The sequence below is a fragment of the Panthera onca genome, chromosome E1 (assembly GCF_046562875.1).
Source record: "Panthera onca isolate mPanOnc1 chromosome E1, mPanOnc1 haplotype 2, whole genome shotgun sequence".
Taxonomy (NCBI): domain Eukaryota; kingdom Metazoa; phylum Chordata; class Mammalia; order Carnivora; family Felidae; genus Panthera; species Panthera onca.
In genome coordinates, this window is record NC_138352.1 from 57,721,976 (window position 1) to 57,843,871 (window position 121,896).

Sequence of the window (121,896 nt, forward strand, 5' to 3'; positions counted from 1 at the left end):
ACACTTTGCTTTATGAAACATGAAGAAAGACTAATCTCTGCTATTACTGTCAGTGCAGGTTTATCAGCAAGCCCTGGAGGAGATAAGCCTACAGACATAAAGATTAGGAATCACATTTTCAAAGCTTTAATAACCCCCTAGTGGTATGCAACAAGCTGCTGAATTAAGTTGTCTGGATGCTTATTTTGTATGCATCACCGGCTAGGTCTAGGTACAAAGCAAAAACTAAAAACTCAGGGGAAAGACAAAAAAAAAAAAAAAAAAAGACACAAAGGGACAAATGTTACGTGATTCCACTTGTATGAGGTACCTAGAATAGTCAAACTTCTAAAGAAAGTATGTAGAATGGTGGATACTGGGGACTGCAGGAGAAGGGAATGGGGAGTTACTGTTTAATGGATACAGTTTCAGTTTGGGATGATGAAAAAGTTCTGGAGATAGACAGTGATAGGTGCATGACAATTGTTGCAAGACAATGTAAATGTACTTAATGGAACTGAACTAGTTAAACCGGTAAATGAAATCCAAAGGAAATATAGGGAATTGGTTTTCCCCTCTCTTGTTTTTCTTCCACAGTAAAAGGCATACACTTTCAGCCCTACTGAGGGCTGAAGCGGTCTCTGGATACACACGCTGTCCATTGAGATTAAAGGGGAATAAATGAAATGGAATTAAGGTCTCTTCAACACCAGCCAATGTTTTTGGCTGTCTACTGTATCTGTCTACTGTATCTGTCTACTGTAAACAAAAGTGGATCAAACCCCCTCACAGAAACAGTAAGTATTTATAAAGAGCACCTGTTAGATGCCAGGTTCTGTTCTAGGTACTGAGGATACAGCAGTGAAAAAAACAGACATGACTTTTATTAAACTTAGACTCTAGTATCAGATATTAAACACTTGAAAATTCAAATAAACACACACTATGCTATACTTCCTAATTTTGCCTTTTAATTTTCTTTCCTTTTTTTTTTTTTTTTTTTTTTTTTTTTTTTTTCCCGTTGGGTGTAAAGGATACCACCTGACTATTACAAAATCTTACAAGTAAACACTAAAAGTCTGTGTATTCAAACCAACATTTGGGGAAAAGTTTGAAAAGCACCTCAACAAAATCAGATGGAGGTTGAGGACTGGCTTTTGTGAAAGGCCTGGCAATGTGCAACCAATTTCTGATAAAACCAGGACATCTGTTCATCCCTGTTGAAAGCTGGTCATCTCTACGGAGCTATGTAGTACATGCAAAACAAATCAGGTCTAATAAAGGATTCCACAGTTAAGATCATTTCAGTGTGGTATTAGTCTAGCTTTTTTTCAAGATACTCAGTTTGATATAGAGGATAGCTTTCCTGCTTGATACAATCAAATCAAATCATTTATCTTTCAAAGATAATTTGCAGATTCCATCTCTACAAGGTACTAAAAATATAGGGCAGAGAGTTAAAAACTCAATAGGACTCAAGTTTCTACCTATCAATGCATAGCAGCACAAGATGGTAGGTGACTAGCAAACACTTCGTTTCTTCTTTTTCCCACGGAATAAAATATAGGTCACATTCTACTAAAATAACAAGTACCATTAGGGTGAAAACCTAGGTATAACAAAAATATTTTGAAATACTTGAAAATGCCCCACCTGTTTCTCAATTCAACACAACAATCTTTTGTGCAACATAATGAGTAGAATGAATTTTAAAACAAAAGAATCAGACTCCCTAAAGCATAACAATTTTTTAAAACTTTCATTTTTAAGGAAATATCTTAAATATCCTAAAATAGGCTGTCATACTTGGAAAAAAGGATTTTTTTCTTTATGGAAATAATCCTCAATTTTATTGAGGAATAATTTATATTCAGTAGACTTTATCAGGATGTCTAAAATATATATATTTAATATAACTAACGTATTTAGACACCAAACTAAAATAAAGGGGTTCCTAAGGCCTACCTAGTAGTAAGAGCTAGAATGTTTTATTGAACATTAAGAAGCCAACTAATATGGCTTTGAGGTCAGCCAATATTCAAAGCAACATAGAAGTTCCATCCATTTCTTCAAAGGTTCCTTCTACAATCAGAAATCTAAAAAGATCATTAAGATAAACTAAGTAGAAAAGACTGAAGAATGGAAGGAAGCAGGGCTTAGGCATTACTAGGTTCTAGAATCTCTCTATCAAGTCAGCCTTCTGAAGCTCTGTTTGTTCAGTCTTTCACACACAGTTGGAGTTATCATCTCATCTCCAGAGAACAAAAAATTACTCCCCTCCTTAGGTTATCTCCAAAGATTAAACTAATATTGGAGGAGAACTCTCTTTTGAAAGGAAAAAAATTTCACCTGTAACCAGAAGATCTCAAATTCCAAGCACCAACTTTATGTACACCATAAAAATGAATAGTAGCTAAGATCAAAAAATTTTCTTTTCTAGGAAAATTCAGTTTAAACAACAACAACAACAACAACAACAACACACACACACACACACACAGAAGGAAAACAAAATAACAAAAAACTCTACCTAAAAGTGATTTGATAGCTGAGTTACACCTACAACAGAATGAGCTGTTTTATGTTTTAGTTCCAGGGTTGTAGGGTCATAGAGGTGACGAGACAATTTAGGTCAACGCATCAAAGTTCAATACTCAGGCCCTTACACCTTTCTGTAATAAAAACAACAGGCAACTCCCAACATCTTCCCCATATCCTCTTCCCGATCACCTTACAAATGGACTCATGTTCCAAAACTCATTTGCACATGTGTTGTTTGGAACATGGAACATTTTCCCATAGGAACAAAGTTCTAGAGAGATGAAAAATACCTAGGTAAACCCCAAAACCTCAGTTGATCTACAATCTTAGAAAACTTAGTTACCCTTTATAATTTTGTTTCTGAAGGAAAAGATGTTAAAATTTCTAGTCAGGAATACCATTAAGTAACAAAATAATTCCTCTACCCCTGTCTATTCTCCAGACCAGCTACCACACAGCACAGACAAGTCTCCTGTTCTCAAAAAAAGAGGACTTCCAGGAGGTAGATAATGCTTCAACCATGCCTCAGGGTAGCAGTTTAACAAAAAGGAAGTGCATATGTGTACGTTTCTGTGTACTTTGGAGTGGGGGTCTGGTAGGAAGTTTTAGGAATACCATCTTCTTCAGGTAAGAATAGCTTCTGTTCCCAGAGGGCACGAGATCCTATTTGTTTTTGTTTTTTAGTTTTTTTAATGTTTATTTATTTTTGAGAGAGAGAGAGACAGAGCACGAGCGGGGGAGGGGCAGAGAGAGGGGGAGACACAGAATCCGAAGCAGGCTCCAGGATCCGAGCTGTCAGCGCACAGCCCGACGTGGGGTTTGAATTCACAAACTGTGAGATCATGACCTGAGCTGAAGTCAGATGCTTAACCGACTGTGCCATCCAGGTGCCCCAATTTCTTTTTTTTAACGTTTATTTATTTTTGAGAGAGAGAGAGTGTGCAAGTGGGGGAGGAGCAGAGAAAGAGGGGGACAGAGGATCCGAAGCGGGGTCTGCACTGACAGCAGAGGGCTGGTGTGGGGCTTGAATTCACAAACGGTGAGATCATGACCTGAGCTGAAGTCGTCAGACGCTTAACCATCTGAACCACCCAGGCGCCCCAGCAAACCTAAGCTTTTAAGTTAAATTTAAAAAATAAAGTTTTACTATACTTACTGAGATGTCAGAATCAAATTACACTATTTGAGTTGAGTGGACAAAGTATTGTTTTTAAAAAATTACCTTTCTGTTACCATCTCTGTAGGAAGATAGGTTTAAGACTAAATCTAGTGTTATCTTTAATGGAACTACTGGTGATTATCTACCATCTACTCAAAGAATGTGAAATTCACTTTGAGTCAGATTAAAAATCTGTCCTAATGCATATTTTAAAGGAAGTCCAGGGGCACCTGGGTGGCTCAGCTGGCTAAGCATCCGATTCTTGATTTTAGCTCAGGTCATGATCTCACGGTTCATGGGATAGAACCCCACGTTGGGCCTGCACCGACAGTGTGGAGCCTGCGTGGGAGTCTCTCTCTGCCCCTCCCCCGCATTCTCTCATTCTCTCTCTAAAAATAAATAAACATTAAAAAAAAAAAACCACTTAAAAAAAAAAAAGAACAAAGAAGTCCATGAAAATTCTCACCTGACTTCTCTGAAAAAAAATGTAATGATCCAAATAAAACGTCCAATAATTACAACAATGTGGTATATGCAGAGACAAACTGATCTCTGGAACAGGAGAGAGAAGCAATGGATCTGAACAGATATAAGAACTTAGAATATATGATAAGCATGTGCTTTATCAGTAGAGAAAGAAGGAGCTGATGGGAAATGGTGGATTTTTTTCTTTTGATAATTGGCCAGATATTTGGAACTGATTTAGGTTAAAATTGTTAATACATGTAAAACATTTAGCTCAGTGCTTGGCATATGGTGAGTGACCACTAAATATACTGTTTTCAGGAAAACAAAGCTACAATTCCCACCTCACTTCTTACAGAGAAATAGATTCCAGATGGATGGAGAAACTTTATGCAAAAAAAAACCAAAAACCAAACCCAGAACCACACAACATTCTAAAAGAAAATACAAATGAAAATTTTATAATCTCTCAGTAGAGATGGTTTTTCTAAGCATGTCTTAATAACCAGATCAGAGAAGAAAAAGCTGTTAGACAACATAAAAATTTAACATTTTGTACTGTAAAAAATACTATACAAAGTTGAAAGCCAAGAAGAGAAAAAACTGGGAGGAAATTATTTGTAATATGCAAGACAGAAAGATCTTTGGGAAAACTCAAACAGCTATATAGAAAAACAGGCTAATTGTATACAAGGGCAAATCACAGGGGCTCTTGGGTGGCTCAGTCTGTTAGGCATCTGACTCTTGGTTTTGGCTCAGGTAATGATCTCATGGTTTGTGGGATTGAGACCTATGTTGGGATTTACGCTGACAGCACAGAGCCTGTTTGGGATTCTCTCTCCTCTCTCTGCCCCTCCCCCCCAAATAAATAAATGTTAAAAAAAAAAAAAGGCAAATCACAAAAAAACAAAATGGCCAATAAACATGTGAAGCACTATCTAACCTTGCTGGAAATCAAAGAAATACAAATATGAGAGACTAGCAAAGATATGAAGGTTACCAACGCTCAGTTATGGAAGATGTGGGGAAATGGCCATCCCCTTCATGAACTAGTTCTTGTTAGGCATGTTGACTGGGGTGGTCTTTTGGGAGGGTGGTTTGGCACTATCTATGCAGAGAGCTCAGCAACTCCACTTGTAGAACTTACATTAAAAGGATGGTACAGTAAATGCAAAAAACACACTCAGACTAAGAATCTGCACCACACTGTTGTCTATAAAAGAGAAAAACTGGAAACAACTTAAATATCTTTTTTTTTTTTTTTTGAGAGAGAGAGAGAGAGAGAGAGAGAGAGAGAGAGAGAGAATGAGAATGCACGCAAGCAAGCAGGGGAGAGTCAGAGGGAGAGACAGAGAATCTCCAGCAGGCTTCATGACCAGCACAGAGCCTGACATGGGCTTGATCCCATGACCCTGTGATCATGGCCTGAGCCAAAATCAAGAGTCCAATGCTTAACCAACTCAGCCACCCAGGTGTCCCCAACTTAAATATCCATGAATAGATATTAGTGGATTAACTAAATTATGCTGGGGCTATCCAATGGAATACAGACCTTTAAAATGTTGAAGTAGATCGATATTTATTGAGTTCCTGGGGGAAAATAAGTCCCTCTTGAGTCCCCAGGTAACAAGATCAGACTAGAAGTTTCTAAGTCAGTCCACATTTTATAAATTTAGATCATCTATCTCTTCTCCATATGTGCCCACCTCCACCACCTGTGTTAATGGAGGGCTGGTTGTTTGTTTATACTAGGGGCTTGTAACCTGAGTCCATGGACCTCTTGAAATGTATGCAAAATTTTATGTTTATGTGTATTTTACTGGGAAGAGAGTCAATGGTTGCATTAGAGTCTCAAAAGGTCCCCTAATCCCCAAATGGTTAAGAATCTCTGGCAAATATAGTTTAATGGGGTATCTTGTCTAATTTTGCCTTAAAAGCATATGTGATTATACAGCCCATTCATTTACCAGTCAACAAATATTCACTAAGTTTTATCCTGATTGGTAGCCCAATTACTGGAAAATTTTGGAATAAATTTCTTTACTCACTTTGGAAGTGTATTTATTTTTATTTATTTTATTTTAGAGAGAGAGAGTATGCATGAACAGGGGAGGGGGGAGAGGGGGAGGGAGAGGGGGAGGGAGAGGGGGAGGGAGAGGGGGAGGGAGAGGGGGAGGGAGAGGGGGAGGGAGAGGGGGAGGGAGAGAGACAAATATACAGAGAGAATCCTAAACAGACTCTATGCTCAGCACAGAGCCTGATGCAGGACTCGATCCCAAGACCCTGGGATTATGACCTGAGCCGAAATCAACAGTCAGACACTCAACTGACTGAGCTAGCTACTCCAGTCGCCCCAGAAGTGTTTTTAAATACACAGATGTACACAACCTCAAAAAGCCCTCTGTGGGAATGCAAATTGGTGCAGCCACTCTGGAAAACAGTATGGAGGTTCCTCAAAAAATTAAAAATAGAACTACCCTACAACCCAGCAATTGCACTACTAGGCATTTATCCAAGGGATACAGGTGTGCTGTTTCGAAGGGGCACATGCACCTCAATGTTTACAGCAGCACTATCAACGATAGCCAAAGTGCGGAAAGAGCCCAAATGTCCATCGATGGATGAATGGATAAGAAGACGTGGTATATATACATACAATGGAGTATTACTCAGCAATCAAAAGGAATGAAATCTTGCCATTTGCAACTACACGGATGGAACTGGAGGGTACTATGCTAAGTGAGATTAGTCTGAGAAAGACAAATATCATATGACTTCACTCATGAGGACTTTAAGATACAAAACAGATGAACATAAGAGAAGGGAAGTAAAAATAATATAAAAACAGGGAAGGGGACAAAACATAAGAGACTTAAATATAGAGAACAAACAGAGGGTTGTTAGAGGGGTTGTGGGAGGGGGGGTGGGCTAAATGGGTAAGAAGCATTAAGGAATCTGCTCCTGAAATCATTGTTGCACCATATGCTAACTTGGATGTAAATTAAAAAATAAATTATTGATTAAAAAAAAAGCCCTCTGGCAGCTAAGAGACAAAAAGCAGATTACAGAATTTCAAACAAATTATAATGTTAACTTCTGAAGGAAGTAATTTTTCTACAGACTTTGAATCTTACATATATTTGAACTCCATTAAAGAGGTAACCGTAAGACTTATAGACTTGGAAAAGAAATCTTTGTGAGGATAACCAAGCTCTCAAAATCAGATAAAGACTAGAACACAATCAAGTATCTAGTTCTAAATGAAGAAAGCAATGAATCATTTTGTATATTAATATTCAAATATATTCTACAATTTACTGATGCCATATTATAAAATATATATGCTAAATTTGAGGCTCCAAATTTATAGGATTTTCAAAATATCTCATAATTTGGTAAAAGTGATTCAGGTACATAAAAGAAGAAAGAGAATTATTCTAACTGGTCACAATAATATCATAGTGATAAAACAGATTACAGAGAAAATCAGCAATGATAAATGAACTGAAGCCAAAGGAAAACATAGTTTTGGGTTAAATAAGATTGATCACATTTTCAGGAGGCAGAGGAGGTAAGAATAAGCAAAAAGGAACCATAATATCAACAGGATCTATTTATGAAGGCATTTTGAGCAATATGTTTGTGGTTTTATCTTTAATACACAAAAATATTTATTTGTCTTTATACATTTGAATTAACTACTTATGGATTTAGGTTTAAAACGCACTCAAAAGTACTAAATGATTTCTTTTATGTTTTAGTTTTCTCAAAACTGACTTAAAGTTCTGTCACAGCAAGTTCCATTATGATAAATTACAAGGCACAATCCAGGTGAAGTAAGATTTTTACCAAGTTGTATTATACATAAAGTAAGTAAGTTGGGGGCACCTGGCTGGCTCAGTTGGTAGAGTGTGCAACTCTTGAAATTGAGGTTGTGAGTTCAAGCCCCACGTTGGGTGTAGAGATTACTTTAAAAAATTTTTTTAATTAAAAAAATAAAAAAATAAGTAGGTCATCTTCTAGGCTTATTATATATAAGCCTAGAATATATATATATATATATATATATATATATATATATACACACACACACATATATATGTATACATATATATGTATATATAGTGTACATATACATGTATACTATATATACATATACACATACATACGTATTGTATATACATACATACATATGTACATATATATGTATATATAGTCTTAAAAATCATATATAATCTTTAAAAATCATATATATGTGCATATATATGTACATATACAATCATATGTAACCTTAAAATTATATATATGTAATACATATGTAATACATATATATAATTTTTTAAGATTGTAATATTATTTGCTGCAAAAGTGCTAAGACCTAAATACTTGTGTTCCAGAATTCTCCTAAAACATCAAGTTGTAACTTATTTTCATCTTTCTTCTTTAAACTTCTTAAAATGTTAAAATGCTTTTAAACACTAAATTTAATTACAAAGAAACTACTTAATGTGAATTTAATTAAGGCAGAACACAAGTCTCTTGTATTAGCAATGACATATACCCAAGAGAAAGTATCTTTCACTAGAGATTTCCTTTACCAGATACTCCCAAATGAACACATAATAAACATTTAGAGAAGTCATTAAGCATGACTAATGGAATTACAAGGACAAAAATCCATAAACCTAGCAATCTTTGTAGGTATCATCATGACAGAAAAAGCAACACAAAAGCAAACACAGAAAATATACTGAAATAATACAATGTTTAGGGTCACCAGAACTTAAAATAAACTAGACCTTAAAATAAAATAAACATTTTTTCAAATGTTGAAAAAAAACAAACACGTCTTCAATATGAAATGAGTGGTAACTTAGTAGAGCTCATACACAGGTAAAGCAATATAATCTCTTTATCACATTTATAAAACAATATAATTCACCATCAGCTTATATATAAAAATATGGACCATTCCAAAGTATAGGAAATAACTCAGTCCTCAAGTCAAATTATTTTAACTCTGAAAACATTAAATGTAATTAGAATGATTTTAATACAGTTCTTCAACAAAAGATGTCATAAACCATACCAAATAAGTATACTATGCCAAATATTTAACACAAACATCACAAACTATGTATTTTCTGCTCCTAAAAAGGAAATACTAACTGAAAATAAAACAAGTTTCTCATTCTAAATCAACACACAAAATTCATTTTAAAAATAACTTTTCCCCCTAGCTTTATTGAGATATAACTGACATAAAACATCATGTAAGTTTAAGGTACACAATGTAATAATGTGATACACATATATATTGCAAAATGATTGTCAAACTAAGGTTGCTTAACCGATCCAACACCTCACATAGTTACAACTTGTATATGTGTGCCTGTGTGGTAAGAACTTTTAAAATCTCTCTTAGCAACTTTAAAATACACAATACAGTTAACATAGCCATCATGCTGTACATTACATACTCAGAACTTACTCATCTTATAACTGGAAGTTTGTACCCTTTGGCCACTTTCACATAGTCCTCTGCCCCCTGTCTCTGGCAACCACCCATCTGCTTTTTTTTTTTTTTTTTTTTTTTTTTTTTTTTTTTTTTTTTTTTTTTTTTTTATGAGTTTGATATTTTTAGATTCCACAGATCAGGGAGAACATACAGCATTTGTCTTTGTCTGACTTATTTCACTTAGCGTAATGTTCTCTAGATTCATCCATGTTGTCATGAATGGCAATGAAAGATTTCCTTCTTTTTTTGTGGCCAAATAATATTCCATTATACATATTTCTCTCATATTTTCTTTACCATTCATTAAAACTAACATTTTTTCTTGACTACAAAGTATTCCCTGTTCATTATTGTTTATTACAGAAAAATGGGAAGATACTAGAAACCACACATATACACACTCAGAATCCTAGAACCCAGAATATTTTTTTAACGCCTACACTTTTTTCCAAGTACAACTTGTATGCGATTGTTTTGCAATTTGCCTTTTCATTTAGTAATATATTGTAAACTTTACCTAAGTCATTAAATATTGTTTTATAACATGACTTGAAATGGCTAAATAGTATTTCATTATATAAGATATCCTTCAATTTAGTTAATTAATCCTCTAATGCTGAACACTGAAGTTGTTTCCAATTTGTTGTTATTTTCAATAACACTATGAGGAACATCCTTATATACTAATCTTTGCACATATTTCAGATTATGTTATCTAAATGGAACTGTTAGGTCAAAGGATATGTAAACTTTTAAGGTTTTCAATACATGTATATATATCAAACTGCTCTTCAAAAAAAGCACCAATTTACATCTGACCAACGAATATGAAGGTACCAGTTTCTCCACATTCCCAAGCAACGTGGCTTTTATTTTTTCGATATTTTTAGTTTTGTAAATCTGTTAACTGGAAAAGTCATGTCATTGTTTTTATTTGCATTTCTTGATCTCCAGTGCAGAACATAATTCTATATGAACATTGACCATTTGTATCTCTTCTTTTTTCATTTTCTCTTTGGGAGATCCATCTTTTTTCTTATTTTCTTTATAGTATTTAAAAAAATTTATTTTTGAAAGAGAGACAGACAGACAGAGTGTGAGCTGGGGAGGGGCAGAGTGAGAGGGAGACAAAATTCCAAAGCAGGCTCCAGGCTCTGAGCTGTCAGCACAGAGCTCAATGTGGGGCTCGAACTCACGAACCATGAGATGGGTGACCTGAGCTGAAGTCGGACGCTCAACCGACTGAACCAACCAGGCATCCCAACTTTTTTTCTTACTTTTGGTATATAGTCTTTATATATAATAATATTAACTCATAACCTTTTGTCATATATGTTTACAGTGTTTTTCTCATTTTGTCATTTATCTTTGGCTTCTGGCATTTTTTTTTTCATATAGGAAAGTTTTTAATATTTATGCACTTATGTATTTTTTTCCTCTCATGAGTTATTCCATAAAAGCCACAATTGGTATTTCTTATGTTTGCCTTTTTCAAATTTACCAATAGAACAGGAACATTATGCTAAGTTCTTTTCAAACTAGATCTCTCACATTTGGGTAATAAAAATTCAAAACCATAAATTTTGACAATGTCACATTTCTAGGACAAAATTTAAAATGTGTGCTTAAGGTAATAACTTACTTAAGGACCCATTCCTTTCAAATTATGTGCTCTGCTCTGGTATTGCAAAATCAAGAAATCATGCTTCATCACCAACTCAGCATGTAAGTTTGTAGCCATGTCATTCAGGAAGCCAAATATTTTCTATTTTGTTTTAATACCTTCAACAGTTAAGGCGGAAGGTAAATCTATACACATGACAATGAATTTAGTGTTTTAACTTGGTATTTAAACTCGTTACAAGATAAACTCATCCTTAAAATATTCTTAGGATATATATGTTTCAGGGTTTCCATATATCATTACAAAATGGAAACAGTAACAACAACACGAAAAGAAGGAATATGTGCGTTGCATCTCTAGGTATTAGACCTTCCACACCTTTTGGAATAAGGCTCTATTATGTCCAATTTTCACTATAATTCTCCCTCACTTTCTACCAGAAACAGATCATAAATTGTGAAAACATAAATCCACAAGGTGGATCGTCTCATTTTATAAAGAGCTGTATAATGCTGTAGATCTCTAGTTTGCTATTTTTCTCAAGCCTAAAAGATTACCAAAATATTTTAGATACATGAAGCAAAACAAAAACATAGAATTAACATTATTTCTGAGAGAATGGTTTACCTAGTTCAAACTACAAATGACTGTATTATAGAATGCTATATTACAAACCTGATAAATTCTAATTTTTAGTACTTTAACAGATTAAGGGCTCAACAGTTTCTATTTATAAATGTTACAATGACATTTGTGAATGTAGCTTATTTAAAACATTTTCCCCAGGTTGAATTTTTAAGTCCCATTCTTTATAAAAACATAACGATCTGCACAGGTTACAGGCTCTGAATTTTAGACAACACAAAATAGTTTTTTCACAAACTTTCTAATTTACTCTCACCTAAAGGCTGGAAAACCCCACTGAAGGTTTTTAAAAACTTATCAGACATAGAGAAAAAAAAAACTGCTTTAATTGTAGGATCTCACTGACACAAACATAAGGAAATTCTGAGTTATAGATACTTCACATTAAGCTTTTTCCACTGACATTGTAACTTCTGTCAACATTCAAAGAAAATTCAACCCTGGTCAAAGGTGACAGTTTGACAATCCTGGAAGACAACATCCTCTGTTTATTTGAACAAGTTTATACTCTCTGCTCAGGGAATTGAAGTTTTTCTCCTCCCTGACTTGACCTCTCAAATTCAAATCAGCACACTTTAGGGTAATAAATTTTGGCCCCAAGATTTAACTTTACAATCTACCTCCAAGGAAAAATGCTGAGACCATCACATATAAAATGGAATACATTTCTGAGACTAGTTTCCAATGGCCTTTGCATAGCTCTAAAATACAGAATAATTGCTTTGGTTGCCTTAAAAATTAACTTCCCAAATTAAAACTCTTTAGTCCTTCTATCTCAGAAATCACAATTAGTAACTCTAAAAAGCTTCAATAAAACAAGAAGAGGGCTGCAAACCCCTTCAAAATAAAGTTGTAAATAAAATGAGCTGGATACTTGCATTTTCAGTCAACAAACACATGTTACATGCTAAACTGGCATAAATGATCCTTTTGTTTGTAATGAGAGGCCAAGGAGATAGCTTATAGCTCTTCTCCCATGATGTATATGGTAATGTTAGTGGAAGAACAACAAAGGAAATTTATAGTTAGAATTAAGACCTTCTCTGTTTTTACATAATTTCCACTAGGATTATATACATTAGTTGGAAAAATACTTACAATTACCTTCATAAACTTTAAAAATTTCTAAATACATAAAATTTTTTTTCTATTAAAAACAAACAAGAGTCCATTTGGGAACACAAATAAAGAAACAGAAGTCTCAAAGAAACCAAGTGTCCTTTTGCAGTGCAGTGGTCAGGAACACAGTCTCTGGAATCAGCTTGGTCTGGGTCTGGATCCAGCTCTGCCATTATTACTAGCAATGTGACCTTGGACAAGTTACTCAACTTCTCTGTTGCCACTTCTTCATCTTTCATCTGAAAATAATACCCACCCTCTGAAGATCATGAGTTAAAACATGGTAGGAGCTTATAATAGTCTCTGCTTGGCACACTGTAAGTGGACAATGTTAGGTATCATTTTTATTATCTTTCTACTTTTAAGTTTTAGACCTAATTTGAAGTACTTTTTAACTAATTTTCTGATCACTTTTTGAAAGAGGGCATAATTATTATATAGATAACTAGTACATCTTTCCAGATGAGCCCATGGTAGGTAGAGCTATAGCCCACAGTGGTAAATAGTTGTTTTTAATACAAACCATGGATGTGGCTGTTATTAGTAACTCTGGCTTGATCTCCCATATGCAGAAAAAATCCCCTACAAGGGGAAAACAAGCAGTATTAGAAAATACTTGGGTTTGTCCTACACCATTGCAGGGTAAAGCCAAATTCACTTTACTAGCCTGATGGGCATTGAAAATATTAGTCATCGGAGCGCCTGGGTGGCTCAGTTGGTTAAACCCCGACTTTGGCTCAGGTCATGATCTCACGGTTCATGAGTTCGAGCCCTGTGTGGGGGGCTCTGTGCTGAGAGCTCAGAGCTTAGAGTCTGCTTTGGAATTTGTGTCTCCCTCTCACTCTGCCTCTCTCTCTCTCTCTCTACCTCTCTCTTTCTCTCTCTGCCTCTCTCTCTCTCTCTGCCTCTCTCTCTCTCAAAAATAAATAAAACATAAAAAAAAGAAAATATTAGTCATCAAATTAATCCCAACAAATAACAATAATTGATTGGCTCATTGATGTATTTCCCCTTGTCTTCCCCAACCTTTCTCTAACTAGTCAGAAAGGAAAGTTTTCATATTTTCTGAGAATCTCATTACTGCTCTCAAACCATACTCTATATCTTAGTAGAATTTAAAAAATGAGTCAGCACAAGCACCTCAAAAAACTAGCAGTGCATAGAATGTGGAGATATTTCTCTTCATAACAGAAATCTGTAAAACATTTTTAAAAAAAAAAAGTTAAGAGTGCCAAAAGCAATGGAAGAATAAATGGAGGGTGAGTGTCGGAATAGATCTTGCAAGCTAGCTTCCAAAAGATAAACGTTATGAATCAATACATGTATTTTTCATCTTAAAAGTATTATAATACATGGGAAATAGATGTAATTGTTACAAATAAATCCAGGGAAGAAAATATCCAGTGTGTGACAAATTATTACTCTCCTTTACTGAATATGGGGGGGGGGGGGGGAGTGGGAGGTCAAGACATTCTGTATTAAACTCGACTACAAAGTGCACTATGCATAACTGTGCAACATGCTAATGCAGTATTGCCTTCAGTAATGTGATCCAAAATAAAATTTAGGAGAGATAAACTGTCCCTAAACTGCAAACATGTTTGAATTCCAATTTAATCAGGAGTCTATTTAGTCATTTATACTTCTTAGAACAAAGTTAGTTGAGGGTCAGGAAAAGGCCACTTGCTTTAATCACTGGAACAATACTATATGTACTTCTTTCAAGGATGTACTTCTCAAGGCTCCACATAACTTGTATTCCAACATTTATGTTAAAGGTGACATACTATGTAAAAATTATCTGGGAGGGTCAAGGAAGAGTTTTATGGCTGAGGGTGATTTCTCCTAAGTTCTACTACCATACCCTAAATTTGTCCTAAGTCTTATTTAAATTCTCCATGACATTCTGTACGACTTAAGTTGGTCAGAAAAACTGCTATAGTCACTAGTTAATAGGCGGGTTCTATATTACATAAGCCCAAGGCAAGCCCTCTTTAAAACTCTGACCTTCAAGACTCCACAGAACACATTTCAACTCTTAGTACTATACATTATGTAGGTACCTGGAAGGAAACGGATAGCTACAGCCCCATTTTTCTGTTCCTTGCACCTTTGTTGTTGTAAGAGTCCTTCAGTTGGGAAAAGATTCAGGAATGTCCTGCCTTCCCAACTGGGTATTTAGTCTGAGTTCGGGAAGGGAGTCATAAAGCAGTAAAATGGACAAAGATAAACCACATGGCATCTGATGCTTTATATGTTTAAAATAAAAATGTGACACTACAAGAAAGTTAATATGTGGACCTAATTTTGAAAATACAAACAGGAAGCACCCCCACCCCAATATTACCATTAAAAAAAAAAAAAAAAAAAAAGGAAACCAAACCTCAAAGATACCTTCCAAGGAAGTCATGGGTGTGACCAAAACTAACAAAAGTAATAAACGTCATCTAAAACCCTGAAAACACCAAAAGTGAGGGTATTTAACCAACTAAAAATCTAACTCCTGTAAAGTACTCCTCTCTTTGATCAGTAAAAATAGCATAGATTTACATACATAAAGTCTTCTCCAAACTGGCTTAAGTGTTTCAGTAACAGGATCATCATAAGAAGAAAACATCCGATGTCAATATTCTACTTAAAATAAAGACAAAATTATTAAAAATGAATATAATTTTTTTAAAAAGTTTTTATCACTGTGATACTCATGACTTAAATGCACAGAAAACTGTCTGATCAATGGAAACTAGATTGTTAAATTTGACTTTCTTATTCCCAGAAATAAGCATAAAACTGTTGTGTTTCCAACATTGCAGGGGAAAAAATACTTCTGATTTTAGAACATTTCTATTAACAAAGCCAAGACTTAAAGAATTTTTTTTTTTCCTTTAACCACTACACAAAATTGGGGACAGTGACACTTGAGAGCTAACTTTTCAAGATAATTTTTATTAAGTTCCGGAGTCAAAGTATTCTGCCACTTTATTATGAACTCAGTAACCTGGAACTGTCAAATTAACTTGTTAAAAGAATAAGTTTCAAATACTCAAAACCAGTTAATAAAAACTGGAAGTTTTTTGCTTCCTTTTTTTGTAGGAATAATGCGGTAATCTACTGCACTCTAATAGAAGGGGAAAAAATGTCTCACTTGGCAGGTAGCACATCCAGAGATCTGTGAATACTTTTATGAGATACACACATGTTTACAGGGCAGTAGTAAGATTCCTTTGATTCTACCCTCAACCTGCAATCTAATCTTGCACGTGTTATTTACCTATTTATAACATATTCCTTTTACAAGACTGCTTCTATCACCTACCTACATAAAAACAAGCCAAATGAACCACCACACGCACGTTCATAAATATAAACCTAACACAAATCACAAATAACTTGAAAACCAACACTAATATAACTTGAAAAACTTGACATAAGTACCAAAAGAGCAATAATGACACCCTTTGCTAGTCTTGATGTGGTTTTTGTCTATGTAAAGAACATTTTAAAAAATCAATTGAGAGCAAGCAAATGAAGATGAAATGAGAAGTTGGGACACAATAGGAAGTGCTGACCAAAATATTTATGTTGTAACACTTCAAACAATGATAGCACTTCCCGCCCCCCCCCCCCTTCTATCACATATATCAGGGAGTACCCATTGAAGAAATACATCCACCTTAAATTTCTTAATACAATCCATATTAATATCCTGTTGGCAAAAACATGAATGCTGAAAAGGCCAGGACTAGGGAGAAGGTGGGATAATTTGTTGAGTTGGGTATACAGCAAAGATTTTATGTACTTCAGCTCCAAGTTATGCAATAACCAAACTGCTAGTGATAGAAATCAACTCTTTTTTTTTTTTTTTGCTTCTGAGGTTTTGCTTTTTTGAAAAAAAGATCTCTCCATTCCTTCCCTGTATCTCAACCAGGTGCTTGAAATTTTCATCTTCCAAAGGCTACGGAACACAAGCAATCTACTAGATAACACTTACCTGACCAAAGGTGTGGTGGTGTTTTAATTGAACGGGACAGACATCACAAATTGTCTCATGGTAGGGGCGCCTGGGTGGCGCAGTCGGTTAAGCGTCCGACTTCAGCCAGGTCACGATCTCACGGTCCGTGAGTTCGAGCCCCGCGTCAGGCTCTGAGCCCCGCGTCAGGCGCTGGGCTGATGGCTCGGAGCCTGGAGCCTGTTTCCGATTCTGTGTCTCCCTCTCTCTCTCTGCCCCTCCCCCGTTCATGCTCTGTCTCTCTCTGTCCCAAAAATAAATAAAAAACGTTGGAAAAAAATTAAAAAAAAAAACAAATTGTCTCATGGTAAATTTTTCTTAAAATTGGCAGCCCCTTCTCCCATTTATACTATCAATTCTAACAACTGTAATCTTCCATGAGATGGAAATTGGTACCAAAACAAATAAAAAACCCAAAGCCTTGATATAAGGTCAATCAATAGGATTCCACCATGTGAAATGATCAGAACTGATCCAATGTTCACGGTGTTACGACATAAAATTAGAAAAATGTGAAAGGTACACAAAATAAAACACGTTGTTTTCTAACAGCCATTAAATATAAACAATACAATATAAACAAATGAACCATAACAGAAGAATGTTGAAGAAAGAGGCAAAATTATATTATCTTCATCGAACAATAACAGAATTATTTGAGGTAATATACACAACAGCTGAAAGCTTATTATGGCCCAGGCAGCTATCCAACCACTTTGGAAACCTAAGATATCAGTGGATGATAAACATCATTTGAACACTGAGAAAATGACATAAAGCTCAGTTTAATAATTTGGCGACACACGGCCCTTTCAAGGGGCATTTCCCAAGGACATTCCAGAGACAATTAATGGAACTGTATTTAGGCAAAAATCCACTACTCCATAGGGTTTTGGGCAGAGCACTGATCTAAGAGTCCTCAGACCGACATTTCAGTCCCAGGACGACTGAACAGCTGCGTGAACCGAGCAGATCACCTTCTCCATCTACCTGGGGCCTCAGTTTCCTCATTTGTACAATAAAAGAGAGCGCCATCATTGCCAGGGTCCTTTCCAGCTCTTAACATTCCATGACCCACTTTCAGTACTATTTGTTTGATATAAAGGTCTGACAGGAGCATGGGGGACAAGAAGAAAAAGAACTGGGCATGGTTCTCCGGGAAAGAGAGGATCGCTATCTCTTTCTGCCTTTAACATTCTTGTGGTTTTCACTAATCTCATCTTCCTAAAAGCTGACACTTGTTTTTCTTCCTCGCCTTTTCCATCACTGCTGGCTACAAGTGTTTGCAAACGCCTCTTGCTCCACACAAGTTCTTTCCTCTTTGATCAGCGTGACCATCTTGCCAGATTCCTTCAGCCTCAGACCAGCTTTTGTGACACCACGACTCCCCTTCCGACTCTCCATATCTACCCCGACACCAGGCGCACTTTTTTACTCTTTAGCCCCGGCTAGCAAAAAAAAAAAAAAGGGCACGCCACATCCCACCGCCACACGCACCAGCCCGGGCCTTGGCGGGTCCTGATGTGGGATCCCGCACCCCAGAGCCGTATGGAAACATTCGTATTTGTTGTCTTGACTCCTTATAAGGCACTATTCCTCGAGGCTAGGCGAACACCTCCCACCCCACCGGGCACCCCCCGAGCTCATCCCACCCCCGGGAGTCGCAGATCCTTCTTTCGAAAAAGGAGAAAAAGCAAGGGGACGCCAGCGGCTACTTGGCACTGCAACCCGGAGGTGTGAGGTGGCCCACAGCAGCCCCCTCCGCTGGCGGGGGTCGGCGCCGGGGCCCTTCACACGCCCACCCCGACACACGCGCCCGCACGGTCCCCACACTCCACACCCTCGGCCCGCCACCGCCGCGGCACGACGCCCCTCGCGCACCCCCAGCGCCCTCGCCCCCTGAGCCCCCCGCCCCCGGCGCGCAGTCACCGAGGCCGCCTCCCGGCCCGCGGAGCGATGGCGGCGGCGCGGCCCTGCCGGGCGTCTGGGCGGCCGGGGCGCGGGGCCCCGCCCGGGCGGGCTCCCCGGCCTCGCTCTCCGGCCCCGAGCCCGGGAGTCGCCCCGCAGCTCCTACCTCGCTCGGCCCCTCGGGCGCCAGCCGCCGCCGCCGCCCGCCCGCTCGCTCGCTCCCTCCCTCGGCCGGGCCGCCGCGCGTAGTCGCCTGCGCAGGGTCCCCGCCCGGGGTGACGGCTCCAGCCGCCGAGTCTCCTCACGCCGGGACCCGCGGGGGCGCGCGCGCCGCTCGCGCACCGAGGCCCGAGCGCGCTCCGCGCCGGCGCGCGCCGCTTCCTGGTTCCGCCCGGCGCGCGATCGCGAGCCCCGTGGTCCCTCGCACCGGGTCCGCGGCCGCCCTGGAAGGACCCGGAACCCCTCGGCGCGCCGGGCTGGGAGCGGAGGGGTTGGGGGGGTGGGGAGGCGCTGGCGCCACGCGCAGCCCCTTGTCGCTCAGACGGGTGGCGTCCCCTCTCGGCTCCCGAGCCGGGTCCCCCGGGGCCACGAGCACATGCTGCTTTGTTTGGGTCGACTCGACCACCACGAGCAGGGCTCGGGCCAGACTGTTGTGGTCGCGTTGATTGGCACCCCCCTCCGCGGCCCGCCACCCGCCCTTCCCCCGGGCTGAGGCCCACGTTCCGGGTCCTATCCCTCCCAGGCCCAGGTCAGAAGTCCACCGCTGCCCCATCAATAATTATCCCGGGTTTGCTCCCTGGAGGGCGTTTCAGCCAGAACTGCCGCTTACCATCCGGGCGGAAAGCCTGAATGGACACAGCGGGAGTTTACACTCGCCCAAGTCAACTGGATCGGTCCACTGTTCCAGAGTGAATGGGGGAGGGGGGGCGGCGGGGGGAAGGGGCGTCTGACACCATCTCCTTCCCTGGGGACTTTTGCTCGCTCCCGCCAGTTAGAGCTTCGGGGAGGGACTGGCTGCGTTACCAAGAGAAGGAAGAATAAGCACCATCACCTTTGTAAGATCCAAGGGAAAGGGGTCTCTGAGAGCCTTTTCCATGTAATGGGGAGGGGGTGTGGTATCTGAGAAGGCAGCCTGAGTCACCCACTCTCCTCTGGCTACATCTCTGGAGCTGGCCAACCGTTTCCCTGGCAACCCGCCAAGGGCCAGCACCAAAGCAAGGCATGTCAGATCTCCAGAAACCTAGCTGCAGGGGCAGAAGGAGAAGGACTCCACACATACACCCAGAGCTTCCCTTCCCTACAGTCTGCAAATCTTCATGTCCAGAGATGACCAAGATCTGCAAGGCCCCAAGCTCTCCCATAATCCTCCTTTGGCAGCTCTTCCCAGCAGCCTTCCCTTCCCCTCCAGAATAACACCAGCCACAAAGATCTTTGTGTCTGTAGCTGATCACAAAGTCCTTCTCCCCCACCCAGGCAACTGCTTCTATCCCACACTCTGGGCCAACACCTGGCACAGTGCTTTGCCCAGAGTTGGTGCAGGGCATTTGGAGGCTGGACCAGGAGGACAGGCTGGAGCAGGAAGCTGGATGGAAGCACCAGCACTGAGCATTCTGGCACCTCTCTGGCAGTCACTGTGCAAGATGTTTCAACACTTGAGCACACTGCATTTCTCTCGAAAGTTTTTGCACCTGCACACGTGCTGTTCCTCTGCCTGGAATGTACCCCCTGCCTTCGGTGACAGTTGGTCCAGGCAGTGAGAACCTCTCTCCCCCTGTTTCCCTGATGTTCATGCCCCTATTATGGCACCTCTAGTGTTGAAGGACAATCTCTTGTTTATATGTCTCTCTACCCCTGCCAGCACACGATATCCCATGTACCTTTAAATCCACCCCCTGCCCAGCACAGAGCAGACACCCAATAAACATTTGAGGAACAAACTCTCCACTCTAGGAATAGAAATGGAAACCAGGAGGACTGTGTAGTAATTAAGAGCAAAGAATCTAAAAGCAGTCACCTCCTCGAGCTGTGTGATCTTAAGCAAGTTTTTGGCCTCAATTTCCTCATTGTAATGTGGTAATAGTAATAGGACTTACCTTGTAGCATTGTTGTAGGAATTAAGTGAGGTAATATGTGTATAGGGCTTCAAATGCCTTAAAGCACCATACAGCTGTTAACTACTATTACTGTTTTCAGTAAAGGCTAAGATTTACACCTCTCTTCCTAGGACTGGTCAGGTCTAGGACTGGATCCAGCTGCCTTGACAGATAGCCGCAGGGTGCCCTGGAGGGTGGGGCAGGTACACCTCTTTATTCCTTCGTCTCATAACCCATCTCTGACTGACCACTATGCACAAAGCTAGATCTGGCTGGCTGTGTGCACAGACACGAAGGACAGAATGTTCTGAGTGACTACCTCAGCAAAACAAGAACATTGTCAACCTGAGAGGAAGGAAGGTCTAGCACCCTCCCTACTTGCCAATCCGGGTGAGGTGAGAGCTTCTTCTCTTGGGCCTCAGGGACATAGTCCCCTACGTGGAGGAGACACCAGACTGAGACATAACACAGAAGGAGTCCTAGAAAGAAAGAAACTGAACAGGAAGCTAGGATCCAGAAAGCCCTACAGAGAGCCCATATAGAAAGTTCTCAGAGACATACCCAGAGATGTAGTGACATCCACTGGAGAGAGAGTTGGTCATCTCTTAGCCAACCCTGTCCTGACCCAGGAGAGAACGACGCTTGGGGAGAGCCTGGAAGTCTGGTGGGTAGCCCTTGTCCATATGTCCAGCCTACTCTCAACCGGGGACTGACTTGAGCCTCCTTCCCTTGCTCTGGAGGACAAGCATGTGGCTACCACAGAAAACAGCTCCTACTTCACACCTCCCTCAGCCCAGCCTGCCCCCAGGGAGAACGTAGGCCATTTTCTGGAAACATCATTGAAACCACAGCCACAACCCCCTCTAGTTAGAGACCCATGCTCATGTGGTTTCCTTCTCCAGAATGCTCTGAACCCTGGGAATCAGGCTGTCCCTGGGGAACCACCAGCCACACAGAAGGAAGGACCCTTGTGGGAACTTTTCTTTCATAGGGGCATGACTCCTCCTTATTAAGTCAATACAGGCATTGGACATTCAACGGACAGGAAGGCAGATCTCCAGGGCCTTAGAATGGAGATTTGTCACAGCCAGTGGTTCAGGAGAGGCTTTGTCAATGCCAGGGCTTACCTCTGCCAGAGCGTGGGCGGTGAAAGGAGCTGAGTTTTTCAGTTAGATCTGCTTCCAAATCCCAGCTCTGCCAACTTACCAGCTGTGTGACCTTAGTCAAAGTACTTCACTTCTCTGAGGGCCTCATTTTCCCTCTTGTGTGAGTCATGGGAAGTAAAGTATAATAGACATTTGCAAATGCATAGAATCTTTCTGGGATGCATACAAGACTGGAGTAATTGTGGTTGCTCCTGCAGAGGGGATCTAGGGGACAGGAAAGGAGAAAGACTAATTCTTCACCATTTTGAATCGTCTGAGTTTTATACCATGCGCTATACTACCTATTAAAATATTAGGAAGGGGCCCCTGGCTGGCTCAGTTGGAAAAGCGTGCAACTCTTGATTCAGGGTCATGAGTTCAAGCCCCATACTGGGTGTAGAGATTACCTAAATAAATAAAACTTAAAGAAATAACTAAAACATTAGGAAAATGAACTTTCTTTTAGTGAAGAAAGTGGAGAGACAATGTTTGTGAAAGTAACTAAGCGTCATGGCTGGCTTGCAGAAAAGGCATTTGATAAATGTATGTTTCTCTTTCCTTCCTTCAGCCCAACCCCAGCCAGCTTGCTGGGCCAGGAGGGCCTGGGACGGGGGTGAGGTGAGGGTGGGGAGATGGGATGTGAGCAATGGAGGCGCAGGTCCTTAGACTCGCCTGGGGATTCTCACATACTCTCTGTCTTGCCCTTGTGCACCTCACTTACCTGGGCTCCCTTCCAGCAAGAACTAAAGGGGTGGCTGGCTCTCTGGAAAGCCGAAGGGGCTCCCACCTGGCTTCTGGGACGGGGTCAGCCTTCCCTCTCCACCCAGAGCTCCAGGGCAATGCTGCATTATCCGGAGATGGCAGGGCTGACACAGAGGAGAGAAGAGAGCATCACCCCAGGCAATATCTTGCTGGCTCGCTGGGTAGGACTAAGAACTCAAGGGGCACCTGGGTGGCTCAGTCGGTTAGGCGGCCACCTTCGGCTCAGGTCATAATCTCATGGTTCATGGGTTCGAGCCCCGCATCGGGCTCTGTGCTGACAGCTCGGAGCCCGGGGCTTTCTTCGGATTCTGTGTCTCTCTGCCCCTCCCTGCTCATCTTCTGCCTCTCTCTCTCTCTCAAAAATAAATAAACTTAAAAAAAAAAGAAAAAAGAAAAGAAAAGAACTCAAAAGTCAGCCCAGCACCAGACAAGGATAAGGCGGCGGCTGCTGCTGCCATGGGCAGGAAAGCAGGTCAAGTGGGACTAGAGCTGGCAGAGGCCAGGATGAGAGAGGAGAGAGCCTTCTGGGTGCTGTGGGTCAGGATGTGTGAAAGGGAAACAGGGGTCTGTACTAGTGTAAGGGAACCCCGGAGGTGTCAGAGCTTGGAGAAGCCCTGTCCTGTTTGAGGGAACCTCACTAAGCCAACAAATATCTGTGAAGCCTCTACTAGGAACCAAGCAGTGGAACACAGCCCTTTCAGCAACTAGTTAAGAGCCACAAGAAGCGGCCTGAAGTACAGGATTGAGAGCTGCAGGACAGCAGAGGAGAAAATGCCTACTACCTCCACTGGCCAGGGTCCCTGAACACCTCTTAGGTGCTCATCGCTGTGACTGACAATCCTTCACAGCAATCCTACGAGATGGCTCTTGCTGTTCCTCTTTTACAAAGGAGGTGGCTCGGCCCAGAGAGGCAGACTAACCTGCCCAAAGTCACACAGCAGAGCAGGCTTTGTACCAGGTCCAAAGTCTTTGCATTTTTCTCTACACCACACTGACCCCATGAAAAGGGGGGAGGATGTTACCAGATGGCCAAGGGAGGATGGCATTCCAGGTAGGTGGAATGGCGGGGGGGGGGGGTGCATAGCTTGGAGTGAGAGAGGCCAGTGGACTAGGGGACTGCATGACTGGAGCAGGAGTAAAGGGAAGGCCCATGCGTAGGGTGGATTTCAGCACCAAAAGAAGAGCAGGCCAGTAGCCAGCAAGGCAGGGATGGAGCATTGGCCTGGACATCATTTGGGAGCCAATTTTGGAGGCTGGGAGCAGGGGAGTCGGCAGTGAAGATGTGGGTGGGTTTGTGACATAATACACCAGGGAACAATGAGAACCAGGGACAGGGAGAAAGGAAGCCCCTCTAGTCATAACTAAGGTAAGTGGCCAAGTGGTGGGGGTAGCAGGGAAGGAGTCCTCTCCCGCACGTCCCTCCGAGGGCTTGAGGTTGGCTACTGGGCTGGCTAAGGCACGGGAGATTTCTTGTTGGCCCGGAAGGAGGAGAAATGAGGTGAGTGAGAAGAGAGACCTGGTGGTCTTCGTGGAACGGGATGGGAGCCAGATTCCAGCCAGGGCTCTCCTCAAGACAGCTGGCAGCCCTGCTCGGGGACCCAGCTCTGTGCCCACCTCTCCTCTCTCCACCCCCCAGGCTCCAGGGCTCCAGGACCCTTCTGTGTAGTGAGAAGGAACAGCAAAGGCTGGGCTCCATCCTGTTCTCCCGACTGGGGAGGAAATGTGTGCTAAGCACAGACGTTGCACCCCCTCTTCTCCTTGTTCCACAGGTGGCTCTCCCTGGGCAGGTGGCTCGGGCAGCTGGACAGGCTCTCCCTCCCACCCACCCAGTGTGTCCTGTACCCCTCCCTCCCCTATTCTCAGAAACGGAGCAGTGTCGCTGTGCCTCAGGCAGGATGGCCTTGTGTTCTCTGGTAACTTCACTGTAAACTGACTTCCCTGAAGAGGGGTAGAGGACAAGGGACAGAGGCAGGAAGGGCAGACAGGCTTCACCCAGGACCCAGCAACTCCTTCCTCTCCCCCAGATTCACACAGAATTACTTACCCTCGGTCCTGCTGTGTCTCCAGGGATGAGAATGGGAACAGCTGGGGACAGCATTTCTACAGGGAGGTACCAGGATATGGAGACGGGAGAGGCAGGGACAGTGTGGTCTTAGGGGTGCTGTATATGCTGAGTGTGGGCCTGTGCGCCCCTCCCCCCCCCCCCCCTTTCAGGAGCTTTGGGGACGGGGCTGGAGAGAAAGCAGACAATCCCAGCAGAGGCAAGGTGGGGGTGGGGGTGGGGGCGGTGGGAGAAGCCGGAGGTTTAAGCCCAAGGCTTCATTCTGCCGGCACAGAGATACTTCCTGGAATGCCTCCAGCTTTCTTGGGAAGGCTCTTCACCCCCACCCTGCCTCCCCTCTGGCTCCCACAAGATGGGAACTCTCCTTGAAGAAGGGACTTGGAGCAGAGGAAACAAAGACATCTCTGTACCACCTCCCTCCACCCCCAGGGCCAGTTAGGTCAAGGTGACCTTGATCTGTTCTCCCCAGGGAAGGGGGCATGAGCTCAGCCTTCTGGGCTAACCTTGTTTCCAAGGGCAGGCTAGAAACGGGACTCGGGATGACTCTTCCCTTCCTCCATAAACTTAAACCCATCTTCATATAACGCACAGGTCAACAGAGCAGGGGAACGGACTGGCATGGAGACGGTGTGCCTCACTCCGTGCCACAGAACCGTGATGGGCTAGCCCAGCCAAAGGAGATGTCCTCCCTCTGTGGCATGTGCTGGGGTTGCCGGCAGTTGAGGAAGGCTATCCCGAGACCTCTCCGTGGGGCCGTCCACTTGGGTCCCGGTGTCAGCTGTACACTTTCTGGCCAGACAGCTGTGGACAGGTCTCCTTTCTGGACTAATCCAAGGGGATGAATGTGACTCTGCCTCCCTTTGAGGTTGTTGCAAAGATCAGTACAATGATGTTTGTATGCCAACGTGCCACGATTCAGTTCAGGCTGTATGCGTGGTGTGCAAACTACAAACGAGGCTAGGGATTATCGTTATTCCTAATAATATTTTATGGTCAGTCTTCCTTTAGGGAATGTATTCCGTGTGATTTTTAAAAATCCTTCCTCACTGCCCATGTAATGCTATGTCTTGGAATTGGGAATGAGAGGCAATTAGCAGAGGCCTGGGATCCCAACTCAGTCCAGACCTTAGAAAGTTTCTGATCTTCCTGAACCCCATCCCGGAGGCCTCAGTTTTCTCCTCTATAGTCTGGGCCCCTAAAACCACTAGGGTGCTTTGTGGTGGGAAATAGCAGAGACCAAAGCAGAGGATTGAAAGCAAAAAGAAACCCCAAATTTGACATTTCCGGGTAGTTGTGTTATCCGGAGCCACGACCACAATCACCTCTGCCCCCAACCCAACTTTGACACCCTTCCCTCCTTCACTCCCTTGGGTGGCCTTTGCCCATCCTGGGAAAGCTCCAAAGCTCCTCCTCCTCCCCCACTGCGTTGCAAAGGGAAGACAGAGGCACAAGGAAATGGAGAGAAACCCAGACAGAGTCAAAGAACCAGAGACAGAACAGATACCTAGAGAGAAAGAATCAAAAGGAGGAGAATCAAAAAGCAAGAGGAGGCAACATGCAGTGAAGGACATTGGGATTCAGGGCCTCAAAGGTAGAGGGCAAATGGGGAGAGAGTCAGAGTCAGTGGGGTGGGGGCGGGGGGGGGAGAGGGGGGACAGCTGCAGCCACTGGACACAAGGTGGGGGCACAGCATGTGAGCTCACAGAAGGTGCTAGGGCATCTCCACTTAGGCCAACCCTTCCAGTTTTGCTCACTGGCACCTCAGTCCTGGTTTTTTAGGACCCAGGACCATCCTCCTTCCAGTCCAGCCCAGCCCAATCTAGCCAGATGTTTGGTGGGGGCAGCTGCCAGCTGGAGCAGCAGGCCCCTGCAGGCCCTGGGGAGCTGGTTGGACAGGCAGCTGCCTGGAGGTGGGCAGGCAGAGCTCCCGCTCTGGATTTGGCACCCCAACAGCACCTTCTCCAGATGCCTAGAAGTGGGTACACGGCAAGGGTGGTCCTCTGTCCTCCAGATGTGGCTCAGAGGACTTGGAACCCAAGGAATCTCCTCCCAACAACTGGCTTACCCATCTTCTGGAAGCCAGAGGCTGGAGGGCACAGAGGCCAAGGTGGGCCTACCCTCCGTGTAGCAGTAGGTTTGGATCTGCCGCTAACAGGTTGTGTGACACTGACCAAGTCTCTTCCTCTCTCCAGCCTCTGTTTCCCCATTTGTAAAATCATCTTTACAGGTCTTCCCAGCTCTGACACTTGACTCTCGTTCCAGGTGGTCTCCTAGCTCTGTGTGTCTGGCCCTCCTCTGCCAAATGAATCGGTCCGGAGGGAGGCAAGAAGCAGGCAGAGGCCATGTGCTTCCTCCTCCATGAGACTAAGAGGCTGCAGCCACACATGGAAACGTGTGTGTGAGACCCAGACATCCCAGCTTCTGCAGCTTGAAACTTGGCCTTTTCCCTGAAGTACAAAGAATGAAAGTGGAGGGGGGGAGGTTTACTGAGGGGCAAGAAGGTGGGGTGGGGGGGTGGGGGAAGGGAATGGAGAGAAAAGGGCAGATCCAAGAAGGCATAGGGAGGGAGGGAGATAGATGAGAATGATTCCCTCCAGGACACATGGTCTTGGCCCAGCTGGGCCCTCCCTTGGTGCTGCCAGTGCCGGCTGCCAGGCCGAGGGGAGGCCCAGAGGAGAGGAAAGCTGGGCAAAGGTGATGGAAGGTTTCCAGCCCAGCCTTGCCCAACTCTGCAGGGGCTCTCAGGGAGGGGGCTGTGACCCATGCAAGGCTCAGGGAGGCTGTTCCCTGCTCTGGCAAGGCCTACAGGCAGTTGTGAGGTTGTGAGGATTCAAAACAGCCCTCCCGGACTTCCCAAACCTTTCTGAAGGTAGGACCAACCTCAGATGTGACTGGGTGGGGTGAGCAGAGGGGCAGGATCATTTATGGATCACAGTCTGCCAACTAGGCCATATGCCCACTCTGTGACCCTGGGCAAGCCCCTTCCCCTCTCCCGACTTCCATTTCTTATCTGCCAAATTTGGGGGAGGGGTTCGAAACATATGACTGCCAAGGTTCTTTCCTGTTTCCACTGCAGGGGCGAGTGCAGGGTGGTGGGAGTAATGGAAGGAGGGGAGGGCAGGGCCCTGGTGGTGAGCCGCCTTCTCTGGAATCCCCAGTCTTTCCCCTCCCTACGGCTTTGCCGCTGAGGTCACAAAAAGCTGTGTCCCCAACCCACGTAAACACACATACACACGCACACCCACATTTACATTTACTTTTTTAATCTAGAGTCTCAAAAGATGACAAAGGCAGAGCCAGAAGGCATCTCCAGCTAGTCCACCCCTTCCCTCCTCCCTTTTTACAGGTGAGAAAACTGAGGCCCTGGTTTGGGATTTCCAGAGCCCGGGGTTTCCCGGCACTCCCACCCCCATCCCCGGCCACTCCAGAGCCTGCTGCCCGCCGGTCCGGGGCCGCCGGCTAGGGCTGCCTGGGACTCCCGGGGGACCCCGCCGTCGGGGCAGCCCCCAGGCGCGGCGCCGCCCAGCCTCGCCTCCAGGGGCCCGGCCGCGGCCGCCGCTGCGCACTCGCGGGGGAGCCAGCGACCGAGGGCGGAGGCAGGGAGGGAGCGACAGAGGCTGGGAGGGGTGTTGGCGAGAGCTCGCGCGCTGTGTATGGTCTATCGGAGGCAGCTGACCTTCGAGGAGGAAATCGCTGCTCTCTGCTCCTTCCTGTAGTAACAGCCGCCGCCGCCGCCGCCGCCGCCGCCGGGAGCCCGGGCCGCGAGCGAGAGCCGCGGGGCTGACAGCCGGCCCCGCCGCCGGACGGCTCGGCGCCACCAGGTGGGTGGCCCGGCAGCGCGTCCCGAGCGGCGCACGCGGAGATGGGACGCTCGACTCCCGCCCCGGCCCCCCCGCGACCCCGGAGCCGGAACCCGACGGCCGGCCGGGGCGCGGGAACCGCTGTCCCGGACCGAGAGGGAGCCTGGGCGCGGGCGCCGGCGCGGGCGCGGACGCGGGACGCTGGCCGCGGACCGAGGGAGGGGGCCGAGGGTGGGCGCCGTTCCGGCCCGCAGAGGGCAGGGGGCGCTGTCGCGCTGGACAGTGGGAGACCGTGAGGCACGGCTTGGGGTTGGGGGGGCGGTCAAGGCGGCGTCTGTCACCGCAGCTCTCCCTTCTTAACCACCCCAGCCACGTGCCCGCGGGGACCGAGCCGTTCAGTGGGAGCCGTCGGTGCCGTTGCCCTAACTTTGGTCTGGAATGATACACACCCCTCCCGCCAGAAATGGGGACTCGGGGTTCGAGGCAGGGTGGGGGGTTCTTGCAGCCCTACCTAGAGGGCCCGTGGGCCTCCGCGTCAAGTTTCTCTTTCAGTTTTCTAGCTGTCCCCCTCTGGGGAAGCCCCGGTGGGGCGAGGGGAGAGGAAGAGGGGGAGGGCACCTGACTTTCGAGAGCCCCTCCCCAAGCCTCCGCGGGTTCCTTGTTGGAGGGCAGAGCGGCCTTCCCCTCCTCACCGTCTTTCTTCCCGCACAGGAAAGCTTGTCTGTGGGAGGGGAGGGGCCTGGCCTGACCGCGGTCCAGGGACGGGTGGGCATGGCAGGGCCAGAGACAGGCCCAGCCCTTGCCTCTGTCGTGGAGACGCCTCTGCAGCCCTCCGCTCGCCCTAGGTGAACGGACATGGCGGGCTGGATCCAAGCCCAGCAGCTGCAGGGAGATGCGCTGCGCCAGATGCAGGTGCTGTACGGGCAGCACTTCCCCATCGAGGTTCGGCACTACTTAGCGCATTGGATCGAGAGCCAGCCGTGGTAGGTGCCCCTCCCCTGCGCCATGCTCTGCGGGTCCCTACCACCCACCCAGGCCCCTTGACCTTTAGCTCTCCTCTTTGTGGTTTCGAGTGATTCTAGTCCCGTCTGTCCCTCCGTGCAGAAGGGGTGGTGTCCCTGGGAAAGGGGAACAGGGAAATGGGACCCTGGGAGGGGAGAGGGGGTGATTCTGGACTCTGATGCTTATGGAGTTGCTGGGAACAAGGCTTGTGGGTTCTGGAGTGCCCTTAGCCTGGAGCCTGGGATTTCCCAGTACCTCTTGGTGCCTGACCTCCCTGCCCAAGGAAGCACAACAGTAGGCTTCTCTCCTCTGCCCTGCCCCAAGGGATGCCATCGACCTGGACAATCCCCAGGACCGAGCCCAGGCCACCCAGCTCCTGGAGGGCCTGGTGCAGGAGCTGCAGAAGAAGGCGGAGCACCAAGTGGGGGAAGATGGGTTCTTACTGAAGATCAAACTGGGGCACTATGCCACGCAGCTCCAGGTGGGTGTGAAGGCTGGGTCATCAGCAGGGAAGCAGTGTCTGCCTTCTCTTTCCAGCCTCAGAGCCCCTGGGTTTTTTCCTGGCCTGGTCACTGACTCACCATGTGACCCTGAGCTAATCGGCAACTTTTCTGCTCTTCAATTTCCCCCACCTCCTCTTTCTAAATCAGACCTGTCAAATTCCCTTACCATACGACAAAGCAAGGGGTAGGGTGTGTTTGTCCCCAAGAAGAGGAAGATGGGCATTCTAAACAGATCGAGCAAAAAGGATGGAGGTGGACTGAGTCCAGGTTCCTTTGCTGGAGAAAAGAAGACTGACAGCTCCTAGAAATGAGGGAATGAGTGAGCGGGGGAGGGGCAGAGAGAGAGGGAGACACAGAATCTGAAGCAGGCTCCAGGCTCTGAGCTGTCAGCACAGAGCCCGATGCAGGGCTCGAACCCATGAACTGTGAAATCATGACCTGAGCTGAAGTGGGACGCTTAAGCTGAACCGACTGACCACCCAGGCGCCCCCTCCTAGGACTCTTTTAAAGGTGGGAGGACCGCTGAAGTCTGTAGTTGGGTAGGAGAGGAGCAGAGTTGCCCTGGAGGCAAGAGCTGGATAAAGGAAGCTTTAATGAAGGATTTAGATGCAAGAGGAACCTTCTCCTACACTGGGGGTTTAGGGGAGGAAGGGGGAGGAGTATAGAGGAGAGAGAAAGTTTCTGTGGAAGCAGGAAAAAGGTGTAGGTGATAAAATAATCACAGTCAAGCATTTATTGGAAGTTAACTTGTATTTCTTAGAGAGCTCTTCTTAAATGCAAGCAGCAGGGTGCCAGGGAAATAAAAAGTCCATCCCAGAAGAGGGAGGAAACAGGAGAAAGCTGGAAGAGGAAAGCAAAATAGGAACCCAGGGCCAGGCGTATGGTAGAAAGTACGTTGACCTTGGCATTGGGTGCCGCAAGTCTTGAGTCATCTGCAAACCCGTTTGCCTCTGGGCAAGTACTTAACCTCTCTGAGCATCAGTTTTCTCATCTGCAAAATGCGGATAATAGTTTCTGTGTGTGTCATACTGTCTATATAGTCAAAGGAGATGGCAGATTGGAAGTGCGTTGTAAACTGTGGGTTTCTAAACCAAATGTGAAGATCTGGGAGGGGAAATCGAGTCAAGGAGAGATAAAGATGTCTGTTGACGGCTCCTGAGGTTTCTCAGGGAAAGCCAAGGCAGAGGCTGGAGGAGAGGAAGGTGGTGGGGAGCACGTGGCACTGTGATGGCATAGTGGGAGTGGCGGGTAGCCAGTGGTAACTGCCATTGGGTTCTTTCAGAACACGTATGACCGCTGCCCCATGGAGCTGGTCCGCTGCATCCGGCATATTCTGTACAATGAACAGAGGCTGGTCCGAGAAGCCAACAATGTGAGTGTCCCATGGGTGTGGGGAGAAGAGCTGGGAAGTCCTTCCACACGCCTTTTTCTCTAGACACAACTGTGTGGGTTTTTTTTTTTAATGTTTATTTTTGAGAGAAAGAGAGAGAACAGGGGAGGGGCAGAGATAGAGGGAGACCCAGAATGCAAAGCAGGCTCCAGGCTTTGAGCTGTCAGCACAGAGCCCGACACGGGACCCAAACTCATGGCCAATGAGATCACGACCTGAGCCAAAGTCAGACACTTAACCAACTGAGCCACCCAGGTGCCCCAACACGACTATGTTTTATAAACGCTGGCAAGACAGCACCAGGGAAATAAGGGACATGGACAAGTGTGAGAAGCAGCAGTGCATGAAGGTACAGTCCCTGGCTTCATGCCCCGGGTTGGCCACTTACTAGCAGTGTGACTTGAGCCTCTGTTTTTTCAATTATAAATGGGGATAGTAATAGTATCTACCTTGTAGAGTTAGTGTCAGGATTAAATGAGATACTGTGTGGGCCAGGGATAGACAGACCAGTGAAACAGAAGAGGAAGCTCTACACACACACACACACACACAAACACACACACACACACACACACACACCTGGAAATTCAACCCACGTTATAGATGGCATCACAAACCACAAGGGAAAAGATTTATCATTTTTTTTAATGTTTATTTTTGAGAAAGAGAGAGCATGAGCAGGGAAGGGGCAGAGGGGGGGAGGGCAGAGGATCTGAAGCAGGCTCTGCACTGACAGCAGAGAACCCGATCTTGCTTGAACGCAAGAACCATGAAATCATGACCTGAGCCAAAGTCAGATGTTCAACCGTTGAGCCACCCAGGTGCCCCAAGATTTGTGATTTAATAAATGGTGCTGGGGGTGGTGCTCCTGGGTGGCTCAGTTTGTTAACCGTCCAACTCTTGATTTCAACGCAGGCCATGATCTCACAGGTTTGTGAGATCAAGCCTGGTGTTGGGCTCCGTGCTGACAGTGCAGTGCCTGCTTGGGATTTTCTCTCTCCCTCTTTCTCAGTGCCCCTCCCCTGGTCTCTCTCTCTCTCTCTCAAAAAGCAAATAAACATTAAAAAAAAAAAAAAATGGTGCTGGGGTCAAAATTAGAAATGTTCTCCGGTGGTGCCTGGGAGGAGACATGGGACTTTCTGTGTCAGAAGAGCTAACCCTGGCAAGCTCAGAGGCGAGGCCCAGAGAGGCAGAAAGGGCCTCACCCCCCAAACTCTGCAATCATGAAGGCATTGAACACCTGCTCGGACAACAGGACAAACATTTTATTATCTGCAGTAAAGCCAGATGACTTTCACAAAATGACATCACTCGGTAAAGACCAGAGAATAGTGCCTGGAGCTTATTTATTTGTTGTGGTGGACACCGATTTCAGGAATTTTCCAGTTCATCCAGTAAACATTTATGGAGGTCGTGGCTAGGACTAGAGAAACAGATGAAGGCCCAGTTCCCACCTAAAAGGAATTCAAGAAATGATAGATTCTCTAGGGGTAAGCTGGGTACTAAGGAGGCACATATGGAAAAAGTACCTAACTCTGACTGGGGCAGCCTGGCAGGGGGATGTCCTGGGAGGACAGGGACGTCTAAGCTATGGGGGTGGGGGAGGGAAGGGGAAGAAGAAAGAGACAGGAGCAAAAGTAACAAAGTATATGTGTGGGCAGGAAGGCAGGAACCATCTTAACACATTTGAAGGATTGCAGGAACCCCACCCCCCACCCCGCCCTGTCGTCCTGGGGAGAAGGGGGCCACCTGGGGAACCCCAGTGGGTAAAGCCAGAGAAGAGGCAGAAGGCAGGTCACAGAGTCTTTTGGGAAAACTATTGTGTCCCTATTGACTTATTGCCACCACAGAGCTATCTGTAAACATATGAATGAATTTAGCTCCAATTAAGAACTACCTGTCTATGTACAGGTGTTGTCATGGTCAGGGGGGAAATGATTCCTTCTCCCAACCATCAGGCTGTTCTTGAGAACCTTTGATTTTGGTTCCACCTACCCCTTGGGGATTTTGTGGTACACAAAATAGACAAGGTCCTAGCACCTGGGGAGCTTACATCTTAGTGCATGGGGGCAGACACGAAAGAAAGAAACACATATAAAATCAAGACACTTTCAGATAAGAGTGGTGTTATTTTAAATTGGCCCATCAGGGAAAGTCACTCTGAAAGGGTGCCAGTTGAAATGCCCCCCTTGGGAAGCTTTGGTGCCAACATGTTCCAGAGTAATGGAACAACAAGTGCAAAGGCCCTGAAGCAGGAACGTGTTTGTGTATTTAGGAACAGAAAGTAGCCGGTGTGCTTGGGCAGCAGTGGAACTGGGAGTGGAGTAGGCAGAGGCTATCAGCTAGCGCAGTGGAGGCTGTGGAAGGAGTTTGAATTTTATTCTGCGAATAGTTTACTGGAAAGACCCTGAAAACTTCGTCTCCCCTCAGCCAGATGTTGAAGGAATAGATCAGACTAGGTCACCCACATGGCCAGATCCAAGAAAGTGTTATTGGTACCTTCCCTGTAACTCCCCTCAGTTACAAGAATGTCTTGAGTGAGGACACAGATGATGTGCATTCACACAGCTTTGTTCCCCACTGTGTCCCCAGCATCTCACATGGTCCATGGCATTGGATCGCTGAGTGAATGTGGAATGAGGGGTCATCATCATTAGTAGGAAAACCCCAGGTTTCCTGCTCCTGGGACATACTGAGTTTTAGTCTCTCCAAAGAGAGTTTAGGTGGACCCTGTTTGGGCGAGTCTGGTGGAGGCCAGGACCACACTAGAAATTTCTCTGTGCTTTATGAAGTTGCCGTAATCTGCCAGGTCACCTGCTTCCCTCCTTCTTTCCAACTCCGCACCAATTCAGGCAAATGACTAGCCTTCCGACTCAAATTACCCTTACCTCTTACCCTAGATTTGAACTTTGCAGTCCAAAGTATTAGCGCTCCCCAAGGCCTGAGGTTTTCTGCCATCCTCACCGCCCAGCTCACTGCTGCCCACACTCTCCCCCTGATGTCCCCAGGGTAGTTCTCCAGCTGGGATCCTGGTGGACGCCATGTCCCAGAAACACCTCCAGATCAACCAGACATTTGAGGAGCTGCGACTGGTCACACAGGACACAGAGAATGAGCTGAAGAAGCTGCAGCAGACTCAAGAGTACTTCATCATCCAGTATCAGGAGAGCCTGAGGATCCAGGGTGAGGCCAGGGCCGCCTGGGTGGTGTGTGTCGTGAGGACAAGAGTGACAACTACTTTGTGAGCTCCTGCAGGGTTGGGGCAGTGTCAGCGTCTGTCTTCATAGAAACCTTACCCAAAGCTTTAGAGAAGTAATGGACCCTGTGATTGAACCTGTGCTGTGGGCCAGGCTTCGGGCCAAGCCCTTTGCGTGCATTTTTCAATCCTACCTTTACAACAGCCCCAGGAAGTAGGTAGCTGTATTATCCCTATTTTGCAGATGATAAAACTGAGGTTCCAAGAGAACAAGTAATTTGGCCCAGATTGCTTATAAGTTGCAGAATTGGGGGTGCCTGGCTGGCTTAGTGGGAAGAGCACGCGAGTCTTAATCTCAGGGTTATGAGTTCGAGCCCCATGTTGGCTGTAGACTCTACTTAAATAAATAAACTAAAAAAATAATAATAAGTTGCAGAACTGGATCTCAATTACAGATATGTCATGAAATCCCTGCACTTTACTAAATAATATTCTCTCCCTAATTGTCGGTATTCAGTGACTACCCCAGTGAATGAATGAATATGGACAAAGTGTTTCCCATTCAGGGGAGGACTTAGGTTGGGAGTCTCCTCGTTGAACCAGGCTGGGGACAGGCAGAACTCCAGAAATGCCCTTTCTTGAGCCTCCCTGATAGGAGATGGAGCTGGAGGGAAGAGATTACAGTGGAAAATTCTCCTGTCTCCTAGGGCTGTAGTTTGCCAACGGCTGTCATGATAAGCATGTGGGGAAACAAAATTTAACTCAGAGCCAATTAACTTCAGGTATAATTTGAGAAGACTTGAGACAGGGCCCATCTTCCCCCAATTCCAGACTGACCCCAGAGCTGTTCCATCCCAACCTAGCGAGAATAGGAAAGTATCAAGTGGCCTTTGCTTTTGTTCCTCTTTCTGTACCTTCTTAAGATAAAACCTTAGGTCATTGACTTTACACCTTTCTTCTTTTCTGATAGGTATATTTAGAGCTTTAAATTTCCCTCTAAGCAATGCTTTAGCTACATCTCATGATTTTAGATACGCTGTACCTTCATAGTTACTCAGTTTGAAGTATTTTCTCTCTTTTTCTAAGAGATTTTATTTTTAAGTAATGTCTACACCCGACGTGGGGCTCAGACTCACAATCTCAAGATCAAGAGTCACATGCTCCACTAACTGAGCCAGCCAGATGCCCAGTTTGAAATATTTTCTAATTTCTTTTCTGAATAATTATTTTACCCCACATTATTTAGAAGTGTATTGTCTCTTAGAACTATATATTTGGGGTTCCTTTTCTAGATGTCATATCATTGATTTCATTTGCTTTTTATCATTGAATTCCACGATTGTCAGAGACATACTCTGTATGATCTCAATTCTTTTAAATTTAACGAGACTTGTTTTATGGCACAGCTTATACTCTAGCTTGGTGAACATATCTTTTGGGCTTCAAAAGAATGTATGTCTCACAGGTTGTTTCATTTAAAAGTAGCAATTTTAGGGGCGTCTGGGTGGCTCAATCCTTAAGCATCTGGCTCTTGGTTTCTGCTCAAGGTTCCTGAGTTCAAGCCCCACCAAGCTGATAGTGTGGAACCTGGGATTCTCTCTCTCCTTTTCTTCCTGTCCCTCCCCTGCGCACCTGTGCTCTCTCTCTTTCTCTCTCTCAAAATAAGTAAACTTAAAAAATATATTATATTTAATATTAGTGGACTAAACACCTCATTTAAAAGCAGAGATTGTCAGAAAGCACATGAAAGCAAGACTCAACTATATGCTATCTACATTTTAAATTTTAATTAAAAAATTATTTTAAGATTTTTTTTTTTTTAATTTTTAAGTATTTTCTATACCCAACATGGGGTTCGAACTCACAACCCCAAGATCAAGAGTCACATACTCTACCCACTGAACCATCCAGGTGTTCCTACATTAAAATGTTTTAAATGTTTATTTATTTTTGAGACAGAGACAGAGAGACAGAACACAAGCAGGGCAGGGACAGAGAGAGAGGGAGACAGAATCTGAAGCAGGCTCCAGGCTCTGAGCTGTCAGCACAGAACCTGACATGGGGTTCGAGCTCACAGACTGTGAGATCATGACCTGAGCAGAAGTTGGCCACTTAACTGACTGAGCCACCCAGGTGCCCCTTAAATAAAAAAAAAACATGTATAAAGATATTCTGTGCCAAAATAGAATAAGAAGTCTAGGGTAGTCATATTAATACCTCACAAAGTGTACTTCAAGACAAAAAGTATTATCAGAGATGAAGAAGGACACTTAATAATTATTAAGGTATTAAAAAGATAATAAATTTCTATGCATCTAATAACAAAGCTTCAAAATACACAAAGAAAAACTATTTAAAAACTATTTAAATACTATTTAAGCTCTCCTCCTTTCCCTGCCCTGTTAGTTTTTTCAATACTCTGGGTTCCTCAACAGATTGCCTAAATCAAAGTAGATGTTGAGTAAAAGTTGGTGGGATGATTCTAGCATGTTTTCTTCCATCTGAATCCATCTCAGACTGACGCAAGAGAGAGGGTGGCCCTCCTCCTAGATTAGGGAACGGGAGAATTCAGGCTATTAGTTCTACCCAAAGCCTTTGGTTGATAGTACTTCCAATCCTATTCTTGGGTTTTCTGTTTCCTATTTATGGATATGGGTTTGATTCTGGTTTGGGTTTGTACCCATCACGCATGTCAGTTCAGTCTCATGTATCAAGTTCACCCATCAGAAACACAGGCTATCATCTGTTTGTGCAAGGGGAGGCTCAGCTCCCTCCAGTGGAGCAGAAATTGCCTCATGTCTGCTGGCCTCCCTCCCAGAAGCTTCTGCAAGTGCCAGGAGAGACCTAAGTGAGTCACCTGCATAGGGAGGTTGGGCCCAGGTGTGGGGCTCACCACCACCTCCCTGGGGGTGGGGCCAGGATTTCCGAGGTGGCTCCAGACTGCTCTGCTGTGTTCCAGGCCTGGACAGTATTCTCTCTCAGTCCCCGAGAGTGGACTCCAAACCGTATTTCCAGTTGTCTTGTAGCTCTGGGCTTTTCCTGGCTGTCTAGAGTTGCTTTAGTCTGTGAGTCCCAGCTTGTGTGTCCAAGAGGCAGGACCTAGGTCAGTGTGAGAGGGCCCTCAGCGGCCTGCCAGGAACTTGCCTAAGACGTGGTGATGCTCACCTCCTCTTGACTCAGGCCCAAGTAAGGACACTGGAAAATTCTTTTTTTAAAAAATTAGATAGACCCCACACCCAACATGGAGCTTGAACTCACAACCCTGAGATCAAGAGTTGCATGCTCTATGGACTGAGCCAGCCAGGCACCCCGACACTGGGATATTCAAATAGGTGATCGGCAAGGCGTAATAACCCCAGCATTTAGGATAGTGGTTACCTTTGGAGGCAGGGACGGATGTGCAAGCAGGGAAGGATGTACAGGTAGTTTTCAACGTGGAAATGTTTGATTTCTTTTTTTTTTTTTTTAATGTTTTGTTTATATTTGTGAGAGAGAGAGAGCATGCATGTGCACGCAAGCGGGAATGGGACAGAGAGAGGGGGGCAGAGTTTCCAAAGTGGGCTCTGTGCTGACAGCAGGCAGCCCGATGTGGGGCTAGAACTCACAAACCATGAGATCGTGACCTGAGCCAAAGTCAAACGTTTAAACGACTGAGCCACCCAGGCACCCCGAGAAATGTTTGATTTCTTTAAGCCGGGTTACTGAAAGACAGGTGTTCCTTGCATCATTCTTTCTGCCTTCCTTGGGTCTTGAGAATTTCATAATAGATGTTTTGTAAGAGGGTACTGAGGCCTCACCGATTCCCCTTTCCTGCCATGGATGAGCTTCCCAGCAGCTAGTGTGGAGAGAATCTGCCTCCCTCTCTGGCACCCTTGGGTGCTAGAACCTTCCCTCTCCTGAGAGGATCTTGCTGCTTTCGTGTTGCCAGTGGGCCCTGGACATTCTGTCTCCCCGTCTCCCTCGCCTTTTCCCTTTCGCCCCTTCTCTTTCTGTCCCTCTCCCTCCCTCTCTCCCTTTCTCCCCCTCTACCCCTCTACCCTTCTGTCCTTCTCTCTTCCTTGCCCTCTCTCCTCATCTGTCTCTCCCTCTCCCCCTCTCTCCTCTCTCCCCTTCTCCCCCTCTACCCCTCTCCCCTTCTGTCCCTCTCCCTTCCTTGCCCTTTCTCCTCGTCTCTCTCTCCCTGTCCCTCTCCCTTTCTCTCTCTCTCTCTCTCCCTCTCTCCGTCTCTTCCTCTCTGTCTCCTTCCAGTTGGTCAGCTGAGCTCACGGTGACCCAACCTGGACAAACAAACACGTTAGGCACCTCCCAGCACCTAGAGAAATGCCTTCTTCCCTAGGAGAGACTGCTGTGCTCCCGGGGATGGGACAAAGCTGGAGATGGGACAAAGCCAGCAGGCAGGGGCTGCCCTGAGGGGGCTCTGATGTGTGGGGTGGGGCTGAGCGGCTACTGGTCTCTGTCACCCTTTAAGCCTGCCCTGGGACCCCCTAACCAGTAAGGACACGCTCATCCCTGCAGCGTGTGCGTGCCGGGCAGTTCCTTGAACGTGTTCTGTGTTCCCACATATTTAATCCTCAGCCACCCACCGAGACAGGGGCCAGGATTCTCCCATTTTGCACATGGGCAAACTGAGGCACGGAAGCGTGATGCACGAGTTCACCCAGTTAGTAAACGGTGAGGGCACACATCAAACCAGGCAGTGAGGCTCCAAGCTGGACCCCGTGTGGCGTGAGGAGGTCTGGGCAGCCAGCTGTGTAGACTGAGGTGGGAGGGGAGGCCGTGGGGCAGGATCCTCCTCAGCTATACCCTCAGGTTTCCACCTACACACCCCCAGGAGGGGAGATCAAAGGCGAGAGGCCAGAGACCAGAGCCTGCTCATCTCTGGCACCCTTGGCTGCCAGAAGCCCAGCTTGCCATCGGTCAGATGTGTCCCTTGAGGGTCTGGCCTCCAGAACAGGTGTGTGCGTTCCCCTGGGCTTCCTGCAGGAAGCTGGGAGATGATGGTCATGGGTGTCCTGTCCCCTCCTCTAGCTCAGTTTGCCCAGCTGGCCCAGCTGAATCCGCAGGAGCGCCTGAGCCGGGAGACGGCCCTCCAGCAGAAGCAGGTGTCCCTGGAGGCCTGGCTGCAGCGGGAGGCCCAGACGCTGCAGCAGTACCGTGTGGTGAGTGGGATCCGCGTCCTCTCCTCCCAAGCCTTGAGGTGCACATCCCAAGGGGCGCGGGGAAGCCGAGAGAGGGCGAGAGCCAGGAAGAGAGCAGGCCCCAGCAGAGCTGGAGGCCAGATCGTTCTCGTTCTCTCCCGTGGGGGGCGTGTGAGGCAGAGCAGGTTGGGAAGAGGGGAAGGCCTGGGCCTGGGGCCTGGTCCCTGGCCCCCAGCCCTGCCTCCCGAGGCCTGCAGTTGGGCGTGTTCTCCCCACTTGCCTTCAGGAGCTGGCCGAGAAGCACCAGAAGACCTTGCAGCTGCTGCGGAAGCAGCAGACCATCATTCTGGATGATGAACTGATCCAGTGGAAGCGGCGGCAGCAGCTGGCGGGGAACGGAGGGCCCCCCGAGGGCAGCCTGGATGTGCTGCAGTCCTGGTAATGGTGTGTGGGGGGGTGGCGGGGGGCAGGAGGGGGCGGCAGGGGCTGGGAGTGGTGCAACCAGCTGCTCGTTGTGCCTCCTGCGTTTCCATGAGCAGCCGGCTCCCTCTGTCCTGCGGCAAGACTTAGTTCACTAGGGGTTCTGGTTCCTGATGCGGACTTTGGGGCCCCCGTCTGTGCCCCCTGCCCAGGAAGGGAGTCACCGTGCTGGGGAGTGGGGCAGGGCTGGGTGTGCAGAGTGAGCTCGGGCCGATTGGACCCAGGTCAGGCTTGCTGCCTCTGTATTTCTCTGTGTTTCTGGAAGGCGGGCGCTCTGCTCCGCTCCGCTCCGTGGTCGGGAGTGGCGGCTTAGGCGCAAAGCGTTCCTGGGTGAGGGTGGAGCTGGGTCTTGGGGCGTTCTCCTCAGACCGGAGCCTCCCAGCCTCGAGCCTGGGGGATGGCGTGATGCCATTGTCCTCCCGTTGGCCCGGGGCTCCCGTGCAGGTGCGAGAAGTTGGCCGAGATCATCTGGCAGAACCGGCAGCAGATCCGCAGAGCTGAGCACCTCTGCCAGCAGCTGCCCATCCCTGGCCCAGTGGAGGAGATGCTAGCTGAGGTCAATGCCACCATCACAGACATCATCTCAGCCCTGGTGACCAGGTAATTCCTGCCTCGGGCCACACCCAGCCCCCGTGCGGTTGGCATGGGGGAGGCAGGCGGTGCTTTGCTGATGGTGGGGGTGAGGGTGGGTGGGCTCTTGCTTGAGTCCTTGTCTCTGTTTGCCTCGGGTCCCCGTCCCCGCTCTGTCCTCAGTTGCTTTAGCTGCTTGGTGTTGACCTTGCCCAGTTTCTGTTGTGGACACCATGTGGACTGCCCTTGTCCCCCGCAGCCCATGCCAGCTGCTGAGTCGTTTCACTGCCTCCCCTCCAGCCATCTCCTCTGACTCTCAGTGGCCTCCCTGGGAACAGGGGCGGTGCCATGTGCCTTCATTTGCCTGCTGAGCCCCGGCAGCCTCCCTCCACAGGGGAGCCAGACCCTGTGCCCTGAGCCGGCATCATGTCTGGTGTGGTCACTTGTGTCCCCGCAGCACATTCATCATCGAGAAGCAGCCCCCTCAGGTCCTGAAGACCCAGACCAAGTTTGCAGCGACGGTGCGCCTGCTGGTGGGCGGGAAGCTGAACGTGCACATGAACCCCCCCCAGGTGAAGGCCACCATCATCAGTGAGCAGCAGGCCAAGTCACTGCTCAAGAATGAGAACACCCGCAAGTACGTGTGACCCCTTCCCTGCCTTCCCCTCCCCAGGCTCTGGACTGGGATCTCAGATCTACTCTACAGCTAGGGTCCTGGACATTGGGGACAGCCTCCCTCACTGCAGCCATGGACCAGTGTCTCTCCAGTTCATCCCATCTGTCCTGTTGTATACTTTGTTCTGCTTGACACATAGTAGGTCAACGTGGGTTAAACTGTTGGGGTGTTCAAGTCCTTGGGCTGATCACTGGGACGTAGCTGCAATCCGTGCAGAGTTTGGCTCTGTGGTCACCCAAGCCAGCAGAGCAGGCATCAGTCATGAGAAATGTAGTGCGTTGGACAGGAGAGATGTAGGGCTCTGTGGAAGTGAGATTGGTAGTTGTGGGGCAGAATGATAGTCTCTGGACGCAGGACCAGTGAGGGTGGCTAGTGAGAGCGTGTGGAGAGAGGAGAGGGAATACCTTCAGACACAGAGAACATGGGCCTTGTCTGGAAGGAGAGCATAGAGCAGGTTGGCGCGGCTGGAGAACCTGGGGTCCAGGGATGAGGGCCGGCCCCCCACAAAGGATTCAGGGAATGAATGAACGGACGAATGAATGAATGAGGGAGTGAATGAGTCAAGTGGGAGACCTGGTCCCATGCGTTGAATGTCTATTGTGGGTTCTGGGAATGGGATGATAAAGAAAGCGAAGAGGTTCTCACTCTCTTAGAGCTTACAGTTTGGCTGGGGAGGGAGATAGTTATATGCTTTTCGAAATATGGTGGTGTCAAAACGTGATAGATTCTCGAAAGATAATGAAAACAGAGTGATATCATAGTGTCTGGATAGATGTGCCATCACCACCCGGGTGGTCAAGGAAGGCCTTTCTGAGGAGATGTTTGAGTTGAGACCTAAACCAGAAGGTCAGGAGTTTCTGGGCAACGGGAAGAGCAGGTGCACAAGTCTTGAGGTAGCAGCAAGTGTGCATGTTCAGCAAACAGACAGGCAGCATGGCTCGGTCCTGAGTGAGGGGAGAGGAACCCACTGAGGCCAGGGAGCTGGGCAGGGTTTGACCATGACCATGGGATACTTGTGGGCTATGGTCATGGTTGTTGTTGTTGTTTTTTGTTTTTTTGTTTGTTTTTTAGAGAGAGAGGGCACAAGCGAGCAAGGGGCAGAGAGAGAGAGAGAGAAGCAGGGCTCACCCGAAGCGGGGCTCAAGCTTACCTGATGAGGGGCTTGAACTCACCAACCCTGAGATCGTGACCTGAGCCCATCTGATGCTTAGCCAATTGAGCCACTGAGACGCCTCTGTTTTTTTGTTTTTTAATGTTTATTTTGAAAAAGAGAGAGTGCACGAGTTGGGGAGGGGCAGAGAGAGAGAGAGAGAGAGAGAGAGAGAGAATCCCATGCAGGCTCTGCACTGTCAGCACAGAGCCCGATTCTGGGCCCGATCTCACGAACTGTGAGATCATGACCTGAGCCGAAACCAAGAGTTGGATGCTTACCCGACTGAGTCACCCAGGTGTCCCATGGTTTTTATTTTAAGTGCACTAGAAGCTGCCAGAGGGCCCTGAAGACCCCCACGTCAGTTCCAACGCTGAGGGAATTTTTAACCTAATGACAGAGGCCCAGACTTTGGGTAGACTTTGAAGACTTTGCTGTACCCTCAGGTTAATGAGAAAGTAAGCCCGAGTCACGGCGAGGAACACTCTCAGGGGATGGGGCAGGGGCTGCTGGCAGGGCTTTCTGGCATGAACATCTGGCTGAGGGAGCGCACAGAGCCATGCTCCTGGCCTGGGGCCCATGTGGCGATGGGGCTCCCCTGTCCTTCACAGCGACTACAGTGGAGAGATCCTGAACAACTGCTGTGTGATGGAATACCACCAAGCCACCGGCACCCTGAGCGCGCACTTCAGGAACATGGTGAGGACAGGGCCTGAGCCCTGGAGGGAGGGTCTGCCCAGGGCTGAGTGCTCATAACCAGCCGCTTCCTCCTCGTCCCCCTCTGACCTCCCACTCTGCAGTCACTAAAGAGAATTAAGCGTGCTGACCGGAGGGGCGCAGAGTCTGTGACGGAGGAGAAGTTCACAGTCCTGTTTGAGTCTCAGTTCAGTGTCGGCAGCAATGAGCTTGTGTTCCAAGTAAAGGTGAGGCCCCGCTTCTGCCAACCCCCGAGGGTCACCCAGAAAGATGAAGACCCACCTGAGGCCACCTGGCGGGTTTGGGGAAAGCCAGAGAGCTCTGAATCCTCACACGGTCACGGACCATTTAGCCGTGAGGCTGTCAGAAAGCCTGCTCGCTAGGTTATATAAGCTGGCACCAGCCACAGAACTTAGGCCATGGACCAAGAAGAAATGTGTTCTGGTTTTTTTTGTTTGTTTGTTTTTGCTTTGGTTTTGTTGGGAGGGCCTGTGGGTGGGATTGTGGGTGAGGAGCGAGGGCTGGGAGTCTTGCCTACGTGAGGGCAAGGTGGTGGTCGTGTGCCTTCTACGTTCACTCCTTTGCCATAGACTCTGTCCCTTCCCGTGGTTGTCATCGTTCATGGCAGCCAGGACCACAACGCTACCGCCACTGTGCTGTGGGACAACGCCTTCGCTGAGCCGGTGAGTACTCGTGGGACCGCCACTTCTGCCCCCTCCAGGCCCTAGGAGTCTCCCTGCGTCAGCCCCAACCACTTGGGGCCCTGCTGGGTGGTCCCCTGCCAACCCCAGGGCCACACCAGAGCTGAGTGAGTTGAGGTGACGGGCAGCTGGTGTGAGTGCGCTGCCCGTGGCATGTCCTCGGCTCCATCTGGGCTCCCGGGACTCGGGACTGGGATCTCCTGGGTCTGTGAGCTTACTCAGCCTTTGGGCTCTGGTCTCTGATCTTCCTTTGGCTTGTGTTTTGGGTCCCTGATCTCTGTCCCGGACGCCTGGTCTGGGTCTCTATCACTGCGTGTCTAGCCCCTCTGCCTTTCTTTTGCTTGTGTTTGTGTCGCCTTTGCTGAGTCTGTCTCAGTCCCTTCTTGCATCTCGTGGTATCTGTGTATCTGAGTGTGTGTGTAAGTATTTCCTACGCCTTCAGTCTGCCTTTTCTTCTCTCCCTCGCAGGGCAGGGTGCCATTTGCCGTGCCCGACAAAGTGCTGTGGCCGCAGCTGTGTGAGGCGCTCAACATGAAATTCAAGGCCGAAGTGCAGAGCAACCGGGGCCTGACCAAGGAGAACCTCGTGTTCCTGGCACAGAAACTGTTCAACAGCAGCAGCAGCCACCTTGAAGACTATAATGGCATGTCCGTGTCCTGGTCCCAGTTCAACAGGGTGAGGGACGCGCCGCCAGACTGGGACCAGTCTTTCCCCACCTCACAGACAGGTTACTGGCTTTGGCCAGCACCCCATCCTTCACCCCCAACTGCCCTCTCCTACAACCGGGAGAGACGAGGGCTAGTACCCCAAGGAATGGAGGCAGGGGGCAGCAAGAAAAACGCACTCAGCTCTGAGAGCCAAAGCAGAATAATGGAAGGAGCTGGGGGGCTGGGAGTCAGGATCCTTGAGTCCCTGTCCTAGATATGTTAACTAAGTGGCCAGGCCCTTCCCTTCTCTGTGCCTCAGTTTCCCCATCTAAACCTTTGGGCAGAAATGACTTCGGAGGTCTTGCCCAGCTTGGACAATTCTAGGCAACTCCTACCCGCACCCCTGTGTCTGAAAGGCAAGAGGCAGTTTCCCCTCTCGTCCCTAAGCTACAGGTTGGGGGCCATGTCCATTTATGGACCGCTGGAGTGCTGGGCAGGTAGGATGAGGAACTGGGAGAGGGTATTTGTGAGGACAAGAGGGCACTGTTTCCTGGGCCACCTGTGACAGCGGGGCCACATACCCTGACTTGGGGTATCCTGGGGGCTCTCAGGAGAACTTGCCGGGCTGGAACTACACCTTCTGGCAGTGGTTCGATGGGGTCATGGAGGTGCTGAAGAAGCATCACAAGCCTCATTGGAATGACGGGTGAGAAGCGGAGGGGCCTGGGGGTTGGGAGGGCATGGGCTCAGGGGACACGGGCTGCTGGCCCGGGAGTGACACTGTATGCTCCGTATTTCTAGGGCCATCCTAGGTTTTGTGAATAAGCAACAGGCCCATGACCTGCTCATCAACAAACCCGATGGAACCTTTTTATTGCGCTTTAGCGACTCTGAAATCGGGGGCATCACCATTGCCTGGAAGTTTGACTCTCGTGAGTGCCCTACTTTGCCCACACTCTAGCCCAGGAGCCCTGACGACCATTTCCTTGCTTCCCATTCTCCACCAGGCCTGCATCCTTGGAGGGTTCCCCAGGGGAAAGATCAAAACAGACCTCAAAGTAGAAGAGTGTTGCTCAGAAATACATTCCCTTTCTACTGTTTTCCATTGCGGAGAACCTAAGATCACTGGCCCCGTAGCCTCTGGAGTTGCCAGGGGACGTCTTCAGCAGTTCTGAGTTCTCCCTTCTCTGCCCTGCCCTAGTCTTGCTGGTATCGACTTGCTTGGTTTGCCGGGTAGAATGTTCTTGCGGTCACTTACTCGCCTTATGCCCAGGAGCACAAGACAAGGGGGAGGGTCGCAGAGCAGGCTAGTAAAGGCCCAAATGTCTCTGCAAGTCAGATCTCAAACCCCATCGCCCTGACCCTCCTCTTGAGGGCGGTGAGTGGTGGGAACGAGCTTGTCCTTTTCACAGCTGACCGCAACCTTTGGAACCTGAAGCCGTTCACCACGCGGGACTTCTCCATCCGGTCCCTGGCTGACCGGCTGGGGGACCTGAGCTATCTCATCTATGTATTTCCCGACCGACCCAAGGATGAGGTCTTCTCCAAGTATTACACCCCTGTGCTCGGTGCGTCCTGCCCTGATACTCCCGAGCCCTTCCTCAGCCCGTGGACAGAGCTCTCGGGGGCTTAGGCAGCCGTGACTCCTCAGAAGAAGCCAGGGGCCATTTCCCCCAGGGGGGCTGGGTCCATGGTTTGGTGCCGAGCACGTGGAGAGGGTATCGGGGCTCACAACTGAAGAGGGCAAACAAAGCTTCTGACCCGGCTTTCTCCCCAGCTGGGTGGATTCTCACGTCTGCACCCCTGAAGGAGGAGGCTGCCCCACTGGCAAAGGAAGGGGGGGTAATCATACCACAGATAGTGCACAACTCCCATCTTAATCAGCTGCTCTCACGGCTCCCCACCCTCAAACCTACCTGTAAGGGGAGAGTAGGAAGCAAAATGGACAGGTTTTTCTCCTTCAACCTGTCCCCAGTCCACTGCTGGGTTTGCTGCTTTGTGTTGATCCAGTTTCCTCGACAGGGGTGGGGCGGGGAGAGAGAAAGCAAAGGACCAGAAAAGGGAGCAGGAGAAGGGATGAGATTGAAGCCAGAGTTCTGGGTGGCCGTCAGGCTGGGTCCACCAGCAGGTGTTTATGGGAGTCTGTGGGAAATCTCATCCCCGCTGAGCCCCGGCAGTGGTGCGGGTGGGAGACCGACTTCATGGGGTAGGTTCCCCTTCCTGGGAGCGCCCAGACACTTTGGTTCTCATCACCCACCCACCCCCCCCCCCCGCCACTCCCCCCACCCCGGCAGCTAAAGCGGTGGACGGATACGTGAAGCCACAGATCAAGCAAGTGGTCCCTGAGTAAGTGTCCAGGGTCCAGCCCTGGTCTCCTGCTGCCTCCTCTCTCTTCCCCCTGGGTTCCCCTCACTGTTCACTGCTGCCCCTCCCGCTCACAGGCCCGGTGGGGCCCAGCACCCCCTGGCCCCCTGAAACCTGGCTCAGCCCTGGAGAGGGAACTGAGCTTAGTCTCAATGGGACCAGGACCCAGGACCCCACTCCCGCAGCCGGACCCCCAGACCCAGGGGGCGCTTTGTGCTTCCACACCCCAAAGAGATGTAAACATGCCCCCTGAGCCCTCCCCAAGTCAGCCGCTGCCCTGAGGTCACTGAGGCTTCTCCTGTTCCTCCTGCAGGTTTGTGAATGCGTCTGCAGACTCTGCCGGGGCCAGCGCCACCTACATGGACCAGGCCCCCTCCCCAGCCGTGTGCCCCCAGGCTCATTATAACTTGTACCCACAGAAGTAGGTTGTGTTCTCTGGGGCTCCGCAGGGAGGAGCTGGGGCTGGGGCTGTGTTCTCTGGGGCTCAGGCTGGGCCCCGGGGGGCTGGTGGACAAAGGGACCCAGAGCTCCTGTAGGTCTGAGACCACCCAGGCCAGGCACCAGCATATGCCCCGGTACAGGGAGGGAGATCAGCTGGTAAAAAGCATAGAGAATAAGCTGTATATAGCAAGGTCCTCACTCCTGGTGCTGACTAGCTGTGTGACCTTGGGAAAACTATTGAACCTCCCAGATGCTCTGTTTCCTCATCTTTAAAATGGGGGCAAGAATACCTTTCACATGGGATTGGGGTCAGGCTTGAGGTAAAGCATTTAGCTCAGGTGAGGCTGTTGTAAGGACGGCTACAGACGGGATGGTTGTTCTTAGGAGTTGAGTGTTAACAGGGTATTAATTGCTTCTCTCTGGAGTTCCCAAGGTAGAGAATTAATTCTCTTCTGGGCTGTGGGTGGCCCCAGCTGGATGTCTAGGTACCTGGGACATACAAGCTACAGTGGGATGATGACCGTAGGCTCGAGGGTCACAAAGACTGCAGTTCCAATCCTGACTCCGTTTGCCAGCCAGGGGGCCCTGAGCAAGTTTCCTACCCTGGTCGAGCCTCAGTTTTCCCCTCTGTAAAGTGGACTAAATACCCATCTTACAGGTGGCTAAGGATTGGGGCAACGTGGTTAAAAGGCCACTGTAGACAGCCTATGACTGAATGGAATGGCGTTGTGGTGGGCAGAACTCCCTGACCCAACCGCCTCGTTGTGCAGAGGAGGAGAGGGACAGGGACAGGGGAGATGAACTCTCTGAGCCCACTCAATGAGCCAGCGAAAGTTGAGACTAGCGCTTGAGTGTCTCCCGGTGAGCCAGTGACTGACGTTTTCAACTTGGAAATGGTGGTGGTGTCCAGCCAGAGCCGGTCCTATTCCCATGAGGCTGTGGTCTGAGCGGGGAGCGGGCCAGGGCCTGTGACGCATGCCAGCTCCCTCCGACCTCCCGCTCTCTCTCTCTCCCAGCCCTGACCCCGTCCTTGACCAGGATGGAGAATTTGACCTGGATGAGACCATGGATGTAGCCAGGCATGTGGAGGAACTCTTACGCCGCCCGATGGACGGTCTGGACCCCCGCCTCTCCCCGCCTGCTGGTCTTTTCACCTCTGCCCGAGGCTCGCTCTCGTGAATGCTTGAATCCCCCACTTCTCTTTGGGAACAACGCTCAGTGTGAGGGGTTCATATGAACTGTGATGTTAGCATTGCTGTGCATACTGATGCCTCTGCTGGCAGCACATGTGCAGGTGTGTGTGTGCACGGGCGCACGAGGTGGGCCTGCCTTGCCTTTGCCCTCTGGGTACGTGGTTGCGGCGGCACCACCACCTTTCTCTTCAGATGAAGGCATCCCAACAGCCCGCCGGGCCCATCTCTGTTGTGGAAGGGGGCTCAGCTTCCTCTGCTCGATGCAGGCAAACCTATTCCGCCGCCGGGGCCTTTACTGCCTAGCAGCTGTTTGAATGAAATTAGTCAAGAAGGGGCACGGAGACAGGTTACTGTCTCTAAGCTTAAGTTTTGCTCCTGAGTTAGAAGCTTTGCCTCCCAAACGCGCGCATACGCTTTTATGTACGTGCATCTGTTCTCATGCACGTGTTGGTCTATTGGTTCTTTCGCTCGGGAGGCTGGGGTTCAATTTTGTGTAATATTTTATACTTCACATAATGAATATGGACTCGAGACTTTTTGTGAATGGAGAGCTTATCTAGACCACGGCCCTCACACAGCGCAGATGGGTCATTTGAGTCTGGGTCTTTCAGAGCTGCTCTGAGTATGTAGCTTCTTAGCCTCCTGGCGTCCAGCCAGGAGACTTGGGCGTCCCATCTGTGGTGCTGTTGCCCGGTCCTGCTATCTCTTTTCAACCGCTATCCACCCCCCCACCCCCGCCCCGTGCACCCGGCCCCAACCTTCTTTCCCCGACTGTCTGCAACCTTGGTTGCAGGAGAGGTGGGAGAGGGGCAGGGACTGGTCTAGGCCATGGCAGGCAAACAGGGGCCCAGGGACTTTGCAGGGTGGATCCCCTCCCCTCCTGGAAAAAAAACCTGCCGCAAGAGACAGCCGCAGACCAGCCGCACGCTGCCTGCCTGTGGAGCCTGGAGTGAGGGGTAAAAGCTGATCTCGTTCCCCCTCTGCCTGGAACAGGCCTCGTCACAGTCACAGTCGCAGAACGTTGAGGTCTGAGAAGGCCTTGCTCCCGACCTCACGAGCTCCTCCCTCTGGGGCAGCAGGTGGCGGGCGGAAGGTTGAGTCTCAGGTTTAAACATCTCTGAAGGAAGGTGGGGACGAGAAGAGGGATTCTTGTGTACTTTGTACATAGGCCACCAGTGTTTTTGAGTAAAGTATTTTTTTCATAAATTTGCTGGTGTGGCTCTTAGTTGGGCAGCCTTGGGTAGTGTGGGGGGCGGTCACTGGAGCCAGAGTTATTTTCTTCCCTCCCGTGTGGCTGATGCCATACCCTGTACTCTGCTCCCTTTTCTGTGTGTCAAGGGTGCCCACCACCCCTGGAACGCCGTCTGTGCTTCTCAGGAGACGAAACTAGGGTTTGAGGCCTGGGGAAAGGTGGGGCAGGAATTCTGGGGTGGAGGCAAAAACCGTGCTTGGGGCTCGCCTTATCAGCTGCTGCTATAAGCAATCCTGAAGTCTTTGGCCCAGGGCCAGGCCAGTGCCAGGGGCAGCAGAGAACCTCACCGTGTTCCCTTCTCCCCGGGCCTCTTCCCGGACACCAGCAGGTGGCACCATCCCGTTGCCACCAGCGTCTTTCAACCGGCCAACCAGCAACCTACCGGGAGGGAAGGAAGTTGGGCCAGGAGGATGGTCTCCCCATTTGGGCCCCCTGGCACGCCGCCGCTGCTGGTCCAGGGGAGGTCACTGAGGCCCTTGGGGGAGCGGGCTGGGGAGCCAGGACCTGCTGGTGAGGTTTCTTCAGAGCTCAAAGCAAGGGAAGAGGGGTTTGCAGTCTGCCCGAAGGAGGCGTAGGGGCCCAGCGAGGGGGCTGGCGGGGGTAAGGAGGCAGGGAAAGCAGCCGCTAATCTCCCCTTCCATCTCTGCAGGGGGAGGCGGCTGGCTGCTATCTCACGCAGCGGCGGTCTCCATGGCACTCGGCACAAGGGGAGGGGGTGGGGAGACAGCCGAGTGGGCGCGTTGATGTCTGTGAATTATCACCACCCGCTGCCACGCTGCCGGAGGCAGCCCGTTAAGTGCTTACGTCCATCCCCACTGAGAGAACTGAAGAGAGAGTGATAATGGAACAACTGTGGAGGGGAGGCCTTGGGTGGGGTGGGAGTATCTACACCCCAAGCCCCCTTTGGTAGCTTATCTGACCCCAGACAGGTTGGTGCAGCTTGCGAAGGCCCGAGGAGAGAGTGGGGGGAAGGAAGAGGGAGCAGGGAGGCCTCCCCGGAGACCTTTGTGCAGAAAGAGTACAAACCTGGCTCCTCCCGTCACCCCTTACCTGGAAGCTGCCGGCTGACCTGAGATGGGGGTGGCACCATGCCCCAGAGCTGGGCCCCAGGGCGTGGGCTAAGGTAGCAGCCTGGGAGCAGGGGCAACCTGGGAGCAGGCTCAGCCTGGGTGTGAGGCCCCCCCCAGAACTCAGGCAGGGGAAGGGGACTCGCCAGCAGCCAGAGGCAGAGCTGCCACGCCCTCAGACAGTTCCTATATAACTTTTATTTCTGGAAGTTAAAGTAGATACAGCAATATACAAAACAAAAACAAAAACAAAAACTCCACAATAATATAAATTTTTACACTATGAAGTATACATTGGAATTTGACGCAGTGACCGGGCCAGTGGCATACAAACCACTGCGCCGGCAGGTTGAGCCATCTATGGGAACCCCTTGGCTGGGCGGGGGACGGGCAAGGGGAGACAGTGGAGAGAAAGTGGGCAGGTCCTGGAGGGCTCCGTTCTTTTAGGGAGGGGCCAGTCTCTGCCCCTCTCAGAACTCTTGCTACTATCAGAGTTAAAACCTGATACACATGCTACCTCAAAGCCATGAACGTTACAATATCTGCTCCAGAGGAGCCTGGATCCTTGCCCCAGGTCCCTCTGATCTAAATCTCTCAATTTCTGAGTTAAGCTTATTATAAACTGAAGAGTGTTGCTGGAGAAGGGAGAGCTCTGTACTACCTCCCAACTGTTTCTAGGCAGGACGACAGGGATGGCCGAGCGCAACCTGTTTGTCTTGGAGAGAAGGTCCTCATCCCCTTAATTCTGAAACTGGTGAGTGTGGGTAAAACAGCGCTCCACAGAAACTCTGACCGACTGAGATAAGGTGGTCTGGGACCACCCAAGCTAGTCGGGCCTCTGGATTGGGGTGTGTGTGGGGGGGGGGGGGGGGTGGACCAAATATCAGAGACCATGAAGTGTTTCGAAATGCACAGTAAATGGGAGCTGTTCTCCCTCATCCGCGGGGCCTCAATGGGGAGGAGATGGTCACCAGCACTGGGGGGAGGCCGAGGTGCACACCCTCACACGAGGGACAGACTTCAAGTTTATCACTAAGCCTTTGCCCCTGGGTTAACCACGTGAAGTGATTAAAGGTGCCTCGGGAAACCACCAAGAAACCAGGATAAAAACCATATTCCCTGAGCTCAACTAGACCCTTGGCTGGGGCCCCACAGTCTGAGTCATGTTCGATCTCTAACTCTCACCTTCTTATTCCAGGATTCCTAAAGCAAACAGGACAAGGGGGCCTTCAGACACCGGAAGGAGCCATACACAAGGGGGGTCAGGTGGAGAAGGAGGAAGGATCATCCCATCCCTTATAAGGCACCCACAGGAACAACTCAGGCTCTGGAACAGGAGCACAAGTCCAGGCAGACGGGGGACAGGTTGTAAGCACTCCTCTGCGCAGCCTTACCTACTAACAGGCCGACACATTGAAGGGGAAAATAAAAACTTTGTTTATTAAAAAAAGTCTAGAATGTTTCGGTTGTCCTTCAACCTTCCTATGTCAAAACCAAAGGCCAAGCCACAGCTTCAGATGTCTTTTAAAGAGCTGGATCTGAAGCCCATTTCCGGATTTCTATGAATTATCAGCCTGAAGAAAGCTGAATGCCTAAAGCACCAAGAAGGCTACTGACTGAGTTTTCTTAAATACAGAAAAGGCTATGCCGATACAGTGTTTTTTTGCCCTTGAAAAAAAATTTTTTTTTTTTTTTTTTAATTTAAAAAGAAACCTCGGGGCTGTGAAAGTCCTATCTTCTATTTGGATGTTAGCAAGGTTAAAAGTGCAATGTCAGCAGTAGCACAGCTACAGGCAGCCTGTGGCGGCCGCTCGCAGGAGCAGGCGGAGGGCTGTGCGGGCACCGGGAGGCACTTGTCTAACAACGCAAGCTGCTGAGAAAGGAGGGCAGGGGAGCAAGAAAAGACAAGAACGTTTCCTTTCTCCCCCTCTTGCCACCCCTTCCGCATCCCCTGATGGCCGTCTCAGAGAACACGTTTCTTATTTGCATTTAGGTCAAAGCGTATCACTCACATTCATTCATTTCTCTATTGTGAAAAGTGCCCAGGTCGCTCAAAGGTAGCAGGAGTAGGAGATTTAAAAAAAACAAAACAAAACAAAACAAAAAACCCAACAAAACAAACAAAATCTGGAAGCACAGAGTTAGAGGAGTTTCAGACGATCTGGGGGTTGGCTGTTTAAGGGGTGGTGGGACACAGGGAGGTGCCTCCGTCATCTCTGTCTGCAGCCTCAGCCCGCCGCTCCTCACATTGGGGAGGTGGCGCACTCCGAGGTCAACTCCATGTCGAACGTGAGGGATTCTGGGGGGGGAAGACCGGGAGAGCCAGTTCAGTTGCCTGAGCCCCAACAGCTGGCAGGGCACCCCCGTCCCCCGCCCGAGCCCTTCAAAGGACAGAGGCTCAGCCCACTGCCCCCACGGCCAAGACAGGGTCGGATCGTCCAGATTTACGCTCCTCCCTACTAAGTCTTGCCTTCTGGAAGGGCTCAGTCCCCTTCTTCCCTTAACTCGTTCCCAACCGTCCACATGTAAAGAAGATCTAAGGCTGTCCCGTTGAATGTGGCCGCCTGGAAACACAGGTGGCTACCGAGCATCAAAATATGGCTAGTCCCAGTCGAGGTGGGTGTAGCTGTGAAACACCTAGCACGTTTCAGAGACTTAGCACAAAAACAAAAATCTCATCAACGTTTTCTTACGTGTTAAAACGCTAGCGTTTGGGATTTATTGGGTTACAGAAAATGTATCATTAATGTTAACCTCCCTTGTTTCTTTTCACTGGTTTTAATATGGTTATTTAAAAAGTCGCACCTACGTGCGTGGTGCACGTTTGGTTTCCAAGGGACAGCGCGGCTCTAGGACCTCTCTCTACCAGTCTGCGTGGCCAGCTCTGGGCTCTGTGCGTGGGACCGTGGGCCCGGCACACAAAGGGGGCACACTTCCCTCCCAAGGACAAGGTCTGTCGACCAAATACTCACCAAACTGCCCTCCTGCTGAGGGTTCAGCACCTTCACCATTATTTCCAAACTGCATCAATGAATCTAAAGTGCGGGGGGACATCGGCAGGTCAATGGTATTGCTGCAGGTCGTTCTGTAGGAAATGGGGAGCAGCAGGAGGGGAAAGGGCCGGGTTGACAAGACACAATGGAGAAAAAAAAAAAAAGAACAAAACACACACACACAAGCCATCAAACTCTGGTCTCCAACAGAAAAATAAAAGCTCAAGCTTTTTAAACACACAGGGTCACTCTGAGTACTTCGCGTAGCCCAGGGCATTCCAGCCCCTCTCAGGGTAGCTCTCACCCAGTGTCCTACTCCCGGGATAACTGAGGACACCAGAAATGAAGGCCAAATTTAGAAGGGAAGCCACTTACGGTGTCACACAGATAAACTTGGTCTTCAGGTATGGGGCAGCACCTGGGAAGAAGAAAACTGGGGCTTACTAAGGTGACCCCACTGTGAGTAGAGGGCAGGTGGAAGCCGGCCGCCTCATCAGGGGAGACTTGCCCCTCCCTCCATCCTTGAGCGGAGATCGTTTTGAACCTGTCTCCCCTCAGGGCTGCCCCCTCCACCACTATGTACTATCTGATGTTCTAGGTGCTTGCAGCTGGGTAGTTCAGTTCTTGCTGCTACGCTTTCCAGAGCTGCAGAGACTTCTGAGCACACACCCTTGTCCCACCTGAGCCTAGACCAATGCCACCTTTGTGTGTTCATTCTTTCCCTAGATGATGTGAACATTTAACTGCCTGTGTGTGGTCTGAGGCTCGTATTCTGGCCTGGTCGACTCTCTTAGGTAACTTCTCTGCATGCAGGAACGGAGCCTATGCAGTCTGGGCTCCAACACCCCTGTCCTGCTGGGACACCAAAGTCACCAAGTCTTGAAGAGAATATGCAGATTGCTAATGCATTTCCAAAGCCCAGGGTCACACCTTCCATTCCTATGGCACTGATCTGCCTCTACCACATTTTTAGGTGAGTGTAGGAGTAACCCCCCAGTTGGGTAACTACACCGCACAAAAAGCGGCCGCTTTATAAAGGGAGGCTGGCTGGTATTGCAGCACCGTCGACTCTGGGCTGGAAAACAGGAGGCCAAGGCCTCGTTATGTCTTCGGCAGCTAGGAGACCTGGAGCGAAGCACTTTCTACACCAAGAGGGAGATGGAAGAGGGAGGCATCCATCTCCGTCATTTGTAATTCTTGTTCCATACTTAGAAATGTGAGGACCGGAATAAATGAATTTTAGGTGCTCAATGTTTACACCAAGAGGTCCAGGAGACTTGGAATACTGGCACGACATCTGGGAGAGTCAGGTGAACAAACAAATCACTTGGGGGGCATGGGGCCCGGTGGGTGGGCCGAGAGAAGCACAGTTAAAAAGTTTGAGGTTTATAGACAGACCAAGGGATCAGAAAGTATGGTGACAATCTGAGAAAAGGCATTGCCAGGGGTCACTGGACTGCCAACCAAGGTTATTTTTGGCCAAGAAATAGATTCATACGGTGCAGAATCCAAAGATGTACCCAGGCAGGGTTCTGGTGTCTTCTAAATCCACTGTGGCGCAGACCTGAGGGGAGCTGACATCTCAGACAGAAAAGGATTTAGTTCCCCAGTGATCAAGGTAGCTGAGAAAACTAGCTTCAGCCTCAGATTCAGCAAGAGCAGAAGCAAAGGAGAAACAGGACTAAACGCCGAGCTCTGGCTGTGTACAAGGTTGTACATATACTTCATCCAATTTGTAAGGTAAGGGGGTTGTCATTTCTAAAAAGGGACTCTCTCCCTCAAGCCATCAGGAAATACTGTGTGGGGTCTGGTGGAGAAGTAAGGAGGAAGGAAGGGTCCTGGGAAGATCATCTATCCCTGGGGACAAAAATATTTTCATGATGGAAAATGGGAGGAAACAGGCACAGATCCACGTCCCCGAGGACTCCCACTTTAATGCAGGGGCTCCACTGGCACACCGCCCCCCCCCCCCCCATCGCCTCGCTCCTGCCACCCCAAGCCCCTCAGTGCCCACTGCATACACCTGCCTCCCTGGGAGGCTGGCAAAGCACTCAAGTCACTAGTTCCTCTCTCTTGTGCCGGGGTGGGGTGGGGGTGGGGGGGTCTTGCCCCTGAGAAAACACTAGTGACTCCAAGCAGGAAAGGACCTTGCTTCCTGGTCACACAGGATGGGTGATGATAACAGAGGACACAGCCTCAATTGGGAACTTGGATCTTGAAAGCAAAATGAGCCAAAGGGACCAGCACTTGGACCTAAATGTCCTCACCAGAAGGAACAAAGAGTAGAGTGTCAGGGCTGATAAACAGATCTCCCAACTGAAGCCCAGCTGGAAAGAAAGATAAGTAGCAGACAGGAAGTGAGAGTTAGCTCTTCTACAGTATGAATAAAACCCAACACCAGAACAAAGGGAAGAGGAAAGTCAATTGCCAAGTAACTCAAGTTCCTTCTTCCAAGTCCCAGTCTTCCCCATCTAAGAAATTCCTCGCACGGGATCTCTGTGAACAGGTGGGAATGTGCGTGTGAGCTCTTTGCACAAAGACAATTTTTCCAAAAGCAACTGGGGTGGAAGCTACCCTCAAAGGACCACTTCAAAGAGCTCTCCAACTAAGGGAAGTTAAATAAAAACAAAGAATGGCAAATCACAGACTCCCCAACAGGATCTGGACAGAGAAGAACGCAGAGAGCCAAATCAGCAAGTGCCAAAGGCACAGACCAGAGGGGCTGCTTCTCCTTGCGGACGACTAATGGTTACAAACTTACTATGAAACATTTGCTATACGACTTACTTAGACACCTGTGCTCTTGCACATTAAACAACCGCTTTATTTCAATAGCTGCATGTTCTCAATCCCAATTCCGCGCCCTCCCACGGTTTACAGGCTCCTCTTCAATCACCACGCCCCCCACCCCTCCCCGCTCTGCTCGTAAACCCACGTTCCAGTGCTGCTAACACTCATTTCCTCCAGAAAGCCTTTCTCCATCCCGCTCGACACTGCTCACATTGTTCAGCGATGGGGAAAAGGAAACATGCTAGACTCAAGTCTGAGTCGCAAACCTTCCAGTGTAAGAAGCGGTGTGCTGGCAGGGCATCCTGTTACTTAAGAATTCTGTCCTCGTGCTCTCTCGGCAGTATTTTAGATGTTTGGGGTGAGTTAAGTGTGTGTGTCTATTTCCCCGTTTAGCCTGCTGGGTTCTCTGTAGGACAGAGACAAGTGACTTTGATGCCCCTCCTCTCTCCAACCCTAACAGCCACGACCAAAAAGCACTCACTACTGAGTGCTTATTTCCCATAAGAGGAATAAAGGTCACCAGGCTCTTTGGGCAGTGACCTACCTATCCCCCAAGAATCCTGCAATTTCCCACTTTTTCCCAGAAAAAGTGCCCAACGCAGAAAATCAACAACTACCTGGGTCAGCTTCAGGATGCTCCTGGCTTTCTGGTCGACAATACTTTCCAAACGCCTCCTCCTTAGGAATGTCCGGGTAGAGATAAACCAGCGGAGACACGAGGATGTTGGTAGCATCCATGATCTTATAGCCCATGATGATTTCAGCAAACGACATGTTGTTCAGCTGCTGCTTGGTATATGGTTCCACGGACTGGATCTGGGTCTTGCCTGTCATCGGATATGGGAAGGGAGGATAATGGCCAGGTAATCTTAAGAGAAAACTACCTGATTTATTTTTCCTTGAAAGGGAATGGCTTATGCCAACCTAGTTCTTGAGCCTCGAATATCCTACCCAGTCACCTGGCACTATAAAAATGTTCAGCTGGCTTCTGGAGAGGTTACCCAGTTGGGTCGTCAGCAATATACCTGAATAACTACTTGCATGAGATAGATTAACAGGGTAAATTAGAAAGGAGATGAAGAATGAGATTTAAATCGGAAATTTGTAGGCAAATATTAGCTCCTGAAGAAAGCAAAACAAAATTGCCAAACAATCCTCCAGCTGAAAGAATTTGGAAGAAAAGAAGTCACTGAAAAATGTTTTTACAAGTCCAAGGCAGGGGAGTGCGAAGCCATCTTTGCCCACTAGGGGGCAATAGGTACTTGAAACTAGCAGTGGCCACAGCGGAAGCAGCAACTGCCACCAGGTGGGGCGGGTGAGAGTCAAACTTACCGCTGATGTCCTTCTCCACCCAAGTGAAGGTGACACCTCCTTCTTTGCTGCTTTCACTGAATCTTAGCAGGAAGGTGCCTGGGGGCTTGGTGCTCAAGATGGCCCGCTCCCGCTCCTTACTGATAAAACCCATTATGTACCTGGAGCCAAAGAACAGCAACAAGATCTGGGCTGATGGGGTCCCGCCCCTGGCCTGCTGAGAGCAGGTGACGTGTTACCCATGTGCACTCTGCCGGACACAAGAGCTTCAACCTACCCTTCATTCCAAAGAGCCAGGATGTACTTTTTCACAAGATCAATGATATTGTCTAGCCAGACCCAGAAGGAGAAGCCTTTGCCGGCCATGTTTTCCTAAAGAGAAGAATAACGAGAAAGCCAAGTCTACTATCCCAGCCTTTTCCTTCTTAGGGACACAGTGCCACCAAAATCCCCAGGCCCATCTACCCTCAAGTAGGGCCTACGGGCCGCTAGACCATGAGTCTACAGCCTTCAGGCCCAGTGCCGTCCCCGACAACCTCACGGGTGGGCGTCCCTCCCGCTCCCACTCGGCAGCGACAAGGATTTAACAAGATGGCTTACTTTGCAAAATTTAGCCCACGTAATCTGACACCCTGAATAGTTCACACCAGGTCCTGCAAGAAAAAGAATAAAGCAGTGTAACTTCCAGCTTCAAATCAAGGATTTTATTTCTCAAGACAGAACATACATTCATGCACATCTGTCCCACAGTGGGCCAAGTCACCATCGGTTTTCGTGTCTTTAAAGGTTCCCACCGTTGTGTCCATGTATGTGTGCACACACAGGTACACACATGTACACAGATGTACAAAATCCCATCGTGTGATCACCTGCGTTGTTGTTTAGACTAGCAGAGGTGGTGGATGACGTATCGAGGGTCCGTCCCCCCACCCCCCCACTCTTCCTAGCCTCATGTGGTGGCAGCTGGTGCTCAGGGACCAGCAGCACACAGTAATAAACTGACAGTGTTAGAGGGTCACATTTGGCGGTGGCACAGGATAAGGCTACTTACAGTCCAGGTAGCATGTAAAATAAAACAGTCCACTAAATTTTTTTTTCCCAGAGGAAAAAATAAAAACAAGCCTACAGTTTATTGAAGAAATGGACATGGACATCAAGCTTTGGCCTCTGTCTTCTTTTTTTTTTTTTTTTTTTTTTTAATTTTTTTTTTTTTTTTTTTTAACGTTTATTTATTTTTGAGACAGGGAGAGACAGCATGAACAGGGGAGGGTCAGAGAGAGAGGGAGACACAGAATCCGAAACAGGCTCCAGGCTCTGAGCTGTCAGCACAGAGCCCGACGCGGGGCTCGAACTCACGGACCGTGAGATCATGACCTGAGCCGAAGTCGGACGCCCAACCGACTGAGCCACCCAGGCGCCCCTGGCCTCTGTCTTCTAACATGCACTTAAAAAACAGCTTCCTGGGGCGCCTGGGCGGCTTAGTCGGTTGAGCGTCCGACTTCAGCTCAGGTCATGATCTCACTGCTCATGAGTTCAAGCCCCGTGTCGGGCTCTATGCTGCCAGCTCAGAGCCTGGAGCCTGCTTCAGATTCTGTCTCCGTTTGTCTGCTCCTCCCCTGCTCGTGTTCTGTCTCTGTCTCTCTCACAAATATGAAAAATAACTTAAAATAACTTAAAAATAACTTAAAAAAATTTTTTTTTGATTTAAATAGCTTCCTAAGGTTAGCCGAAGTAGTGCTCTGGAAGGGTGAGGGGTCCAGCCACCGAGAGAAAAGAAATCTGCCTCCCACCTCAGAAATGATCACCGGGAGGCAAGCTTCCCGTGCATCTCTATCTCTCCTCCACCCCACCTCCCCAACTGCTGGAGCACATGTTTTCAGGCCCCAGGACAGTGTCTGGCTCAGCAAATTTTCCTGAATGAATAGCCCCACAGGCCAGACTCCTTCTCTGAGGAGGGCAGCAGGGAAAAGGGGGAAAATGCTGACCTAAGAGCTTCTCTGCCAGCGTCGTCAACTGCTCGATGCTCAGGCCTCGCTTTGTGGTGGAGGAGAACTGCCAGCTCAGCACCTCAGCCACTTGATCCCAGGTTCCAATTGGGGGCTTGGTGAAAAAGTTCACGTTCTGTTGAAAACGACACATTTGCTCATTTTTTTTTTTTTAATTTTTTTTTTTAACGTTTATTTATTTTTGAGACAGAGAGAGACAGAGCATGAACGGGGGAGGGTCAGGGAGAGAGAGGGAGGCACAGAATCCAAAACAGGCTCCAGGCTCTGAGCGGTCAGCACAGAGCCCGACGCGGGGCTCGAACTCATGGACCGCAAGATCATGACCCAAGCCGAAGTCGGACGCCCAACCGACTGAGCCACCCAGGCGCCCCAACACATTTGCTCGTTTAGATGGAGACGGTGGTGCTTGGTGACCCACGCTAGGACCGCGACAATGGCTTCCGAAGGATGGGCGCTTACCTTGGGGTTGTTGGTCAGCATGTTATACCACAGGATAGATGCCCAGGCATTAGGCATCTGACAGATGTTGGAGATCACCACAACCGGCAAGGAGTGGGTCTGTGGAGAGAGTGGGGAATAAGCTGGGGAGGCAGAGGGCCCTCACAGCTTCAAACGTCTCTTCAGTCAGACCTGCAGGTTTCGAATAAAAGAATGTGCCTTAAATCACACCTACTGCCAGCCCTTAGGGAGGAACTCGGCTGAGTCAGCTCAACGCCCAGAGTGGAGAGAATGCCAAGTGCGGGTCACAGGACACAACCAGGAACTTAAAAGATCTGACGTGCTCAAAGCTGGACTCGCAGTCCACCGACTCCCCGTTTATAAAACCTGGGAGGCACCCTCCGAGAATTGAAGCTGCATCTGCCCGTTAAACAGACAGGTCTCAGTAGGCAAAGACTAGGATTCTTGCTTTTCCGGGTATAGCTTTAATTTAAAGATGAAGAAAGTTGATAGAAGAGAATGCAAATGCCATGATTTCCTGTACACTAAAAACAGCGGCTGTCTAAAAAGCCTGTTTTGCCCAAACTTTATAGAGTCCATTATCATTTCTATGCACAGATTAATAATATATTAATTAATTACAATTTCAGTACTTTCATATACTGAAAGCTGAGTATACAGTTGACCCTTGAACAGCATGGGTTTGAACTGCATGGGTCCGCTTATACATGGATGATTTTTCTTGATCTAGAGTACAGTCCTATAAACGTATTTTCTCTTACAATTTTCTTAGCAACATTATCTTTTCTCTAGCTTACTTTATTGCAAGAACACAATATATAAAGCATATACATCATTCTACCTTCTGTAGAAAAAATCCCAACTAGAAGTTCTTGTCCTGAATCACCCCTGCATGCAGCCCTGTCCCAACTCTGTGGCAAAACTCACCTCAAGGTCAATCTTGAGGCCCTGGTGATACACCTCAGTCTCAAAGGTGATCAGGTGCAGCTCCTCGGTGACAATCAGGGAGGCCTACAACGAGAAGGGCACCCTCTTCCTCAGAGAGAATGGCCTTGGATACTAACAGCCATAGCTGAGGAGAGTGAATGCCACAGCCTCATTGCACCAAGAAGGGTGATCCACCGGGAGGCCATGGACACAGCAGGGACACAACACTGAGAACACGCCCTCTTCAGTGCTACGATCTTCAACCTCATCTTTTACTGGTTTTATTACAATACTATAGACCCAATAGGTTATTTACCAAATGGGTAAGGTGCACAGAAAATCAAAACAATGAACACCTGTACCCACTACCCAGTTTAAGGAAAAGATCATCACCACGGAGATGCTCAGAATGCCCTTCCCCATGCCCTTCCCTGGTCCCTCCTCCCTCAGATGTAACCGCTATTTTGTCTTTTGGGTTTATCGCTTCCCAGTTTTCCTTTAGGGTTTTACTGTATTTATCTCTCTAAATACTGTATGCATTGTTCAGTTTTAGAGCTCTGTGAACCTTACACAAACCGTACCCTATGTATTCTTTAGGACTCGCTTTTTGCATCCATGGGGTTGTATGAATTTGCTGTTGTTCATTTTCACAGCTCTAGAGCATTCCATCATATGACTCTACCACGAATCCTTTATCTACTCTAGCAACGATGGTATCTGGGTTATATTTAGGGTCTACAATCAAGCTGCTGTGACATTTTGCACATGTCCCCTGGTGCACATGTGCAAAGATTTCTCTATTGTTAAATCCTGGGAGTGGCACTGCTGGTTTGTAGAGTACGTTCATTTTTTTATTATGTCCAGTTGTTTTCTGAAGTGACAATTTATACTGCCACCAGCAATATGGCAACCTTATTTTCGGTAAGACTTCTCAATGAATTCTCAGAGACACAATTTCAATTTGTTTTTAAAACGCTATCTTTTTCCTAACTATAGAAATAACATATGTTCAGTTTAAAATGCAAATATCACAGGGCGCCTGGGTGGCTCAGTCGCTTAAGCATCCCGACTCTTGATTTTGACTCAGGTCATGATCTCACAGTTCGTGAATTCGAGCTCTGTGTCGGGCTCTGTGCTGACAGTGCAGAGCCTGCTTGGCATTCTCTCTCCCTTAAAATAAATAAACTTAAAAAAAAATAATAAATCAACTTTAGAATGCAAATATTACAGAGACAGCATAGTCTTAGATACTAACAGCAAAATAAATACATAAGCATTGTTTGGTATACATTCCTCGAGAATGTTGTTGTTTTTTTTATTTATTGGGGCAACCGGTGGCTTAGTGGGTTAAGCATCTGACTTCGGCTCAGGTCATGATCTCATGGTTCATGAGTTTGAGCCCCAAGTTGAATTCTGTGTTGACAGCTCAGAGCCTGGAGCCCACTTCAGATTCTGTCTCCCTCTCTCTCTCCCTGTCCCTCCCTCACTTGCGCGCGTACACACGCGTGAGCTCTCTCTCTCTCAAAAAGAAACATTAAAAAATAAATAAAATAAAGTTTATTTCTTTATTTTGGCGGGGGAAGAGGAGTTACACTTGTGAGTGGGGGAGAGGCGGAGAGAGAGAGACCAAGAATCCCAGGCAGGCTCTGCGCCAACGTGGGACTTGAACGCACGAACTGTGAGATCATTACCTGAGCCAAAATCAAGAGTCAGAAGCTTAACTGACAGAGCCAACCAGGCACCCCACCTCCCCACCTGGAGAATTTTGTATTGCATATGTGAATAGAACAAAAACAGTATAGTACACTTTTTTTTTTTTTTTTTTAAATTTTTTTTTTTTTCAACGTTTTTTATTTATTTTTGGGACAGAGAGAGACAGAGCATGAACGGGGGAGGGGCAGAGAGAGAGGGAGACACAGAATCGGAAACAGGCTCCAGGCTCCGAGCCATCAGCCCAGAGCCCGACGCGGGGCTCGAACTCACGGACCGCGAGATCGTGACCTGGCTGAAGTCGGACGCTTAACCGACTACGCCACCCAGGCGCCCCAGTATAGTACACTTTTTAAACAAATATGCTAATATTCTACTCGAATTATTTTGCATCTTGCTTGTTCTTTCTTTTTTTTTTTAAGTACACTCTATGCCCAACATGGGGCTTGAACTCACAACCTTGAGATCAAGAGTCACACACTTTACCGACTGAGCCAGCCAGGCACCCCGCATCTTGCTTTTCTAAACAAATATGCCACATACATTTTTCTATGTTGTTGTATATAGACTCCTTCACTCTTTACAGTGAAGCATTATAAATGCACTTTTCTCGCTAAAGGCCTGCTACATTTTAGAGAAGAGGAAAGAATGGGCAGGGCACAAATACCAGAAAAAGAATAGACTATCACAATCTTTTTAAATGATTAAAAACTAGTTTTGGTCACATTTGCCTATTTTATTTAAGTTTATTCTTGACACTGAGAATCCCGTAATCTGAATCAAATGGAGGAAGAGAATAATAGAAATAAGGGGAACAGGTTTTATTCTTTTTCTTAAATTTTTAATTCAGATTTATTACAACCTTCTATCCCACCTCATGAGAAAATCAGGACACCAAAAATGAAGCCAGGCAGTCTCAGCTGGCAGGAGTTGGAAGGGGAATTTGGAAAGCCCCAGGCAAGGTGGAAGCTTCTTTTCCACTAAATGGGTGTGGGTAAGTCAGCCAGGGACTTTCCACCCCTCCTTAAAGATGAGCCAACTCCCAGGACAATCAAGAAAATGCTCCAAGCCAGAGAACTCCACGGCAGAGTGACTTCTGACCATGTCATTTTTGACACATGGTGACTTTTCCAAATGACTACAGTTTAACCACAGGTTGGAGTCTCTAATTCAGGCCAATAAGAAGGCTCTTTTTCCCTCCCCATTAAAGAAAACCCTCCCAGTTGGTTTCGTCCCCCAAAAAACTTACATCACAATTGGCTCGGCCCCCGTTACCACATCTTTGCTCTCTCAGGGTCTGTAGGAAAAGCAGAGAGCACCTGGGTCACGTGAGGCTCCCCCCCACCCCCACCCCCCCTCTCCCTCCGCCAGGTGCCCTTGGAGAAGGGGACCCAGGTTTCTCCATGTACCAGATGTTTGAATTCTGCAGAGAGGCTGCCGTTGTTGGACTCTTCCATGTTCATCACTTTCGTGTTTGTGCCCAGAATGTTAAATTTCCGGGAGCTGAATCACAGGAGAAAAACCAACCACACAGGTGATGGAGCAGCCAGAGGACAAAGTCAGATTAAACAGATCAAAAGGAAGCCTTTAGGCTGAACTCACCCTCTGAGAGCCGCAACATCCCCGGAGTCTCTGTTAAGAATATAAACTGGTGTTAATAAGACTGGCCCCGTTTCTTCGAAAAGTCTACTCTATCCATAATGTACTCTGCTGGAAAAAAACCACTGTTCTCCTGGGAATTTCTGTAAACGATTCAATTACATTTTGTACGTGAAATACGACAACCCTGTACAAGCCTGCCCAATATCAATTTCCCCCTCCCAATAGACCCTTGCATCTGCTCAGGTATCCTTCCAGTCCCCGCCTCCAGGGGATCCTGATTGTTCATTAAGTACATCAGAACATAGCACTCCACGGTGTGGTGGTCCCAGGGCGAGGACATGACCTACGCTGTCTCAGACTGGGAAGGAATTACAACATGGGCTGGATTTATTTTCCATAGCTTCAACTGAACACGAGCAAGGAAGCATATGACCTTACTTATACTGCAACTCAGAAGGGAACCTCACAAAGCCAGTGATACTTATGATGGCGGGGAAGGCACACGGAAGATTCTGGGTCCAGGATGACATAAGTGAGTCACTGATCTCACTGTCAGGAACTTGCCCTAACTCTGCATTTCCAGTTATACTGGGCTGCAAATTTCCTTATTATTTAAGCCACACTGGGTTTTCTGTAAAGGTTTACTACTCCCTGTAACTCAAATCGTCCCATTTCATATTAGCTGGAAACAATCTTCCTAGCCTGTCCGGTCTTTCAGCTCTATGTGTTTGAACATACAGCTTTTTTTTTTTTTTTTTAAGTATTGAGCCTTTTTTTTTTTTTTTAACGTTTATTTATTTTTGAGACAGAGACAGAGCATGAACGGGGGAGGGGCAGAGAGAGAGGGAGACACAGAATTGGAAGCAGGCTCCAGGCTCTGAGCCATCAGCCCAGAGCCCGACGCGGGGCTCGAACTCACGAACCGTGAGATCGTGACCTGAGCTGAAGTCGGACGCTTAACCGACTGAGCCACCCAGGCACCCCAAACATACAGCTTTTTATATAGTCACATTTCTCAGTCTTTTCCTTTCTTATTATTTTATTACTTTTTAAAGTGGTTTTTTTTTTTTTTTTTGAGAAAGAGCGAGAGTGAGAGCGAGTAAGCGGGGAAGAGGGGCAAAGGGGTAGAGAGAGAGAGAGAATACCAAGCAGGCTCCACACTCAGTGAAAAGCCCAACGTGAGACTTGATCCCATGACCATGAGTTGGACGTTCAACTGACTGAGGCACCCAGGTGCCCCTATTATTTTAGTACTCTTTTAAAAGTGCTTCTCCATTGCTACATATTCATGAATATAGCTACTATTTATTAAATAGAGTATTTCGTGTCGGTTTACAGATTAAAATTGGTCAAATTTTAAACCATTCAGAAGATATCTTTCCATATATCACAGGTTAAAAAGAATTTTTTATTAATGTTTATTTACTTTTTGAGACATACACACACACACACACACACACACACACACACAGCATGAGCAGAGGAGGAACAGAGAGAGAGAGGGAGACACAGAATCTGAAGCAGGCTTCAGACTCTGCGCTGAGCTGTCAGCAGAGTCCAACGCAGGGCTCGAACTCAGGAGTGGTGAGATCATGACCTGAGCCGAAGTTGGACACTCAACCGACTGAGACACCCAGGCGCCCCCCCCCATATATCACAGTTTATAACTTAAGAGTCCATGTTACCAGGAAATTCTCTCTCATGTTTAACCTATATAGCCTTTTTTTTTTTAAACTTTTTTTTTGCGTCACAGCTTTCACATGTAATTGATGAATAATAAAGTACACTATTGAAAATGTATTTGGATAAGATTTGACACACACCTATATATACTACACACACCTATGAAATCATCAGCCCAAACAAGGTGATGAACATACCCAACATCCCCAAAGTTTCCCCAAGCCCATTTGTAATCCATTTCCCAATCCCACACTCCACGCCACCTTTGTCTCCAGGCAATCACTGGTCTGCTTTCAGTCACTATAGGTGCATTTGTATTTCTAGGATTCTATATGAATGGAAGTATGTATTCTTGTTTCTTGGTCTGGCTTCCTTCACTCAGTGTAATTATTTTGAGATTTCTCATGTGTGGCTGGTATCAACGTTCATTCCTCTTTATTGGGAAGTGATATTTCATTTATGGATAGACCACAAATTACGAAGCAACAGTGGAGCAATCGGTCAGCGCAAGCTACTTACAGATATGCCGCAAGGTGTCTATTCACTCGCCTGTTAATGGACATTTACGTACAGCCCTTTGCGTGCACATATGCTTTCGTTTCTCTTGGGTTAATACTGAAGAGTGGAATGGTAGGCTTATAGGGTAGGTACATGTTTAACTTTGTAGGAAACTGCCAAGCTCTTTTCCCAGAATGGTTGTACCATTTTGCCATTTTACCATCATTATGTTATACGTTCACCTATGCTTTTAAGATACATTAGCTGAAACATATAAATACATCCGATGGACAGCGAAACATAAAACTCTAATTTCTCATTCAAATCCCCCCTGCCCCCAATATCAGGTTGTCCCAAAACTACTTCCTGAATACTCCATCCTTTACTAACTGATTTGACATGTCATTTTTAACGTATATTAATTATTTATATAAACTTGAAGCCCATTTCTGGACTCAAGATTTTGCTGCCATGATCAGTTTGTTCCTGCCCTAGTAACACACACATCTAGTAACTGAAACTCTGTGATACATTTTAATGTCTGGCAAGGCAGCTTCCCATTATTTTTAGTCACTAAAAAAATGTTTTTGAAAGTAAAATGGTGGTTGCCCAGGGCTAGGAGGATAGGGAAATGGGGATTTGTTGTTCAATGGATGTAAAGTTTCCATGTCGCACAAGGAAGTAGTTCCGGAAATCTGCTGCACAGCAGTGTGAATATACACAACGCCATACGCTTAAAAATAATCAAGAAGGTGGGGCGCCTGGGTGGCTCAGTCGGTTAAGCGTCCGACTTTGGCTCAGGTCATGATCTCACAGTTCATGAGTTCAAGCCCCGCGTCGGGCTCTGTGCTGACAGCTCAGAGCCTGGAGCCTGCTTCACATTCTGTGTCTCCCTCTCTCTCTCTGCCCCTTCCCTGCTCATGCTGTGTCTCTCTCTGTCTCAAAAATAAATAAACATTAAAAAAAATTAAAAAAAAATAATCAAGAAGGTAAATTTTACATATTAAATTTTTTTATCATAATTAAAAATAACACACCCTTTTTTATTTTCTTTATGTTTATAAATATTTGCTTTTTTTTAAGTTTATTTATTTATTTTGAGAGAGAGAAAGAGTGCACACATACGTGAATGGGGATAGGGCAGAGAGAGGGGGAGAGAGAATCCTAAGCAGGCTCCACACCCAGCGCAAAGCTCTATGCTGGGCTCCATTTTACGAACTGTGAGATCATGACCTGAGCCAAAACCAAGAGTCTGATGTTTAACCTATTAAGCCACCCAGATGCCCCCAAATACATCCTTTAAAAAAAAAAACAAACAAAAAACAGGGGCACCTGGGTGGCTCAATCAGTCAAGTGTCTGACTTCGGCTCAGGTCATGATCTCACAGTTCCTGCGTTCGAGCCCCGCATTGGGCTCTGTGCTATGGAGCCTGCTTTGGATTAGCTCCCTCTCTCTCTGCCCCTCCCCCCACTTGCACTCTCTCTCTCTCAAAAATAAACGTTAAAAAAAAATTTAAAAAACCTTTCTTTGCTTATTTTTCTCATCTAAGATACAACTTGAAAAGCAAGTCAAAGGTTTAAAAAATTCTACTCACATTTTGCTTGGTGCCATGTTAACTGAGAAGAATTAACATCTTTATGATAAAAATCCACAATCCAGGAATATGATCTGTCTTATCACTTTTTACAATATCCCCTCCTCATAAAATTTCATAATTTTCTTCAAATAGATCTTACACATTTCTGTTACGTTTATCACAATATATTTTTTACTTTTGTTGCTTATTGTGAGATTATGCTAATATGTGGTTGAAGTTATTAATTTTTGTTTATTTTTATCAAGACTGCCACCTTCCTGGGCGCCTGGGTGGCTCAGTTGGTTAAGCGTCCGACTTCAGCTCAGGTCCTATCATGGCTTGTGAGTCTGGGCCTCACGTCGAGCCCCTGTGCTGACAGCTCAGAACCTGGAGCCTGTTTCTGATTCTGCGTCTCCTTGTCTCTCTGCCCCTCCCCCACTTGTGCTCTGTCTCTATCTCTCAAAAATAAATAAATGTAAAAAAAAAAAAAAAAAAAAAGACTACCACCTTCCTCAAGTCCCTTATTTCATTAGTAATTACTTTCCAGTTCACTCTCTTCATGATTTCCAGATAAATAATTACGTCACCAAAAATTAAGGATACATTTTCCTTTTTCAAACCTCTTCAAAGTATATGTGCATTTTAATTTTTGAAAGGTATTGCCAAATTTTGAAAAGTATGTACCCGAGGGGTGCCTGGGTGACTCAATTGGTTAAACATCTGACTTTGGCTTAGGTCATGATCTCGTGGGTCACGGGTTCGTTCGATCTCCACGTCAGGCTCTGTGCTGACAGCTTAGAACCTGGAGCCAGCTTCGGATTCTGTCTCCCTCCCTGCCCTTCCCCTGCTCACATTCTGTCTCTCTCTCAAAAATAAACAAACATTAAAAAAAAAAAAAAAAAAAAAAAAAACAAAGAAAAGGATGTATTCCATTGCGTGGTGAAGTGTGGAACAATAAAAACCATCAACTTTTCCCCATATAGTCAGGGTTTTATATGACATAATTTATGCATAATTTATATGCATAAATTACACTTACAAGTAAAAAATTAAAGAAAAAGAGGGACCCAGAGTCACAATAGCAATTGAAACTCATATCTGTACCACTAGCTTTGTGGTTTTGGTCAGGGCAAGGCTTCTGACAATTTTTGTTCAATAAATGAAGCTCCTTGAATGGAAATAGTCTCTAAGTTCACATGGTATCTGTTAAAGTTCTCATTTCTCTGTCTCTCATTTGAAAAAAAGAGAAAAAAAGAGCAAAGATACGGAGTACTTACTTGTCAATGCACACTTTAATTTTAAGCTGATAATTTAACTCAGGGAATTTGACCAGCAATCTATTTCAAAAAAGAGGGGGAAAAAAAAGTTTCTGAGTAAAGGAAAAAAAAAAAATCAGTTTCAAAGAAAAGTCAGTAGGCTCCCCCAGCAACGTCTACTTGAAGGAATATAAAATTCACAACGCTTTATTTCTAAAAGGTGAATGAAGCACAATCCCAAATCCCTCTTCCTGCTTAGTGCCGTCTTTGACCTTATGTTGAGTATCACCCCTTCAGGTCAAGAGGTCCTGAAAGAAAGCCTAAGAAATCCGAACTTGGACAAGGTTGTGAGAGATTCAGCAAAGGATAATAAAAGCCATTTCATGAGAAATATTACGGGAATACGTGCTCTGCAGCTGGTATTCCTTCTATTAAACCTGAAACCTAACGCCATACACCAAGCTTCTGAAGAGGGAAATTTCACTACGGAAGGGCAAACCCCAAAGCACCTGTTCTGACTTGGGTGTGAAAGTCACACCCCACCCTCCAGGCTCACCACCCACCTGCTCTAATTACCTCTTAGCTTCTAGATCACTAAGCCTTTCTCTTTCCCTTAAAATCCTCAGGGAAAAGTAGGCTCAGAGAACAGAAAATAACCAGCATTATTTTGCCTCCCTCGTAGGGCAGAAGGAGACACAACGAACTAAGACCGTGGGCTTGAAATTTCAGGAAGATGCCCACATAACCTCGAAAAGAGGTAACCGTTCCTTAACTTCTGACAGAAGAGTCAAAGGGCAAGTTGATATTATGCCAACAAATTCCATACCCACCATACCATCGCCTGTGATGCTTGGAAAGAACAACCCTGGCCACCAACTCTCTTTCATCCTAAGAGCATCCCTCAATGATGTATCTACCAGAAGAGGAAGGACAGGGCCCACCTGACTTTGGTAGTGAACTGGACGCCAGTCTTGATGACCAATGGCCGGTCGGGATGCATGGGCATGCAGGGCTGCCGCTCAACCACAAAGGCACTGAAAGGCACAGGGAAGGACGGCAGTCCATAAGCTTCCTGGTGAAACAGTCTTTGCCCTGTGCCTCCAAAGTGAAGGAGGTGTATGTGGCGGGGGAGGGGCAGTGATGAGAGAAAGAATTCTAAGTTACCTTTTCATTAAGTTTCTAAACAGCTCCACAATCCTCTCCTCCAGCATTGGCCGGTGCTGTACAATGGGATCCCCTTTGTAGGACACTTTTTGCTGCAACTCCTCCAGTTTCTTAATTTGTTGGCGGGTCTGAAGTTGAGATTCCGCTAATGAGGTTATCCTGCCAATAAAATAAGAAAGCTACCAGTCACCTGAGTGCGGCACCGGTGAGAGTTAGAGAAGGGGAAGGGAATCCCACCACCGTGCAGTCCCCTAAAATAAGAAAGGGTCATTTTTTTTTTTTATTGTGGTAAAATATACATAGCATAAATCATTGGCATTAAATAAGAAAAAGTGGCGGTGGGTGGGGGGAGCCTGGCTGGCTCAGGCGGCAGAGCACGTGACAGCTGATCTCCGGGTCAAGCCCTGAGTTCAAGCCCCACGTTGGGCATAGAGCTTACTGAAAAATAAAATAGGGACGCCTGGGTGGCTCAGTCTGTTGAGCGTCTGACTTTGGCTCAGGTCATGGTTTATGAGTTTGAGCCCGTGTCGGGCTCTGTGCTGACAGCTCAGAGCCTGGAGCCTGCTTTGGATTGTGTCTCCCTCTCTCTCTGCCCCTTCCTTGCTTGTGCTCTGTCTCTCTCTCTCTCTGTCTCTCTCTCAAAAGTAACTAACATTAAAAAAAATGTTAAAAAAATAAAAACGAAAATAAGCAAAAGGGAATTTCTTTATTATTATTACTTTAAATAATACCTTCCTCAAATTTAACATTTCAGAGAGGGAGCTAGGCATAAGGAAGAAGTGTTAAAACATACCCCTAAGAAGCATGAACAGAGTTATCATCAGGAGGTAACAAGCATTAGAACCCAGCAATGGAGAATGGGAAATATGAAATTTGGCACTGTCTTCATCCTAACCTGTCTTTGGACCAAAATGTGGGGACTGGGGAAAGGCTGACAATTAGGTGGCCCAAGAAGATGGGTTTGAGCTCGTTCTGCCGCTCAATGTCTGAGCAATCCTGGCCAGGTCCCTTCACCATGCAGACCTCGATGTCCCCTTGCATGAAAGAAGGGGTTGAACTACATGATTAATAAAGACTAAAAGACCTCAAAGGAGAAAGTAAAAGATTTTAGGGTTGGGGGCGGGGGTAAGGAACAGGGCAGCTGTTGGGATTTCTGGGCTCCCTGACTCTCTTCTGGCACTTCCATTCTCCTATTTCCAGAACTCAAGCTTTTTGGTTCCCTGATCAGAAAGCACTTAAAACAGCTTTCAGTAAGTTGACAAAACTCAGGGTTAGTGAGGATATGAACAAACAGGCTTTCTCAGGCAGAGCTATCCTAAATTTCCAATTTCATGCTCTACGTGTCTGGTGGTTCCCCTTTATGCCAAGTTTCTCATAATTTAAGCTGGTGCATCATGTTCACTGTTGGGCCTTGCACATCAGGGATATTCACCAAGACCTGCTGCATGAATGAAAGCAAAAGAGCAGATAAAGAATGATCCCACTGGGGCGCCTGGGTGGCTCAGTGAGTTAAGCGTCTGACTTTTTATCTTGGCTTGGGTCATGATCTCAGCGTTCATGAGACTGAGTCCTGTGTCGGACTCTGTGCTGACAGCACAGAGCCTGCGTGGGATTCCCTCTCTACCTCTCTCTCTGCAACCATCTCAAAATAAATAAACAAACATTAAAAAAAAAAAAAGGTAACCAAGGGGCGCCTGGGTGGCTCAGCTGGTTGAGTGTCTGACTCTTGATTTCAGCTCAAGTTGTGTTCTCACAGTTTGTGAGATCAAGCCCCACATAGGGCTCTGTGCTGATGGTGTGGAACCTGCTCGGGATTCTCTCTCTTCCTCTCTCTCTCTCTCTCTCTTTCCCTCTCCCTCTCAAAATAAATAAATATACTTAAAAAAATTTTTTTTAATTTAAAAATTTAAAAAAGATAACCAAAATTAAAAAAAAAGACGGGTGCCTGGGTGGTTCAGTCAGTTAAGCGTCTGACTTTGGCTCAGGTCATGATCTCACAGTTTGTGAGTTCGAGCTCTGCATCGGGCTCTATGCTGACAGCTTAGAGCCTGGAGCCCGCTTCAGATTCTGTGTCTCCCCCTCTCTCTGCCCCTACCCTGCTCATGCTTTGTCTCTTTCTGTCTCAAAAATCAATAAAAACATTAAAAAAAAAAGAAAGAAAATGTAGATGACTCTGTTTACATATATATGTACGATAACAAACGTCCAGAGGAATGGTCATTGAAATTTTAACTATAGGTACCTCTGAATGATTGGTTTTTTAAAAGACTTTTCCTCTTTCTATTAATTTTTTGTATTTGAATTTTTTTCCTTTATAAAGAGCATGTATTATTTTAGATTATTAAAATAACTAAAACTCAAACTTTAGTCTGTGCCACATAGTTACACCAAAAGCTTTATTTAAGCTATTAAATAAAACATGCTTATATGTAAGAGACGAATCACTGGGTTCTACTCCTGAAGCCAATACTACACTGTATGTTAACTAACTTGAAAATAAATTAAAAAAAAAAAAAAAAAAAAATATATATATATATATATATATATACTTAAAATATAGTAACATAAACACATTTTTATCAAAAAGGTGTCGAGGGGTGCCTGGGTGGCTCAGTCAGTTAAGCATCTGACTTAGGCTCAGGTCACGATCTCACATGAGTTCAAGCCCCACATTGGGCTCTGCGCTGACAGCTCAGAGCCTGGAGCCTGCTTCGGATTCTGTGTCTCCCTCTCTCTCTCTGTCTCTCCCCTGCTCACACTCTGTCTCTGTCTCTCAAAAAAATAAACATTTAAAAAATTAAAAAAAAAAAAAAAAAAGGTGTCCAAAAAGGTGAAACTCTTTAGACTCTCAGACTCAATTTGAATATAAAAAAGTCTCCACCTTGGAGACGGAGCACCAACCCCGGAGGCCTGCAGTTACGATCAGGATTTCAGCACAGCTTTCTAGAAAGAAAGGGAACACGTCTCTTTCACCTCTTACCAGTTTTCTAGGCGGTCGAGGCAGATGTTGGGCGGGCCCCCGATGCACGCAATCTGCTGCCGCCTCTTCCAGTCAGCCAGCTCTTCGTCCGTGAGCGTCTTCTGCACATACTCCATGGCTGACAACAGCCCCGCCAACTCACTCACGATGCTCTGGTTGGAAACCCAAACAAAGTCAGAAAACATTTCCTCAGACCGTCTCTAACCACACTCTTTAGTCACTTCCAGAAAAGGAGCTTATCAGAAACCAGCCAAGGTCTGCCACAAGGCGTGGCGGCCGCGCAGGTGAGGGGGATGCTCTTACGCGCCGCATCTGGTCCAGCGCCGTGAGCATCTGTTCCAGCTGCTGCATCTTCTGCCTGGTCACGGACTGGTTGTTTCCATTCAGATCCTGCATGTCTGCGGATGAAGGAAAACCTCCTTGACCTGACGGGATACTGGCACGCTTCACACCTGGCTCCCGGAGGCACCGGTTACCCCCACCCCCGTGTGCCAACGCCCGCCCCCGCCCCTGCCGCAAAGTCTGAATGGGACGCCAGACACAGAAGTCCTGAAACTCAAGTAACTCACTTTCTACAGCAGATTTTAACGTCTCTAATAGTCACTTGCCTCCTTGACTCTTGAGGGTTTTATAGTTGAAGTCAAAGTCATCCTGGAGATTCTCTACGACTTTCATTTTCTGTTCTAGGTCCTGTTTAAGACACAACAAAAAAGAAAAATAGAAGTAAAAAAAAAAAAAAAAAAAAAAAAAAAAGATTTTCCCGGGGGAAGAGGGAAAAGAAAGTTTCTGAGAATTAAAATGAAGCCAAAACCTCAACAGAGACACACGCAGGACCCACAGGCAATGTCCCCAAGGAAAGGCTTCCTGCCCACGACTTGCTTCACCTGTACTCGCTTCCGAACATCTTGCAGGTGCTGCTCCAGCATCTGCTGCTTCTCCGTCACCACGGCGGCCGTGGGGTGGTTGGCCTGGCCCCCTTGCTGCCAAATAAGAGAGCGAACACCCGTGTGAATGCAGGAAACATGGGGGAAAAAAAGCACCTCTGTCCAGTCTCCATCCCACCCACACCCTTCCCGTCTGGCCGAGGTGCTGCTGCCGCCGTGAGGGGAAGGGAAACAGAGGCAGCGTGCCGGGCATCATCAGCACGGTGCCCAGGAGGCTCTCCCGTAGTTTTGCCCGTGTCCTGGCCTTTTTTTGCCCCAGGCCACACTAAAAAGCCACTCTGTGTCGCCCTAGGAGACCACATGTTGAGCTAAGACATGGTCCCTACCTGCAAAAACTTCATCCTAGGTAACGTATGTTAAAAAATTCAGAACAATTATGACAGCAGATTTTCGATGCCCATTTAGTGTAGGTGGTGCCCGACACGTTTTTGCGGGATAATAAAAAACCACTGTTCCCGAGGCGAAATGCTACATGAAGAGAGAATACCTCAGGGGAGAAGGGAAGGGTGGTGCCTTGAAAAGGTCGGAGAGCCCCTGGAATATAAACATGGTAAATTCTATCAAAGTAATAGAAAATCCGGGCTCCTGGCTGGCTCAGTCAAAGGAGCGTGTAGCACTTGATCTCAGGGTGGTGAATTTGAGCCCCATGTTGGGTGTAGAGATTACTTAAGACGAATAAATTAAAAATTTTTTAAAAGACCACATAAAAGCCGCAGTGATCAAGACAGTCTGTGCTGGCATAGGACTGAGGAATCCATCAACAGAACGGAATTGAGAGTCTAGGAAAGACATTATAGACCCAGTTTTTCAAAGCAGAAATTCTCAAAGACAGACTTCACACTGAGTCACCGGATTCTCCTGGCTTTAGGTTCTGTAATCTTGCAAACAGATCTCTATTTGTGCCGCTGGCTCATGTCAAGCCCCAACTACTGATCTCTCTGACTTCTAATCTGTTCTCTATACTGCTACCAGGAGTCTTCAAAAGTGATCCAAACATGCCAGTTCTAGAGGGATCCATTCTCTCCCTCTCCCACGGCCCCCATCCAAGTCCAGAGAACACAAACTTCCCTGAGAAGTTTAGGGAAGGCAACCTCCACCCCTATTTATTCTCTTCATAGGGGGAGTGACTCATCTGATCGGTGAGATTAAGAGAAACACTCTGCACTCACAGATCTTCGAAGAACCCAGCATGTTAGCTGGTGCCTCTCTCCTCCACCTCTGCCTTCCTGGGGCACCCCCAGGGCAGGAGCGAGGGCCTGGTTTCTAGAAGTGGTTCTAGAGATCTATCTCTCAGTGTTAAGTGGGTATTAGTCTATGGTCTCTGAAACTCCACATGGATGTATACTGCTCTGCAAACCCAATCTCTCCATCCCAACATCTAACACAGGGGCAGGCATCTGAAATCCCTCATGGTTACCTGCCCAAACTATGTTTTCCAGTCTCATTTGACCAACAGCACAGCAGATATTTTAGTCTGTGTTTGACTGCCACGTCTATTTCTAAATTGCCATTGCACTTAAAGGGGAAAGGATGTGATTGATTACCACCCACAGAAGCCCGCCTCGAGTACCCTTGTAAAAACCACTGGCTCCAGGTATATCATCTCAGCCCAGCACAGACGTTTCACATAATCTGGTAACAAGCTCAGCCTTCCCTCCCTGTCGATCACCCCAAACTACCCACTCTTCCCCACATACAGCATGTTTTTCACACTCTACCTCCCCACACACTGTCTGCTCTGCCTGACATGTGCTTCTGCACAAGCACACCTGAACTTATTCACCTTCAAACTCAGTGCCACCATTTGCTCTCCTGTAAAACCTTATTCAACTATGGTAGGCAAGATTACTCACATCTTCCTCTGTGTTTCTCTCACTTTGACTGTCTGTATACTTTCAATCCCAACTAGACTGAGAGCAATGATTAGCAGGGATCACATCTACTCGTCTTCCTATCTCCTGGTGCTTTACCCATAAGAGACACTTCAAAATATGCCAGATGATGACAACAGAGAAAATAACAGTAGGGCCTGGGCTGAAGCCTCAAATATCCAACTTGTAGTTCTAGATCAAGGGCTGCAACTTTTTCTAAAAAGGCCAGGTGGTAAATATTTTTGGCTTTGTGGGTCATACAGGCTCTGTTGTAAATACTCAGCCTTGTCACCGCAGCATGAAGACAACCACGGACAAGGCATACGTAAATGGGTGTGGCTGTGTTCCCCAAAATTTCGTTTGCAAAATCAGGCATGGCAGGCTGGATTTGAGCCACGGGCATAGTTTGCCAACGCCTGATCTCTAAGATTGGGAACATCCTTAGGGCACCTACCTCTCATGATAAATAAAGTTGGAGCCTCTACCCAAATTGGCTTAAATCGAATATTTTTATCTTATGGGACAGGATACAAACATAAAGGTTCTCCCCAAAAGAAAGCTCTAGTGATGCCTGGACAACCTCCCTATCTCCAGTGTCTCGAACAGTGAGTGTTATCAGTTACCCTTTCACCCATATCGGAGCACAGCAGTTTCCGCTTAAAGTTCTTCCGTGGGTTCCCGTTTCTTACAGGAGTGGTGACAGTGATCATGATGGTGACAGTGATTGTGACGGCAGCAGCAGAAAGCAGTTAATGCTCATTTCACATGTGTCAGGCACCGTTCTAAGCATTTTACAGGCATGAATTAATTTAGCTCCATGAAGTAGGAACTATAGTCATTCCTACTAGAGGAACACCCCCATTGCCTGAGGCTCCACAGCAAGTGGCATAGCTATGGGGCTCAAACCCAGGCAGTCTGGCCACAGGACCCTTGCAGCAAACTGCTCTTCCAAAGCCCAGCTGTTGGGCATGACTAAAGAGATGTTCACAATATGGCCCTTGACTAGCTGATCATTCCTTATCCAACCAGATGCTGAATTTTCCGCACTCCTCCCAAGAATACACACGTTAAGGTTTCCCTGTCTGAACACGATCTTCTCTCTGCCTGGAGGGCTCTCTCCTCATCAGCCTGGTGCACATGTAATCAGCCTTACGTCTTGGCTCAAACACAATCTCTCTCTCCGTGATACCTTCCCTGACTCCCTCAGTTAGACTTAGATGTCCTTTCTTCTATGTTCCTGCTACATCTTTGTCTTGTAAGAGAAAAAAATGGTACACTTATGTTCATAACGGCATTATTCACAAGAGTCAAAAGGTGGATGTCACCCAAGTGTCCCTCAACAGACAAATGGATAAACAAAATGGGGTATACATACGGTGGAACATTATTTAGTCTTTGAAAGGAAGGAAATTCTCTCTCTGTCCCAAAAATAAATAAAAAACGTTGAAAAAAAAAATTAAAAAAAAAAAAAAAAAAAAAAAAGGGGCGCCTGGGTGGCGCAGCCGGTTGAGCGTCCGACTTCAGCCAGGTCACGATCTCGCGGTCTGTGAGTTCGAGCCCCGCGTCAGGCTCTGGGCTGATGGCTCGGAGCCTGGAGCCTGTTTCCGATTCTGTGTCTCCCTCTCTCTCTGCCCCTCCCCCGTTCATGCTCTGTCTCTCTCTGTCCCAAAAATAAATAAAAAACGTTGAAAAAAAAAAAATTAAAAAAAAAAAAAAAAAAAGAAAGGAAGGAAATTCTGACATGTGATATAACAAGGATAAACTGTGAGGAATTACGGTAAGCGAAATAAACCAGTCACAAAAATACAAACAGTGTTATGATTCCACTTCTAATAAGGTCCCCAGAGTAGTCAAATTCACAGAGACAGAAAGTAGAATGGTGGTTGCCAGTGACTAGAATAAAAGGGGAATGAAAAAGAGCTACTGTTTAACGGGTACAGAATTTTACTTTTGCAAGATGAAAAGCATTCTGAAGACAGGTTGCACAATAATGTTATTGAACTTAACACTACTGACCTATACACTTAAAAATGGTTACGATGGTGGGGCACCTGGCTGGCTCAGTCGGCTGAACGTCTGACTCTTGCTTTTGGCTCAGGTCATGATCTCACGGTTCATGAGTTTGAGCCCCACATCGGGTGAGCTCTAGCCCCGCTCCGGGCTCTGACTCTCTTCTCCTTCTCTCTCCTTCTCTCTCTGAACCTCATGGGATTCTCTCTCTTTCTCTCAGAAAGAAATAAATAGGGATTCCTGGGTGGCTCAGTCAGTTGAGCATCCAACTTCAGCTCAGCTCATGATGTCACGGTTCATGGGTTTGAGCCCCATGCTGGGCTCTGTGCTGACAGCTCAGAGCCTGGAGCCTGCTTCAGATTCTGTGTCTCCCTCTCTCTCTGCTCCTCCCCCGCACTCTATCTCTCTCAAAAATATAAAATAAAAATTATAAATAAGTAAATAAATAAATAAATAAAATTAGATAAAATTCTTAAAATATTTATCCTGAATGCATTCATCTTCCTAAACTCTTGTTAGTTCCAATAGTTTTTCTTTTTTTTTTTTCTTAGCTTATTTATTTTGAGAGAGAGAGAGAAAGAGCGTGAGCAGGGGAGGGGGAGAGGCAGAAGGAGGGAGAATTGCAAGCAGGCTCCTGTCAGCATAGAGGTGTATGCAGGGCTCGAACCCAGGTACCGTGGGATCATGACCCAAGCCAAAATCAAGAGTCAGACACTTAACTGACTGAACCACCCAGGTGCCCCTCCAATAGTGGTGTTTTTGTTTTTTGTTTTTTGTTTCTTTTTAATTATCTCCCTTGGATCTTGTAGGAAGCCCTATCCATCTATAAATAATGACAATTTTGTCTCTAGCTTTCCAACATTTATGCCCTCATTCCTTTTTCTGTCTTACTGTATTGGCTGAATCCTTCAGAAAAACATTAATGGCAAGAGGCATCCTCAATCTTGTAACTGCTTTTAATGAGAATAGTTTAGTGTTCCATCATGTGCATACTGTTCTGTTTGGTTTCTGACAAATATTCTTTATTGTGTTAAGAAAGTTCTGACAAATTTTATTTACTGTGTTAAGAAAGTTTCTTACTTCTTATCTAGAATGGACACTACATTTGTTGTCTAACAAAAATGAGGGTTTTTCTTCTTTATCTTACTAATTTAGTGAATTACATTAATAGAATTCCTAATGTTGAGCCATCCTTGCACTCCTAGAATATAAGCCATGGTTGGTACACTAACTAGGATACCAAAATCGTGATCATTTTCTTTACTTACACTGTCTTTTTTGGGTTTTGATATTAGGATTATTCCAGCCTCATAAAATAAGTTGGAAACATCTCTTTTCTTTCTAGACTTTGGAAGAGTTTGAATGATAACAGAACAATCCATACCATGAAAGTCCGTTAAAATAAAACTTTTAAACCATCGGGCCTATTGGCTTTTTTTGGTGGGAAAGGGAGTGTACAGTTTTTTAAAAGTTTTTTTCAATATATATTTATGGTCACTGATCTATTTAAGTTTTGTTCTTCTTTTTTAGTATATTTTAATTTTACATTTTATTGCATTATAAAACTGTTTGATTTTTCTGTTTCTCCCAGGCCACAACGTCCTCTAAACCAAGGGGTCACGATAACTAGCACAACACAGTAAGATATATCCACACATACACACATAATAGATTGGATATTACAGATATTTTAGATATTCTACATAGATAATATATTAGATGTTCTAGATAGATATGTCTATCATATATCAATATAAGTGATATGTCTGTCATATAACAACAGAAGTGATGGGGCCAGTGGCATGGAACTGTTTCCCAGTGGAAGTTAGTGTCATGTTCTCTCTATCCCCTAGGCTAACCACATCTCTAGCTCTAGTGAGGATATTCTCAAACTTAAGCACAAAAGAGAAATGCACATGAACCTGAATGATTCAGTCTCAAATAATATCCAAGGTGGCACCCAGGAACAGTACCTTATCATACCCCACTCGTGCAAATGTGAACTGGTACAGTCTTTAGAGAAGGGAATCTAGATCTATAAAACTAAAATATATACACCCTTTGACCCAGCAATTCCATGCCTGGAAATTTATCATAGAGAAATCAAAGTGCAAACATAAAGTTGTATAGGGAGACATTGCAGTAGTGTTTATAATGGGGGGAAAAAAACCAGGATGAAGCAAATGTCAAAGAAAGAATAATTGAATAAAGTATAGCAAATCTATACCACAGAATATTATAGAGCAAATAAAGAAAATGAGTTAGCTTTACAGTACTGGACTTAGAAGGATTTATATGACATAATATTAAATGAAAAAAGCAAGAGGCAGAGAAGTAAACCCATTTAAATATGATATGTGTGTGTGTGTGTGTGTGTGTGTGTATTTTCTGTGTGTGTGTGTGTGTGTGTGTATTTTCTGTAATCTATATGAGTCTGGAGAAAGGTATGAAACCATATATACCACACTATTAATGTTGGTTTCCTGGGAAGAGATAATAAAGGAAGGGAGTGACATTGCAGATTTTTGTAAAACTTTCTTCCCTGTACCATTGTGTAATGTTAAAAAAAAAATTTTTTTTTATTTTTTATTTTTATTTTTTTTTTTTTTAATTTTTTTTTTAATGTTTATTTATTTTTGAGACAGAGAGAGACAGAGCATGAATGGGGGAGGGGCAGAGAGAGAGGGAGACACAGAATCGGAAGCAGGCTCCAGGCTCTGAGCCATCAGCCCAGAGCCTGACGCGGGGCTCGAACTCACGAACCGTGAGATCGTGACCTGAGCTGAAGTCGGACGCTCAACCGACTGAGCCACCCAGGCGCCCCTTAAAAAAAAATTTTTTTTTAAAGGAGAGTGCATTATATACTCAAGAAAAAAAAAATGAATTCTTTTCATTGCATAGAAGAAAAAACACCAAAACACCCACTTCTACCATGGAGGTCGGTGCACGCCCTAACAACTGGGTAAGAGCAAGCACATCTTTGAACGTCAGAAGGAAAGCACATCTTCAATAGTGCTTTGTTTCTTCCCACGGCTCACCTGGGCTGCAGTGGCCGCAGTCTGGAGCAGGCGGGACTCTTCCCACAGGCACCGGGCCACAATTCGGGCAATCTCCATTGGCTTCTCCAGATACCTGCTCTGTAGGTGGGAGAGAGAGAATGAAAAGTAGTAGCAGCAGACTAAGGAAATGCGGATCCAACTTTGCTAACTTAAAGCTAACTTCCTCATAGATTGATGAGCATTACATCTACTATATGAAACAATAAAACGAGGGCCTCAGAGCCTGACCCCCACCAGTGGGAGATGAAGGGGCAAACAGGAAAAAGATCGTCACGAGCTGTACACCTGTGACTGAAGACATGTTAGTCTGAGTCTTTGGACAGTATGTTATTCTGGTCAAAGGCAACAGACTTTGTCTAAGAGTATCCAGTTATGGTCAAACATTTAACATTTAAAAATAAGTCACTGGAGCACCTGGGTGGCTCAGTCGGTTGAGCATCCGACTTCGGCTCAGGTTATGATCTCACGGTTCGTGGGTTCAAGCCCTGTACCAGGCTCTATGCTGACAGCTCAGAGCCTGGAGCCTGCTTCAGATCCTGTGTGTGTCTCTCTCTGTCCCTCCCCTGCTTGTGCGCTCTCTCTCTCTCTCTCAAAAATAAACATTTTTTAAAGTTTCTTAAAAAATGAATAAAAATTAAAAAATAAAAATAACTCATCTTCCTATGAAACCACTAGTTACTGATCATGTTATTAACATGCTAACACAATATAATTAACATAACAATCCTAGCATTACCTCAACAGACAAAAGAAGCGGATTTCAGATAAAGATGCTCAAGGGTGGGTATACGGAGGTTTGAGAAAGGGCTACTAGCTTCTCCTTTGATTGAAAGTACAAGATAGGATCTCAATACTTAGCCAAATGAGAAAAGAAATACTCCCTGGACAGAAAGTGAACACCCTACTCTGCGGGGTCAAGTTTCTCATCACACCTGAAGGAACTGCTTGATTCTTCGCAGATTGTGCTGATAGAGAACATTCGATTCCTGTAGGAAACGGCTGTACTGCTGGTCGATCTCACCCAAGAGATTATGAAACACCAAAGTAGCATGTGATTCTTTGCTGGCCGCATATGCCCTAGGAAAAAGAAGAAGGATATAGAATGATTCTGAAACCTACACACACATGCGCATGCACACGCATAGAAACCATCAAGGAGGGTAGAAAACAAGGCAAACCCGATGCTTTAACCCACTCATCACTTAGATTCACCTTGCTGAGCAACAAGAAATATTATGAATTCAATGATTATTAACAATTATTCCAGATCCCAGTAGCCACTGTCAGAGTCTATACTTATAATAAAAATATTCAGGTGAAGTGGACAGATACGCTGTTGTGCTTTTAAATTCTTAGCTCTGAGGTCAGATTAGTAGTAGCTAATAAGCAATCCCAGGCTGGCATGGTCTATCTCCATCCTCTCTGCATCATCTCCCTGGCCCCTCACCAAACTCTAGAAAAACTAGGTCACAGGCCGGAATGAAATGAAAATTAATAGGTAGATCTGAACACATTAAAATGAAGGAAACGGTCATTGGAATTCTGTGCCATTATCTCCTCTATGAAAGAGTCTATTTCTCTTATCTGTGTCTCTTCCTATAACTAAAAGGGAATCAGAATTATGGGCCCGAATCTCTACCCATGCCAGAACTTTCATTGAGATAAAAAATATTTGTAGCACATGCCTGGAGTGTCAGAACACACAGAGGATCTCACCAAGTCAATGAGATCCAAATCAGCCTTCAAAACATCCACCACCAGGCAGGCTGCTTCAATGTGCCAAGAGACAGTTGCCCGCACACACTTCTAATACAGAAAACGTTTTTACAAGACCGAGAGTACCTCTTTATCTCCTGATCTCTTTCACCCCACCACCTACACCCCTAAGTTTTTTGATGAAATAGTTAGCACAGAATGAAGCTACAGCACGTTACGTCTCTTGACTCAAACCAAAACCTGACAATTTGGGGAGTTTCTCAGGAAGGACTTACCAATCTTGACTCTCAATCCAAGGGGCCAGAAACTGCCGCAGCTCCATCGGGAAGCTGTCACTGTACAGCTGATGAAGCTGCTCCAGGTACCGTGTGTCGAGCTGCTGTAGCTGATTCCATTGGGCCATCCTGCGGGAGTCAGGGGTCCCAGCTGTAAACCAAAGTGTTCATATGGTCACTGCAAGCCCAAGTAGGAGTCAATAATCTAGAAACACCCCACCTACCCAACACAGGCATCAGATCTGCGCTTAGGAATAAAAGATGCTTTGGAAAGGATCCTGGGTGGTTCTCCCCGTGTACAACAATACGTACACATTCACAGTCTCTAACTCTGGAACCACGTGGCAACTTCTTATTGGCTAGGATGTCAAGGTCAGCATGGCCTCTGCCAAGTTCCAGAATCCATTATCTACCAGAAGTATGTGAAGCTGAAAAATTACATAACTTCCAGGTTTCCACTTCCTCATCAGAGGAAGAGATCATAATTTCTATTTCTCATGGTTGTTGAGATAATTCCAAAGAACCCAGCCCAGTGCCTGGCACACAACAGATGCTGAACAGATGTTAGCTCCTTCCTTTCCACCCAATCCCTCCTTTTCACTGGGTAAACTGGAAGGAATGTACACCAAACCTAAACTAAAACCAAAATGCGGGATGTGGCTGCTCAGGGAGGACGGAGAGCAAAACTCAAGGAATACAGGTTTAAAAGTATAAGCAAGGACCTGCCTGGGATTCTCCGACTCAATGAAAAGTAATTTTGTTTTGAAAGTTCTCATTCCGGGATGAGAAAGAAGAGATGCTAAATACCAGGCATACAAGTTTTGTCCCCAGGCATACAAGCTCATGAATACACCAGGGAAATGCTCAGGTATGAGAAACCAGCCTGGCTAACCACCTTTAGTCCTCTTTCTGAATAGCTTGGGTCACGGAAATATCATTTTTTTTTTCCAAAAAATTTTTAATGTTTGTATTCATTTTTGAGACAGAGTAAGACAGAGCATGAGCAGGGGAGGGGCAGAGAGAGAGGGAGACACAGAATCCAAAGCAGGCTCCAGGCTCTGAGCTGTGAGCACAGAGCCTGACGTGGGGCTCAAGCTCATGGACTGTGAGATCATGACCTGAGCCGAAGTCGGACGCTTAACCAACTGAGCCACCCAGGCGCCCCCCCCCCTTTTTTTTTTTTTTTTTGAGAGAGAGAGAGAGCACGAAAGCAGGTATTGGGGCAGAGGGAGGGGGAAAGACAGAATCTTAAGCAGCCTCCATGCCTAGTGCAGAGCTGGACAAGGGCTCTATGCAACAACCATAAGATCATGACTTGAGCCAAAATCAAGAGCTGGACACTCAACCAACTGAGCCACCCAGGCGTGCCATGGAAACATCAGTACAGACCAAGCAGTCTTAAGAGGTTGTAAAAATGACTACGAGTAATAGCCAAAGAGTGACATATGTACAGATCAAAGTATACTGAGATGGTTCTCTGGGATTGTGAGAACATTTAATGAAAGACTGAAGGCACACAAACATGTACACTTATCCAGAGTTCTTTATTTATTTCTCAGAGGAGGCATGAAGAAGCACCCTTATAACTGCCCCTTTCATAAAAATTACGGAGTCAGGGCACCTGAGTGGCCCAGTCAGTTAAGCATCCAACTTTGGCTCAGGTCATAACCTCATGGTTTGTGAGTTTAAGTCCCACATTGGGCTCTGTGCTATTAGTGCAGAGCCCATCTTGGATCCTGTCTGTGTCTCCCTCCCTCCCTCCCTCCCTCCCTCTCTCTCTCTCTGCCCCTCCCCCACTCACTCTCATTCTCTCTCTCTCTCTCTCTCTCTCTCAAAAATAAACATAAATAAACAAATAAATATTTAAAAAATCATAAAAATTACAGAGCAAACTGGTAACAAAACCAACAGGTCTTGGGGTGCCTGGGTGGTTCACTTGGTTGAGCGTCCAACTTCGGCTCAGGTCCCGATCTCACAGCTCGTGGGTTCGAGCCCCGCGTCAGGCTCTGTGCTGACAGCTCGGAGCCTGGAGCCTGCTTCGGATTCTGTGCCTCCCTCTCTCTCTGCCCCTAACCCACCTGCATTCTGCCTCTGTCTCTCTCAAAAATAAAAATTAAAACAAAACAAAACAAAACAAAAAACCAATAGGTCTTCTGTTCCCCAAGCGGCAAGTATAATGGTAGCTAAGTGATTCAGGATCAGGTTTTTGTACAGAAACTAAGAGGCCTGTGCTGCAGGTTCCTTCCCACTTTTGTGGGAACACACACAGAATAACCTGCCTGCTACTGCCAGGGTGCAGGATCCCAAAGGTGCCATCAGCTGTCAAGCTCTCAAGCATACATTCAAGAAAGCACAGGCAGGACCTTCCCAGTGGTCTTTTTTTTTTTTTTTTTTTTTTTAACGTTTATTTATTTTTGAGACAAAGAGAGACAGAGCATGACGGGGGAGGGTCAGAGAGAGGGAGACACAGAATCCGAAACAGGCTCCAGGCTCTGAGCTGTCAGCACAGAGACCGACGTGGGGCTCGAACTCACGGACCTTGAGATCATGACCCGAGCCGAAGTCGGCCGCTTAACTGACTGAGCCACCCAGGCGCCCCCCGCAGTGGTCTTTTATACTGAACAATGAACAATCTAAGGAACACCATCCAAAAGAGATGTAATGCAAGCCACATACAGAATCTTGGGTTTTCTAGTAGCCATATTAAAAAACTAAAAAGAAACAAGTAAATTAAAATTTTTTAAATTGTTTAGTTATTTTTTTTTTTTTTGAGAGAGAGAACGCAAGTGGGGGAGGGGCAAAGAGAGGGAGAGACATGGAATCCGAAGCAGGCTCCAGGCTCTGAGCTGTCAGCACAGAGACCAATGTGGGGCTCAGACTCACAGAGAGTGAGATCATGACCTGAGCTGAAGCTGGACACTTAACCAGCTGAGCCACCCAGGCGCCCCACGAGAGCATGAAACTCTTGATCTCAGGCTTGTGAGTTCAAGCCTCGCGTGGGGCACAGGCTTACTTAAAAAAATAATAAATAATAAAATTAAAAACACTTAAAATATATAGTATATATATACATATCTATGTAGATATATATACATAGGTATATATATCTACATAGATATACATAGACATACATATCTATCTATATAGAGTATAAAATGTTATCACTTCAACATATAACTGCACAAAAATTAATGAGATACTTTATATTCTTCCTCTGGTACTGACTTCTCTAAATCCGGTGTGTAATTTACACTTATAGCACAGACCTGAGGTATTTCCCTCCTCATGTACCAAGGGCTTAAATTCCACTGATGAAAAAATTCAATAAAGCAAAGAGATGAGAATTTCAGAATGAGATATTTGCCCCAATCAGACCAATACATTTCCACAAATAAATTCAATTTTCCAACAGCATTAGAGGGGAATTAAGTAAGTTTCCTGGGTGCTTGGGAATTTTTTTTTTTCTAAACAATGTCTTCTATCCTCTTAGGAACCTCCCAAACACGTTCATCTACCATGCCTTTGCGGTTGCCCCTCTCCTTGCCACCCCCAAGACCAAACTGCCACAGGACAGATGCTGCTTGGGCAGTGGTACATGTATACCAAACACTGGCTGGAATGAAAGGGGTAGCTGAGGCACTATAACCGTGGCGTGTGTTACCCTCAATAAGAAATCAAAGGCCATTAGAATTCTCTTACAATATTCACATTAGGGCCGAGTTAAAATCTGCCTCAGAACTAAAAGTGTCAAGATCTGCCTTATGTTTCTCAGGATGTGATCTGCATAGAAATCTGTATAATATGTCAATTTATGTAGAGTCTACTGCACACAAATGTGTTGAAACTCTAGATTTACATTAATTCAATATGGTGGCCACTAGCCACATGTGGCTAGTGAGCACTCAAAATGTGGCTAGTTCAAACTGAGATATACTGTAAGTGTAAAATGTACAGTGGGTTTTGAAGACTTAATACAAAAAAAAAAAGAATGTAAAATATCTCACTAATGTTGAAATGATAATATCTTGGATGTACTGGGTTAAATAAAATATATTATTAAAATTAATTTCACTAAATCTTTCTACTTCTAATGTGGCTACTAGAAAATTTAACATTACAGGGGCACCTGGGTGGCTCAGTCTGTTAAGCGGCCGACTTCGTCTCAGGTCACAATCTCACAGTTTGTGAGTTCAAGCCCCGCACCAGGCTCTGTGCTGACAGCTCAGAGCCTGGAGCCTGCTTCAGATTCTGTCTCCCTCTCTCTCTGCCCCTCCCCCGCTCATGTTCTGTCTCTCTCTCAAAAATAAATAAACATTAAAAAAAATTTTTAATTAAAAAGAAAATTTAACATTACTTATGTGACTTGCATTCTATTTTTATTGGATACTGCTGCTCTTGTGTAACCAAAAAGCTATAGTTTTCCTAATAAAGGATTTAAAGAAATAGACTTTTTTTTTTTTTTTTTTTTAAGTACACTCTATCCCAATGTGAGACTTGAACTCCCAACCCTGAGATCAAGAGGTGCCTGCCCTACAGACTGAGCCAGCCAGGGACCCCTAGACACTCACTTTTTATAAAATTCAGTGTTATAAATTGATAAAAAATAGACTGATTATTTAATTGCTTATCTTGGATACAAATGTAGAGCCATCACAGTCTATTCCCTGATGTTCCATGTTAGAGCCACAAAGCAACATCCCATCACACCTGCTCAATTAGAGATGAATGTTGAGGTCACACATGAATGTCTGCATTTTCAAACCATTAAAAAAAATTACAAGTTCTTGAAAATTGCCCAATTCATTTCAAGTCCACAACTCAGAGGGGTTTTTGTTGTTGAGGTTTTGGTTTTAGTGGGGAGACAACACAAATGGGATATAGTTAAGTAGTACAATAATTATGTCATTACTTAGACCAGAAACCAGTTACTAGTTTTTTCCCATAAAATTAAAGCAAAAATGACTGACGTTATGCTCTACTTCTTAGTCTAGTCACTCTAGGTAATATCGTAATAGCTATCCTATTTTTTTTTTTAATCAATGTAAATTGAAGGCAGAGAGCAGGTAGTATTTTTAAGGAGAACATGGGCAAAGAGTCAAATAGTGCTGATCTCCTTACAGGCTGCTTAGCTACAAACCCTATTTCATTAACAGCAGCTACAGGGCAATCAGCCCACATGCTCTTCAGAAGAATTGCATATCCTTAAGAGATCACTAGCCAGATTGTCTATGAAAACCATTGCCAACTAGCTTGTGGCAACTGTTTTACTGGAAAAAGTTTTACAAGAGCCTACTTTATTTCACAATCTCAGTTCTGGTTTTTCAAATCACAAATTAATCTAAAGAGCTCCATGTAAGGTCTAACTAAAGGATTTCTCATCTGCAGAATAGGGGGAAGCCTGTGATTTAATAACCACTTTCACTGAACAGCAGGACACACAGAAAATGATTTGCACAATTTGAATGCCAAGTATCATTCTGGGTGCACAGGAGAGAAATGAGTTCATTCCATACAGGGGCTGGCTTAGGGCATGACATCGGGCGTCGTTCTCTCAAGGTGTAAGTGCTAAGTTTAGGTTAGCAGACAGGAGGTGCCAGCATAGGAGGGGAACCTCAGTGTGATCGTGTTCTCTACAACTTTAGAGAAAAGAAAAATAAAAATGAAACAGTAAGTCACCAAAGACTTTCCGGACTTTTCAAAACAGGAATTTCTCAACCCCTTGGGGGTAACTTACCAACAAGTCATAAAGCAAACAGCTATTGTCTAATGGGGAACTTATTACTGTAAAGATCACTAAAAAGTTTATCCAAAGTCACAGTTCTCATTTATGTACTGCATTCTAAGGAAACCAAGAGATGTGTTGAGAAACACAAATCAGGACTGCTTACGAAAGGGATTCATTACATCACTATATAAAACTTCATTTTAAATTCAGATTTGCACTTCACATCCATGCGCCAGTGCGTTTATGACAGGGGCAGTGGAGTGAGGAGCCAAAGTGAGGAGAGAGACAAAAGCCAGGGGCATACAACAATCCAAAACAGAAAGTGATCTAAAGATAATTTCTGTTCCACCTTGCAATGTGTCACAAGACTCTCCTTTGGGTGTTAGCCACAATCTATGTTCGAAATACCTATATTATAAATAGAGCATAGACATATTTTATTGGTTGCCTATTCTAACATCCTCTTTGCTGTTAGAAAAGGCCAGTGACTAAGGCAACCAAAGTATAAAGTAACAGAAATCCAACAGATAAAATCACCCAGGGGCACCTGGGTGGCTCATCCAACTCTTGGGTTTGGGTTCAGGTCATGATCTCATGGTTCGTGGGTTTAAGCCCTGTGTCGAGCTCCACACTGACAGTGCAGAGCCGGCTTGGGATTCTCTCTCCCTCTCCCTCTCTAAAATAAATAAAATAAGCATTAAAAAAAAAAAAAAAACTTAAGGGGAAAAAAAAAAGATAAAATCACCCATATCCTACCATCCCACTCTCCAGAACTACAGTTGACATGTTCATGTAATACCTTTTAACCTACTCAGAGTGTGTATATATTTTCTCTCTTCTAAAATATTAGGGGTGGGGTGCCTAGGTGGCTCAGTAAGTTAAATATCCAACTCTTGATCTCAGCTCAGATCTTGATCTCAGGGTCATCAGTTTAAGCCCTGCATTAGACTCCACACTGGGCATGAAGCCTACTTTGAAAATTAATTAATTAACTAATTAATTAAAATATAAGGGGTACCTAGCTGGCTTAGTCGGTGGAGCATGCAACTCTTGATCTCGAGGTTGTAAATTCGAGCCCCACATTGGGCTAGAGATTACTTAAAAATAAATCTTAAAACATTAGGACCATTGTAATTTTACAGCTTTATATTCACTTTTAATTTTTTAAAATTTTTATATATATAGAGAGAGAGAGAGAGCGCATGTGAGTGGGGGAGGGGGCAGAGGGAGAGAGGGAAAAAGGGAAGGGGAGGGGAAGAGGGAGGGGGAGGGAAGGGGGAGAGGGAAAGAGGGAGGGAGAGAGGGAGGGAGGGAGGGAGAGTGAGAGGGAGGGAGGGAGGGACAGAGAGAGACAGAGAGAGAGAGACAGAGAGAGAGAGAATCCCAAGCAGGCTCCATGCTTAGCACAGAGACTGACAAAGGGCTCAATCTCACAACTGCGATATCATGACCTGAGCCCAAAATCTAGAGTCAGACACTCAACCAGCTGAGACACCCAGGCACCCCACAGAGCCTACATTTAAATATTACAACTTTAGGGTGCGTGGGTGGCTCAGTCATTTAAGCGTTCAACTTCGGCTCAGGTCATGTTCTCGCCATTTGTGGGTTCAAGCCTTGCATCGGGCTCTGTGCTGACAGCTCAGAGCCTGGAGCCTGCTTCGGATTCTGTGTCTCCCTCTCTCTCTGCCCTTCCCCTGGTCACACTCTGTCTCTCTGTCTCTCAAAAATAAATAAATGTTAAATTTTTTTTTTTAATATTACAGCTTTACCTATTTAACCATTTGTAATTTAACTATTCATAATTACTTTAGACATTAAGACTCTGGAATTTCAAATTAGAAAAAGATAATTCAAAATAAGTATGCTTGTATAGTAAATATATAATATCGTTGCTTACAAATCCAAATAGTACCTTTATAAGGTAGAAGATCAAGTGTTTGCCTTTACAATAAGTTTATATATAAATCTAATTTTAATTTCCTTAAAAGACAAAATATTGGGGCGCCTGGGTGGCGCAGTCGGTTAAGCGTCCGACTTCAGCCAGGTCACGATCTCACGGTCCGTGGGTTCGAGCCCCGCGTCAGGCTCTGGGCTGATGGCTCGGAGCCTGGAGCCTGCTTCCGATTCTGTGTCTCCCTCTCTCTCTCTGCCCCTCCCCCGTTCATGCTCTGTCTCTCTCCCAAAAAAATAAATAAAAAATGTTGAAAAAAAAAATTAAAAAAAAAAAAGACAAAATATTAACAGCTGAGTGCCCAATCCAACTACACCTATTGTAATATTCAAATATATTTAGTTACAAATAATAGGATTTGCTTTAAAGTCAGAAACCAACTCTTCCTTGTAAAAATGGACACTGAGATCTAAAAGAACGTGAATTATAGTTCCCTACTAACGTGACAAATTTGAGTATATAGAAGAAGTACTAAATTACTGGGGAGTAGAGCTCAGAAAAGTGAGAACAAGGACAATTTTTTTTATTAAAAATTTTTTTTAATATTTATTTTTGAGAGAGAGAGAGAGAGAGAGCATGAGCAGGACAGGGGCAGAGAGAGAGGGAGACACAGAATCTGAAGCAGGCTCTAGGCTCTAAGCTGTCAGCACAGAGCCTGACGTGGGGCTCGAACTCACAGACCGTGAGATCATGACCTGAGCCACAGTCAGACGCTCAACCGACTGAGCCACCCAGCTGCCCTATATCTACCAGTCATCTTTGACAAAAGGATTCCGAGAACTATGAATTAACAAGGTCTCCAGTTATTTCAGATCTAGTAAGTGTCAAGGAATTTCTTTTTTTTTTTTTTTTTTTTTTGATGTTTCTATTTATTTCTGAGACAGAGAGAGACAGAGCATAAGCGGGGAGGGGCAGAGAGACAGGGAGACACAGAATCCGAAGTAGGCTCCAGGCTCCAAGCTGTCAGCACAGACCCCGATGCGAGGCTCGAACTCACAAACCGTGAGATCATTGCCTGGGCCAAAGTCAGTCGCTCAACCGACTGAGCCACCCAGGCGCCCCTCTTTTTTTTTTTAAGGTTATTTATCTATTTTGAAAGACAAAGACAGCACAAGCAAGGAAGGGTCAGAGAGAGAGAATCCCAAGCAGGCTCCACGCTGGCAGCATGGAGCCAAACACAGGGCTTGAACCCATAAACCTCCAGATCATGATCTGAGCCGAAACCAAGAGTCAGAAGCTCAACCAAACGTGCCACCCAGGTGCCCCAGTGTCAAAGAATTTTTAAAAAATGGACGTATTCTCCATACTTGATTTGGGATCGGCACCATATTTGATCACAAATATCTCAGATGAAAGGCGCAACAATATAAACCTAATTCCCTCTAAACTGAAAGTAACACAATTAGACAAGCTTCATCAATTACTCAGTACTCAGTTTATGGTTGAGGCTGCCTGATCACAGGTCTGAGCTCTGGATAAAAACCACAAAACAGACCAAATGTGTGCGTCACTTGGTGACACTTCCACTCCCCCAACCAGACAGACTCCTCCGAGGCAGGGTGGTGTGAGGTCAAGCACAACGGGAGGCTCTGACACTGGATGGGCCTGAGTGCAAACCCTGCCTGCCATTTTATCAGCTATTTCTTTTCAAGACATTACTTGACTACTGAACAGGCTTTTTCTTCAGTAAAATGGGGAAGGACCGCTCTTTGGGAAGACTGTTATAAAAGTTAAAAAAAAAAAAAAAAAAAGAAAAACAAATAAATAACAATGGCTTTAAAGCATGTCCCCCATGCGTTGCTGGGGGCACAGTAGTGCTGGCTTTTTCCTTCCTCCCACAACATTCCTTTCATGGGTACTTCTTATGTTAAATCCACTTCCTCAATGCCCTGGGGAACAGATTAATGTATCAGATTAGCCACGTTAAATAATAAAGTCAGTTTACCCTGCCATGTCAAATGCGTGCATTTTAATGGGTCTTTGTGTCCTATGCTGAGGGAGGGAGTTTGTAACACTGTGATTTAGAGTAAGTATGTAACAGGAGAAAAGAAAGACAGGAGGGTCCCGTGGTTCTTTGATCAAGTTATCTCCTTACATAGTTCACCTAAGGATAGCTCCAGGTCCTAAAAAGACTAAAGGTGAAAACAACTATGTGATATCCAAATGAAAGAAAAAGATGGAAAGTAAGAACCTTGGTTTAAGAGCAGGCCAAATAACCAATGACTATCACTAAATTTATATGGCACTACCTATGTTCCAGGCACTGTTTTAAGCACTTGCCATCTATTTATTTACTCATTTCATCCTCACGACAACTCTGCGACCTAGATATATTTGTACCCCCATTTTATAGAGGAGGAAACTAGATACAGAATTTTAAGTGATTTACCCAAGGTCATACAGGTAGTCATGGCACAGAGCTGGAACCCTAATCCACATAGTCCGTTTTCAGAATTCCTGCTCTTTACCATCAGCCCAGAGTGGGAGTTTTCATTGATTTTTAAGTAACCCATGAGTCAATAACGATATCAAGCCAATGTGATCCTATGGTTTTGTTTTAAGTAAGCTGTCTGCCCAACACGGGACTTGAACTCAAAACCCTGAGATCAGGAGTCACATGATCTACCAACTGAGCCAGCCAGGTACCCCCATCTTATGGTATTTTAAACAGGCATATACAGTGTTTGAATGAAAGAATCTATCCGTCCCATTGTAAGTGGCCCGCATCTAGAATGAATCTCTAATTACATCACAATTTAAACGGTGCACTAAAACACAAGCACATTCAGAGCAGGCAATCAGTGTGGGGAGTCCGAGAACTTGAATGTTTTGCCCAGTAAGAAGACTTGGGGAACAGGAAGTGGGGTTCTAAGAGGGTAAGACAATTACAGAAGTTTGGCTCTTTGATACGTGGAGATCCGTACGTGAAAGGGTGAAACACTTCAGAACCAATCTGCTTCCTTGTTAACACCTACCCCAGATCCTGCCCTCTGGAGTATGCCCTCTGCCAACAGAGGTTCCCTACCCTGGCTGCAGATCAGAATTACAAGAGCAATTTTTTTCTTCTTTAAAAGTAGAGGTGACTGGGAAATCAAACCAGATTTGTCAAAGTGGAATCCCTGAGGCAGGGATCCACGTTTTGCTATTTAACATCTCTCGGATGATGCTAACGTGTGGCCACTTTGAGAACCCTGGAATGAGAGCAGGGATCAGGGTTCAACTCTGGAATCACCTGACCGGCTTTCAGAAGCCAGATGCTGGCCTTTACTCCGGATGTACTGAATAATAATCTCCAGGCCTGGGATCCAGGCAGCTGTAATGAAGCAGAACACTGCAGTGACTGTATAAAGCCTATGGCATGAGATGAGGTTGAAGAAATATGAACCCTTGTCCAGGGGCAATAAGGAAGTCTGAAAAGTTTTAGGCAGACTGGTGACAATTTGATTTATATTTCAGAAAGATCCCTCAGGCTGCCATAATCAAGGTGAGATTTGGCAGTGGCTTGAACCGGGGCAGCAGCCTCAAAGCTGTTTTGAGGTGGACGTCTTCCAGAGATATTAAAGAGGGAGGTGGGAGGGGGCTTGGTGACTGTCTCAAGGGCAAAGGTGACCCAGACAAAGGGAGGAGTAAGGGACAACCTCCCGGGTTCCTGCGGCTTTTGGTGTTCAAATGCAGGCTAAACGTTCACCCTGAGAAATGTCGCAGCAGTAACTCTGACGCTGGGAGAGCCGCGGGGCTGGGTGGCCTCCAAAGACTATTCGGTCTGTAAATTACAATCAGGCTCCATCCCCTCAAGACATTAAGATTGCTGCAACCCAAGAATAAATGCTTTGGGGGAAGTAGCACATTGCTATTTAACAGAAAGGGTCTGGGGCTTGTACTCTGACGCACAAACTCTCCCATTCCCCGCCCAGAAAAGGAGTCAGGAAGGGAAAAGAAAGTCAGCCAGAAAGCTCAGAGCCAAAACACACATGGGCCATGATGAGAGCGTCTGACTGTCTCCCTGCATGTGCTTGCTTGCCACCAGTCCATTTTCCACATTTGATCTGAATACTCCCCTACGTTAAATCCCTCTGATGACTTTGCATTGTTCTTGGGCCGAAAAACAAAATCTGTAAAATCAAAGCAGACCAGCGTTGTGCTTCCGGCACGGATCCAGGTGCCCCCACTCAGGTGTGTGGGAGCAAGTGGCAGCCAGTTAGCCTCCCTGTGCTTCAGCTTCCTCACCTGTGAGAAAGGACAGACAACAGGACGTCACAGGATCACCGTAAGGACTAAATGACTCAATGTGTAGAAGCACTTAAGACACAGCTGGCACAACATGTTAAGTGTCTGTGTTATTAATGTGACCGATGGCCTGGTGAGCCCTGTCTTTCTTGCCTCGGCTGCCACCAGCCTGCCGGCTGAGCTCCCGGCGCTCGCTCTGCTCTTCTTTTAGCTGCTCAAAAACACCAAGACGCCCCTCACCCCCCACCGGACCCTCCTTCTGTCCCTGCCGCCGCCGCCGGGGACCCGAACACCAGGACTCCATAACGGACGCGTAACCACCACCGCTGGATGCCAGCTCCACGAGAGCAGGAAGAGCCTTGGCTGCTGCCCAGTAGTGTGTTCTCCCCCTCACCCCCCAGCATCCAGCACAGTGCCCGGCTCGTGACAGGTACTCCAAAAACACGCACCGAACGAATAAACCACGGGGATATTATCCCTCTGTTGAATCAGCCAGATTCTCCCAGGCGAGGACACTGCATCTAGGAAGAGTTATTCTGAGGGCCAGGCCAACCAACCTCAAGATCAAAAGTCGCGTGCTTTACTGACTGAGCCAGTCAGGCACCCTAATTTTCATTTTTATTTTTTTAAAAAAAGTTTTTGAATGTTTTATTTTTGAGAGAGAGAGAGAGAGAGTGCGAGCATGAGTGGGGAAGGGAAGAGGGAGAGGGAGACACAGAATCTGAAGTAGAGTCCAGGCTCTGAGCTGTCAGCACAGAGCCCGATGCTGGGCTCGAACCCACGAACCATGAGATCATGACCTGAGCTGAAGCCGGACGCTTAACCAACTGAGCCGCCCAGGTGCCCCTATTATATATTTTATTTAAAGTAGACTCCACGCCCAATGTGGGGCTTGAACTCAAAACCCCGAGATCAAGAGTTGGATGCTCTAGCGACTGAGCCAGCCAGGAGCCCTTTGCCAACTCTTTAAAACAGAAAGAACATAGTCCTTGAGAAACAACTGGATTGGGCAAGCAAAGTGTCATGTCAAACTTTCCAGGCTTGAGGGCAACTGAAGGGAGAAGAAGAGCAAGAGGCTGGTAGAAGCCTGTGGGTATTGTATCTTTGGATAAAGCCCCAATTACAAAGTCAGAAAAGCATCCACTGATCTGGAATGCTATGTAAGTTATTAATATTCTTCAAAGACAGGAAATTGAAATAAACCAGAGAAAGGGAGCTTAAATTTCTGAATCTCGGTATCACAGACCCATAATATAGCTCACTACTTACTGGAGAGAAGCAAGAACCTTTTCCCAAGTTTATTCAGGCCACTTCCCCTAAAGAGATATTAAGGTAATCCTGGTCACTAAGTACGCAGCAATGCACAACTGGGGCTGACAACACACATCCATGGATCCTGCGTTGGAACTCCTTCCTTCAAAGTTACTGTGGTTTAGGGCAGAACCTCAAATTCAAAGGGCATTTGTGGTGGTTATAAAACACAGCCCTAACTTCTTTAATACTCCTCCAATTGAGACAAGGGGTCTTTGTCCCCTCCCCTTGAATCTGGCCAAGGCCACGACTGCTCCAACCAACAGAGTACAACAGAAGTGTCGATATGCAACTTCCAAGCCTTCCGTCCGATTCTCTTAGAAGGCTCGTTCCCCAGAACCCAGCCAACACCCTGTGAGAAGCCCAAGGCAGGAGAGGCCACGTGAAGGCATTTGGTCTGCAGTCCCAGCTGAGATGAGCCTTTGACTCATCCCAGCTTGGGCATCAGATCTGTGGGTGAAGCAGCCTCCGGACGATGGCTGCCCTGGACGTTCAAGGCAGCTGTGGGCCCAGACACTGTGCAGCAAAGACAGCCACCCCTGCTGTGCCTATCTGAATTTCTGCCCACGGCATCCGTGGACGTAACAAAACGGTCGGGGCTTTGTGCCACTGAATCTGAAGGGGGTTATTGCATTTGATAACTACAGCAACATCTTTACTAACACAGTGATAGAATCCATGTTTACGGAGTCTATCTTCCATGAGAAAGAGTTTGCAGGTTTTTTTATTCTAATTTTTTAAAATATATAATTTACATCCAAATTAGCATATAGTGCAACAATGATTTCAGCAGTAGACTCCTTAGTGCCCCTTACCCATTTAGCCCATCCCTCCTCCCCCAACCCCTCCAGTAGCCCTCAGTTTGTTCTCCATATTTACAAGGCAAAGAGTTTGCAGTGTTAAAGGAAAAGGCTTCACTGTTAAAACTAGTTTAATAGTAAACCCCTTCTCTCTCTGTGCACTCAGTCTCCATCTACAAATTGACAATCCCCAAGTTTATATCCCCAGCCCTATCCTCTCTCACGAGCTCCAGTCTTATACCTGACTGCCTATTCAGCATCTCCACTTGGATATCTAAAGAGCACCCCAAACCAACCTCCTCATTAAAGACCTCTCCCGGCCAACTTCCCCATTTTTGCAAATGACAACTCCATTTTTGCATGGGCTCAGGCCACAAACCTTGAAAATAAGCCTGGGGGCGCCTGGGTGGCTCAGTCGGTTAAGCATCTGACTCTTGGTTTCAGCTCAGGTCATGATCTCACAGTTTGCGAGTTCGAGCCCTGCATCGGGCTCTGCACCACTAGTGTGGAGCCTGCTTCGGATTCTCTCTCTCTCTCTCTCTCTCTCTCTCTCTCTCTCTCTCACTGCCTGTCCTGTGCTCTCTCTTTCTCTCTCAAAATAAATAAATAAACATTTTTTAAAAAAAAGAAAAAGAAAAGAAGCCTTGATTCCAACCTCTCTCCTCTTCCTCTTCCTTCCAACATCCAATCCATTAACAAATCCTGTTGGCTCTACTTTCAGAATGTATCTAGAATGTGAGCATCTCTCACCATCTCCTCTGCTGCTACAATCTTAATCTGAGCCAGTGTCGCTTCTCACCTAGCCCACCTCCTATCTCGCTGCCACCATGTGCTACATTCCTAACTGGTCTTGGTGTGCTCACCCTTGTCCCTCCGCAGTCTAATCTCCACATTACAGATCCTTTCAAGAGAGAAGTCCTATCATTCCATTCTTCTGTTCAAAGCCCACTCAGAAAAAAATCCAAACCCCTACCTCAGCCCACCAGACAACCCATTTTGCTCCTGAAGGCCTCTCTGACCTCCTTTCCCACTGCTCTCCCCTTTGCCCACACTGGTCCCCTTTCTCCTTCTGGAACATACCATGCCTGCCTGGAAAGCTCTTTCCCTGGACTACTGTGTGGCTCGCTCTCTGACCTCACTCACACCTCTGCACAAAATATCCCTTCACACCACTCCATGGAAGAGAGCACATCTACGCCGGCTGAGTTTTTCTTCACGGTACTCGACAGCCGCCAACATACCACGGATTTGTTTTTTATCTCCTTCCGCCACCGCCTGCTAGGGGATGTAAGCTGCACAAGAGCAAAGACTCTCTTTTGCTCACTGCTACTTCCCCAGTACCTACAGGATGTTCAAACATTTGTTGACTAAATGAATGAAAATTATATAAGTGTGTGTGTGTGTGTGTGTGTGTGTGTGTGTGTGTTTTAATCTGCAACATTCTTCTAGCACAGAGAAGACTGAAATGCCTTAAAAAGCTAATGAACTTCATGGAAGAACATACACTGGTCTTCCTTCAGCATGAGCTAATAGGTGCAATGATTCATGCAGATTTACCAGAAGAGACAAACAAATGACAAAATTTCCCAAGAGAAGAGCTTATATTAAAACATAAGCCTCAGAAGAAAAATTTTTGAAATACAAAGCTAGGGACACCTGGCTGGCTCGGTTGGTGGAACATGGGACTCTTTGATCTCGGGATTGTGAGTTCAAGCCCTGTGTTGGTCTTAGAGATTACTTAAGGAAACAAAAATAAAATAAAATTTGAAAAAAACCTTAAAAAAATAAAATATAATAAAGTTAAACTGATATAGTCATTTCTCCTTAAATGCAATAATGAGACTTTAGCACCCTGATATCATCTAAAAGAGGGTATATTTCGGGGCGCCTGGGTGGCTCAGTCGGTTGGGCGTCCGACTTTGGCTCAGGTCACGATCTCGCGGTCCGTGAGTTTGAGCCCCGCATCAGGCTCTGGGCTGATGGCTCAGAGCCTGGAGCCTGCTTCCGATTCTGTGTCTCCCTCTCTCTCTGCCCCTCCCCCGTTCATGCTCTGTCTCTCTCTGTCTCAAAAATAAATAAAACGTTAAAAAAAATTTTTTTAAAAGAGGGTATATTTCATGGCACATGCCTGCTGGTAGTTATCTGGGAATCTAGGAAATTACAGCCTAACTTAATATTGACTTACAGACACTGAAATAAGGCATCTCAGAAAACAGAAAACCACTTGGATGAGTAAGTTTATTTTGAGATATTCCCAAAGTAAAAGGTCTAAGACCCAACCTAGAGTCATAGTAAACTGCTTTACACAGTAAATCAATTGTCTGCTCTTCAATGCTTTGCCCTCAAGACACTTGGGCTCCAGCTCAGTAACAAAAAAACATTTCTGCTATTGTTGTTCAAGAGCTCTTAAAATATATAAAATCCAACCTGCTCACTTTACAGACATGGAAACAGACCATTGACGTGAGCGTCGGGAACAAAATCCGGCGGGCAGCCTCTTGACTTAGTTTCCGGTTCTTTCCACCACACTATGACTTAAGAGGCAAGGAGTGGATCGAGCCTTAAGCTTTATAACTGGAAAAAATGTGGTTAGAGAGGAAAAGACGACTGACTGCAAAGAGAAAATCATCTACCCAGGCAGAAAATGAGGGTTATAGTTGTTATTCTCTTGAAGAGGTATTTTGTTTTTGGCCTTAAAAAAAAAAAAAAGTTGACCACATAAATGTGACCTCACCAGAGAAAAATGCACAGAAACAAAATGCATCATTTCTCAGAGGTTTTCTTTCCTTGTTGCTCAGTGTTACTGAGATATAGTTGACACATCACATCATGTTACTTTTAGGTGCACCAACTAATGGTTTGATATTGTGAAATGACCACCAGAAGCTCAGCTAATGTTTTTTTCTTGAGATGAGAACGTTTAAGATCTATTCTCTTAATAATACAATACAGTATTATTAACTATGGTCACCCTGGTATATATTATACCATCTCACAGGTTTTCTGGCCCATCTGTGACATGTAAGAGGACACATGTAAAGGTGTCACTGGTTCACTAAACACTTGAGTGCCTCTGCCAAGCCACGAGGGACAGAAAACTGGAGAATTCATAGTCCGCAGCAGAGCAAGAGGAATGTACAACGTCGGGGGCCACACAACTCTAAAACAAGGCAGATAGTGCTCGTGGGAGCTGTACAATCTGGTCCGTACCGTCAAAGAAGATATGGTTTTGAAAGAAGAGCAGACATGTAACAAGATAATTACATGTAAATGGAAATTACATGTAAATGGACATGAGAAGGCAGATACTTTACAAGGTATAGAGTCTCTCCAGGAGAAATGGTAACGCTAGAGAGGAAGGGGTAACCAGTCTCAGCACTGGGAATTAGCATGTGCAAACACACAAGTGCTCCAGAGAACATGACATAGGTCTCTTGGTTCACCATGATCCAAAACCTCACGAAAGTGGTAGTAAAGCAGGGGCAATGGGTATAAACCCACAAGGACAAAGAATGGGAAATGACGTAACAGTGGACAAAAGCTATCAATAAAGTTCTGGAATCCAGAAAGTGGAGACATGATCACTGACCTACAACAGCTGAGAAAACTAAATAGTAAGTGCCTGCAGAAGGGATTTCTAACCAGAGGTACACTGTATGACCCCCCAAAAGTTCAAAGTTGGAGAGGGTAGGTATGGTTGATGGCAGGGATGAAACGTTTAGCTGAAAATAAGAGAACTCGTTGAAAAATCTGTATTATTGAAACTCCCCCAAATAATTACCTCTCTCTGAACCCAGCAAGAGACAGAGTACTTACTGTCTGGAGAAAGCCAAGTACAGACCTGGGGACACCAGACACAGATGAGGGCGAGACGTTCACTGAACTAAAACAACAGAGATTAGGTGAGAAGCTACATACATCAGGTCCCAGAATCCCGGTAGCCAGGGCTTTCCCCAATCACTCCACAGTGAAGCTCGACAAGCACATAAGACCATTCAACTTGAACTGAAAACTAAAAAGTACTACACTTTTTGTTTCAAGTAAGCTCTAAGTCCAACATGGGACATTTGACATTTGACATTGACAGCCAAACTGAAAATTAAGTAGATGGCTTGAAAGATAGAGCCAAGGAAACATCCTAGAAGATACTCTAAAACAAAAAAGATGGAATACAGAAGCAGAGGGGAGACAAAACAAAACTCTGATGATCCAATATCTGACCAAGAGGATTCCCAGAAAAAGAGAAGGGAAAAATGGTAAGGCAGAAATTATCAAAAGAAAGAATAAGAATTTCCCTTTCCAGATGGAAAGGGGCCCATCTACTACCCAGTCCAATGAATGAAAACTGACCCACACTAAGGCACATCCAGTGAGATTTCAACACAGGAAATAAATAAGTTATACAAGCTTCCAGAGAAAAGAACCGGGTCTCTTGGGGAAGATCAGAAATCAGAACAGCATCGACTTTCGGCACAAACACTGAAAGATTCAAAGCCAACTGAGCCAACAAGGCCTTCAGAATGATGAGCAAATGATGTGATGCCTGAATAATCATTCAAGTGCGAAGAAAAATAAAAGATATTTCAGGTAACTCAGGTACTCAAAAAACTGACTTTCCACACACCTTTTCTTGATAGCATGTTACTGGAATGTGTGCTTCAGCAAATGAAGAAGACAGGGGATCTGGGAAAAAGGGAATCCAACATAGGAGACCCTGACTGTAGCAGGACAGGGATGGGGGTGGGGGTGATTGCCAAGAAAATAAAGACTAGATGGCCAGTGTGTTTAAGCATTCGAAGTAAACTGCCAGGCATTTGAGAAACCTGCCAGAGCATTTTGGGGAAGTTGGCAGTAGATATAAAGAAAACTAAGCAAGTTTTAAAAATAAAAATATTAACTCCAGGAAAAAAAACAAATATTTATATATGAAAGGAAACGCAATCATAATACGCTGCTTGGCTTACCAGTGAGCAATATTTAGTCAAAATAATACACATCGTTGGCAGTTTAGCCCAAGTGGATTAAAACTTATGACCACTCTACTATAAGGGATGGGAAGGAACAGTGGTGGCGAAAGAAATACATCCTCACCAATGACGACAGGAAGTTAAACAGTATCTAAAATTTTGATAGGTCAAAAACGGCAGTGTAAGCACATTACTGAAAAGCACAAAAGTAAATATGAGCAGAAAAAGCCCAATACTTGGAAAGTGGCAATCTGGGAAGCACTCTGCTTAGAAGTAAGGAGGAGTGGGACAGAGGACTGTTGTTTGCGATGTAAGTCAACGTCTTCAATTTCTAAATTATCGATATGCATTTTTGGGTAAGAATCATAATTCTGTTTTCAAGTGAAATGCTTAATGCCAAGATAAAATAAAATTTAGGTACCATCCTTTCATTGTCCCTCGGAAGCAACCTCCTTACTTCACTCATTCATCCATCTGTTCATTCAGAAAAGAAAAACACACCAGTCAGGAACCAAGAGCCAGGTATGGAGTGACAAACGAAACAGGTCTCTGCCCTCCTTGAGATGGAGGAAGACAGACAAGTAAATAAGGAAGTAATTACCACTTGTGATAAGAGCAATAAGATGACAGGATAGTGAGTGACTGGGGTCAGGCTGGCATGCTCTAGATAGTCAGGGAAGGCATCTTGGAGGAAGTAACTATTTGTCCTGGCTTCTAAAGGAAAACAGACCTCTTGATGTTAAAACCTTAGCTTGGAGTTTCCAGGACCAAAAAGACAGTGTAAATTCAAATGTTAAAATGGCAGGCGTATGCATAGGAATTCTTTTTTTTTTTTTAATGTTTATTTATTTTTGAGAGACAGAGTGCACGTGGGGGAGGGGCAGGTGGAGAGGGAGACAGAATCCGAAGCAGGCTCCAGACTCTGAGCTGTCAGCACAGAGCTCCATGCAGTGCTCGAACTCCCGAACCATGAACCGTGAGATCATGACCTGAGCCGAAGTGCGGCTTAACCAACTGAGCCACCCAGGCATCCCTTAGGAGACTTGGCTGCTCCAACTCCTCACCAAGACCAAAGGCCTGGTCTCCTGCCCAGAGTGGCCTTTAAACTAAAAATCCTTGGTAAAGACATAGATATATGCCACACTCCCAACCCCATGTTAAGCAGCTGTCTTCTCCCTTTTTTTGGTAAGGTTCCATTTGCTTTTTGCCTCTGTAGGTTTCCCCAGTTTTTTTTGAACGCTCAGTTTATCCAGCATTTCTTGGTGTTTTGCACAACAGGGTTTTCAGGGTACCCAGTCTACCACAGAGCTGGAACAGAAGTCAGGATGAGAGAAGAACAGGAATTTAAGAAAACTTCAGAGGTAACACTGACAGGATTTGCAGATGACTTGAAGAGAAGCAGGGGTATGAGGAAACAGGGAAATGAAAGAGATTCCCAGATTTGGGGTTTGCACAATGGGGTACATGATGATGCCATTTACTTCGACTGGGGAAAACTGAGTGGGGAGAACAGCACAAGCTTGTGACAAGAAACTTTAAGAGTTGTGTTTCAGGGGCGCCTGGGTGGCGCAGTCGGTTAAGCGTCCGACTTCAGCCAGGTCACGATCTCGCGGTCTGTGAGTTCGAGCCCCGCATCAGGCTCTAGGCTGATGGCTCGGAGCCTGGAGCCTGTTTCCGATTCTATGTCTCCCTCTCTCTCTGCCCCTCCCCCGTTCATGCTCTGTCTCTCTCTGTCCCAAAAATAAAAAAATAAAAAAATAAAAAAAAAAAAGTTGGAAAAAAAAAAAAAAAAGAGTTGTGTTTTAGGCAAGATGCACGGGAGACAACACCAAGCTGTCTGAGGGGAAATGTCAGGTAGGCAGCAGGACACAGGGATCGGGAGTCTGGAGAGGCCCAGGTTGGGAGTACACCCCTGGTAATCATCAGAATGGAGATGATGTTTAAAGCCAAAATAATGGATGAGATAACCTGGGGACAGAATATAGAAGAAGGAAGGAAAAGAAAGCCCCAGACGGAGGCCTGAGGTCCTTCAAACATGAGTGTTCAGGTAGAGGATGAACCAGGAAAGGAAGCTGGGAAAGCCCAGTGAGACAAAGAAAAACCAGAGGAATAGGCTGTCACAGAAGCCATTTCATTTCATTTCGTTTCGTGAGAGAGAGAGAGAGAGAGAGAGCAGGGGAGAGGGGCAGAGGGAGGGAGAGGGAGAGAGAGGGGGAGAGAGAGAGAGAGGGAGAGAGAGAGAGATACATTTAGACATTTGAGAAATATGGGCAGCTGCTCAACCAACTCAGCCACCCAGGCACCCCCACAGTGTTTAAAGAAAAAAGGTTATTTGGGGCGCCTGGGTGGCTCAGTCGGCCACCCAGTCGCTGTCCGACTTCGGCTCAGATCATGATCTCACAGCTCGTGAGTTCCAGCCCTGCGTCGGGCTCTGTGCTGACAGCTCAGAGCCTGGAGCCTGCTGCGGATTCTGTGTCTGCCTCTCTCTCTGCCCCTCCCCCATTCGTGCCATGTCTCTGTCTCTCAAGAATAAACATTTTAAAAAAATTAAAGAAAAAAGGTGTTCACTTGTGTCCAATATCACTAAAAGGGTGAGCAAAATGGTGACAGAACCCATCCAATGTGGTACTGCAGAAGTCTCTGGTAATACTCCAGTCCACCATACCTAGTCTTTCCATCAATTAGGTTAATGTTTCTGAACCCCAAGACAAATTCATCAGGATCACAAAGGTACTGAACCCACTCTTGTTACTTTTCTTCCTAAAAGAAAAGTCCCACTGGAAGACTATTTTTTCACTTTTGTCACTTAATCTGACACACACAAAGTAATTTTTTTAATTTTTTAAATGTTTTTATTTATGTTTGAGAGAGAGAGAGACAGAGCATGAGCAGGGGAGGGGCAGAGAGAGAGAGACACGGGATCCAAAGCAGGCTCCAGGCTGTGAACTGTCAGCACAGAGCCTGACGTGGGGCTTGAACTCACAAACCATGAGATCATAACCTGAACCGAAGTCGGACGCTCAACCAACTGAGCCACACAGGCATCCCAATAAGTAATTTAAAAGGGCTCAAGAAGAATGACCCCTAGAGATAGTGATTATTCTCCCTCAAGAGATTTAGAAATCTCCAGAATTTCTCCACTATTCCAATCTACCTAGGGTCAGAAATGTTCAGGTCTTAAGAAGGAATCAACACTATCCAACGTATTACATGTAACAGCAGAGAGATTACTCTAACCATAAAGATCAGTATTTAAATCTGTACTCTGGACTATGGCCCTCTGGCCAGCCCTAGACCCAGGAGGTTCTGAAAATTAAATTTAGGGGGAGGAGGGAGGCAAGTACTTCATTTCATTGTCCTCAGTACACTAACCATAAGCATCCCCAAATTTGTTTCTGTATGAGCTTGAATTCCAGAAGAGATATTTATGCCAGTTAAAAACGTTTTAAGGAAGAAAAATTAAATACATCCAAAATATACATAGAACTCTTAAAACTCTCTCAAAAAAACAACCCAACTTAAAAATGGGCAAAAGATCTGAACAGGCATCTCACCAAAGAAATACCCATGGCAAATATGCATATGAAAAGATGCTCTTCATCATACACCCATAGGGAACTGCAAATTAAAACAATGATACCACTACACCCTTATTAGAATGGTCAAAATCTGGGGCACCTGGGTGGTGCAGTAAGTTAAGCATCCAACTCTTGATCTCAGCTCAGGTCATGATCTCACAGTTTGTGAGTTCGAGCCCCGCATCGGGCTCTGGGCTGATGGTGTGGAGCCTACTTGGGATTGTCTCTCCTTCTCTCTGCCCCTCCCTTGCTTGTGCTCGTGCCTGCGCTCACTAGCTCTCTTTCTCTCTCTCTCAAAAATAAATAAAAAACTGAAAAACTTAAAAAAAAAATGGTCGGAATCCAAAATACTGAGAACAGCAAATGCTCATTCATTGTTGGCGAGAATGCAAAATGGTACAGACACTTAGGAAGATAGTTTAGCAGTTTCTTATAAAACTAAACATACTCTTAACATATGATCTAGCAATCGTGATCCTTGGTATTTAACCAAATTAGCTGAAAATGTGTATCTACACAAAAACCTGAACATGAATATTTATAGCAGCTTTATTCATAATTGCCCAAACTTGGAATCAATCAAGATGTCCTTCAATAGGTGAGTGGATAAACAAACTGTGGTACACAGAGACAATGGAGTATTAATCAGCAATACAAAGAAACGAGACTATCAAGCCACAAAAAGATAGGGAGTGTTGCTAAGCGAAGGAAGGCACTCTGAAATTGGTACACACTGTCTAATTCCATCTATATGGTATTCTGGAAAAGACAAAACTATGGAGACAGTAAAAACGATCTGGCTGCCAATGGTTTGGGAGAGGGATGAGACAGTTTGGGAGCACGGGATTTTTTGGGCAGTGAGATTACTTTATGTGACACTGTAATGGAGGATACAAGTCTTCATCCATTTGTCAAAATCCACAGAATGTGTAACAAAGTGAAGTCTAATGTTAACTGTAGGCTTCGGTTAATAATGTATCAATATTGGCTCAAGGGGCACCTGGCTGGCTCAGTCAGTGGAGCTTGGGACTCTTGATCTTGGGGTTGTGAGTTCAAGCCCCATATATGGTATAGAGATTGGGGCACCTGGGTGGCTCAGTCAGTTAAGTGTCTGACTTCGGCCAGGGTCACGATCTCACGGTTCATGGATTCAAGCCCCATGTCAGGCTCTGTGCTGACAGCTCAGAGCCTGGGGCCTGCTTCAGATTCTGTGTCTCCCTCTCTCTCTGCCCCTCCCCCACTCATGCTCTGTCTCTCTCTGTCTCTCTCTCTCTCTCTCTTAAAAAGAAATGAACTTTTAAAAATTGTATTTAAAAACATATATATACTGGCTCATCAATAGTAACAAATGTACAGCACACTAATGCAGGATGTTCATAACTGAAGAATCTCTGGGGGAGAGAGAGGAGAGGGTATATGGGAACTCTGTACTTTCTGCTCTATTTTTCTATAAACCTAAAACGGCTCTAAAAAATATATGCATATATATATAATATACGCATATATATATATAGTATATAGTATATATATATATAGTCTATTAATTTTTAAAATGTCTGAGTTGGGAAGCCTGGGTGGGTCAGTCAGTTAAGCGTCCCTCTTTCGGTTTTGGCTCAGGTCATAATCTCATGGTTCATGAGATCAAGCCCCACACTGGGCTCTGCACTAAATTAGCGCAGAGATTGCTTGGGATTCTCTCTCTCCCACTCTCTCTGGCCCTCCCCTGAGTACACGCTTGTACTCTCTCTCTCTAAATAAAAAAAAAAAAAAAAAAAAAAAAAAAAATGTATGAGTTGATGGGGCGCCTGGTTAGCTCAGTCAGTGAAGCATGCAACTCTTGGTCTCAGGGTTATAAGTTTGAGCCCCACGTTGGCTGTAGAGATTACTTACACTTAAAAATAAAAAATCTTATGGGACACCTGGGTGGCTCAGTTGGTTAAGCGTCTGACTTTGGCTCAGGTCATGATCTCATGGTTTGTGAGTTCAAGCCCCATGTCAGGCTCTGTGCTGACAGCTCAGAACCTGGAACCTGCTTCAGATTCTGTGTCTCCCTCTCTTTCTGCCCTTCCCTCACTCACACTCTGTCTCTGTCTCTCTCTCAAAAATAAATAAACGCTAAGAATTAAAAAAAAATAATAATCTTAAAGAAAAAATAAAAAACAAAATAAAATAAAATGTATGAGTTGAGCCTTATGAAAAATATTTTTAAAGATAAATCTGACCCATGGGGGTGCCTAGGTGGCTCAGTTAAGCGTCTGACTTCAACTCGGGCCATGATCTCTCAGTTCGTTGAGTTCGAGCTCCACATCGGGCTGTCTGCTGTCAGCACAGAGCCCTCTTCGGATCCTTTGCTCCCTCTCTCTCTGCCCCTCCCCTGCTTGTGCGCTCTCTTTCTCTCTCTCTTTCAAAAATAAACATCAAAAAAAATTTTTTTAAGAAAATCTGGCCCACAAAGTTTAAATTATATTCAAGATAGAATATGAGCTATCTCCCCATAAATAAAAATTTTCTATTCAGTCTTCTCAAAATGAATAATATACTTGGAAAAATAAGTCACCTCATGTACATCATAGTTTTGCATGATGTAAGCACTCAGAAAAGATGATCTTATCGCATCCACATAAGAGGTTATGAAAAGGCTCAATTACTCATGAAATTATAATTCAACAATGTGAGGTAGTGGACATGGTTTAAAAAGAGAAAGAAAAAATGAAGAATTTAGAAACATCACTGCATCGGGGGCAGTTTATGATCTAAATTCTAAAAACCACACAGGGATGGATGGATGGATGGATGGATGGATGGATGGATAGATCATCACACCCATGCAGAACCTGACCTGAAGCATGAATTCAGGTTGGATTTTCCAGTCAATCACTCAGCCAAAGAGAACCCGGAGGTGGCTAAGATAATGTAACAATCCTGTCAAGTAGACTTTGTTCCCATTTTACAGATAAGGACAGAAATGTTAAGTGACCACAAAGATAATTATACAAGCAGAACACAAACTTGGGAGTCTTCAAATTCCCAGACTAGTGGAATCAAATTATCTTTTTCTAAGTCTTATCTCTACTATGTGATCTCTGACACGAAAATTCCTCCTCTAATTGGTTATACAAACAATTACAAGAAAGGAACATGAGAATTTTATTTACATTACATGCAATAAATCAAAGTTAACTTCATTATAAAGACACATCTGAAACAGATACGTCTGAAATTTATTATAAAGACGTGTCTGAAAATAATTAGAGCAGCCAGAAACTGTCTTAATATATATAGTCCATCAGTAAAACAAGACTAAACATTAATCTGGTAAAGGTCATGATTCTTTCGGTAACCATAATCCACCACTGATTAATATTAAGGTCCATAAATACCAAGAAGAGTAAACAGAATTAAAAGAAATCTCCAGGGGCACCTGGATAGCTCAACTGGTGAAGCGTGTTGACTCTTTTTTTAAGTTTGTTGTTTGTTTGTTTATGTATATATGTATGTAATCTCTATACCCAGCATGGGGCTCAAACTCACAACCAGGGTGGTATGCTCCTCCCACTGAGCCAGCCAGGCACCAAGAGTATGGGACTCTTGATTTGGGGATGGGGTGTACAGATTACTTAAAATCTTTAAGAAGAGAAACAAATAAAAAGAGAGAAAGAAAGAAATCTTTTTTTTTTTTCTTAGTAAACTACAGTTCTATCGTTTATCTTTCTCTCTAAAACAACAACGATTTCTAAACCCTGTAAACATGACTTCACCAATCTGAAAGAAGACTTTACAGCTTATTGGCCTTTCTCAAACTAAGGACCACCTGCATCAGAATATCTGACTGCCTGTTAAAATGACCTTAGATCTAGTAAATCAGACTCCCTGGGGCAAAATCATAGAGTCTTCTTTTTCTTTTTTACAACAAGTACGGTGGGGGTTCTTGTGCTAAAATCTTTAGACCAGCAGTTTTCAAACTTTTTGCTCTCAGGACCCCTTTATATCCTTAAAAATAAGGACCCCAAAGGTTGCACCTATCTGTATTTATGTATTTGAAATTAAAACAGAAATTTAAAAAATATTTATTAACTCATTTTAAAAATAATAAACCTATGTTAACATAAGTAACATTTCTATGGAAAATAACTTTATTTTCCAACACAACAACAACAAAAATTAGTGGAAAGAGTGACACTGTAAAAGTTTTGGAAATTTCTCTAATGCCTGGCTTAATAGAAGACAGATGGATTCTCATATCTGCTATTGCATGCGATCGGCTGCAGTATGTTGCTTTGAAGCACATGAAGAAAATGTGACGTCATGCTAGTTGGAAGAGGGAGGAGAGTATCTTAATAGCCTTTTCAGATAATTTTGGATATTCCTTAACACCACACCCAAATTCAATAAGTGTAGTTTCTTTTCTTTTTTTTTTTTAATGTATACTTATTTTTGAGAGAGAGAGAGAGAGAGATAGAGAGAGAGAGAGAGAGAGAGAGAGAGAACGAGGAGCACAGGCTAGCAGGGGAGGGGCAGAGAGAGAGGAAGGCAGATAACCAGTAGCAGGCTCCGCCCTATCAATGCAAAGCCCAACTTGGGGCTTGAACCCATGAACTATGAGATCATACAAACTTTAGCCAAAGTTAGACGCTCAACCAGCCGAGCCACTCAGGTGCCCCAACAAGAAACCTTTCTTTCTTCTTTTTAATGTTTATTTATTTTGGGGAGAGGGAGAGACAGAGCATAAGCAGGGGAGGGGCAGAGAGAGAGGGAGACAGAATCTGAAGCAGGCTCCAGGCTCTGAGCTGTCAGCAGAGCCTGACGCAGAGCTTGAACTCATGAACTGCAAGATCATGATCTGAGCCAAAGTTGGATGCTTAACCAACTGAGCCCACCCATGTGCCCCAGCAAACGGTAGTTTCTTAAAGATTAGATGCAATGTGGATTGCATTCTGTTGGATTTCAATGAACTTTTCATACTCAGCTGCATTGAGATCCATTGGTCTATCCTGCATTTTGAATAGAATGTTTTCCCAAGCATGATTTAGTAATGTACTGCATTAATCATTTGGAAAACACTATTTCAGAGACACATAGACTTTCCAGATGTCAACACATTTCATTATAATAAAACTATTAAAAAGCCACATTTGTTTTACCATAAAAAAATTACATTCATTAATATGGGAAAGCCGTCAAACTCACAATTTTTCTTGCAAATTTTCTCAAATTCTGATTTTCACTCGAAAGCTTAAACTTTGTCATTGGCAACAAACATTATCGGTTGTTTTCCTTGAAGAGACAGCTTCTTTTCTTTCTTTTTTGAGAAAATGTCTAACAATATCCCAGTTGGTCTGTCATTCTTTCAAAGAAAAAATGAAAAAAGCAGCTAGTTGGAGACTGTAATTGAAATGTTTCCACAAGAGCTCTTCCTTAAGACAACCATCATACTTCTTTACCCAGCAGAAGTGTTCTTTATATATGCCTCCCATTTCATCAGAGAGTATCAAAAAGGCACATTCTCCACAGTTGAAAGATAATGAAATTAATATTGTTTACTGTTGTATCATGGACATTCTTAAGTGAAGTCAGTTTTTCTTTCTGAGAGCACACTAAGTACAATAACTAGTGTAAATGCCAACTAAATAAAAGGCACAAATAACATTATGTAAATGGCTTTGAAATTGAACTCAAAGACACCCCCCCCCACCATCGCCCGCCGGGCGCCCCTGGGAGATCTGTGGACCACACTCTGAGAAGTGCCCCTATAGACAACTCAAACAAAAACATCAATGAGCAGCTCCTGCAAGGGAACAATACAAAAAATAAAAAAACGGCTCCTGTCCCCATTTCCCCAAGGACACAAAAGAGTGTTGTGTTTTAGGCCTGGCGTGGTAGAAATTAATGGAAGCTGGGCTCTGGCATCACAGGTATATGAACAACACGCTTTCAAAAAAATTGAGTGGGCAGCAGGCACCACGTGAGGGTGGGGGAGTTGCAATATTCCTATCTGCCCAAGTGACAGACTGGAGTTTCATTTAGTGACACAGCTAGGCTTCTCCCTAGATAGAATTAATGCTTCAGAAGAAGAATGTGCATTCTGTTAACAGAAAAGCTACATTTCTAAACAGAATGCGTACGATGATTAAAACATTTAAAGTACAGATGTACAGATTTATTCATATGTGCCTGAAGACAAATATGAGGATATTTACAATATTGTTTTTTCTTTTTTTATATGTTTATTTATTTTTGAGCGAGAGAGAGAGTGTGTGTGTAAACAGATGAGGGGCAGAGAGAGAGGGAGACAGGATCTGAAATGGGCTCTGTGCTGAGAGCAGACAGCCCAATATGGGGGTCGAACTCAGGAACCATGAGATCATGACCAGAGCCGAAGTCAGATGCTTAACCAACTGAGCCACCCAGGTGCCCCCACAATATGGTTTTCTGTCTTTATATTTTGCAATCTATGACTATCATTAGATTAAACAAATTATTAAAATAAAAAAATATTTTAAAAAGGAGGGGGAGGCACCTGGCTGGCTCAGCCTGTAAAGCATGTGACTTTTGATCTTGGTGTCCTAAGTTTGAGTCCCATGTTGAGGGGCAGACTGTCCTTAAAAATAAAAAAAAAAAAAACTAAATAAATTATGACATCCACAGCCTGAATACTACTATGCAGGTCTTAAAAACATGAGGCAGACATAAACACATTCACATGGAGTGTTTGATAAAGTGACAAAAAGTAAGAAACAGAGTTATGTGTATAATGTGCTACTGTGGAAAAATTCGACGTGGGTAACTAGCTGTCCCTGGGAAAGAGATTTCAGAGGATAAGGTGAAAAGAAAACTCCACTAACTACAAACCTTTTCGTACTGATTAAACTTTTTTTTCCCTAAAATATTGTTTTTACCATAAAGAAACCTGCAGTCTGGGCACCGAAAAACAAGACTGATATATTCTTTGCTGCAAATCTGTGGTTAAGACTAGCATTCATCTTTCCTAGGGAAAGGGGAAGTGGTTAAATCCACAGATTGGATGGTGTGTGGGTCTTCTCTCTGCCCCACCTGCAGCCTCATTCTCCCTTGCTTGGAAGATATTCTCACTGGGTATATAAGAATGGTACCCTCATTGTAAATCTTAGGGTAAACTGAGGCAGGAGTCTACGGCATCACACAGCTGTATAGAGGGCACTTCTGATCCTTGGGATATTTCTACAGAAACAGGATTTTTTTTTAATTAATAAGCTCTGGGGCACCTGGGGTGGCTCAGTCGGTTAAGGGTTCGACTTCAGCTCAGGTCATGATCTTGCGGTTGTTGAGTTTGAGCCCCGCATCGGGCTCTGTGCTGACAGCTCGGAGCCTGGAGCCTTCTTCCGATTCTGTATCTCCCTCTCTCTCTGCCCCTCCCCTGCTTGCAACACTGTCTCTCTCTCCCTCATAATAAAGAAGCATTAAAAAATTAAAAAATAAATAAATAAATAAAAATTAATTAATAAGCTTTACTTTTTTGAGCAATTTTATTCAAAGCAAAACTGAGCAGAAAATACAGAGTTCCCATAAACCTCCTGTCCCCCAACAGGCACATCCTCCCCCACTATCGACATGTGGCACCACAGTGGTACACCGGGAAGCAGGGATTTTAGATGGCTCCATGAACCCAGTATTCTCCAACACAGTTATTAGGACCCTAAAGTGTCCCACGTGCTTCTAACCACTTACAGTCCACCCTTATTTATGCACTTAAACACAAAAGGACAATAACACACAGAATTAAGAATAAATATTGATATGGCTTCAGAATGCTTCAATTATTCCACCTGCCCCTATCCATAAGACGGTTACCACCCTAACTATGCTTTATTTGGGTTAAAGTTCCAATAAATTCACTTTCCCTAAACATATTGATAAAACGGGGCCCAAATACAAAACTGATTTGTCAGACAAAATCAGATTAAATATTTATCGTGTCTAAACCACAAGTAGAAAAAAAATTCAAAGGCCGACTATTTTAATGCTAACCTGATGCAATATTGCACTTTGTTTGGTTTACCGGAGAGGTAATTACTCGGCTAACATCTGGGCTTTGGGGTTTGAGGATTACACTGGTGGGGAGAAAAAGGGAGAACAAAGGAAAGTGTAATGCTTTCCGTTTGGTCAGAAAAAGTGTTTGCTAAACAGCAAAAACAAAATTAACATTAGAAAAGATGTGAAAAAAACATGCATTTTAGGAAGATTTCACCTAAGCAGGTGCTCAAGTTCAGACTCAAATCCTCCATTTCTCATAACCAGAATGAGTGGTCAGGAGGTCAGGATACCAAAAACTAATAAAATCAATCGACAAAGCGGGAAAACAGGTGGTTAACACCAGACCGGACAGGGTTTTCCTAAATTGAGCTCACCTTCGCTAATCTAAATCAGTTTTCAGAAACGGCTTCTACAAAAACTACCCAAATATCCCCCTAATAATTTGTGCTCCTCCTCCACAATAGGGGAGCCATTTATTTACCAGAAAGTTTACTTTCTCTTTCAAGCTCTGCTGGCTTCCTCCTGCCCCACATTCGGGCCAGAAGCAACGGGGCGGCCTTTCTTTCCTGACTTCTCGGATCCCAAAGTGGAGAGCTAGTGTGAGAAAACCAGTTTCAAGGAGAAGCTGAGTGGTTCTTCTTAACCGCAAGGCTATTCTGAATACAGATGCGTTTGCAAAGGAAAGTTACAAGAAAACAAAGCTCTACTCCTCCCGTGAAAACATACTCACTCACACACATACACTACGTTTGCGCACACACACACACACACGCACACGCACACACATGCACGCGAAGGGACAAATCACCTCCCAGCCTCAGAAAGATCATTCATTCCACTTGGGATGCCGCCACACCCCCAAACCGTGGGCTGCCCCACCTTCCTTGTCCGACTCCTCTACCCCTCAAACCTTCAACATTATCTGTACTATCTGTGTTAGGAAGAACTCCAAGGGACTGTTAAAATTCCTAAGTGGTAATACATTTTTAATGTGTTGAGTATTACTTAAAATAAATGGACCACAATCATAGGCTTTGGAAGACTCAAAGAGACCTATCACAGGGGCATTCGTGTAAACAGAAATTTACAGTTTGCCTATTCCTTTTACGTGACAGACTCCATCTCCTCCACCACAATGTAAATCCCCCTGGTCCCTATTCATTTAGTTTCTTTCCTATTAGCTTAGAATCTCCTAATTACTCCTTCTTTCCTTTGGGTTATTAATGGCTACCATGAATCATAACTTGCCCGACTTTGTAGGTAGATACTGCAGTTTTTAATAATATTAATTATTAGCACTCACATTTTAGCTATCTGCCAGGCACTGTGCAAAGTACTTTCTATACATTATCTTACTTAATCCTCACAACTGCTCTACAATGGAACCTGGTATCTGTATTTTATGGCTAGAGAAACTGAAGCCCACAGAAGTTAAAGCAACTGACCCATGGTCTAAGAGGTGCTGGATTTGGGATTGAAGCCCAAGGAGTCTGACCTCGTAGCCCATTCTATCACCTCCTATAGCAACTTTGGACCACGAAACCCTTAAACACACAGCCCAAGCATTTCTACGCTTATAAGAACAGTTACCTTAGGACTGCTCAAAATAGAAGTTCCTTGCCCAATGTAGTTGAAAAATCAAAGGTCAGGTAAAAGTTCAGTGATTAGAAAAGACACTTATTCTTATGGATGGGTGTAGCAGACAGAAAAGCCACATGATGCGTTTTTACTTATTGTACTGGGAGTGGGGGGGGGGGGGCAGATTGCCTTCCTTATTGTTCTTTCATTAGGTGATTAAAAAGAAATTTGCAATAAGTATGTCCAAGATATACTGGTAAGTAGAAAAAGAAAAAACCGGGAGAAATACAGACCAAACTGTTAACAGGATATATATAAAATACACATAGTTTATTTTTCTACAAATTTAAATTGCTTATAATAGCATACTGTTCTTTTGTAAGCAGGACAAAACAATTTAGTTTAATGAAACATGAACCCAATAATGAACAGAAGAGAAGGGGTAACAGCTTCCTTTCCCCTCTGTTCTGTCCTCCTACATTAATAACTTCCACTTGTAGCTCCCTGGACACCCTATGCTGTTTTAAGCTTCTGCCCATTCTCGTTCCCTGGCCTTGAATACAACTGTTCATTACTCAACTTTGTCAGGAGAATTCCTATTCATCCTACAAAACCCTATTCATAGGTATTCCAACCTGACAGAGCCCCTCTGTGATAGAGCCTTTTTCTCATCCCTGAAGAGAATTAATCTCTCTTCCGGGACATTTAATAAGGACTTAGATTTATGGAGTTCCTGGGGCACCTGGCTGGCTCAGTTGGTAGAGCAGGAAACTCTTGATCTCAGGGTCGTGAGTTCAAGCACCATGCTGGGCATAGAGATTACTTTAAAAAAAGAGGGGAAAAAAAAGATTTATGGAGTTCTTACAACGTGCCAAGCATTACGCTAAGCATTTTGCCTACATTATCTCATCGAATCTTCAACAGGCCCGGGAGATAGGCACTGTTCTCTACTTTTACACCTAAGACCACTGAGACTCAGGTTCTGACTAGGATGTAGCAGGTCCGGGATCTGATCCCAGACCTGTTTGGCTCCAGAGCACGAGCCTTGAACCACTACCCTGCCATCTCCCCTGCCCTGAGTCCACACTGAAGCAGCACACACCCTGGTCCACACAACACCTCCAGTTCTGTGAAACTGTATTTCATTACCCTTGGATGCCGCCTGGCGCAATAATTGGCTCTCAATATAAAATACTTGCCGATAATAAATTAATTAAAATAAAACAGAACCGTTTGCCAATCTCACCTAAGATTTGCAGTAATCCTGACATGATAAATGAGAACTGAGCAGAACAGAAATTCATTCTTCCATATGCTATTCCTTTTAAAAACTAGAGACTTTTCAAACAGCGGACCACTAAAGTCCCATCTGACCATCCTAAAGTGTGCCCTAGCAAGCCAAGGTTCGTACTGACAGATGTGTAACCATGAGATTCGTTCTTTTCATCATAACCAACGAAGACTGAAACAACCCAGCGATGTCATCCTGCTGGACTTCACCAAGGCTGCTCCAGGACACCAGGACTTCTTCAAGATCTGGGGATGTCCCTAAGTGTTCTTCTGGCGGTTTTTATGAATGACTTAAAAGTTACAGTAAAATTGTATAGTAAATATGGAATGTCTTATGGACATTATATGGAATGTTTTATGCCTTATGGAAGACATAAAATGTGAATGGTCATTTGCAGCCAATTAAAAACCCTAAAAGACACTTCTGCACTGAAGAACATGAATCTGGTAAGTCAGAACACCTCTCTTTGGGAGCTGGCCCAATTTATAAGGTCAGGCCCAACGACAGCTCCCCCAGGGCAGAAGCCGTGTGCGCTGATATACTTTGTACAAATTAACCAATGCCAGGCATGTGCTTGACACACAGTAGGCACTCCACAATTAAACAACAATAGCTGGCCTCAAAAATCTTTAAAAGAACAAAAACAACTTCCATGGTCTGGCATTCAAGGCCTCTGGTGAGTAGACACTCCTCCCCTACTTACCTCACTCATCTATCAGGATTTTGTTGGTGTTGTATCACCATACCTCCTCACCCGAAATTCTTTATCCCTATCAAATTCCAACCATTATTTGGGACCCAGATCAAATCTCTCCTTTGGCAAGAAGACTTCCCAGACCACTCCAGGCCTCATAATCTTTCCTTCCTCTGAAGACCTGTAGTGCTTAGTGCAGCACTGTCTAATAGAACTTTCCAAGATAATGGAAATATTCTCTAGCTGTGCCATATATATATGTATACACACACACACACACATATATATACACACATTTTTTAAAATATATAATAGCTACCTTGTTGGACAGTACAGGCTTAATGTCTCACCAGCTCTTTGAGGACATGCTACACTGTCTGGATAAAGCATTATCACATCCCCTCAGCGGACTGCAAGTTCTGTGAACAAAGCCTCTGATTCTTCATAGCAACTTTGCATTGCAAAAAGTAAATATCTGGTGAATCTGTACACCACCTCTGAGGAAACTATAAGGTAAAAAGGTGCTATAGACTCAGCATCTGGAATGCACTACCTCTGCCCCATCTCATATCTGAAAGTCAAGACAGGCAGAGGCAGGGAGGGGGAGAAAGCAACTTTCTGGAGACACAAATGATCACTGATCAAGCCACAAGGCACTCTGGATCAAATGGCATTTTAGGTCACCATTATCCTTTACCTACAAACTTGCCTAAATAAGTATCTCTTTCCATTAGCAAATAGCTAAATTCTGATGATAATTATGCTAACTAAAAAGTTACTTCCCAAGTCAGACTCAGATGCAGCAGACGGAAAAATAACCTAAACAAAACCTACTTGTACTTCTTTTTCCACCTGTTTGTTGGCTATCTCCCTTGGAGTCTTATAGCCTATTAGTGGTATTTCCCTGTCCAGATATATGTTAGCATTTCAGTGACACTTTTCCCAGCAGGGCCTACAATCACTATAAATTAAGACCTAATACTTTCTCTTTTATGGTTGACTAATATTCCATTGTGTACAACTGTAACACATCTTGTCAGTTCACCTGTCAGTGGACACTTGGGCTGCTTCCCGTATCTTGGCTATTATAAATAGTGCTGCAATAAACACAGGGGTGCAATAAAACAAAAAAGACCTAATACTTAACATAGATAATCAAAATAATACAAAATATACTTAAGGACAAGTTCTACCACTATGGCACTCTGCTGCCTTGGGCACCCACCTTGTTCCTTTAGCCTCAGTTTCCTTATCTATAAAATGAGATTAATGTCATGTGAACAACCTACCCCTTGTATGGCAAGTCATAGCTGTGGATAGTTCTAAGTACTCTCCCCAAAAGTACTATATGCAGAAATAGAAGATTCATGAATTTGCTGGTGGTTCCCTGTGCCGGATATGCTAACAAATACAGTGACTTTAAGATCAACCCTCCAATATCTACCACATTTTTTTTTTTTTTTTTTTGGTATTCCAGACTTCTTTCTCCCATCCCACTATGCAAATGTCTGAGCAAAAATTCTGCTAGTATTCCAGTCTGGCACATGTAACAAGGAAATAAATGTGTTGACTCAGGGAACACAGACATATTTAATATAAAATAAAACAGAAACTTGGCTGAATCAAGTCATAACACAGTCTAAAGCCACATATAAAAGACTGAGATGATTTATAGTTCTGATTTATTCAAACCAATGGTTTACCAGCACAGCCAAGCCAAAAAGTTACAACCCATACCCAGGACATAGCCTGCAGATGCACACATGATAAAAACCAGCAGGTATACATTATGCATATTTTTAATTTAAAAAAAAGTGTGTCAATACCATACACCCACTTGATATAACAGAGAGAGATGTACGCTAAACATGGAAAAAGCAACTTGGATGATGGTTTGAATTTTGCTAACTTAAGCCCAACCACACCTCCCAATCGCAGGTAAAGTTTGCACACATGGCTTTGCCAAGTCCAGCCTGTCTTTGTTTCCCTCTGCGTTTACCCAAGATCTTGGCTCTAAGACAGAAAACTCCCACTCTCGATTGGTTCATTCTGTCCTATGCAATTAAGCAACACCACAATCCAGTAAACGCAAGGGCTCAATTATTTATCTTCTGGCCAAGTTTACCAGGTGTTTATAAAAGAACAATGTCAAGAAGGAAAGAGGTTTATTTCTTTCTAGAACTGGCTTGATAGGGACTTTGTTTTTAGAAGGGGAGGAGGGAAGCAGGGTTTAACCTAGAAAAAAAGACGGGAGGGAATTTAAAAAGAGTACAAGACTGTCAATTTCCCTACAGGAAACTTGATTCTTATGCAATAATCTTACCCACAGCCAGCGGGGCCGTGGGGGGAAGACACCTATTTGTACCTCTAGAGGGGTACAGCTGGTTCCCAGAGGAGAGGGAACAGGGCAAGGCCGAGGAATTGGCTCAGCTGGGAGCCACCGGGCGCGCTGGGGAGCGGGGAGAAAGCTCTTTCCAACAGCCCCCCCGCCCCCGCCCGTGATCTCTGCAGGCGTGACAGTTGCTCCTGTGGCCGGAACGTCCCCAGAGCCCCAGGGAGCAGGAAGTCGGGGGGCTGTCCCTCACTTCTGCCACCCCCACCCTAGAGTGCCCTCGCCCCACTGTTCTCCCCTCGAGCCCATTCTCTCTTCCTCGGCGTCAGCCCTTTCTCCAAAGAACGAAACTTCCTCCCAGCGCCCCCTGTCCTTTCAGAGGCCCGCTCCTGTCATCCCGGGAGTTGTCCCTTCTGAGCGACCCTCGAATCTCCACGTATTTCCCCCCCGCCCCCACTGAAGTTCGCATCCACAACTCCCCCAAACACTGCAGCGGCTCCCGGCCCCTCCGGCGCCCTCCGGGATCCCCAGACCTGGGGGCCGTCGGGGGGGCGGCCCCACCCTTCACCCCCTTCACCTGTTTCTCGGGCTCAGGCCCGATAGGCCGGGGCTGCGCTTGCGCCGGAATGTGGGTCGCGAGGCTCACTCAGGCCGCCGGGCCTCTCCTAGCAGACGTGGAGAGACAGCGCCGAGTAGGGGTGCTCGTCAAGGATCCGGTTCGGGCTTGCTCGCTCCGCGGCGACGTCGGAACCCCAAACTCCCCCTCCCCGTCTACGCCGCCGCAGCTCCGGAAACCGCTGAATTACAGCCTCTCCAACCAATCCCCGCCTAGCCCCAGCCTGGCACAGACACGCCGCTTCTGCATAATTCATGAGACGGCCAGTTTTCCCGGCCACCCAGAGGCACTGGTGCAAGTACAGTACACCCGAAGCCCCACCCGCTAACCAATGAGGAGAGCCTCTGGGGGGAAGGGCGGAGCCAAGAGTAGACTGGGAACGCCCCAGTGCTGGCTGTTCCGAGCGCTTAGTGCTCCTCCCTCCGCTACAGCGGAGAGGGAGCAGCGGCCTTGGGCACAGAAACCCGGGGGGAGGGAGGGAAAATGACCGGAATGTCCTGCTGAAAACTCAGCTGAGTTCCTGGCAGTGCGTGACGTCAGGACACTTTAAATGCCCCTGATGCGGCTCTCTTCTGCCCGCTCTCCCTTTTCCCAGCTCTTGCCTCCACGTGGGGGCGAGGTTGCGAGCCACTTACCACGTGGGAATCAACCAGTTAGACAATCCCCAGGTATCGCCAGATCCTCAGGGGGC

The 121,896-nt window shown here is 45.7% G+C and overlaps 3 protein-coding genes and 1 non-coding gene across 11 annotated transcripts in view; 1 reads left to right on the forward strand and 3 right to left on the reverse strand.

The window, feature by feature from the left end:
* The window catches only part of STAT5B (signal transducer and activator of transcription 5B), a 65,301-nt gene extending 46,005 nt beyond the window's left edge, over window positions 1–19,296 (reverse strand). Inside the window, exon 1 of the mRNA XM_078437145.2 lies at window positions 19,134–19,296. The gene's annotated coding sequence lies outside the window, so the exon portion shown is untranslated. The remainder of the gene's footprint in view (window positions 1–19,133) is intronic.
* An 8,507-nt stretch (window positions 19,297–27,803) lies between these two features.
* Window positions 27,804–52,745, forward strand: LOC132688542 (signal transducer and activator of transcription 5A). Of its 4 annotated transcripts, XM_078437135.2 has the most exons (23): window positions 27,805–27,898; window positions 28,300–28,375; window positions 28,746–28,850; window positions 29,675–29,812; window positions 30,156–30,312; window positions 31,617–31,706; window positions 34,733–34,907; window positions 39,949–40,079; window positions 40,345–40,496; window positions 40,983–41,138; window positions 41,566–41,745; window positions 43,546–43,633; window positions 43,735–43,857; window positions 44,221–44,313; window positions 44,800–45,006; window positions 45,590–45,684; window positions 45,780–45,910; window positions 46,391–46,546; window positions 47,273–47,324; window positions 47,656–47,763; window positions 48,800–48,897; window positions 51,974–52,049; window positions 52,494–52,745. In XM_078437135.2, the coding sequence occupies exons 4-22, from the start codon at window positions 29,685–29,687 to the stop codon at window positions 52,036–52,038; spliced, it is 2,385 nt and encodes a 794-aa protein (XP_078293261.1). In that variant the 5' UTR covers window positions 27,805–27,898; window positions 28,300–28,375; window positions 28,746–28,850; window positions 29,675–29,684; the 3' UTR covers window positions 52,039–52,049; window positions 52,494–52,745. The 4 variants fall into 4 exon arrangements, with proteins under 4 accessions (XP_078293263.1, XP_078293261.1, XP_078293264.1 ...); XM_078437137.2 differs by lacking the exons at window positions 47,273–47,324; window positions 47,656–47,763; window positions 48,800–48,897 and having other exon boundaries at window positions 27,804–27,898; XM_078437138.2 differs by lacking the exons at window positions 47,273–47,324; window positions 47,656–47,763; window positions 52,494–52,745 and having other exon boundaries at window positions 51,974–52,065.
* STAT3 (signal transducer and activator of transcription 3) lies at window positions 51,474–121,408 on the reverse strand. Of its 5 annotated transcripts, XM_078437141.2 has the most exons (25): window positions 121,167–121,407; window positions 111,872–112,028; window positions 84,126–84,276; window positions 83,067–83,211; window positions 82,114–82,212; window positions 75,135–75,230; window positions 74,859–74,940; window positions 74,554–74,648; window positions 74,251–74,402; window positions 71,271–71,429; window positions 71,048–71,140; window positions 70,128–70,187; window positions 65,094–65,123; window positions 64,901–64,994; window positions 64,741–64,788; window positions 61,782–61,865; window positions 60,855–60,953; window positions 60,375–60,510; window positions 58,990–59,042; window positions 58,667–58,761; window positions 58,411–58,550; window positions 57,693–57,905; window positions 54,664–54,706; window positions 54,268–54,380; window positions 51,474–53,594 (listed from the first exon to the last, which is right to left on the reverse strand). In XM_078437141.2, exons 3-25 carry the CDS (start codon window positions 84,251–84,253, stop codon window positions 53,539–53,541), a joined length of 2,313 nt encoding a protein of 770 aa, XP_078293267.1. In that variant the 5' UTR covers window positions 84,254–84,276; window positions 111,872–112,028; window positions 121,167–121,407; the 3' UTR covers window positions 51,474–53,538. The 5 variants fall into 5 exon arrangements, with proteins under 5 accessions (XP_078293267.1, XP_078293270.1, XP_078293268.1 ...); XM_078437144.2 differs by lacking the exon at window positions 111,872–112,028 and having other exon boundaries at window positions 54,268–54,330; window positions 57,696–57,905; window positions 121,167–121,408; XM_078437142.2 differs by lacking the exon at window positions 111,872–112,028 and having other exon boundaries at window positions 57,696–57,905; window positions 121,167–121,408.
* On the reverse strand, window positions 63,923–63,995 carry TRNAK-CUU (transfer RNA lysine (anticodon CUU)). Its single transcript has one exon. It is a non-coding gene; the product is annotated as a tRNA-Lys (tRNA).
* Window positions 121,409–121,896: the final 488 nt, after the last annotated feature.

Coding starts and splice junctions, on each gene's coding strand:
- LOC132688542 (XM_078437135.2), top strand. CDS start 29,685: ATGGCGGGCTGGATCCAAGCCCAGCAGCTGCAGGGAGATGCGCTGCGC. Junction 34,908..39,948: donor GGAGAGCCTGAGGATCCAGG/GTGAGGCCAGGG, acceptor CCCCTCCTCTAG/CTCAGTTTGCCCAGCTGGCC. Junction 45,685..45,779: donor AAGCCTCATTGGAATGACGG/GTGAGAAGCGGA, acceptor CCGTATTTCTAG/GGCCATCCTAGGTTTTGTGA.
- STAT3 (XM_078437140.2), bottom strand. CDS start 84,253: ATGGCCCAATGGAATCAGCTACAGCAGCTCGACACACGGTACCTGGAG. Junction 65,124..70,127: donor ATTAAAGTGTGCATTGACAA/GTAAGTACTCCG, acceptor TATTCTTAACAG/AGACTCCGGGGATGTTGCGG. Junction 59,043..60,374: donor GCTGGCAGAGAAGCTCTTAG/GTCAGCATTTTC, acceptor TTTTTCTTGCAG/GACCTGGTGTGAACTATTCA.